The 134,837-nt window shown below is 48.4% G+C and overlaps 18 protein-coding genes and 2 long non-coding RNA genes across 38 annotated transcripts in view; 7 read left to right on the forward strand and 13 right to left on the reverse strand.

Annotated features, from left to right (window-relative positions):
- Window positions 1-19,707: 19,707 nt before the first annotated feature.
- LOC112898426 (protein DETOXIFICATION 49-like) lies at window positions 19,708-21,448 on the reverse strand. Its single transcript, XM_025966748.1, has one exon. The coding sequence runs from the start codon at window positions 21,446-21,448 to the stop codon at window positions 19,862-19,864; it is 1,587 nt and encodes a 528-aa protein (XP_025822533.1). The 3' UTR covers window positions 19,708-19,861.
- Window positions 21,449-29,478: 8,030 nt separating this feature from the next.
- Window positions 29,479-31,554, reverse strand: LOC112898581 (BAG family molecular chaperone regulator 1-like). The gene is made up of 3 exons (XM_025966920.1): window positions 30,951-31,554; window positions 30,618-30,874; window positions 29,479-30,509 (listed from the first exon to the last, which is right to left on the reverse strand). Exons 1-3 carry the CDS (start codon window positions 31,177-31,179, stop codon window positions 30,021-30,023), a joined length of 975 nt encoding a protein of 324 aa, XP_025822705.1. The 5' UTR covers window positions 31,180-31,554; the 3' UTR covers window positions 29,479-30,020.
- A 5,680-nt stretch (window positions 31,555-37,234) lies between these two features.
- Window positions 37,235-42,042, forward strand: LOC112898584. 11 transcript variants are annotated; one of them, XR_003229868.1, is made up of 3 exons: window positions 37,235-38,251; window positions 39,278-39,337; window positions 40,620-42,041. XR_003229868.1 is itself a non-coding variant. In XM_025966927.1 (3 exons), the coding sequence occupies exons 1-2, from the start codon at window positions 37,713-37,715 to the stop codon at window positions 39,294-39,296; spliced, it is 558 nt and encodes a 185-aa protein (XP_025822712.1). In that variant the 5' UTR covers window positions 37,308-37,712; the 3' UTR covers window positions 39,297-39,337; window positions 41,130-42,042. The 11 variants fall into 11 exon arrangements, 4 of the variants coding, with proteins under 4 accessions (XP_025822710.1, XP_025822709.1, XP_025822712.1 ...); XR_003229869.1 differs by having other exon boundaries at window positions 40,660-42,041; XR_003229863.1 differs by lacking the exon at window positions 39,278-39,337 and having other exon boundaries at window positions 37,258-38,251; window positions 40,620-40,741; window positions 41,618-42,042.
- On the reverse strand, window positions 39,349-40,907 carry LOC112898582. 6 transcript variants are annotated; one of them, XM_025966923.1, is made up of 6 exons: window positions 40,472-40,695; window positions 40,211-40,399; window positions 40,012-40,062; window positions 39,799-39,929; window positions 39,638-39,713; window positions 39,359-39,550 (listed from the first exon to the last, which is right to left on the reverse strand). In XM_025966923.1, exons 1-6 carry the CDS (start codon window positions 40,595-40,597, stop codon window positions 39,431-39,433), a joined length of 693 nt encoding a protein of 230 aa, XP_025822708.1. In that variant the 5' UTR covers window positions 40,598-40,695; the 3' UTR covers window positions 39,359-39,430. The 6 variants fall into 6 exon arrangements, 3 of the variants coding, with proteins under 3 accessions (XP_025822707.1, XP_025822708.1, XP_025822706.1); XM_025966921.1 differs by having other exon boundaries at window positions 39,361-39,550; window positions 40,211-40,620; window positions 40,689-40,907; XM_025966922.1 differs by having other exon boundaries at window positions 39,358-39,550; window positions 40,211-40,602.
- Window positions 41,192-44,910, reverse strand: LOC112898585. The gene is made up of 3 exons (XR_003229870.1): window positions 42,011-44,910; window positions 41,835-41,903; window positions 41,192-41,420 (listed from the first exon to the last, which is right to left on the reverse strand). It is a non-coding gene; the product is annotated as an uncharacterized LOC112898585 (long non-coding RNA).
- A 378-nt stretch (window positions 44,911-45,288) lies between these two features.
- Window positions 45,289-46,363, reverse strand: LOC112898387 (the record flags this gene model as incomplete). The annotated part of the gene is made up of 4 exons (XM_025966710.1): window positions 45,289-45,337; window positions 45,861-45,979; window positions 46,059-46,129; window positions 46,240-46,363. Coding segments are annotated over 4 exons (363 nt in total), but the record flags the coding sequence as incomplete, so codon positions are not given.
- An 8,754-nt stretch (window positions 46,364-55,117) lies between these two features.
- On the forward strand, window positions 55,118-55,487 carry LOC112898388 (non-specific lipid-transfer protein C4-like). Its single transcript, XM_025966711.1, has 2 exons — window positions 55,118-55,397; window positions 55,480-55,487. The coding sequence occupies exons 1-2, from the start codon at window positions 55,118-55,120 to the stop codon at window positions 55,485-55,487; spliced, it is 288 nt and encodes a 95-aa protein (XP_025822496.1).
- A 509-nt stretch (window positions 55,488-55,996) lies between these two features.
- Window positions 55,997-61,043, reverse strand: LOC112898577 (plant UBX domain-containing protein 8-like). The gene is made up of 11 exons (XM_025966916.1): window positions 60,829-61,043; window positions 59,851-59,912; window positions 59,221-59,746; window positions 59,062-59,145; window positions 58,868-58,977; window positions 58,324-58,555; window positions 58,039-58,227; window positions 57,682-57,846; window positions 57,147-57,290; window positions 57,012-57,068; window positions 55,997-56,376 (listed from the first exon to the last, which is right to left on the reverse strand). Exons 1-11 carry the CDS (start codon window positions 60,910-60,912, stop codon window positions 56,263-56,265), a joined length of 1,767 nt encoding a protein of 588 aa, XP_025822701.1. The 5' UTR covers window positions 60,913-61,043; the 3' UTR covers window positions 55,997-56,262.
- A 732-nt stretch (window positions 61,044-61,775) lies between these two features.
- On the reverse strand, window positions 61,776-64,854 carry LOC112898580 (RHOMBOID-like protein 2). Its single transcript, XM_025966919.1, has 5 exons — window positions 64,423-64,854; window positions 63,411-63,574; window positions 62,728-62,894; window positions 62,369-62,616; window positions 61,776-62,169 (listed from the first exon to the last, which is right to left on the reverse strand). The coding sequence occupies exons 1-5, from the start codon at window positions 64,704-64,706 to the stop codon at window positions 62,058-62,060; spliced, it is 975 nt and encodes a 324-aa protein (XP_025822704.1). The 5' UTR covers window positions 64,707-64,854; the 3' UTR covers window positions 61,776-62,057.
- A 4,087-nt stretch (window positions 64,855-68,941) lies between these two features.
- On the reverse strand, window positions 68,942-71,109 carry LOC112898578 (exopolygalacturonase-like). Its single transcript, XM_025966917.1, has 4 exons — window positions 70,424-71,109; window positions 70,050-70,349; window positions 69,444-69,965; window positions 68,942-69,360 (listed from the first exon to the last, which is right to left on the reverse strand). The coding sequence occupies exons 1-4, from the start codon at window positions 70,571-70,573 to the stop codon at window positions 69,046-69,048; spliced, it is 1,287 nt and encodes a 428-aa protein (XP_025822702.1). The 5' UTR covers window positions 70,574-71,109; the 3' UTR covers window positions 68,942-69,045.
- Window positions 71,110-71,370: 261 nt separating this feature from the next.
- Window positions 71,371-73,354, reverse strand: LOC112898579 (heat stress transcription factor B-2b-like). The gene is made up of 2 exons (XM_025966918.1): window positions 72,615-73,354; window positions 71,371-72,498 (listed from the first exon to the last, which is right to left on the reverse strand). The coding sequence occupies exons 1-2, from the start codon at window positions 72,891-72,893 to the stop codon at window positions 71,578-71,580; spliced, it is 1,200 nt and encodes a 399-aa protein (XP_025822703.1). The 5' UTR covers window positions 72,894-73,354; the 3' UTR covers window positions 71,371-71,577.
- A 4,780-nt stretch (window positions 73,355-78,134) lies between these two features.
- LOC112897693 lies at window positions 78,135-80,999 on the reverse strand. Of its 2 annotated transcripts, XM_025966055.1 has the most exons (3): window positions 80,608-80,999; window positions 78,537-79,185; window positions 78,135-78,452 (listed from the first exon to the last, which is right to left on the reverse strand). In XM_025966055.1, exons 1-3 carry the CDS (start codon window positions 80,699-80,701, stop codon window positions 78,413-78,415), a joined length of 783 nt encoding a protein of 260 aa, XP_025821840.1. In that variant the 5' UTR covers window positions 80,702-80,999; the 3' UTR covers window positions 78,135-78,412. The 2 variants fall into 2 exon arrangements, with proteins under 2 accessions (XP_025821840.1, XP_025821839.1); XM_025966054.1 differs by having other exon boundaries at window positions 78,135-79,185.
- A 6,255-nt stretch (window positions 81,000-87,254) lies between these two features.
- LOC112897480 (RNA-binding protein 1-like) lies at window positions 87,255-91,143 on the forward strand. The gene is made up of 6 exons (XM_025965780.1): window positions 87,255-87,637; window positions 88,980-89,101; window positions 89,193-89,460; window positions 89,908-89,969; window positions 90,053-90,134; window positions 90,697-91,143. Exons 1-6 carry the CDS (start codon window positions 87,415-87,417, stop codon window positions 90,798-90,800), a joined length of 861 nt encoding a protein of 286 aa, XP_025821565.1. The 5' UTR covers window positions 87,255-87,414; the 3' UTR covers window positions 90,801-91,143.
- Window positions 91,144-93,968: 2,825 nt separating this feature from the next.
- LOC112896358 lies at window positions 93,969-94,729 on the forward strand. Its single transcript, XM_025964300.1, has 2 exons — window positions 93,969-94,516; window positions 94,605-94,729. Exons 1-2 carry the CDS (start codon window positions 94,145-94,147, stop codon window positions 94,650-94,652), a joined length of 420 nt encoding a protein of 139 aa, XP_025820085.1. The 5' UTR covers window positions 93,969-94,144; the 3' UTR covers window positions 94,653-94,729.
- A 5,010-nt stretch (window positions 94,730-99,739) lies between these two features.
- On the forward strand, window positions 99,740-106,102 carry LOC112897615 (probable 6-phosphogluconolactonase 3, chloroplastic). 3 transcript variants are annotated; one of them, XM_025965962.1, is made up of 7 exons: window positions 99,740-100,097; window positions 100,179-100,193; window positions 101,545-101,605; window positions 102,696-102,812; window positions 103,807-104,610; window positions 104,701-104,836; window positions 105,346-106,102. In XM_025965962.1, exons 5-7 carry the CDS (start codon window positions 104,009-104,011, stop codon window positions 105,823-105,825), a joined length of 1,218 nt encoding a protein of 405 aa, XP_025821747.1. In that variant the 5' UTR covers window positions 99,740-100,097; window positions 100,179-100,193; window positions 101,545-101,605; window positions 102,696-102,812; window positions 103,807-104,008; the 3' UTR covers window positions 105,826-106,102. The 3 variants fall into 3 exon arrangements, with proteins under 3 accessions (XP_025821747.1, XP_025821745.1, XP_025821746.1); XM_025965960.1 differs by lacking the exon at window positions 100,179-100,193; XM_025965961.1 differs by lacking the exon at window positions 100,179-100,193 and having other exon boundaries at window positions 103,851-104,610.
- LOC112897616 lies at window positions 102,435-103,796 on the reverse strand. The gene is made up of 2 exons (XR_003229690.1): window positions 102,645-103,796; window positions 102,435-102,554 (listed from the first exon to the last, which is right to left on the reverse strand). It is a non-coding gene; the product is annotated as an uncharacterized LOC112897616 (long non-coding RNA).
- A 1,372-nt stretch (window positions 106,103-107,474) lies between the features above and the next one.
- Window positions 107,475-111,808, forward strand: LOC112897047 (GTPase-activating protein gyp7-like). Its single transcript, XM_025965233.1, has 5 exons — window positions 107,475-107,919; window positions 108,766-108,901; window positions 109,058-109,107; window positions 109,865-109,918; window positions 110,180-111,808. Exons 1-5 carry the CDS (start codon window positions 107,681-107,683, stop codon window positions 111,411-111,413), a joined length of 1,713 nt encoding a protein of 570 aa, XP_025821018.1. The 5' UTR covers window positions 107,475-107,680; the 3' UTR covers window positions 111,414-111,808.
- Window positions 111,809-116,852: 5,044 nt separating this feature from the next.
- LOC112897916 (cytochrome P450 78A9-like) lies at window positions 116,853-119,150 on the reverse strand. The gene is made up of 2 exons (XM_025966319.1): window positions 117,942-119,150; window positions 116,853-117,830 (listed from the first exon to the last, which is right to left on the reverse strand). The coding sequence occupies exons 1-2, from the start codon at window positions 118,950-118,952 to the stop codon at window positions 117,198-117,200; spliced, it is 1,644 nt and encodes a 547-aa protein (XP_025822104.1). The 5' UTR covers window positions 118,953-119,150; the 3' UTR covers window positions 116,853-117,197.
- Window positions 119,151-119,743: 593 nt separating this feature from the next.
- Window positions 119,744-120,679, reverse strand: LOC112898389. The gene has a single exon (XM_025966712.1). It carries the CDS (start codon window positions 120,677-120,679, stop codon window positions 119,744-119,746), a length of 936 nt encoding a protein of 311 aa, XP_025822497.1.
- An 11,602-nt stretch (window positions 120,680-132,281) lies between these two features.
- Window positions 132,282-134,837, forward strand: part of LOC112898390 (calcium-dependent protein kinase 27-like) — a 9,179-nt gene continuing 6,623 nt past the window's right edge. Inside the window, exons 1-2 of the mRNA XM_025966713.1 lie at window positions 132,282-132,962; window positions 133,056-133,163. Of these exons, the coding sequence (XP_025822498.1) occupies window positions 132,316-132,962; window positions 133,056-133,163 (755 nt within the window). The 5' untranslated portion in view covers window positions 132,282-132,315. The remainder of the gene's footprint in view (window positions 132,963-133,055; window positions 133,164-134,837) is intronic.

Genomic DNA, 134,837 nt, shown 5'->3' on the forward strand with positions numbered 1-134,837 from the left:
CTAAGTAACCGCATCCCGCATCCAATTTATCTCCTCCTCCGATTGCAAACACGGAGCCCTGATTGAAGAGGACAGGGACACGACTCCGACGCCATGCCCAAGCCGTACTGATCCTGAACTCTTTGATCCTTATATTCAGTCCGGAGACGATCTCGACCTGCAATCTCAAATCCCAACAATGGCCAAGAGAAAGACCAGATCACGGCGGTAACAGAGGCTGCCGGATGTAGATGCCAACGCCATGCCGATCAGCGGCGAGCACGCCGGGCGGGAACAAACGGGCAGCGAGGTCCCAGGTGAAGGCACCGTCTCTCTCCCTCTCCACCTCCTCGACGACATCCTATGGCACCTGAGCGCGCTCGAGTCCGCGCGCTTCGCGGCCGTCTGCAAGTCGTGGGCCGGCATCGCCTCCCGCTGCCTCGCGGACCCCGCGCCGCACCTGTTCGCGTTCAGGTCGACTGCCGCGCACCGCCGCGGCGAGATCATCGCCGTGCCGCTTGGTGGGTAATCGGACTCCTCCCGCCACGGCCGCGCGCGCGCGACGCCGGCCCACCGGGCGCTGCAGAGGGTGACCCGCAAGACGGAGTGCTTGGGCGCCACGGCGAGCGGCCGCCTCGTCCTCGCCAACTCGAGGCGCACCGTCCTCTTCAACCCGGTGACCGGCACCTTCCGGCGGATCAAGAAGGTCCCCCTTCTTGATCGCCGGCGGAGCAGAGGTGTGATCGCCGGCGGAGCTATCGCGATGATTGCGGGAACTAGAGGTGTTTGGATCACCCTGATTCGCGTGGCGCAGGACGTCGCAGAGCTGATCCGGCGAGCTTGGAGGACAGGAATCCGGATGAATTGAAGATTTCCTTGAATCCGTCTGATACCATAAATGAGACTGAATGCCAACTCAACAACTGGTTGTATTGATTCTCAAGTATACTATGTAATACACGTTCAGCGCATGGCAATAACAGAACGCTAACAAACTACAGCTGAAAGAGTAGGTCTAGCTGATTACAAGAAGAACGCGAGGTGATCTGTTAGAAGACCAAGTCGTTTGCTAACAAGAGTGTATTTGACTGCTGATTGGTAATGACCAGACTTGGCTTGATCAGTAATGCCACTACTCTAACGGTTTGCAAAAGAACAACTTTGCTGGCCTGGTACATGCAATTTCTTTCAAGTATATTAAGGTATGCATGTTACCACTTTTGAGGGGGTTTTTTTCTTTGTCATGATCCCATATCAACATTGATGAACAATGCACGCGGAAGGTCAAGAACAACTTTCCTGGTAATGATATTTTCTTTATTTTTGCATGGAAAAATGATTTTTCAACACTTATTGTTGGTACCATCGAAATAAACTACTCTCTGCTTTGAAATGTATGAATTTCAGTTTGCCATAAGTCAAACTTTCATTTAATGTTGGCCGAATTTATAAAAAAAAATGAAGATCTATAATACCAAATAAGTATGTTATCAACAGATATTTATGGTTGATTTAATGAAAGTAACTTGATGTCGCAGGTGTTTGCATTTTTATATAATTTTGATCAGAGTAAGAGAAGTTTGACTAAGGAGTAAGGAGAAAAACTAAAATAGCAAATATTTTGGAACAGAGGGACCAATCTTTTTTTGTGAATGAAATCAACTACTCTTAGAAAAGAGGGAAGAAAAAAACCAAGTTTGAAAAAGAGGAAAATAAAGGAAAAGGGGTTGAAGAACCATGTAGCCTACGCGGCTGGCCAGTGGCCAGTACGACTATGGATGCTAAACAAGGCCACTTCAAGCCTTCGTTTGGAGAAGCTTAAATGGGCCCTTACTTTCCATTGGACCGAATTTGGCCAATGTCTCTGATTTTCTCACGCCGTTGCTTCGCTACCTTTATTTTCATGAGCATGGCATTAGCTCAGCATGCTGGTACGCAGCCCAATGCGCATTGCAATTTCATGAATCATGCCGATTTCGGTTTTGAAAGAAAAAAACAGTCTAAGTACCTCTAGTCTAGTCTACCCTACCTACAATAATTCCATGAGACCGAGGGCATACCTTGAAGATTTTTTATTTTTTATTTTTTGAAAAACTGGCAGGAGCACTGCCAAACATACCTTGAAGTATACATGCAAATGCAAGAAACATTTGCACAGTCACTTGGTACCGAGAAACTTTGAATGGTACGGAAAGCAAGAAGTCTTCTTAGACTTGAATCTTACTATTGTTACCTGAAAGTCTTGTTTTGAAGCATTCATATTAATTCTCACTATACCTCTAAAAAATTTTATTGCAAAAAATAAGTTATGGGCTCACATTTATCTACAATTTTCCAACAATTATGTCCCCTAAAACTAAGTACCACATAGAGGAGCACATGTTGTTGATAGACCATGCATTATATTTTTTAAATTACCTTATGCTCGTCGAGTGGCTTCACGATCCCATCCATTCCACGATCGCATCAGCACATACATGTATGAATATATATACACACACACACACATATCTGACCTTTTCTTGCAAAGAATATACATATATAGGAGTATTAATGTATAATCGATAAAATTACGATGAACATAAGACCTATTCATACTGATTATTGTAGTACTATTCAAACGTCAATGCCGTTTTTTTTTTAAAAAAAGGATCACTGTGAAGCTTGCTAATTGGGTGCACGCGATCGCTGTGCATACGCACAGGGTGATGCTAAACGCAGGTCGCCGCCGGCCGGCGACCGGGGCTGTTCCTTGCAAGAGACGGTCTCCATTATTGGTGCAGCTAGCTACTGGCAGGTAGCACGGCCCCCAGGTCAACCCACAGCACGCGCGTGCGCTCTTTCAGTGAGCAGCGCCGCTCCATCATCGTCTCGCTCGAACGAGCCCGGTCTCCCATCCGTCGAGATCGATCGGTCGCTGGTCACTCTGGGCAATAATATAATCACCAACAAATCCTCTCTCGACGCCGTAGCAGTAGCAGGCAACCACCGTGCACTGCACTGCAGCCATGGGCCTGCCGTCGTTGCGACAGGAAAGAAAGCGGCCAGACCCAAAAGGCGCGTGGAACCCCGTGCGCGCGCCGCAGCCCCACCCGTGCCGACGCTGCTAGCTAAGCTTTTGCCGCTCCAGCCAATGGTCCAGTTCGATCCCCCCCGTCGCAGTGGCAGATCGCGCGGAGCCAATGGGAGACGGCGCGCGCCGCGTGGAAACCGTAGCGTTCTAGCGGACCCGATCGAGCCACGCGCGACAGGAGACGACGAGACCACCACCACGCAGGGTCTGGATGCGTACGTGCGCGCGCCAGGGCCGGGCACGGGCACGCAGCGGGTGCGCGCGTGAGTGTTAGATGACGGGTCACTCTCTCCGATCCAGCAAGCTAGAGCTAGCTGTAGCTTAGCTCGCCGCCGGGCCGGCCGGCCGACGACGGCGCATGTGCGATGATCTCCGGCGCCTCGCGAGCGCGCGTGCTCCGGTAGATCCCCCATCCCCTGGCATTGATCGGCCTGACGGTCGGTGCGCCCTGCCGCCGCGCGCGGTCCATGCCCGTCCCGGCGCGGCGCGTGATTTAATTGCCAGGAGGCGCGGCGCGCGGGGATGGTCCTGCTCCTGCCGCGCCCGCGCCCGCGCTAGCAAGCTAGCTCAGCTCCGGTGGTGCCGGCCTTTCGACCCGTCGGCTTCACCTTGATGGAGGTGTCCGCCCGCGCGCCCTGGCCTATCGTCGCGCGTGTGCGTGCGTGGCCTCGTCGCGTTTCTTCTCGTCCCGGCCGGCGCCGGCGTGCGCGCTCGGCGTCGACAGGGACGTGCCATCCGACGACGACAGAGCAGCGAGCTAAGATTGGCTCTGTTCCAAGTTGCATATATGGATCATCGATGATCACGGACGCAGCGGAAAAGGTGCCCATGCACACTGCACCTAGCTACAGTTGAACTAGCCTCCAACTAACTAGCTAACAACTCGGCTGGCTAGCTGGCTGGTGAATCACAGACAGTCTACATGCTCCACATTATTGATGATGACCGATGACGATGGATCAGGAATTCAGGATCATGTCGCGCTCACTCATATGAAAACAACGAGAGCTAGCCGTTCCCGTTGCATTGCTTGCTCGATCTAGCTCGTGATCACGAGTCTGAGTTGTGCTCATCATCGAGTGCTCGGCACGGGCATGATCTAGGTAAAAACTCTTGGCAGTTTCATACAAGTGGCTAGGCTAGACGGCCAGTGGTTATTCTCTTCACAAATAGGAGTATGCATGTGTGATGTAGATTTTCCAGGAACATGAGTGCCGGCCGGTACGGTGCTCTGGACCATGCATCCGGACAGTGGCCGATCGAGAACAACACATGCCTGCAACTGCAACGACCGGCCTGCTGGATCGCCCTCGACGGCGACGTCCGGCACAGTAACGCGCACGTTGCTTCAGTAAGCCCACATGGCCACATGCGCGTGCGAGCTAGTAGGCTGGCCAAAGCCTTCGTGCGCGCTTCGCAGATCGACCGATCGAGCGGCAGCACAGCAGCCACTTCGTTCGTCGCTGATTGGCATCATTGCGGGCACGAAAGGTGGCCCTTTCCAAAAGCTCATCTGAAGACAGGTGATAGATTTATTTAACTGCAGCAGTCCATCACTCATCAGCGGCAAGTACACCGAGCCGTAGCAAAGTTGTGTGTGCTTGCGCACTTAACTACGCTTAGCAGCTTTCAATCCCTGCAAAAAAAAATTCCAAAACATCGTCAGCAGCCAGTTCATCAGCCGTCCCTGCTGCCCATGTGTATGTCCATGTACATTCTTCTTCAGGTCTGATGAGATTAGCTATTTTGCATCCGACCCTTTTCAGTTGTGTCGTCTTTACAGCCGATCGATCCAGTTCCTAAGTTCTCCCGTGCACACAAAGGCGGACACAGAGTTCCAGCAATTTTTTAGCTCTGCCTCCGGATTGTTTTTGTGCTGTCCGGGTGGCCCTTGGATATCCTCAGGGGACTGCTACTGAATTCTCTAACAGCATGTACGTTCAGCAATAGTCTAGGCTGAGCTACTACCTACACTGTACTTAGGTTTATGATGATACGCAACTAGCTGCTAAACAATGGATTGGGCGACCAATAAGGAGCTCTCGAAATGCAACTGTGTTTTTGTAATCAGCAGGGGCACCACGCTATAGTACAAGCTGCTTATGTGGATCACAAGGGCTATACTACGTTGATCTGCGGTTGCATGCATGTATGTATTCATGCGCTGTCCCCAACATTGTTTGTTTAGTGACCCTCTGACAAAGGCTGATGAGGGGCTAATGCCTCCTTGTATGTGCCCCTGACAAGTTAGAAAAGGCAGATGTGATGTGGGCACTAGCTACTCCATGGCCTTTGTTGGAACTTGGTGGAATCTCTCAAGCTCCTTTTCTGAACATGCTCCTTTGGGTGAAACAGGCCAAGGTGTTGGCGAACATAAACTAACTCAGCCCTAACCGAGGTAGCACAGCGGCTACAGCTACTGCAAAATGAATGAATGAATGAATAAATGCATGAAGCAGCAGATACAATCAGTTGGGATTTCTAGTCTACTCTAGAAAAGAGAGATGTAGATGGCAGTTTCAACAGCACTACCTGTTTATTTATAACATTTCAGGACAAGTGGACAAGGGGAAATAGCGGAGGATGGCGACAGGAAGAAACAACAAAAGTTCACGTTCGCCTGGCGCCTACCTTGATTACTACATACAGAAAACGCTATCCCCAACAAAAGTTTAGTTTTCCGTTTGATGAACCTATGATGATGAGATGTGGTAACTCCATCTAGCTAGAACAAAAGAAAATAAAGCAACAAAACAATGCAAAAACATTTCATTAATTTCTTCTTAACCATAGTATATAGTAGTAGCAGTAGGGTAATATGGATATATAGATATTATCTGCTACTAGCTAGCTCCAAGTTGTCTCCTGATCAGGAATCCAGGGTGGCTCCAGTACTTGTGCCGGGCAGTGCAGGTCGTGTGCATGCATGCTCCTGCATGCCCTTGAATTATCAGCAGCTAGCTCTTTCTTGCTGTTGAGAGAGATGGCTTACTTGAAAGGTACATTTAATTTTCATCTTGCATGCTAATGGCAGTGAGCCTTGTACTTGTGGATGCCATTATGTCGAATAATTCAGCACAACAAGGACAGTGGCTGTTTTGCTGATAAGGTGCATGCATGTGAGCCAGCATGCACGCTCCACACCGACAAACACATTGTTCACTGAGAGTGAATGGTTTGTCGGACTTGTCCTGCATTATTCATAATAACCACTTTATTTTGGCTAGTGGTAATCATTTGGGTTCTTTTAAATTCTTCGAGAACTACTCTCTCTCTCTCTCTCTCTCTCTTTGTGAAAAGAGAAGGAATGATTCAGTTTCAGGTCTAAACTAGAAGAGACAATGGGTGCTGCAACATAGTTATTATATACTATGCTTAGAATAGCTGGTGATAATTCAGTAGCTGTAAGTGTGATTTTGATAGGAAGAACACAAATTATTTCCTTTTGAAAAAGGTAGAGCTAAATTTTAAGGTTTTCCTGGTCACAAGGAAGAAATTAAGCTGCAATTGTTAAAGAAATGGATTAATATGCTAGTAACCACGCTAGCTAGGAGCAAGGGTGGTAACGGATCATGCCCTAGTGGTCTCTTTACAATCCAAATTTGATCTTTTAGCTTAAAATTATATAAGATTTGAGCCCGGCCCTAAAAAGACCCGGCCCTTAGATTATCTAGATTAAATTTTAAGTCCCTTTACCACCCCTAGCTAGGAGTGCTTGTCTAAGAAATATATATATATGCTAAGTATTAGGAGTTTGTCTTTTTAGAAAAATACCCCATCGTTGGAGTGAAAGTTCAAGCTAACTTTTTTTCTTAAAAAAAATCAAGCTTTCAAAGATGTTGAGATTCCCGTTGTGGTCCTATTGTTCTGCCATTGCCTACGTACCAACATTGCCTTGCCTTTTCCTCTTCACATTTCTCCAAGAATCTATTTGAAGTGCAAAAGTATTTAGGTACCAAAAGGGTTCCTGTCGGTGTTTTACCGGCTGCCCAGCGAGGGATATGCCCAAGGTGGTAAGTTTTAGGTGAGGAGACGCCGAGATCAGGAACTCGAAGGTGTAAGGAACACAAAATTTAGACAGGTTCGGACCGCGAGGTGCGTAATACCCTACGTCCTATATGGTGATTTTTATTGACTTGGGTGTGGAATGATCTGATCATCTCGTTTTGAGAGGGTCCCTGTTCCCCCTTATATATCCGAGAGGTCAGGGTTACAAGGTTCCTAACCGATACTAGCCAAGAAATCGTACCAGAACATATCTCGAGTAGATTTCTTCTGTATCGGTTAGCTTTATCTCATACTTAAATGGGATAAATAAGAGATAAATGAAATGAATAAGAGATAAGACGGACTTAATCTCTTAAACCTGTTTAAACTACGTTATGTACACAGTCCCGTGGCCCCGGGTCTGACAAGCCCCCGAGCTCTTCGTAGCTGAGTACTGCAGGCTTATCGAGTACTTTTCGAAGTAGTCTTCGGCTTCTTTAAAGCTCCGTATTGAAGTCCTTCTTCGAGTACTCACTTGGCTGCATCGAAGCTATGAGGTGCTCATGCCCCGAATTATATTTTTGATATGGTGTGCGATTGAAAAATCGCACTCCATATGGAGTAGCCCCCGAGTCTTAGGTTGAATCGGAGAATCAGGCTGAGGGTCGCATTAGTCTTGAATCTTCCTTACTTACTCTTTCAAATAAATTCGAAAAAAAATAAGTAGTCGATGCCACGTATCCCGCATCCTCCGAACCTTAAATCCAAATCTCTCAAGTTTGGAAATAAGGATCCAAAAATCGTGGCATGCAGTGTAAAAATGTCCATATGGTAAATAACTGGTGTGATGACACAAATGATGGAAGTTAGATCTGGAATTCGAAAAACCCCTTTTTCGGGATAATTAACCCTAGAAAAATGATTAATCAAATATTTTATCTAAAAAATCCATCAAATGACCCCTCAACTTCCAAACATTCCTTGAAACGACTCTTCAGCTTCAAAACAGTAAAACTGCACCCAACCGCTGGTTGTTTAACCCCGCGGTAACGTTGAGTAAAAATTGTGCTTCCAATCTGCAATTTGCCAAGAGCCGCCAAAATCCCTCAAACAGAACCGCGCTCCGCCTTCATGTTCTTGAGGAACCCCAATCCCCCCAAATCTCCCTGCCCCTCTCCCCGCAGCCCCCGAGCAACTCGTGGCGAGCGGATCCAGAGATGGCACCCAAGAAATCGGAGAAGGATGGCAAGAAGAAGGAGGCGCAGCCGCCATCCGGAGAGTGGACACACAGTAAGTGCTCCCTCAACGATCTTAATAGGCTTGTTTCCGAGGGGTTGCTCCAAGACAAGAATCTTGTCAATTGGCGCCCCTCATTTCGCGAACCTTTCCCCATGGAAAATATTGATGAAATCGTCACATTTTATCATTTTGCCGAATGGGGTTTGGCCCTCCCCTCTTACTCTTTTTTTCGTGGTCTTCTTTACTATTACGGGCTTGAGCTCCATCACCTCAACGCAAACTCCATTTGCCACATCTCAATCTTCATTCATTTATGTGAAACCTTCCTTTTCCGCTTCCTCTTCCGAGTCAAACCACAACCCACCTCGAAAAGTCCATCTGTTGTAGGGGGCGCCGGCATCCAACTGAGATAACAAGCCGGCGACAAGTACCTATCATACAAATTCCCCTCCAACATTTCCGGGGTGGAAAAATCATTGGTTTTATATCGAAAATCACGCCCCCAACTCCCAGAGAAATCAAATAGTCCACCTGTTGTGAGGCCGGAGTGGAATATTGAGCTTCCCAGGGAGGATATGGATCAAGTTGAGGAATTGCTAGGCACCGTAGCAGCGCATAAGCTGATGGGAGTGACCGGCACGTCCGTTATGTTCTCCTTCTTCAAACGCCGAGTCCAGCCAATTCAGCAACGCCACGTACTTGGATTCGAGTATAAGGGCGCTGAAGATCCATCTCGCATGTGCGCAGAGAAGCTGTCAGACAAAGCCGCGCACCTCCAAGTCAAGCGGGTGTTGTTAGACGTGGATGCAATCCCCAACATCCCGCAGCTATTCGCGTCACAGAATCCTCCGAAACCGGTAAGTATTCGACTACTTTTGTTGAAAATGATCTTTGTTTTGCCGCTGCTAACTAAAAATCTTCTATAGGGACACACAGAATTGTACCGGATCTACCCGCCGCAACTCGACATCCCTCAGCCGGACCACCTCCTCCCCAGCACCACAGCTGAAGCCAAGAGGGCTTGAGTAGCCGAGGCATTGCCCGACAGTGAGTCCACCGAAGGCGGAAGCCCCCTAACGGAAAAAGGAGCCGAGGGGAAGGCGAGTAGAGGCAACTCCCCCGGACCATCCGTGGAGTTGGCCGACACTCTGCCTGCGGTCCCGCAGGGTCGCCGGGTTGTGCGCAAACGCAAAGCGCAAGAAGTCGAGTCCACCAGGTATGAATATGCTGACTTGTTGTCATACATCAATATTGTTGCATGCTGACATTTTCCATTTGCAGTCCTCCCGCTTCTCCACCCAGGCCCAAGCTCCAAGAAATGGGAACAGATCCAGCAGCTGCTGCGACTGTTACCATTGCCGTGGCGGGCACCGCGCCATCAGCTGGTGCGGCCCCGCCGCCGGCGACAAGTACCCCACAATGGGCTATGCGGGTGAAGAAGGCTGTCATCAAGAAGTCTACGCTGTAAGTTTGCATCTTGTTGCATAGTAAATATTCTGCTCTTTTCAACTTGTATGATAACTGAATCTGCTTTATTAGGTCTGCAAGCGCCGCTCCACGCAAGTCGAAGCCATCCACGGCTACCCCAGCCCCCGAGCCATCGGCCCCAGGGGAGTCCGCGCCCAAGGAGCCAGCCCCCGAGGCAGACCCGACACTGCCTGACCTGCCGCCTCCCGAGCCCCAACAAGGCGAAGCCAGAGCTGGTGGCGAGGAACAAGTCGAGGCTCCTGATGCCGCTCCTGCAGATGGCATAGGTAAATATCTAACCGCCTACGGCTAACTGCTTAGACCCCAGGCATTACGTACTGAATGCATCGTGACTTGCAGGTGCCCAGCAGCCAGCTTCTGAAAAAGCCGCAGGGACCTCAAGGAGTCCCGAAGATCTGCTGATGACCGGGCCCGGGCACCAGAACCTCATTGCCACAGACCTGGTGGATGACCCAATGCTGACGGCTAATAACATCAAAACCTTCAAGCAGGCTTATAAGGAGTTGTACGATTATGCCATGGTAAGATGTGACAACTCTTCTACTTGTATCATGCACTCACAGAAGAAATCCGAAAAGCTGAAAGCCGTTGTCAGTGGTCACTGAGAGCTTGCTGCCAAGGACAAGCGCATCTCCGAGGAGCTGACAAAGAACATCTATCTCCGAAGAGAAATTGACAAGCTGAAGCAAGAGCGGACTCGAAAGACATGGCTCCTTAAGAACGACCTGCGTAACCTTGAGAAAGCCAACTCCAAGCTTCAAGAACAACTCGAGGAACAGAAGAAGGCGCACCAGGAGCAGCTCAAAGAGCAGAGGAAAGCGCACCCAGGTAAGCCCTTTCTGCCCTCGAGTACTTTCATTTAACAATTTATCTTGGATTCTGAAAAAACCTTCACCGCAGAACTTAGGAAAATCTTAATGTATAAAGAAGAACTGCTTACTGACGTGAAGAATATGCTGTATCACCGTACAGATGATGTCGAGAGGCTGCAGAAGGTGGTCGCCGATACTGAACAACAGTTCGCCGACTGCCTTCAGCAGATCAAAACGCTGGGCGAGGAGAAGGGGCGGCGGGAAAAGGAACTGGAGATTCTCAAGGGGGCCGCCCAGACGCTCGTGGATATGGTGGATCCACCCGAAGAAGGTGAAGCAAGCGAGCAGCCCTTGCTGGATCAACTTCTCGGAGCGCCCGTAAGAGTCGTCAAGTTCCTCACGGAGGCCCCGGTCGCTTGTGTCAGCCATGCCCTTGCATTTGTAAAGTCCTTTTGGCCAGAAGCTCCGCTGGGAATGTTCGCTCAGGGAGTGGCTGTGGAATGTACTGAAGAACAATTCAAAAAGTACCTCCAAGAAGCCCAACCTGTAGCAGAACAAATAGTACAAAGTGTGCTGCAAGATTAAGGTGTAAAAAACAAGTACTCATTTCTTTATGTATATATTTTATTTGATGTCTCTACTAGTATGTGCTTTAGCTGAATGTCATCCAGGCTGAAACACTAAGCAGTAGACATTACCCCAAGTGCAGCGACCCTGGAAGTAGCCATAGCTCTGAGTAGGAAACCATCCCACAAGTTAGATACAACCCGATCGCGCGGGCCTAACTAGTTAGGAAAAAACACGAGCATCGTCGCGGGATTGCCGTACATATGGCAGGGAGAAATGAAGCTACCCCAAGTGCAACAACTCTGGGTATAGTCGAAATCGCTCCTCATGAACGTGCGTCCAACAAGTTAGGTAGAAACCAATCGAGCGAATCGAATTTGTTGGGAAAGAACGCGAGCATCATCGCGCAGCTGCCGTGCTTCTGGCAAAGAGTCGAAATTGCTCCAAGTGCAACGACTCTAGGCATAGTCGTCATAGCTCCTTATGCAAGCCCATCCAATAAGTTAGGTATAAACCAATCGAACGAATCGATCTTGTTGGGAAAGAACGTGAGCATCATCGTGCAGCTGCCATGCTTCTGGCAAGGAGTCAAAATTGCCCCGAGTGCAACGACTCTGGGCGTAGTCGACATAGCTCCTTATGCGAGCCCATCCAACAAGTTAGGTATAAACCAATCGAACGGATCGATCTTGTTGGGAAAGAACGCGAGCATCGTCACGCAGCTGCCATGCTTCTGGTCATGAGCATCATCGCAAACGACCATCAAAGGTCATGGCGAGAAGTCGATAGAGCATGGACGTGGCTGTAGCCTCCGTCAAACTCGTGACAAGAAGTCGACAAAGCGTGGATGTGGCCGCAGCCTCCGTCAAACTCATGACAAGAAGTCGATGTATCATGAACGTGGCCGTAGCCTCCGTGAAACTCATGACGAGAAGTCGATTTATATAAAACATGCACGTGGTCGTAGTCTCCGTATGTTCACAGAGAAATTTACAATCCGAATCTTGTGACACGTAGCCTCCAAATTGATTCAAAAGAAAAAGACCATCTGAGCGACCGGAGAGCAGCTATCTCCGAACATTTTCTCATGGGTAGAACTTGCGCAGATTCTAAATGTTCCAAGAGTTCGGAACATCTTGGCCCTCGGGATATTGTAGTCGATACGACCTCGGTCTTGTAACCTGCTTGACGACGAACGGACCTTCCCACCTTGAGTTAAGCTTGTGTAGGCCGGACTCGTCTTGGATGCGACGTAGGACCAAGTCGCATATGCTGAATGACCGTTCCCTCACGTTGCGATCGTGATATCGCCGAATCCCCTGCAGGTATCGAGCTGACGGAACAAGAGCGGTGCAGCGAGCCTCTTCGACAGAATCGAGCTCTAACTACCTCGTTTCGTCCACCTCGCCTTCATTGTACATTTCAACCCGTGGGAATTTCCACATGATGTCGGCCGGTAATATAGCTTCAGAGTCGTAGACGAGAAAGAATGAAGTTTGTCCTGTGGCTTTGGACGGCTGAGTCGGGAGCCTCCAGACGATATGTGGTAACTCGTGTATCCACTTTCCTCCTTTCTTGTTGTTTTCATCATAAAGTCTTTTCTTGAGGCCCTTAATTATCATGCCGTTCGCCCTTTTGACTTGACCATTGGCCCTTGCGTGTGCAACAGAGACATATTTGACCTCGATGCACGCATTTTTATAGAACTCCCAGAACTGGTTAGCTGTGAAGTTTGATCCCAGGTCCGTGATGATGGTATTCGGGAAGCCGAAGTGATGAAAGATATCAGAGATGAAATCAACAATCCGATCTGGCATGAGCTTGGCTATCGCCTTGTACTCGATCCACTTGGTAAACTTGTCGATAGGCACCAATACATGGGTGAAACTGTGAGCCGGGACATGAGATTGCTTTTCAAAGAATTGGCAGTTTTGGCATCTCCGCACGAGGTCTTCAGCATCGGTCACTGCAGTGGGCCACCAGAAACCAGCTCTGTATGCTTTTTCCACCAGCGTTCTTGAAGCTGCGTGGTTGCCAGCGTCGGTGTTTTACCGGCTGCCCACCGAGGGATATGTCCAAGGTGGTAAGTTTTAGGTGAGGAGACGCCGAGATCAGGAACTCGAAGGTGCAAGGAACACAAAACTTAGACCGGTTTGGGTCGCGAGGTGCGTAATACCCTACGTCCTGTATGGTGGTCTGTATTGCCTTGAGTGTAGAATGATCTGATGATCTTATTTTGAGAGGGTCCCTGTCCCCCCTTATATATCCGGGAGGTCAGGGTTACAAAAATTCTAACCAACACTAGCCAAGGAATCGTACCAGAACATATCTCGAGTAGATTCCTTTTGTATCGGTTAGCTTTATCTCCTATTTAAACGGAATAAATAAGATGGATTTAATCTTTTAAACCTGTTTAAACTATGTTATGTACACAGTCCCGTGGCCCCGGGTCTGACACGGCCCCATATATCACCCGCAATATGCCATAGCCGTCTTCTTTCGTGACGCACTTCATGAGCACCCCTGATCGTGCGCCACGCCGATAGAGCTTGCTGTCGACCAGGATGAAACCCTTGCTTCTGCGCATGACACGAGCTGCCTCTGCACTTGTTGCGTCCACCCCTGCTAGAAGTTTTTGATCCCAGATGAAGTCGATGTAAGCCTCTCTCCGGTCCTCCCCAAGCATCATAACCTCCCGATCAGGCTGTCGAAGGCCATCACCAGTGGTTACCTGAGGTGAGGACTTAATGGATGGCTGTTTCAGCTCCTGGATGAAAACTTTCGCTGGAACCTATGCACGGGTGGATCCTTGCTTGGACAGTATGTCCGAGCCAACGTTATGCTCCCGTACCACATGATGAACCACCAGACTGGAAAATTTATTTTCCAACTTGCGCACTTCTTGTACATAAGCGTCCATCGTCTCCTTGTTGCAGTCCCACTCTTTGTTGACTTGCTGAACGATAAGAAGAGAATTGCCATATACAAGTATTCGCTTGATCCCTAGTGATATCGCCAAACGTAGCCCGTGAAGTAAGGCTTCATACTCGGCTTCATTATTGGATACCTCACAAAGGATCTGAAGAACATACTTTAACTGTTCGCCCCGTGGAGAAATAAATAGGACTCCGGTGCCGCCGCCGTCGAGCTTGAGAGATCCATCGAAGTACATGGTCCAATGCTCTCGCTTGTCGACTGGAGTTGGAATTTGATTCTCTCTCCACTCAGCCATAAAATCGATTAGAGCTTGAGACTTGATTGCAATGCGTGGCTTGAAGTCGATAGACAAGGCCCCCACTTTCACTGCCCACTTTGATATACGCCACGTGGCATCTTGATTATGAAGAATATCCGCCAAAGGGAAATCCGTAATCACAGTGATCTTGTACTCATCGAAATAATGGCGCAACTTTCTTGAGGCAATTAGAATTGCATATAAAAGTTTCTGAATTGCCGGGTACTGTACTTTGGATTCGGAGAGTATCTCGCTGACAAAATATATAACCCTCTGCACTCCAAATGCATGGCCTTTCTCACCTCGCTCGACTACAATAGCACTGCTGACAGCATGAGTTGTTGCCGCGATGTAGAGTAGTAGATCCTCCCCCGGCAGTGGTGCTGTAAGGACCGGCGGAGACTGAAGGTGATGTTTCAGATCTTGCAGGGCCCGCTCGCCCTCTTTCGTCCATTGGAATTTATCTTGGCGTTTCAGGAGCTTGAAGAAAGGTAGTCCACTCTCCCCGAGTCGGGAGATGAATCTGTTCAGGGCTGCCATGCATCCTGTTAGCTTCTGCACATCTTTGATTGTGGTCGGAGCCTCCATATCAGTGATGGCCGTGATCTTCACAGGATTGGCTTCAATTCTCCGGTTGCTAATGATGAACCCGAGCAATTTTCCTGATGGTACTCCAAAAATGCATTTGGTTGGGTTGAGCTTCCACCGAAATCTGCGCAGGCTGCTGAACGTTTCTTCCAAGTCTGCAATCAAATCCTCGGAATTCTTGGTCTTGATGACCACATCATCCACGTAGGCTTCAATATTCCGGTGCAGCTGATCAGCAAAGCACATCTGGATCGCGCGTTGATAGGTTGCTCCTGCGTTTTTCAACCCGAAGGACATAGTTTTGTAAGCATATGTCCCGTACGAGGTGATGAACGCGGTCTTGATTTGATCTTCCTCCTTGAGCACAATCTGGTGATAACCTGAATAACAATCAAGGAAACAGAGGAGCACACATCCCGCCATCGAGTCGACGACTTGATCAATGCGTGGTAGCCCGAAGTGATCCTTCGGGTAATGCTTGTTGAGATCGGTGTAATCAACGCATATTTTCCATTCATTATTCTTTTTCTTTACAAGAACGGGATTAGCTACCCACTTTGAATGGATTACTTCTTTAATGAATCTAGCCACGAGGAGTTTAGCTATTTCCCGTTTGATTGTCTCACGCTTGTCGTGAGCAAAACTTCGCAGGCGTTGCTTTTTGGGCATGGTCTGTGGGTATACATTCAGACTATGCTCAATCAGTTCCCTGGGCACCCCTGGCATGTCCGCTGGTTTCCACGCGAATATATCTCGGTTAGCCCGAAAGAAACTGACAAGCGCGAGTTCCTATTTCTCACCTAAGCCCGCGCCGATGACGGCGGTCTTAGATGAGTCACCCTCCTGGAGCTGGATCGACTTGAGGGCCACATCGTCAGTCGACTGGATGCTCGACTTGCTGGCCTTTCTCGAATGGATCTCCAGCCCGGACTGGGAGGGCTGCTGCGCGGCCGCGAGTACTTTCCCTAAAGCATCTGGCACGCGAGTAGTCGAAGCATACTGGATCACCTCCTGATTGCAATCATATGACTTCTTCAAATCGCCTCGGAGAGTGAGTACTCCACTTAGTCCTAGCATCTTGAGAAGCAGATAAATATAATGCAGCACTGCCATAAATTTGGCGAGTGCCGGACGGTCCAGTATGGCATGATAAGAAGATTTGAAATTAGCCACTTCAAATTTAATGAACTCGGTGCAGTAGTTCTCCCTCGTGCCGAAGGTGACTGAAAAAACTACCGTACCAAGTGGGTGCGCCGCGTTACCTGGAACGATGCCATAAAAAGGGGACTTGCTCAGAACTAGCATGTCCGTGAAGTCCAGACCCATCTTCCTCAGAGTGCTGGCGAAGATGAGCACCTTGGTGAGTCTGACTTCTGCCACCATTGGATCTAGGACCAGGGGGAACTTACCGGGCTTCGAGAAGCTCGTCCACTGATCATCGTGGGAGAACGAGATGGGGACCTCCGACCATCGGAGTGGTCGTGGTACCGCCGGCTCGATGGACATGATCTCCCGGAGAAGCAGCTTCTGGTCCCGCCTGGAGCCAAAGTCTCCCTCTCCCCCGAAGATGACGTTGACGGTCTTCGAAACATCCTGAAACTTCATGTTGCACCCTTGGTCCTCTTGGTCGTCATCCTCGGGTTCCTTGTCCACTGGCTTCTTGTTCTTCTTGCCACCACCGAGGTTGCTGAATGTTCTCCGGAGGTGGTAACAGCCGATGGCCGCGTGATTGGCACCTGGATGCCACGGGCATTTCTTCTGCACGAGCTTCTCGAACTCCTCCTGCGTCGTCGACTTCTTGCCTCGCGAAGGACGCTCGACGGCTGCGATGAGATCATCTAGCCTGCGTTTTCGGGGTGGAAACGAATAGTCCCACTGGCTTTTGTCGTTGCAGTTGTCGTTTGGACGCCTCAGATTGCTATCTTGGCGCCGCGGGAACCGCTCCCGCATCTTCTCCTCCTGTTCGGACCAGTCGTGCATCATATCACGAAGGCCCGCAACAGTTTTTGGCCTGTTTCGCCCGAAGTCTATGTAGATGCCTGGATCGGTGATGCCGTTGTAGAAGCAGTCGATGATGTCGTCCTCCGAGATGTTCGTAATGGTAGCGTGAACGTCGAAGAAGCGACGTGTGTAGAACCGCAGGAGCTCGTTACATTCCTGTTTACACCGAGCAAGATCGTGACGAGTACCTGCGCGAGCGATCGCCCCTTGGAAGTTGTCGATGAAGACCTTCTTGAGCCGCTCCCAGGAGTTGATCGAGTTGTTGCTGAGGCTCTCCAGCCACGTGAGCGGCACAGGGTCCAAAGCTATCGAGAAGTAGACGACCTTGGTAATGTTGGAGCCCCCTGCGACTTCAATGGCCGTGGAGTAGCAACGTAGCCATTGCTGAGGAGCTTGCTTGCCATCGTACTTAGTGATGCCGATCGGCTTGAAGCCCTCAGGGTACTTGTAGCTGCTGAACCGTGCAGAGAAAGCTGGGAAATGGTCGCTGCAGTCAGTACCTTCGGTCTTGACTTCTTCGCGAACCTTGCGCCTGGAGTTGATCATGGACCGCGCATCGTGGCCTTCATTGATGTGCCGGCGCAGGTCTTCTGGAGGAGGCCGATGATTGGCCTGTCGCGGGTTACCCCCTGGAGGTGGCTGCTGCCTCCCGCTAGGGGCCTGGCTCCCGCGAGCGTTGTCGTTATTGTGGCTGGGCTGAGGTCGAGGACGGCCGCCGGCCGTTCGGCTGTGAACCTGGCTCCGGCTCTCGCCCACGCGCTCCTCCCTGACGGTAGACGCCGGGTTGTGCTGATCTAGCTGGATCCAGGCCCTCTACGCGTAAAGAAGTGCTTGACGCACATTCGGATTGTTACTGCGCTCGAGTATGGCCGTAACCCTGGCAATGTTGGCCACTGGAGTCCTGAAGCCCCGTTCGCTTACGGCGGCGAATTCAGGGTCAAGCTCGCGCTGCATAGATTGCCTGCGCTCGTTGACCCTCCTCCGCCGGATTGTGCGGGCTCTGTTCCTGGCCCTCCGTGCCTCACGATCGGCGTCATTTTTGGCGCCGGCGTTGGTTGTGACCTCGTCTTCAGATACAGCATCAAATTCGGCGATGGGGAAATTGCCATCGCCCTCGCCTTGTTCCGCCATTAGCACCTGGCGAGAGACGAGCTCATCAGAGCTCGCGTCGACTAGTTCAGTCGACCCCTCTGCCACGGTGGCCAACGGCCTGCCCTCCTGGAAAGGCAAAGGCTCGAGGTATGCCACAAGTCGATCATCGGCTTCGAGTAGATCAAAAAGGCTCATGCCCTTCCAATGCACGAAGCGCCCCTCCGGAGTGGAGGTGATCATCAGACTGTTGGCACCAAAACAACCCGAAACCCCCCGACATGCGGTGGCTTCAGGCTTTTGGAGTAGAGAATCCAAGTCTTCCTCCAATATGGAGAGGGACTCGGAGGCATTGGCGTCCTGAAGATCAGTGGCCAAATCGCGTTGGCCGAGTCACGATCGGCTACGCGAGTCCTCAGATTGGAATAAGTCCAACCCAAGGAAAGTTGTTGCAGCGCCGGATGAAGTCGCGCTGGAAGCAGACTCCTCCTTGATCCTCGTTGCGGATCCATGAATTGACAAATCGTCGAGATCATCGACGAACTTGTCGAGATCGCTTTAAGAGAACGCCGCGGGGGTTTTCGGCTTCATGTCGACAAGGAAACGACGGAAATCGCTCTCGCCATCTGCGATGCAGACCCACGAGCCAAAAATAAAAGTTGTACCCTGAGAAGGTACTGACCTGGTGAACTGGAAAGATGCCATCGAGTTCGTCGGTGGATCTTCGATGCACTCCCCTACCTGGCGCGCCAGCGTCGGTGTTTTACCGGCTGCCCACCGAGGGATATGCCCAAGGTGGTAAGTTTTAGGTGAGGAGACGCCGAGATCAGGAACTCGAAGGTGTAAGGAACACAAAACTTAGACAGATTCGGACCGCGAGGTGCGTAATACCTGTATCATGTATGGTGATTTGTATTGCCTTGGGTGTGGAATGATCTGATCATCTCGTTTTGAGAGGGTTCCTGTCCCCCCTTATATATCCGAGAGGCTAGGGTTACAAGGTTCCTAACCGACACTAGCCAAGGAATCGTACCAGAACATATCTCGAGTAGGTTCCTTCTGTATCAGTTAGCTTTATCTCCTACTTAAACGGGATAAATAAAAGATAAATGAAATGAATAAGAGATATGACGGACTTAATCTTTTAAACCTGTTTAAACTACGTTATGTATATAGTCCCGTGGCCCCGGGTCTGACAGTTCCTCTAGGTAGAGAATGAAACTCTAATTAAGAATATAATCTGTTTGAAGTGCAATAATTTTTTCCAACTCATGTGGTAGTAAATTGAATATTAAAAAAATACAGCGAAACTGGTGAAATAATATAGGGTGGCACGACGCTTCTTCCACACATTTTAGCGTAGAGCCGTGCCAAAAGGACACATGATTAACCCTGACAAATCAGTATAGGTTATAGCTAAAAATGTTGTGCACCCACATGAAACGGACATGTCTGTCGCCGAGTGTCAAATCACTCACAAGTTGCATTGGATGGAAACCAGTTTTGCTCATATAAACAAGTGTCATCTCCACGTTTGCAGCAGACATCATCACATCGTCGTGCCGCTATTTGCAACCTCCATGCAATCACCACTGCACGCTTTTTTTTTCCAGAAAACTTCTCATCTCTTCTTCAGTATACATAACTCGAAGAGGAAAAAATTTGGTAGGATTGATGCAAATGCTCCCAACATTCATCGTTCCAAATGCTAAAAAAGTTACCACTGGACGTTCAATCAAAGAGCGAAAAGAAAAGAAGCAAAAAATATTTAAGAATCGAAGAAGAATCAATCCTCCGTGACGATCAAGTTAGCACGGTCACCACGAGGATGCCGTTGCCTGCCTTTACTTTGGCCGCATCTGCATGCCCGCTTCTGACGTCGGCGACGACGACCGTGACACCGCCGCCGCCGGTCGTCAGGTGGCGCGCGCGGGCGGCTTGCTCGGCCCAGTCCGTGCGCAGCACGGCGTGCAGCATCAGCGCCGCGCACACCAGCTGCGCGGCGAGCATGCCGACCCACATGCCGGGGAAGTCGAGCCGCGCGGGCCGGAACGCCAGCGCCAGCGCGGCGGGCATGCCGACGCCGTAGAAGGCCGAGACGTTGATCCTCGCCGCCTTCCCGGGACGCGCGCTGCCGCGGAGCACGCCGCACCCGGCCGTCTGCGGGCAGTTGCCCAGCTCCGCCGCGCCGAGGATGGGCAGCGCCACGGACGCCAGCCGCAGGATGGCGGCGTCGGCGGTGAACATCCGCGCCCACACCCCCCTCACGGACGCCGCGGACGCGCACGCCACGACGCCCAGCGCGGCGCCGCAGCAGAGGCCGACGCGGGCCGCGAGGCGCGCGCGCTCCGGCCGCCCCGCGCCGAGCTCGTGCCCGACGCGCGTGGACACGGCGCAGCTGAGGGAGTGCGGGAAGATGTAGAGCAGCGACGTGGTCTGTATGAGGATCCCCATGGCGGCCACCGCCGCCTTGGGGTCGGCGAGGACGCCGCAGAGGAGCACCATGATCTCGTACCACCACCACTCCAGGCACACCGACATGCAGCTGTGCACGGAGAGCCTCAGCAGGTACCCCCACTCGACCGCGCCATCCTCGGCAGGCATCGCGCACGCGCCGGCCGCGGCCGCCTTGCCGTCGCCGTCATTGCCGTGCATTAGCCCGGAGAGGTAGACGTAGGCGACAAGGAACAGCAGGAAGTTTAGGTTGGTGCAGACGGCGCCGAGCGCGACGCCGCGTATCCCCAGGCGGAGGCCCTGCACGAGGAGGCAGTTGACGGGGACGTGGAGCACGAGCGCGGCGGCGGCGGCATACGTGAGCGGGAGCGTGACGGACTGCGCGCGGAGGTACACGCGCAGCGGGTGGAGGAAGGACTGCACGGCGAGGTCCGGGAGCGAGCACAGGATGAAGTCGTACGCGGCGGCGGCAATGTCGGGCTCCTGGCCGGCGGCGACGAGCACGCGGCGCATGGCGAGCCAGAGCAGGGCGATGGGCACGGAAGCGGCCAGGAGCAGCGCGACGGTACGGCGGAGAGCGGCGGCGAGGACGGAGGTGCGGCCGGCGCCGAACGCCTGGCCGCACACGGGGTCCATCCCGGCGGCGAGGCCCGAGAGCACGGAGTAGCCGGTGATGTTGGCGAACCCGAGCGCGAGGGAGCCGCCGGCGAGGGGCAGGCGGCCGAGCCGGCCGAGGAAGAGCATGGACACGAGGGAGCGCATGTACATGAGCAGCCCCGCGCCGACCATGGGCGCGGCGAGGCGCAGGATGGACGCCGCCTCGGCCGCGGCCGCGGCGCCGGCCGGCCTCGGGCGGTCACACAGCGCGGGGCAGGCCTTGGTTGGCGGGAGCAGGGCCTGGTGGTGGCATTGTGTCGGCTCGGAGCAGTGGCACATTGCAGTCAGTCGCAATGCTCCGATCCTCCGCGTGCTAGCTGTTTCGGCCAACCAGCTGATGTCTGCTGGCCGTTGCGATAGATGTGCGAGCTTGCTGATCGATCGAGCAGGGAGGAGTGATGGAGAGGGAGTTAGGGAATTGGACGTATATATAACGGCTTTGCTGACATGGGTTTGAAAAATTTTGTGCCCTGGGCCCACCGCATGTTTTTCTTTAAAAAAATAATGTATTTCCTTTACCCTAATAATAAAAAAATACTCTTATATATATTTTGCCCTTTGGATTCGACGCGTGTTAATCTACTCATTTGATTGCTTTATTATTTCTCGTAGTGCTGTTAAAAGAGGAGCTGTTGCTCTTTGCATGAAGACAAATGCATGGACTTGACTCCAATGGCCCCTTTCCTCTGCAAAAAGCCACTTCCCTCCGTCGTTAACCTCTCTCTCTCTGTTCACTAGCAGTAATGCTACCTGCTGACCTAAAAACATCGTTGGCCATTCTAATCAATCAAGCAACGAGATGAGCTGTTTGTTGGGGCTTCAAACATGGATGCCATTTAATTTAATTTAATTTAATTTGCTCGTAGTATTTGAAGCATCGAATACATTTTGCCCGGATTATCTGTTCAATTCGGTATCGCATTTTACATATTCATCATATTTGATTTTTTTTTAATTCAGTTCCCACCCTAGTTGAAAAATGGGGATTCTTGTTATAGGCCATTTTCTGAGATAGATAAGGTTGAAAGTAAAATTCATTACCTATCGATGAACTAGCACCACTAATGTCATCATCTTTTTGTGCAACCTCAGGCCACATGGATCACCAAACCTCCTACAAAACATTACTCTCAGAGCACTTCATTTGCAAATCGAGTGGAGCAAGACCCATCACTGTGCTCCTGCACGCTGCACCAAAAGAAAGTTGCAAAAGACCCCAAAACACACACCTGGCCACTAGCAATTTCAGGATCCACACATGCAGCTTTGTAGCGCCCAGCATAGAGATCCTCCCCAACAGGTAACCCTGACGGCCAGTGGCGCCGGGAACGGGCGGTAGATCGCATCATTCTGGGTGTGACTGGTGACGGGAAATGAACGCCTCGCCATTATGATGGCTTAGCTTTTCCTAAAGCACATTATAGGCAACAGTTCACGACTCTTTTTCTCGGCACAGCGTTTTCAGCCCTGCCTTTCAAGTACACACTGCTGCAGATATTTGGCCGTGCACTTGGAGTTTGTTCATTGCGTTGCGTGATGGCAATCTGAGCCGAACACGAGGACACTTGGCACGCATAACAGAATTGGCCGGATGCAGAGATGAACAGGCTCCTGAATCTGGCATGGATCCGTGCCGTGCCGTGTTGTGTGCATTCATGGTACTATTTCTACTCGGACTGTAAGTGGTTTTCGAATTCTCTTGCAGACTACACTTTTGTAGAGTTTTTCTTAGGCGTAGCATCATTCCTTTCCTTTTCGTTTTCCTTTTTGCAATTTCAGAACAGTTACAGCTGCGACTTGGAGAGTTGACTTATGTTATACTAGTGATCCCGGCCCACGCTCCTCTCATGTGCAATTTCTAAATGATTCGGCAATCTTAAGGTTGACCATATACCTGTACTAGTTTTTGCGTCATTTGACCAATCAGACCGTGGAATACTCGAGAGATCTCCACCAAATCTTTGCATGATAAACTCTGGCATTTGACTATTGTAGGCAACCCCATGGAAGATCTGACTAAGCGAGCTCAATAGTTTATCATACTTGGTTTGACTTTCTCCCCCATTTCCAATGTTTTGCAGCTGGACGATCTCTATTATGGGGAAGGGCTTGGTGATCTGGCCACCTGAGCAAGATTTACACGGTGATACGGCCAGGCGTCCAGCTTAACTGTCTGAAGATTCTTCATTCTCAGGAGACAACGGCGTTATTATTTCTCCAAAGATAGTAACGACGGGTCTCAAATCTTGAGCTGAAATCGCTGAAAATGACGTGTATTCGTGCCGAATTTTGCAGAAATATCTCTGCGTACACACGCTAGCTAGTAAGCAGGACCAGGAGGGTGAGATGAATGCTCACATGGGTTGGACCGCTGCACGCGTAGCTTTCTTATCTCTTCTCGTTTCGGTGGTCACCTCTGGAACCTTTGCCCCTGAGTCCTGACTGGTTCTTGCTGGAGCGGCCTGTACATTGCTAGGACAAAAATGATGGATGGATGCCCCAGGAAGAGGACACGCCCTGCTCCCAGGAAATGGGAGAGTGCCTGCAACTTCTGCCAGGATGGCCTGACATGTGACATGCCCCAGCACAGAGTTTTTCATGTTGCGTTTCTACAGAAGGAAAAAGCTGAACAGTACTTTTCTTTTGAAAGATCACGAATAATACTTTGGAGTTCTGAACCCCTTCTAAAAAAAGTTGGTGCTGGATCAAAAGTTTGTCCTTTTTTTTGGTTTGATATATCTATGGATTGAATGCTAAATTTTGGAGAACTTTGGGTTATTTTGTTTCTTAAATCAACGGATGTGGGTAATTTATAGACTAGGTATTTTGGTTAGTTTTTCATAACGACGCAGATAGGAGGGGGGCGGGGCGGGGACTAGTATTGGGGGATTGGGGGTACACCGGAGTTGATTTTGTCCAAGAGTCTTTTATGTTCTTGAGAATTTACTATGAGGTACAAAAATAACTATAACTTGTGGTTTGGTATCTAGGTCCGAATATATGTACCTGAGGGACAAAATTTTACTACCTATCAAGTTATAGTTAGTGGTACCTCCCCAAGGATGTAAATAAGACAGCTCACTTTTTTATTGACAAGAGCATGGGTATTTTACAAGTACGTATTGGGAGTACTTTAGGTTATTTCCTACTGGTAGAGGTGGGTAATTTAAGAAAATTAGGTAGTAGGGTTGTTTTATGATGGCAGATGTGGACAACTTAGAAATAGCTTAGGTTGCATCCAATGGCTAATGTTGTCAAGAGATTACCATATTCACTAAATGATGCCATATCTTTTTTATCAGAGTTTTTGTGGTTGTTGCTTCTTCTAGGCTTCTAGCATGTCTTATGTAAGGATTAATGAAACAGTATGTACAAACTTTTTCAAAAACAGGGTGCAACATGAACTCCACTGCCTAAATGCCCAAGCAGGCCATGCTGTTTTTAGGTGCTGTATGATTGGAACTGTAGAAGGACTAGCTGGTGTCATCCATGACTATCTCGCTTTAGGAAAGGTTGGCTTTTTCCCGATAGATCTACCTCCCTCGTCCGGCAGTACCCCAGTTGCAGCCCAAATTTCAGGTTGTTAGGGCTTTATTTGTAGTAGTCCTGTGTGTAGCGGTGCATGTAGGTGAGCCCCGTATACTCTCTAGGCTGATACTGATAGGTTGCATATATCTCAACTCTTACAAGCTATCAGTAGTAGAAAAAACGCTCACCCCTACTAGAAAGGATAATCTCAGACAACTGTAAGTATCCTTGTCGGCTTCTAACACAAGCTGGCACTGATGAGATTTTCTGCAGTAATGTACTTAAAAAGAAAAGACACACAATTATACTGCGCACTTAAAAAGTAAAAGTGACTGATAATTTTATTTTACCCCTCTAGATGCATCTTCCAAGTGCGAGGTTACAAAGATAGCAGTGCTAGCTACCAATTCCATGGAATATGGCATTCCATGATGAACAAGGAACCCCTTGCCGGCCGGGTAAGTGAAACTGAATACGCAGGTACTGGCTTGGATGGTTGTGGACCAAGACAATACGCCTGAGACCATCATCCTGATGAGCCGAGCGACGAGCGTGCTAGCATGCATCTGATCGACGTTCTGAGGTCACGGCTGGTCCACCGCATGATGCAGCAGCTTGTGCATGCATGCAGTTACAGGTGAGGTACCCCTTTTCATTTTTTTTTCGTCATCCATCTCACCTACACAAAACCAGCCTCTTTCTTTTTTTTTTCTTTTCCCTGACAGGATGGTGCGAAGGCCCGTTTCGACGTGGGTATGAACTTTGCAAGATTCTCATAGGAAAGGATTTCAACTCCCGCAAAACTTTTTAAATGGAACGATGATAGAGCTCCTGTAGTCGTCATTTTAGAAAGAAAAGGAAGAACTATATGACTCAGGAAATTAGCAGAACAACCGTGGTTGTCGCCTCAAAGTAACACTCCATGTGAGGTGCACAATCCCATACAAATGCCATTGACGGAGCACTTTGTCATGGCGCTTTTGTTTAGTGTACTTGTCACGACGACTAATGAGCTGCCGCCAAGTGCGACGCCCTCCAAACGAAGGGAGTCTTTTCACGCCTTATCTGCAACCTCATCCGTCTGCCGGCCGGCATCCACCTGCTAGTAGCCCGGCCCTCCCGTTCGAGGACGAAGCTGGAAGGAACCGGCCGGGAGCGATAGATCGATCGCTCCTGATCGCTCGATCTAGCAGCAGCAGCTACCTAGCAGAGCGATCCAGTCCAAGACGCAAGGAATGATTGGTTGCTGGTGCATTCCGATCACTCGCTCGCTCACAGCCACAATAGGGCGGTCGAGGTGACGGATCAGCGGTTCCACTGTGCCGAAAGCGGGGGAGCAACAGTCCCGGCTCTGGATCGTGGCCGATGTGTCGAGCCGTGGCATCCATGCGCACGCTGCTGCGAATCATTGGCCCTAATTGTTCCATTCGTCTGTGTCGTCGTCTATCGCAGCCATGTCGAACAACCGACCGGCGACGATCATCGATCCGTTTCGCGCAAGCAACATGAGCACGAAACCTTTTTGCTTGTTGTCAAATTAAAAGAGGCTTGCTTCGCAGGACGGCCGTCATTGACTAGCCAGATCATCTCGGTCCGTCTAGGGCTAGTGTACGTGTGATTTCACTTCACTAGCACTACTGTACCTTAGCTTCTTTCCCTAACCTCTGGATCATCGTGTGACGTCCCTATCGTCCTACTACAGTGGAAATTGGGCCGGCCGGGGAACTAACCCGTGGACGACGATTGAGCTACAGGCGAGAAAGCTATTCGTTTCTTTGCTGTTCTGATGGCTAGCTCGATCTGTGTGGCATAGATTTTTTGTTCTCTGTCCTCGATCTGCAAGATCTTAGATGTAGCGACGAGCCGGCCGGCACATTAGCAAGTGGTTACTGCTCGTTAGCAGATGGAGCATGTTGCGTCTTCCGTGCATGGCGCTGTCGATCACCGGCCGGCCGTCCCATCGGAAAAAGGCACCGAGGATAGATGGAATCAAACACGTACGGCGCGCGCGGCGAGCTATAAGCAGGAGTTGGGCAGGGTGCGTGCGAGGTGGGAGAGATGAGGACAGCGAACCAGGCCATAAACACCAAGGAAGCCTGCTGGTCCATCCATTATTCCAAGTGTGCAGGATGATGGCTTTCCCGAGCGCACATGCAGGCCCTGGCCTGAACGGAGCGCGATCACCGGCAGCGGCAACACGTTTGGTGGAACAGCTGCCGGCGGGTGAGGAGCCGCTGCTCGATCGGAGGTTCGGGGTCCCGTGCGTGGGGAGGGATCGGGCGATCGGCCGGTCGACCAGATCCGAGCGAGCGATCGAGCAATGAGCCAATGCATGATGCGTCGCTGGGTTTGTTTGTTGGGTGGGTGTCGCCGCTCGCTCGCTGTTGCGGCATGATCGGCAACAGGGCCTTGCATGCGGGGGTCGGGACGGTCCAGACGGAACCAAGCCTGTAGCCGCGGATAGGGAAGGCGCTCCAGGCGACATGCGTGTGTCGCGGGCACAGCCGCGTCCTAGTCTCTGGAAGCTGAAGACATGCCGGTAGTGGCAGAGGAGGCAGAGATGGGGGGGTGGCCCGCGAAGCGAATGGGCCGCGAGTTTCTCTTGATGTGATAACAAACGGGCCAATGGGCTATTTTACAAATGGGCCTTTAATCTATACCTATTTCTCATGGCGTGGCAATGGTGCCAAGTCAACGCACGCGACGCTTCCGATCCTTCACCTAACCTGCTGCTGGTGAGGCTCCAGCAACCGACGCCTGCCGCAGGGGCGAGCGGCGAGTACGCTCCCGAGCTGCGGTGCTCAACCCGCTTCATTCTTCTTGTCCCTTTCTCGGTCCGAGCAGAAGAAAAGTGCAACCAAAGGAACACCAACCTGCTATGTATGAAGACGAAGCTAATGTGCACGTCTTTTGTAATCGTTAACAAGTGACATGGCCAGCGTTGTTAGTAGTACTAATATAATTAAACAAGCCGGAGGAGTCTCTTCATAGAGTCGCCGTCGGCTCCATCAGATCGATCACGGGGCGGGCGATAACGACTCCCCAGCGGCACCGAAAAGCACACGGCCGCCGTGTGATCGCTTAGCGTCGCCTCGTCTGAAAACCCATCGATGGCTTGTTTTATACTAGCAAGCAGGTGGCGAGTTGTTTTTGCGTGCTCCTGACCCCGATTAGCTAGCTACCCTACCCGAGGCAGACCACGTATCCTAGCTGGGGTTGGGCTGGCCGTGAAGCTTCCGTCCCAGAATCCAAAGACACTCGGCCACACACACGCCTCGTTGGCACACGCTTGCCAACGCAACGTGCACCCACCTGCTGCAAGCCTCACTCGCGCAACAAAGGCGCGAGTGACTGCATGAAAAAAAAACCCTGCATTTTCTGTCTGTGGTAATTTCCTCCAACTTAATCCTCGGTCGTGTCAGGATTTTGAAGTTAGGTTTTCCTAACCAATGGTGCAAACGGAAAAATATATACGGCAATGTAAATTTGAGTATGGAAGCTAATAAATGATTCATGCTATAGACATGAACGCTAACGTAGAGAAAATTATTCAGTTATATATGCTACTAATTTGAACTTAGAATTTGGGAAAACTTACAGCGTGCTCATTCTATATTAACCTTGGCGCTTGGGTCATCCCATGCTGTTGGGAACCATTGCACCTAGCTTGCTCCTTTGCTGATATACTGTAGCTCTTCTAGTTCTCTTGCCCGTCTACGATCTACCGGCTGGTCCAAGCTTTGGATTTTAGAAGTAAAAGAGACGGAGGCTGACAAAAATACGTTGTGCGAGACTAGAGAGGTAAAGAGATAGTGAGACAGACAGAGATGATGGGCTCGATAGTCTCCTCATAGATGTAGGAACAGTAGAATTTGACCCAAGATAAACTATACATATGTATATATTTTATATATACTTGTATTTTTGCAAAATTAGTTGGGTATTCCTGGGAATACCCGTGCCTTGTTGGTACTGCTACTACTTCAAAGAAAGCATAGTAACTAATTAGAGTGTTAGGAACAGAAGAAGCTGAAGCTCTATACACAATGATTAGGGCATTAAAAGCCCGAAAGAGGCCCGGACGGAGGATTGTACAGGGGGACACCACCAGCACCAGTCCTGTTTCTTCTTTGCTGTACGTACAGCAGCAAGTGCTCTCACCTCATGGATCCGGCCACTCATTCTGCTAGGCCCCCTCCCTGTCTCCTCCCCCTCACCCACCCTCCTGAACCACTCGCTACTGCTTACCTCGCCCTCCCGCCGACACAACGGAGCTGCTCCCTCCATACCACAGGTTGCTTACTCCTAGTAGAAGGCATCCCCAGTTCTCAACAGACACAAGAAAGGTCAAACAACAAACAGGTATAGATAAACATTCCAAAAAAAAAACAAACAGGGATAGATTGTGACACGAGGAGATAAAAAAAGATTCATAATTTCATGCTCTATACTACTGTACTAGAGTAAAAGCATATGGAGGAATCTTTTTGGAGCCGGGCATGCATGTACTTGTACACTACTCCTAACTAACCCTGCTGACCAAGCCCATAGTTTTTATATGCATGCCGGCCGGCGAGTTCACGTTCATCCAAAGCTCTAACTAACGACCCTGCTTGCCCCGGCAGATGCTGAGATGCCCAATAATTGCGCACAGCTGCAAGCCAATGCCAGGCTCCCAATCAGTGCGCTCCATCTGCGACTGCAATACTCATCACTGTCTGTCCCTCAAGTCTGAAAGAGCCTATCAGAAAAGAAAAGTCTGAAAGAGAATACACCAGATCAAACCAGCAGCGAGCATTGTTAGTTGGGTTGCACAATGTGGGGTGAACGATGAAGCATCCATCCATCATACTACAGTACACACGGCACAAACAAATGTGTGTGTGTTGGGAGATTGTTTTGATTCATGTACACTGTACATTGTACTGCTACTATTATACACATATGGTCATGGGAAAAATCCTTCGTCGATCGATCGCAAGGCCAGGCCACCACTTATTCTGCAGACAGACAGACAGACACCAACTAACATCATGGATGTGCTTGCATGCTCGCTTCCAGTTTCTTCACCTCACTAGCTCATCGCAGTTCTTGCCTTTTTCTTTTCTTTTTGTGGAGATCTCAATATACACTCAACAAAGAGCAGAGAGAAAGAAAGAACAAATAAAGAGGAGAAAGAAAGGAACAATGGCGATTGACTTGCACCATGGCCGAGGTGAATGGACAAGAAGAAAGGTACCGGCCGAGCCAATGGGCAGGCACACATGTGGCGGGACGTACGCGCGAGGGGACCAGCAGCAGCAGGTGGGCGGGCGCCTCCATTCTAGAAGAGCTCCCACTCGAACCGCGGGGACGGCGTGGTGGTAGTCGCCGGGGCCATGCTCGTCACGGGGGCCGCCGACGTCGACGGCACCGACGACAGGAGGTCGAACGTCTCCCAGCTCGCCGTCTGCGTCTGCGGCGCAGGGGCCGTCGCCGTGGTGGGCGCCGGCGGCTGGAACTGCCGGCGCTGCTGCTGCTGCTGCTGCGCCGCCGGGGGCGGGCGCGGCGGGAGGTGCGGCGGCCGCGTCTTGCCGCTCGCCTTATTATTGGGCGCCGGCGCCGCCGCCTTGTTCTTGGCGCGGATGGCGTCCAGCGTCTCCACGTGCTTCTGCACCCGCTTCTCCTGCGCCCGCCGCTGCGCCTTCACCTCGCCGTCAGCAGCGATGGAGTCCAGCTTCACCAGCTCGTTCATCAGGGCCTCCGTCAGCGCCACCACGTCGGCGTCCACCACCTTGCCGCCCTTGCTCACGATCGTCTCCAGCGCCGACACCTGCCCCAGTTACATTGATATAGGATGTGATGTGAAACCAACCACATATGCATTGCTGGAGCATGGACGATGGACGATGATGGTGTGAATAATGAAAGATTATTGTACCTTGGTGGCGAGCTTGTCGACGTCGAGCGCGACGCGCGCGATGGCCTTGGCGGCGCGCTCTGCCTTGGTGGTCCGCCGCTCCTCGAGGAGGCGCTTGGCCTTCGCGGCGGGGTCCTCGAGCATGAGCATCTTGGAGCGGTCCTTGACGCCGGCCATGTCGAGGAACGCCTTGGAGTCGCGCTCCTTGTCCTTGTACACAACCTTCTGGTCATCCGGGTGCAGGCCCGTCTTCTCCGACAGCAGCTTCTTCAGCTCGCCTGCCGGCCATTCATCCACACACCCGATCAGATCAAACAAAGAAAGAAATCAGAACCTGCATTCGCCTCAACGTACCGAAGGACGCCTGGGCGTTGATGTAGATCTCGTGGTAGACGCCGTTGAACTTGACCTTGACGCGGATGGTGGGCACGGGCGCGCCGCCGGGGGGCGGGTCCGCGTCGGGGCTCCGCTTCTGCACCAGCATGCCCCCCGGCCGGACCTCCCACACCTCCTCCTTGGGCACCGCCGCGGCCTCCTTCATTGGCGAGAAGGCCACCCTCTGCTCCCTGGCCCCGCGCATCATCTTCGACCTCCTCCTCCTATTCCTATCGATCGATCAACCGTCCTAGCAGGTAAGAGTGCGTATGTGTGTATGTACACTCGACTCGAGCCGATCACCAAGCTCAAAAAGGAGAGGGTTAGCTAGAGGAAATCTGGTTAATTAGCTGGTAATGGCTGCGAGCTTAATCCGCTGCTGCACCAGAACCGGAAAAATTAGTTCTTGCTTGGGGACTACTAGACTAGAAGCAAATGCCTGTAATAAGCTTCAAGTGGAGGAAGAAAGAGGAAGAGGATGGAGAGCAAAGGAGACGGAGGAGGAGAGGAAAGAGGGAGGAGAAGGAAAAATGGTGTGTGGTAGGAGGAAAAGGACACGATGATACAACTAAGGGCCAGGCCGGAGCTGGGCACCAGAATATTTATACTGGGAAACCGAAGCAAGCAAGCGACGAGCAAAAGCCGAAGCCAAGGCCACCTCGCGATGAAGCAGGTGCGGGGTCCCCGTACAACTGGCCGTGGAAAAGTACTCCTGGCTCCAATGGCCATGGCCTGGCCTGATGGCATTGGCACTGGCCCTGGCACTGCCATCTCACCATATTCAGATCGAGCAAAGAAATCTCGCGGCGCCTTTCAGTTTCAGACTTTCAGTGGCGAAGTTTTAACCATCCGATCGACAGATGGATGGACGTGTCAACCGGCGGCGACCTGCAGCAAGAAGCCACCTCGCCTCGATGCGTCGTCGGGTGGGGGTGGTGGTGGTGGTGGTGGTGGTTGCGATGGACGCAACGCATCTGAGAGCCGGGGGCTCGCGTGTCCTGCTCCAGCCGCGCCCGGGGGTTGGTGGCGGCCACCGCGCGCGACCTGCAAGCCTTGCTCGGGACGCCGCGGCCTCGTTGCCGGCCTTCGCCTCCAAGCAAGCTCGGACCAGAGGCCGCCGTTCGTTCCGGATGGAGCTCGCCACCTCACCAAATCGCCTCGACCCTTTTCAGGGATGACATGCGTGCTTGGTGTGCACACATGACACCGCCGTGCGTGTGCGTGTGTGTGTACCGGTGGTGACCAGGCGTGCTCCTTTCCCCGGCCGGACCCTAGCTTCTCCCTCGTCGGGTCGAGCTCGTTCCACCTACCAGTAGTTGGGAGAGCCGAGAGCGTACGTGCAGTATCCAGCCTGTCGTGCGGCTGACGGCGGCAAGTGTCGGTTCCTGATGATGGGCTGATAATCTGCAGTGCTCATAAGTTAATCACGCATGGCTTGCACACAGCAACACCCCACCGGATTAATTATTCTATCAATCATCCAGGAACGATCGATTGTTAAGCATATATATATAGGTTTGCGTTTGGTTCAGTTTTCTGAACCTGCTTCTGCTTTTAGAAAGCACAAGCTGAACCAAAAGGTTTCAACTTTTCTGCAGCTATTTTGAAAAAACTGTTTTTCTATAGTATAAATTTGAAAGCAGGTTGTACCTTACTTTTACAGCTTTTTCGAATTTATGAAAACTACACACCTACTATTGGTCACATATATACCCTTTCAATTCTTTTTTATATATAAGAAAATAAAGATTTTCATATATAGGAAAATAAAAATAAAAAAGAATACAAAAATTTAACTCCAAATATTTTCATATATATATATATAAATAAAGATTTAAAGGAAAAAGAATTTGGTCATCACAAAGACAATATATAACTTTTTCACAATCGACAACTCACAGCAGTTTGAACCAAACGACTTTCAGCTTTTTTCATAGCAGGCATCTCACAGCAGCTTTTTCACAGCAGATATCTGACAGCAGCTTTTTCACAGCTCACAGCTGAACCAAACACACCCATAGTATAGGAAATAGTCTGCTTTACACTCTTGAACTATTATAAAAGTCTAAATTTCAACCTTCAACTACAAAATCGGATAATATAGAAAATCCAACCGTTGAAATCGGGCAAATTTGGCACTTTGGGTGGTTTCGGAGGTGTTTTTCACTCTATGAAAAATTAAAAATATTCAAATTTAAACTAAAAAAATTCATAAGTAATTCATTTTAAATAAAAAAATACGAAATGGGTATCAAAAGTTTTCTGAAAAATGGAACCTATCTATTGGCACTATACTTGTTAGTTATTCAGATCCAACTTTTTATATTCATAGTATTTGATTGCTTATATTTATACCTATTATTTTTAAATAAATAAAATTAAAATAGAGCAGCAATAGATAGGTTACATTTTTTAAAAAAATTATACTAGTCTCATATTTTCTGATTTAAAATGAATCAGTTTAGATTTTTTAGATGTATTTAGAATTTTCTATTTTTTTAAAAAATACAAAACCACCTTTGAAACCACCGTAAGGACTAAATTTGCCCAGTTTTGACAGTTGGATGTCCTCTCTTATCTGGATTTATAGTTGAAGGTGAAAATAGGATTTTTGCAATAGTTTGGGAGTGTTAACCGGACTTTTCCCTACAGCATATATATACTTCCACGTGGATGGAGACTTCTTCTTCTGGCATCCATGGCATGGTGTGGTGAGCTGTCTCCGGGCCGGGCCATATATAGTATAATGCAATCCTCATTCCTCACCATGCGTGTGCCTAGCTCATAACTCGTACAACAAGTGAGCACACGCTAGGAGCAGTAGAGTGAGCAAGGCTTGCTGGTTCGTCGGCAACAGGGGACGACGCCGGACGATGGGTTCAGCTCAAGGACAGCGGATGCCATGGATGGTCCTGTGCCCAGGCAGCACGGCGGCATATATTCCCCCTCCCCGCCTCATCATTCTGGACCCGGCCGGGCAAAGGGCGATAAAGTTCGAGCGCTCGACTCGGCACTGTTGGAGGAACATGTGGCATCTTCTGATGAGATGAGGAGGTGCCATGCCCCACGCCCGAGAATATGTTGTGTTGGGCACGGACGAACGAGCTAGACGGGACTGGAGCAAACATCTCTCGCAGGATCGCAGCCATTTGGGTGATCAAGTCATCGAACAGTATCTAGAACGCCGTGTGCCTCTCCTTACTGGCGCAGGGAGCAGGAATCATCAAGACCGATCGACCCGAACCTCCCGATGCGCGCTGCTCCTGATCTCAGTGCCTCGTGCCGGGACCACCTGTCACCGAGCGGGGCCGCCCTCCTGTCGTCCCCTCCCGGCGCGTTGCGAAGGCGGAAGGGCCGCCACCGACAGCGCTCGCGAGGAGGGAGCAGAAGCGCACGTGGGGATCCGCGGAGCCGTCCGGCGTCCAGCAGGCCGAGAGCCCGAGAGCCTCTCGTGCTCGTCACGCACAGGAGGCCGGCGGATGGCCGGACGTGATCGGAAAGGGACCGCGCAACCCACGCCCTCTCCGAGGCGCTCTCTGACTGACTCCGACGGCCCCCCGGCGAGGTAGGCAGGCGGGCGTGGTCCTCGGCTCCAGCGCGGTGACGCCGCACCCACCCACCGTCGCGGCACGCGCGGGCGACGGCGACGCGCCCGGGCGTGCGTCGCTGAGGTTCTCGAGCGCCGCGCCGGTCGTCGTCGGATCATCGACCCGCCTGATGATCGGCGGTGCGCGGGGGCGGTAGCTAGCTAGCTTCTTCTCGTCGGCGGAGACGATGGAAAAAAAAAAGAGAAGCGGTAGGTGCATCAGCTGTTCCTGACGCGCGAGTCGGACCGTACCGGCGGCTTCGCTTTCGCCAGCCGTCGGCATCGCGACCCCGATCGACGCGTGCGGCCAAAGAGCCCGCGCACGCTCACGAACAAACCAACCAACCTTTCGTCTCCATGGCCTCAGCTCTGCCTCTGCGCGATGGTAATTTTTATTTATTTATTTTTGCTCCGATGCGGCTGCATCTGCCGTTTTGCCTCATGAACTCTCAATCAGATATTAGCAGCCGATAAATGCAGTACTTGTTGATCTGATCCAACGCTGCTCTTACTCCCGTGGTTACTCTCATGGTTGAGCATTTTTACGGCGCACGATCATATACTACTGTTCTAAAAGAGAACTTGTATGTAAACATCAGACGGATCTAGATTTATTCTATACTACTGGAACGTTAATTGGTGGTTAATCGGTGGTACGAGGTAATATAGTTAGGTAGTATAAGTAGTATAAAGTAATACGAGAAAGATTATTATTCCTATTTCTTTTTAGTTATCATTCTCTTTTCATAATTTTTTTTCATCCTTTATTTCTCCCGTTATCCTTGCATTTACTCCTCTTCTCGTTTAGCCAGCGACCATGACCACTAGGGTTTCCTGCGGCTACGCCGGAATCGCCGCCAGGGAATCGTCCCACGCACGCCGCCGCCGGTCGCCGCCGTGAAGTCGGCCCCCGCCCGCCGCTGCCGGGGATTCGGATCGGCCCCCCGCTCGGCGCTCTACTCCTTGGCGGCGGCGGCCCCCGCGACCCGTGGCCTCTGGCGGGAATACGGCGCTCGGCTCACGGATCCATGACTTCCAGCGGGGATTGCGGCGCCGGGGAGTCGGCCTGTGCACATCCCGCCGCTCGCCACCGGGATTTGGATTGGGCCTCCGCTCGCCACTGGACTCCTTGGCGGCGGCGGCGGCTCCCGCAATCCTCCTACCGGCGGATGGATTTGGTTCCAAGTTGAGACTTTTGTTGGGCTCAAGAAGATTGCGCCAGCGCCCGCTGGCGATAATGGCAATGCCGGCACAACAATGGATCTTTCATCACTAGCTTCCCTGAAGGGAGGAGTGGTTTCCAGTGAGCTACCTGAGACTACCGGCCTTGAACTCGAGAACATGGGACGAAGCTCCTGCTGTCCAACATCGGTGGAACTTCAGCAGCGCACCATCGTAGAAGATCGTTGCCGATGCTCCCTCAGGATCAGATTCAGAGTTGATTCAGCAGCTTTATGAAATGTGAAGAAGCTGCAGCCTGCAGTGGCTCCCGGCTTGCAATGGCAACATAAGCTTCCAGCCTTCCACGGAGCGCAGTCAGCACCACATGAGTTGGCTTGAGACTCGATGGGAATTGCTTTGGTATTTGTTTTGTTTGTCGTCGCTGTGTTTTCGTTCTCTGTGTCGGTCATATGTGTGTCAGCTCCATGCTACTAGATTGCTCGCATGGACTTCATCTGATAATAAAGTTTCTCATGTATCGTTTGAGCTCAGTTTTGATTCTTTTTTTCTTTCCTTTCCTTTTTGCCAATCATTTCTCTAAATCAAAGAAACCCATGAGTGTCTGAGGCAGAGGCAAACCTGAGGGCCTGAACACAAGCTTGGACTTTTCTGCTAATAGGGCAATTTGTACATTCTGCGGGTTACCAGCAGCAGCTCCGACGCAGCGGGCGAGATGATCTCCGATAATGAAACCCCGTACTGCTTTCTTGGATCCTGTCTAAAATTGCTGCTCAGCTTTAATTCTAGTTGCTAGAATGCGCAGCCGAGAGTTTGAAATGAACGTGTTTGCACAAAATTCAAAAAATGAAAATAGTCTGCTGAACTCAGAACATCAACTATGGCAAGACAACATACAAAAACCGGGATTCTGGCAATTTTGAGATGTTCGGAGTTCAGGCAGCACAATGTATATCTCCAACAAATACAAGAATATACAGAACAATGTGCCACATCGCAGGCTTATTTCCACGATTACGGAAGCAATACACAATTTTCTTTACAAACGGAGATCATAGAACAACCCTCATCCCTCTGCACCGGACTGTGAAATGTGCAATATTGTACAGGATTAAAAATGGCACCATGGCACAATAGCAACCACAAAACACTTTAATTGAAGTGCACCAAAGAATGTTGATCGAGGGTTGCTCAAGGCCTCAAGTCCCCCTGATCACAACAACAGGGCAACCCACATGGTTGATGGAGTAGTTGCTCACACTGCCCAAGAACATCCTGTACAAAGGAATCAATTTAGAGTTCAAAGCTTTAATTTTATATACAAATGGGATAGCAAAAAGAATTATAGTCAAAGAAATGTGAAAAGGTAATATTAACCAGAGTCTTGAATGAAGAATTGTAGTCAAAGAAATGTGAAGAGGTAACATTAACCAGAGTCTTGAATGACTATCATATAGGGTTTACAGACAACTGACTGACAAACTTGAGAAAAAAGAAGAGGGCTTTTACGGCGCACAATACAACCATATACTATTATCTGAAAAGAACTCGTATATAAAGATCGGACGGTACAGATTTTTTATACCATTGAAATATTGATTAATAGTATGAGCTAGGACAGGTAGGTAGTATAGGGTAGCACAGAGGTAATATGGGAAGATGATTATAGATACACATTCATTTATTTTAATTTTCTTTTATCTTTCTTTTCTTTCATTTCTTCTCTACGAGTACTTCGCAGACTGTTTGGCTCGGCGCCTAGGGTTTTCGTGGCCGGCGAGGAGTCCTTCGCTACCCGCCGTGGAGGCGACTCGTGCCACGCCCTAAGCTCGGCCCCTGGGAGGAGGGCGGGCAATGGCTCAGCCCCACGGCCGACGCTCGCCGCGGAGAAGGGATCCGTGGCGGATCGGCCCCCCGTCTGTCGCTCGCCGCCGGGGAGGCGGCGCATCTCGCACCTGACGCAAACCCATGGGAGGATGGTAGGCAGCGGCTCGGCTCCGCTGGGGAGTCGGCCTGCGCACGCCCCGCAGCTCGCCACAGGGGAATGGCATCAGGCCTCGCTCGGCCGTCAACTCCTTGGAGGCGGCGACCCCCGCGACCCGTGGCCTCCGGCGGGAATGGCGGCGCTCGGCTCGCGGATCCGTGAAGTCAGCCCCGCACGCCGCCGCCTCTCGCCGCCGAGTGAGGGTGAGGGTGAGTGCGAGATCCAGATCCGGGGCCCCAATCCACGGCTCGCGCAGGCGTCGTACCGCGAGTTCCGCGCCGCCGGCGAGAGCGTGCGCCGCCACGACGTCCATTCCTCCTACGCCACCGCGGCAAGCTGCAGGTGGAGCGGCGGCGCTGGCCCCCTCGACGGGTCGATCGCGGCCACGTGCGCGCGCGCCACCACGCTGTCGCTTCCTCCTCCGCCACCGCGGCGAGCAGCAGCGGGAGAGGCATTGGACCCCGCCTGCTCACAAGCCTCTGCTTCCCCGTCGTCTTCCTCTCCTCTTCTCCAACCGTTCGACCCCGCAAGGTAAAGGCCTCTGCTTCGAACGCCGTCTTTTCTCCATCTTGGAATCTTGGGGTTGGGAATTGGGGTTTACTGCTACGCCCGCACACAATTGAACTAAATCCACACTGCAATTCTTTGTGGATCATGTCTTTGTTACGTCGCTTCTCTTGTTTACTTGCTAGCGACTTCACCTCGTTAGGGTTATGTATGATCTGTGCTGTGTGCCTCTCACCTCTCTCATGCCAGGCTGCCTTCCTCTGCTCTGCGGTCTTCTTTTTTTAGGTCTTATAAAATCGATCGTGGAGACAGATAATTGAGCAGGCATGCTACTATTTAAGGTGCAGAAATACAGGGTACAGATAATTGGTTGGTCGTTTTCTTTTCTCTCATGCATATCCCTTTATGTAGGCATGCTGATTGAGTGATCATGCACAGCATGTGTGGATCCTGATAATTGTATAGGAGTGGATTTAGCATTCTAGCCTTGGCACTGTTGGTGGTTGCCATGATGAATTGTTGTTCTTTAGAGCGGTCACGATGAATTATTGCTACCTGATGGGGAAAAGGGGATCAATACCATCAGTTACTATGTGATTTGCATTGTGTTATGAGTGATTGCCTTGTGACTAGTAGCTACTTTTGGTAAGTATCAAACAATTTTGTGACTCTCGGGTTCCTATTTGTTTAGAGGTAGTAAATTGCTAAAGATTTTAACTTGTTGCAAGGTGCTGCTTATTTTTGGATTTATTTTGTGACAATATTGTTTGTCTAAGCTTGATCAGAGAAAATGTGATGATTGGATATTTCTTTGGATTTTCAGTAATAATAGAAGCGATGATGTAGTTCACGAGAAATTAGTTGAGCTTATAAATGCGCATGAAAATTTATTCGAGCATGTAGCAGAGGGTAGGCTGTTAGTATGGCATTTACATGTTGCATGATCTACTCCTGCAGGCTGATTGGCTAATATTTTAGAATTTCATTTGTTTGGGATAGCTGTAGGGAACTTATCTGATATTGCACTTGCTGGTTTTGCATGTGAGCAAGATTCTCGATGACTAGATGAACTGTGACATTATAAAGATTGCTGGACTTGTAAGAATAAAGGTAAGCCTCCTTTTTCATCATTCAACTTTAAGGATATCCTTAGATATTATCCTTAATTAGCTCAGTGAAATAAACTGAAACTTGAAATTAAATCTATTTTTCTATGGCTTCGTCGACATCCGTAGATTTGTAGCCAGGACTCCCTTTCACCTTGTTCCACGGATAGTCGACCAATGTGACCGCTAGTTTGAGCCTAAAATTAGTCATGTCCTTCTGCGCATTACCAATAGAAATAGTGGTTAATTTGTAGTGTAAGATGGGGCATAGACTGGTACAGGATATTTGAACATTGCAAAGTACCTGGGTGAATATGCTGGACAACCTACTTCCTGCCCAAAGCTTCATGAATTTCAGCACGAATAGCCCACACGATGAGCTGTGAGAATAGTTTTTATCTACAAAGTTAGGAAATAGCAGTGTGACATCTGATTTGTTTGCCGAATTCAATATGTGTAGCCTACCCGTCGGTCTGCATTCTCCTGTTGATGCATTCGACGACACGCCACTCTTTGAGCTTGACATCCTTCCACTTTGTTTGTGTCTTCATCTTTAGGTACGCTAGATGGTTTATACGGTTGTGCAGCCCTTTCAACTGAGAACATTGAAATAATTAACAGTTGAGCAAAAGTTTTTTTAGTATGCTAGTAAGCATTGGCAGTAGATTAGTCACCTACCAGTTGGTCTAGTTCAGGACGACGGCTGCTGGAACCCATTGAGTCAAGTACCTGTTTAAAAGCATGCTTCCATTGAGCACCGCCAGATACCAATGATTGTTCTTAATATTAATTGGAAAGACGACCTGAAAATTTGGTTAGTTACAATTTTTTGATGTTTACTAAAATTTAGGAAGCATTAATATGATGGAATCCGTACCATATCGTGCTGGAGATAAGTTAATGTACGAACTACCCGAAAGCTTTTTTCATTTTGATCTCGTAATTTAGTGGTGCTATCATCACGTATCATGGTTGAGAAGTATGTTGTCTCTAGGTAAGCATCTCCATCCTGTCTTGCTTGGATACTAGGTTGTGCTTTTAGGATACGAATGTATGCATTTATAACCTGTAATACAAAATTATACAGCGTTAGACAACATTGTAGTAATAGAAAAATGTTATGTGAAGTTGTACTTGCCGCATCGCTCAGGTACATAGAACTCTCTAGCAGGCATTGTAGATCTTTTTTTGTTGCACTGTAAGTATCAATATGAACTAATTCTTTTTTCTCTGATGCTGAAACAATGTACTGAATAGTGGCCATGTCATCTGCATTGCACAAATAGGCTGCTGGAAAATGTGAGTGAGTGACACCACATTATGTAGGAAAAGACTAAGGCTCATAAAGTATGTACCTTGTGAGGTGCTATCCGTCGGAAGTGGTTCATCAGGGATCACAATATCTTGGGTATCTTCTCTCTCCTTGTTGCCCTAGCTGAATTTAGATAAACAATTCTGTTATGATCAGTATGTATCTGTTGGCATACCTGCAAAAGAACTAGGTTCCCTTTAAGATTTGCTGCCTTTGCCACTCTGTATTCCCTTATGCTTGCGATCAAGAAATTGAAAGCGAGGCTGGTCCAGTTGAGGTTCTTGATACTTTCCACGTTTTCAATAAGGCCAAGATAATCCTACTTGACATATGGCTGTAGTGTTGGGCACAAGTAGAAACCAATGGTGTACAGAACAAATATGCGAATGAAGTCATCACCATATGAGCTGTTTTTGTTGAAAAATTCCCTCAACGATTTTGAAGATATTTTAGTATCATCTTTCCATGTGTATTTTTGGAACAGACCAGGAACATGCTTTTGTGGAGGTTCCTTTATTTTATCGCCTTGGGATGGAAGGCCCAGTATATGCTGACCATCTTTCATACTCAACTTGAGCCTCTTTCCATTTATGATGAACTCTTCAGTGTCAAGGTCGAAACAGCAGGCAATGTCCTTGCATAGGTCTCTTCTAATCTCTAGTTCTTTCAACTTTAGTAAAGAACCAAAACCTGCTGCAGTAATGGCATCCTTCTGATCTTGACTGAACCCATTCGTTATCTCGACTAGTATTTTCTGTGAGCATTTACATGTTCCCTGCATTATAAAAAGATTTTGAATCACATCTTATATTTGTGAAGAAAAAGAAAGCTTCCTTAGCGGTACTACCTTATCTACTATGTTGGTCATTTGGAGGGAAAGCAAAACCGTCCAATTTTGACTGTTTTCTGATTCAGAATAGTAGATTATGAATTTATGTTATGTCCAACAATAATGATGATTTTTTTCGATAGGTGCCATGCAAGAGATTTACTAGCCCAAAGGAGCATCCTCCATTGGATTGCAGGACTCCAAAGTGTTTATTGTACTTCATTCCAATAATTAAATTAATCATTGCACTGAAGAGAAATTTAACATTATTCAGTAGTTGATTATTATTTTCTGTAACCGAAGTTATCTGCAAGAATTGGGATTTCTTTAACAAGGTATTATGGTGAAAAGAAGACTGACATGGCCTCTTGAGTTGTTTTCCTTCTTCAACTGGCTTGGCGGCTCAAACATACTGGTGTTTGGTGTAGTCTGCACATGTCGAGGCTGTGATTTTTTTGCCCTCTAATTTTGTCTATTCAAACTTTGCAGGAATTCATAAATATGGTTGTTGTAATGAGATGTAAAAGTATACTTACAGTGGATGACTAGTATTATGAACTTTTGCTTGCGTTGGCACGCCTGATTCTTGCATCTTGAAGTGCTGCTTCAATCCGGCGGGACGTGATTATTTAATCCCTCGCTGTCTATTTGATTATAAGATTTTTCTGGCCATATCTGTGTATTTATACTCATAATGTTCCACTAAATCAACCAGGGACATCTACCGGTCTAAATGATTGTGAAGCCTCGAGTTCAGACTCTCGCTCCTCTGATTGCTTTGCATGCCCAAGAAATGCCTCCCTCTTGTGAACGTCGCTGCCCACTTCCTCCTTAGCTCATACATCATTTTACCCATAAATTATCTTCTTTGATATTATGTGTAGCTCTAAAATCTTTCCAAAGCCTATCAAATACACCTTCCTCCATTGCATAGTATATGAACTTTCTGAAATCGCTGAGCTTCGCACAACGGAATCGTTTCAGCATGTTCTGCTCTATGTGCCAGCTATACAATCTGTGATCTGCAGCAGGCATGACGATCTCAATTGCTCTAGCCATTTTTGCATAACCATCTGTGATTAAGGATCTTGGATGCTGCTGGTGCATCGCCTCCAAAAATACCTCAAGAAGCCACGCATAGGATACAATAGTCTCATCCGATAATATACCGCAACCGAATACAATCATACTCCGATGATGGTTAACTCCGATGAAAGGGACAAATGGAAGATTGTACCGGTTCAGTCGAATACCATGACATCTCCAAAAACACCATAATCCATATGAGACTGTGCATCCGACCAGAAAAGATTCTTAAGCCTCCCTTCTGCATCCAGACTATACTTAAAAAAAACTCTGGATCTTTCTCTTCCATCTGACGCATATGATCATCACGAATTCCGCATTATTCCCTCGTACCTTTCCCTTCTTCCGCCTCGAAAAAAAATTGTACAAATCCTGCGAAAGAAATCCAGTCTCTCCCGAACCACCGTTGCTAGTCTCCATAATGTCCATGATCTGGCATGGATAAAGCCCACCAAGCCCCAGCTCGACTGCCTCCGCTTTCTAAGGATCATTAAGCTCTCGGTGCGACCGCAAAACAAAAGCATGCTCTGGTTTAGCAAAGGGATGTGTATGCACATCCACAAAATCAGTCACATACCATATGCCACTGATTGCACTCCTCTGCACATCAAGCCTCGCGTTACATCCGCATTGGGTCAGAGCACGTGGCTATCTTTTCTGATCCGTCCTTTCAAGTGCTTCTCCATTCTGTATCCTTCAAATGAGCACACAAATCTCCTCCATGTCACCTCCTTGGTGCTAGGCTTGTACCAAATCCTGTCCTTTCTGACACTGAATCCTTTATGGAATGCATAACCATTGTAAAACATGTAGAATTCTTTCTCCGTTTTAAAGGTCTGATTTGCCATATAGTTATATTCCTCAATTTCCTCCAAGCTAACGCACCCGTTCGCCTCCATTCAGTACCCTGCACGAATGACAAAAAAATAAAAACGAATGTCATTCCAAGATTTAATCAGTAAAGGATGCATGGGAGAAAACTCAGAAAAGCAACGCACTAGTTCTTGATTAATTATCTTTTCCCTACCCAGAATAATTTTATATGCTATATGCTAAAAAAGAATAATTTTAATTTCAAATACAGTGGCACACAACTATTTGTACTACCTCCATCATTTCAATTCATAGTTTATAAGAAAATGCAGCCACTCTGCAAAAAAACATGCGTCGTAACCATGTTTCTGCTCAGGAAGATGTGATCAACAGAAGCAATTTAGCATGCGGTTTTGCCGTATGCTTCTGTCAGCGCTTCCCCATGCGAACAGCAATCAGATTTAATCGAAGATTTGAATCAAATAAATTTGCACAAAAATAATTTCTAACAATAGACAACAGATAACTATGAAAAGATGAGAAACAAGGAAGCCTGAAATCAGAGTACGAATCCAACATATACAGCAAGTGCTAAACTCTACCTCAGGGAACCATGTAAAGATGCACTAGCAACAAATCTGCAACTCATGCTATCCTGGACACATTAACTAGTTCGATGCAATTATGGAGACTTCTCTGAAATTGGGGACGACGTGAACTGACATTAGCGAATACAAAAAAAGCTTAACCTTAGACTATTATAGAGGATGATTGGGTCCTGTAAACGCTGCATCAGTACCCCGTAAAAAGTTCCGTAAATTAAAGGACGGTGCCTGTGCTCCCCAAATGCAGAGGACGTCCCGAACTCCTCCATCCTCTCTGGTTTCTCTCTCCGACGGCAACTACCGTTCAGTTGGTTGGAGGGAAGGGAAGAGTACGTTGGAGTTTGTTTCAGATATAACTATTAAAAATTATACTGTGAGGTATAAAAGATATAATATAGGGAGTGTTGGTGGAGAGAATTTTGATATAGAGGATGCAAGGAGGATATAATATTGCTTTGGGAGGTGAGATTTAGAGGACACCGGTAAAGTTAGTCTTGACCAGATGGGACTACGCGTTGCAACAGCCCAAGGCCCTGCACTGCAACCGAAGGCGCGAGCGCAGCAAGGGCCGGCCGTCGGCGGCGCGCCCACGACCGCGTGCACGGTAAGGCTGGCGCCCGCGAGGACGCCCGGCGCAGGATGGCAAGGGGAGGAGGTGGCGCCCCGGCGTCGCCCGCACCCGCGCGCGGCAAGGACTGGCGGCACCTGTGCAGGCCGCCGCCGAAGAGGTCACCAGACGCAGCGGCCGCGAGGAGGAGGCGCTTGTACAGGCGGGCACGAGGAGGAGGCAAGCGGCGGCGGCGTGCGTGAGGAGGTCCTCCGCGTGAAGGGTGGGCAGGCACGACGGCGCCCGGCGTCCGTCGGGATTGAAACGATCGAACAGAGAGAGAGAGAGGCGGCGGCCTGGATGACGGGCGGATGACGAGTGAATGACGGGCAGCCAGATGCAGATGCACGATGGGGAAGGGGGCTAAAATGAAAAAAAAAAGTCTCCTGAATTTATCTCTTTTACCCCTTCTAACGGACGGTTAGATCTTCTCTCTACTACGCGGTAGTATTGTGCGCCGTAAAAAAAAAAAGCCAATGCAGCTAAATGGATGTACCCACTGCTAAATGCTAACTGCAGCATACAGCGATACCTGGTAGGTTTCCAGACCGACATCCTAGCAGATAGCGGCGCCATTGCACAAACGAGGAGGGTGCTTCACTCTCTTTGATGTTATGTTTACATGATATACACAGAAGCATGCTAAGCATAAATATAACTCGTTGAACATGGGAAATATCTCCTAATTCATAATAAAACGAAATTATGTTCCAGCATCAATATCAGTGATGATAGGCATACCAACAAAATTTCTACAGTTGAACATGGATAAACAGTCTGACATTTTCATCTACTGATGAGGAAATCAAGTTAAACCATAATTTCCTTGCAGTTCACATTGTGCGACTTGAAGCCTTGCATCATTAGCAACGGCTCTCAGCAGGCTTGATCGGATTAACAGAAAAAAGGGTCAAATCTAAGTACTTGGTAACTTACCAGTGAATCGTTAGGAAGCTAGCAATTCATGCAAATCACTATGGAACTTGAAATGATTTATCTTGCTCCTTTTATATTTGTCATTTGGATGCCCACAAACATTTTCCTCAGCAGGTTATCTAGCCAAGTCTTTATTCAATGTTGTAGCTTAAGGACTTAAGGTGACAAATATCATGTATCTACTTAAGTCAATGTTGCCTTCTGATGCATCTACGGAGTATACTCCAATGTACTGAAAACTAATTAGTCTGTTCCCACTTCCAAAGGCAGGACAGCATCGAAATCAGCAGCAATTTTGGCTAGCTAAGCAAAGCACAAGCCAAGGATCTGTATGTATACCTCTTGAGCGGCCCAATGGCTCGGCACCCCATGACGAGCAGATCGCCATTGCGGTTGGCCGACACCTCGCAGATCTTCTCCTTGGGATCACCCACGGTCACCTCCGTCTTCACCTCCACCTTCAAGAGACAATTCCCAATCAGCAAACACGAACATTCGGAATTACTAGCACAGAACCTGTTGCTGCCGTCCCCTTACATTTTTCTCGGAGCAAATCTCGAGGGCGTGCTCCAGGATGGCCTGCGTGAACGCCGGCACCTCCAACCCGCCTGATCAATCCACCCGCCCAGGAACACCAGTCAAGCACGGACCAGACGGGCGGGCAAGAGCTACCGCAACGAGCACGAGGGTCGAGCGAGACGAAATTCGGCTTGCTTACTGGGTCCGCCGAAGGGGATGGGCGCCGGGTTGAGCCCCGCAGCGATGTTGGGCGGCGGTTGGACATGGAGCACGACGAACTCGCCGTCGGGTTGGGCGGTGGCGGATGCGATCGGCGCCAGATGCACGAGGGGGAGGGTTCAAATGAAAAAAATTCCAAAAATCTTCTCAATTTATATTAAATTACTAATGATAATTTTACCTGGCGATTGAATTTTTTCTATACTACATAATACTAAATGGTATGGTAGTATTATACGCCGCTGCGCCGTTGGATTTCCCAAGAACAGAGCAGTGTAGCTGCGAAATATCAAGAAAGTAACAGGATGCCAATAAATTAAGATGTCATCTTGGCCTCAGAATAAATAAATAAATAAATAAATAAATAAAGACGATAGCTTTGCATCGCCTATTTGTTTGACAGTAAAGGCTGTCGTTCTGATGCGCATGCATGGATGATGGATGCTAGCTGTTTGTGCATCAAACATATGACGCCGGCCAGATTATTTGGTCTATAAAGTGGGGCAATTTGCACCCTAATTGGCAAAAGCACAAAAGCTCCAAAGATGCCGGTCGCATGGGCCATCACTTATTCATCGGAAAAAACTCAAGTGCGATGCTTGCTTTTTATTCAGTGACAAACCGGTAACAAAAATAGCGATAACTTTATTAATTAATATATCTTCATCAATAGAGGTTAGACTCCCATCCCATCTTATCTTTAAGAAATATATAAATGTCATAGAAATTAAAGTGCAAAAGTGCAGCTTAGATGCGTAGGAAAAAAAAGTGACAAAGAAACTAGCAAAGGAAATATAGAAAATATTTGCTATAAATGCATAAACACTGGTTATCTGTGTACGAAGCAATGTAAACCATTTTTAAAAAGCAAAAAAGTGCCAGAGGAAAGAATGAAGATGGGAACTAGTAATCTTATACTATATTACTAATTGGAGTCTCCTTTTGAAACTCCACGTGAAGTCATCTAGGATCCTACGTGGACACTTTATCTAAAAAAATATCTAAAAAATAGAGAAATCCTAGAAATTCTTATAAAAATCAGAAACATCCGACCATCAATCCAACATATGTAACCATAATAGTCATTGGATATTTTATCTTTTCTAATAAATTACCCACCTCTGCTATTATAAAAATAGACTAAAGTAACCCCCTAAATATGTATCTAAATTACCCACCTCTGCCATAAAAAAAAATAAAGTAAACCCCTAATCTTCGTGTAAATTACCCACTTTATGCTATTATAAAAATAATGCAAATAACCCTCTAAATTTGCATGTAAATTATCCAATTATATCATTAATAAACCCTAAATCTAAATCTAAATTACTATTTCTATCATTATTAGTATATTATTTATATTATTTTTTGTATAAAAATACTGCTCACGATATGTGTTACCATGTATTCATATACGGTGGAAGAGATTAAAAATACCAATTGACAAACAAATGGTTCAAATAAATATATATCAAACACATACTCTAAAATACATATTTATCATTATCTAGTTACAATAGATTTTATTTTGCATCATATATTTATCATTATCTAGTTGCAATAGATTTTATTTTGCATCACACCTCCATATATGTTAGAATATTTAATAGATAAGAAAAGACGTAAGATAGATAACTATAATTATTAGCTATAATTTTTATTTTTATATTAATTCTAGTTAGCCCGTACGAGAGCACGCGTTGATAGGCTGGTCACCAGCAAACTTAGAAACAAACTGCAATGAATATGGATAAGGCGAGATCGAGTCAGTAGTATAAACTCTCCTGTTCAAAAAAAAATCCTAGTACTCTCTGGAGCAGCGCGGCTTTTATTGCGGCTCTGTGGATAAGGCGCCGCCCCATAACAGATATGGATTATACCCTCCGGCCCACAAAAGCCAATTCGGTCCAGTCCCACCCACCAGGCCAGGCCAACTGCGACGCCTTTGCCCAACTGCTCTCGCTCCCGGCTTCAAATGAAAAACTGCTCTCGCCTTCACCGCCGCCGCCCTAACTCTACCGCGAAGCCTTCTTCGCACCCCAACTCCACCGCACCGGGTCACCGAACAGAGGAGGAGGACGAGGAACTGCGTCCGGGGAGAAGAGACCAAGGTGTTGGCAAGAAGTCAGGTCGGTGTTGCCCCTGTGCAAGGAAGGACGGAGACGAGGAAGCAAGCTATCTGCGTCTGTGCCGCTGTGCAGGGAAGGCTTCAAGAGGTGAGAAGGACAATTTCTCTTTTTCTCCGTGCTTTTGTCTAAGTGTGCGCGTGTAGTAAGAAATTGATTCTGCTGTTGATTCTGCAAGACCAGCACATCCATCAAGGGGAGCCAGAGTGGGTATTAGACAAATCCAAACTTTTCACCACTAAATCCATGTACAGATTCATCACCGACAGGGGTGCATAGCAAGGACGCTAATGCTATTTGGAAGTGCAAGATACCATTGAAGATCAAAATCTTTCTATGGCAAATATGCCACAACAAGCTACAAGCCGCGGGAGTCCTCAAGCGTAGGGGGTGGAAAAGGAAGAAAAACTTGCTGTCTTCGTAGCTGGTAGAATCCGCAGATCGTATTTTGTTTGGGCGCTCCCTTGCAAGGTTCGCGTGGAGCTGCCGTCGGTATATTTTTGGCTGGGAAGGGTTCCCAGCATCTTGGGCCTAGCTGATTTAGGGTTCAGGGTAAGTACATTGCTACATGATAGTATCTTATTTCATGCAGTTCTACGTAGAATTTTAATTTTTTATGATGTGGAGGAAAGAGGGGAAGAAGAGAGAATGAGGCGTGAAGCAACTATCTCATAAGCTAAAATTAAGAACTAAGAGATCACTTGCTCATCGTTGTACGAGTTTTTATTATTATACTATTCTTCTTTTTATTCCACAAATTAAGAGGAATGATATACTATGATACAACAAATAAGAATAAATGACGTGTCATTACATTAAATCACTTATCAGACAACTCCAATTTACCCTTATGGAGTAATTTGTAATTGGCTAGCAAACAAATTCACAGCTCCTCAAGACTTCCAGTCTGTTACTGTTTGCAGGTTTTGCATGGGCAATTTGGAAACGAGGAACCGTATGGTCATATAAAACGTATGGCCTGGCTTGGCAGCGAAGGGAAGGATACCAGGGACTGGAACCGTAAACCGTTAAGGGGATATTCGCTGCAGATGCTATCGGAAGATATCCTTTAAGTTCCATGGGAAGGAAAACCCCGCCCAGGGTTTATTCCCTGCGGCAGTTTGGAGGATAGAAATCCCTAGATACAAAAATATGCTCAGAAAATCAGAAAAAAAAAACAAAAAACAAATCTGGAAAAATGCAGATCTTAACCAGAAGTGCACAATTACAAAACTTAGACAATGCTTTGCTGCAACCTTACACATTTTAAAAAAACAAAGGATCTTGTTCATATATAGGTTCTTACAACTTCTTACACTCACAAGTTGTCCATGACTGCAAAAGAGGTTAAAATATTGAGAAGGGCTACAATTTTTCAGAATTCATAGTCACACTCACACGTACTTGCTCACTTGCATGCATACAAAGAACATATGTGGGGAGCATCAAAAGGACTGGTAAACTGCCATGTTGATTCAATGCTTCCACCAAGCGCACTGCAATGTTAACATAAAGAAACTTGTGAAATAATTCAGCCATGTCAGCAGCAGAAGGTTGCACATAAAGCAAGAGTGTAAATATCCAGCACAAGTTAATTATATCGAGACCACATCATAGATGAATTCACAAATACGAGTACATGCTCCTCAATGTAAAGATTGTACAAACTAAATGAGCAAGCAAAGCTTGAGCTTCAATCATGCTATCAACCATATAAATCAAAGAAGAAATTAGCCAAAAAAATCTAGCCTTCTGCTGGAACTCTACGATACCTATTTTGGATTGTGCTGTTCTAGTCAGTTCAACACAGGTCTCAGCAAAATCAAAAACTTTTCAGCAAGGAGAAGCAAACCAGGTTAGGGGTGATGTGAACTTACAACAGAACCTGCCAGATATACCACCGAAGGAAAAAAAATTGGAGAAAAAAATTGCCGGTTAGGGGTGATGTGAACTTGCAACTTGTTAGGTTACTGAAAATTGCAGAGCTAATAAAAGATTGCATTTATCAAACAGTTAATACAAACAGATTTGAGATGCTAACAGATGTTGAACTAGTAAAAGATTGCATTTATCATATCAATGGGTCAAACTAAGGATTAGCAACTAAAAAACTTTTAAAAAGGGCTTGATTGATATAGCACTACTACAAGAAGATTCACCGTCCATGCCTGCTCACTGCAGTAGCACCAAACATCATGATAACTAGTGGTAGTAGTTGGAGCTAAAGGGCTAGCAAACTATTGTTTCTGGAAAAATTATCGATGGTCTACTAGATAAGCAAATCAACGATATAATGTAGTTAAACTGTACTAGTATATATAGGCAAACCAGGTCATACTGTTTCCTAAAACTAGTCTGACTCTATCAAAATAAATTCACCACACCTCTGTTTGATGCGACCATCAATCCATCCATAAAACCAGTCAAGAACATTCAGAACATCCATAAAACTATGACATGCATTTTTCGTACCAAACATACAGTATAATTTTATATAACATCAAATTTAAAAGTTCAGCAGTTAACTTAAAAGAGCAGGCTGTACAATGCACCATTCACTTTAAGAATTTCGAAGCCATACTCCTACAATTTACGAGTTAGCCATCGGTGAATTATAGCAATACTACTACTTGTACAGCTATAAGACTAAGCAATCCACGCCAGTGGTCATCCGAAATGTGCTACAAAATCAAACTCTTCTTGTCCCTATACAAAACTAGCACACCAGATTTCTCTTTGAGGAGCACACATCGGCTCTTGGAAAATGTAACTTAACTCTTCTTTTCCCTAGGTAATCATCCATCCACACTAAAACTAGCACACCAAATTTTAAGTAAAGGAAATTGGAATAATAGGGATAAACTGCTCATCAGCAGATGATCAAACATTATCAGAACTCGTGGCAGAATTATTTTGACTCTACTATGACTGAACAGTTAGATTTTATTTTTAACAATCACCAAAATTTTGCACTTTAATGCATAACTCAATTGACAGTTAGAGTTAAACTAATTAAGAAGTCAGAAATGAAATTTTATTACTAACAATCACTAAAATTCACCGATGGCGCAACCTTCTGCTACTAATACAGTATATTGAATGCATATACTACATAAGACTCATTGGACCTCAAACATTGCAGTAGTTCTAGGTGCCAACGTGGATTTTGTCACGTGGATTTTATAAGTAACTCACATTGAGCCCTTTAGTTTCACTTGGTGCAAAACCTCTTCAAACGTCTGCACCGGCACTTGACTAAGCTCACCGGCACTTGACTAAGCTCTAACAATTTGGCCTTTATTCTGCTCAGAGTGTAAGCGAAAGATGGATTCTAAGGGCTCTGATAGCATATCCCGACTAACGCTTTAGCTTCATTAAAAACAGGTGCTCCTACGTTCTCGGTGGATCAATCAAGCATGAAAAAAATGATCTTTCTTATGGCTGGACAAATAAACCACTCAAAATGAGTAAGACAACAAGCAAAACTCAAAATATATTTAGGAGAATAGATTTTAGAGTAAGACTTACTTCACCCGGGCTCCTGGGAAGAAGATGTTCTGACGCTTATCGAAGTCTGCTACACGGACATTGGCAAACATTGAAACTTCTTGGTCTCCAAAGTGAACAGCATTTATCATGTTCACATTGTAGTTTACAGCACTGCGGTCGATATAAAATGTAGCAAATGCTCCCTTCTCCACTACTATGAACTGGTCAACAACCTGTGGAACCACAGATCCATCTGGAAGAGTTGCTTCATAACTACATTCAGCCAGTAGTATAGTGCCAATGAAATAAATAATTTCAGGGTTGTTTGTGATCTCAATACACGTTCTGCTACGCTTTATAGAAACTACCATTGACTTAAGTTCTTCTCTGAACTTTGCTTCAGCCAAGCCCAAAATCCTACGAATAATTTCACAGCAATCAATAAAAGAAAGCGAAGAAAAGAACAAAACATAAAAAAAACAAACATGGAGACTAACACGAGCGGGTGACTGGAATCAAAAGATATGTGATTGGAATCAACAGATTGAACTAATTAAACTGAAGTAAAATTAAAAGCAACATGTTGAGATTATATGCTGGACATTCACAAATTTCAGGGACAGTGCACCTGATGTTATTAGAGTGTAAGGTAAAAGAACAATATCAAAGAGGCCATCTGCCCTAGCAAAACTAAATGATCACACTTCCATGCATTGCAAAACAAATATACCAGATATCTCATCAAAATAAATGGAACAGATACCAGATCACCATAAGAACAGATGGAACTAATTAAACTGAAGTAAAATTAAAAGCAGCATGTTGAGATAATAAGCTGGATATTCACAAATTTCTTCATTTTGTTTGTCTGAACATGGCCAAGATGATTTCAAACAATTTCACTGTAGCTAGTGAATACAAATAAACAAGCATCACATATCTACTGTGCCCACAAATAATCAAACATCACGTATCTGTAGCTAGTGCACACAATTAATCAAACATATGAAGGAAACAGTTATCATGATTTCTTACCTTGGGATCTTGGTGTGCGGCTCGGGGAAGGAGCAGTCGGTGGTTGAAGGTTCTTGGCGCGGCTCCGAGAGGGAGGAGCAGCTCAGGGACAGTGCACCTGATATTATTAGAGTGTAAGGTGAAAAGAACAATATCAAAGAGGCCGTCCGCCCTAGCAAAACTAAATGATCACACCACTGAATGATCACACTTCCATGCAATGCAAAACAAATATACAAGATATCTCATCAAAACAAATGGAATAGATACCAGATCATCATAAGAACAGATTGAACTAATTAAACTGATGTAAAATTAAAAGCAGCACGTTGAGATTATATGCTCGACATTCACAAATTTTAGCATTTTGTTTGACTGAACATGGCCGAAATGATCATTATGCTTTTTCAAACAATTTCACTGTAGCTAGTGAATACAAATAAACAAACATCACATATCTACTGTGCACACAAATAATCAAACATCACATATCTCTAGCGAGTGCACACAACTAATCAAACATATGCAGGAAACAGTTATCATGATTTCATACCTTGGGATCTTGGTGCTGCTCGGGGACAGTAGGAGCAGTTGGTGGCCTCCGCGGCTCCGAGAGGGATGAGCAGCTCAGGGACAGTGCACCTGATGTTATTAAAGTGTAAAGGTGAAAAGAACAATATCAAAGAGGCCATCTACCCTAGCAAAACTAAATGATCACACTTCCATGCATTGCAAAACAAACATACCAGGTATCTCATCAAAACAAAAGGAACAGATACAAGATCATCATAAGAACAGATGGATTGATGGAACTAATTAAACTGAAGTAAATTAAAAGCAGCCTGTTGAGATTATATGCTGGACATTCACAAATTTCAGCATTTTATTTGACTGAACATAGAGGAGATGATCATTGTGTTGTTTCAAACAATTTCAGTCTAGCTAGTGAATACAAATAAACAAACATCACATATCTACTGAGCACACAAATAATCAAACATCACATATATGTAGCTAGTGCACACAACTAATCAAACATCATATATCTCTGGCTAGTTTTAATTTAACATATGCTAATCTTCTATATCTGATCATATTGTTCCAAGAGCAGGGAACTGCATCAAACACCACATATCTATCTACTGTGCAGATTTGGATCAAAAGCAAGGGCTAGGGTTTCTGCATGCTTTTTGTTCAACAAAATGAAAATACCCACAAGACAGCTTATGGGTTGACTGCACATGGAGTTCTTGGATCAAACAAACAACAGTAGAAAGGTGCACAGTGATTTCAAACAAATGGCACACGACTACAAATTGCATTAAACATCAAAGTGCAGATTTGGATCAAAACCAACAGCTAGGATTTTATACCTTGGTACCTTGGCGCGGGTTGGGGCGGAGCAGTCGACGGCCGAAGGTTCTTGCGCGGCTCGGGGACGCGTCGAGGAAGGAGAGGAGACGCGCGCGAGGATCTTGGCGCGTCGAGGAAGGAGAGGAGACGCGATTAGGATATTGGCGCGTCGAGGAAGGAGTGGCTCGGGAAAGGAGGAGCAGGTCGGGGGGGCGGCCGGACCTTCACCTCTTCACGACGCGACTCGGGACAGGAAGAGCAGATCGGGGACGGTCGGGATCGGTGGAGATTCTTGACGCGGCAAACCTCGGATGGCAACGGATGGCAACGGCTCTCTGTGTGCAGCCAGCCCACCGGCGCTCGAACCGCGGGTTTCAGCATGCTGGTGCTCACCGGTATTTGTGGATTTTAAGGACGCGATCGTTTTGTGTGTGCGTGTAAAAAAAGTTTTTGGGCGGACGGATCCGTTCCGCGTCGACCGAGAGATGAACTCAAAAGGTGGTTACGAAAATTTCTCGAGAGGAGATCGATGAGCAGGCGATGCACACGCGTCGTTCGGCCCCAGAATCCCCCGCGAAAACGAACGGCAACACAAGCAGACAGAGGTCAAGAACGTCCCCGCCGTGTGTTCGGTTGGCTCACACGACTGCCCTCGCCTCGCTCCCTCTTCCAAAGCGCAAGCGCCGCCTGCTCGGGTGGGCGCCGTAGGTGAGCCACGCAAAGCTCGCCGCCCTGCGCCGCCGTTGCACACGCACTACTGCTCATCCCAGCTACAAATAGCACCGCACCTGTCAGCGTACGTCCAGCAAGCCACCGTACCACCAGGCCAGGCCCGCAGCAGAAGAGCAGGAAGCCCCCGAAACTAGCTAGCTAGCGATGGCGGCGCCAGCAGGCATGTCCCTCCTCGCCGCGTGCCTCGTCGTGGTGGCGCTCGGCGCCGGCGTGGCGGAGGCGCAGGGCGGCGGCGGCTTGGGGCAGTGCGTGCCGCAGCTGAACCGGCTCCTGGCGTGCCGCGCGTACCTGGTGCCGGGGGCGCCGGACCCCAGCGCCGACTGCTGCGGCGCGCTGAGCGCCGTGTCGCACGAGTGCGCCTGCAGCACCATGGGCATCATCAGCAGCCTGCCCGGACGATGCAGCCTCGCCCCTGTCAACTGCTGTAAGCTACTGCTGCTACTACTATTACGCAGATAAGCTCTTGTCGATCCATGTGTTCTTATGGTTTTCTTCTGTTCATGCAGCTGCCTGATGAGGCAATGGAGCTTGCTGCAAGGCAATTAGGAAGACCGCGCGGGAGGAATCGAGCCTCACCGGCCGGCGTCTCAGCCTGACACGTCGTTGTCGTTGTTCTCGTTTCATGTTCAGAAGACTGCCTTGCCACCTCTGTTTCAGAAGAAAATAAGTGACACCATGCAGGATCAGATGTTCGATTGCTATTGATACGCTTGGCATAATGGCATATGCAACTTTTCTTTGATTTCAGCCTCTATGACTTTAGTGTACCTACTACAAAGTTCCCGACAGACAAACTAAGTAAAACAACAGGAGAACTGGCACAAAGGAAATAAACCAAAAACTACTGGAACAAAATCAACCAAAAACTTAGTAGTAAGCACAAGCACTGTACAACGTAACAGATGCAACAGGCTCTGAGGCGCAAACTAGTACTAGATTACGGTGACCTTCGGTGACAACCACGGTAACATTACGTCAGAACGTAGACCGTTCTCCGGAGCAACCGTGCATGCACTCATGAAATCATTGGAAATAAAACCTTCTGAATGTAGAATTGTATATACATTCTGACGGCACGTTCAAAGTGGCTATGAGACTGACTGGGTTACACAAACTGACAGCAGTCAGTGAAAGTGAAACACCAGCGTTCGGCAGGGGGAAAAAAAAGATGGCCACGGGATCTTCTAGACACCAGTTATCATGCGAGCACTATGGCATGTTAACGAGCACACGCCAGATACAATTTTAAAAGTACATATTACTAGGCCATAACTCTAAAACTTTATATTCTACCCTGAAATCTTTTCTAGGAACAGGGCTTCCAGCTTGCTAGTGAGGCCGAGATCGCTCAACGACATCTGGCTCTCCCCATCAGTGAACGCACGCCTAGGATAAGATCTCACCTGTCCAGCAAAAAGTCACAAAAATTAGTAACGGTTACATGTGACAGGAAAGGGGCAGACACGGACAATAAACAGAATTAGTGGAAATGTATGATTCATGTGTCCCCTTCATAAGGCTCATCTGGTGCTATCACCCAATACTAGAAAGCAACAATAGCTGACCAGCTAAAATACAATGATGATGAACTACCAGCTAAAAATGACTATCCTTATACAGTGAAAGAAAAAAATGACTGGTCATGCAGCTTCCTGTCTCTAGTGTATATCATACTAATCTCAACCTGTTAGGCGACCTGACTAATTGACAGCCAAATATAGTCATAAAAGTCTATAACAATTAACAAGTGTCGAAGATAAACAAGAACATTCTACTATAGCCACATAGATAATTCAAAATTGTTCGATGAAATAATTCTAATTCCAATAAGCGAAAAGAGTCTCTGTTCAAATGTAGAGGTACCATCAAAACTGCAAAGTTATGTTGCCAGAGTTAAAGGTACTGCAAAAGTATTCAGAAACAGTAGCCTCTTTTCTTTCTTAGTGCTAGTGTGAATAACCAGCTGGATTGTAACTGCACTGATCTGACATTATTTTGCAAATATACAGTACTGTCAAAAGAAGTGGATGAGAATTACCAGTCTATAAGTTCCTGGTTTGAAAGTCCTGCTGATGTCTATGAAATCAAAAAGATACTGCAACAGTTCCAGAAGATTAGAAGCAGGTATAATGAAGCACTTCAGTAGGGATGCTGGCAACTGAAAGAAGCTCACCTGAAGCTTGTCGGATTTGAGAAAGCGCCGTCCTCGGCGACTACCATCAGGCATGCGGACTACCACTGTGACTGCCCCCTCATCATTTTGTAGTGGCTCCTTTGGTAGTGATGCTTGTTTGGCTGCAAGCTCGGACTCTAACTCCTATTTTAACATAAAAATCACGAAAAAGGTAATGTATTATTGCTAGTAAAACAAAAAAAATTCAGAATACAGACCTAACAATTTAGCATGAACTCCAGAAGGAAATCAATATGCTGCATTATCATTCTATTGCTAAATTATAGACATCTTCTAGTTAAGCATCAGCAATAGGTTGCAGAGACTTTTCTGGTAGGACTGGCAAATGCACTACAGTATATTTCATAATATCAAGCAGATTGTACGCATTACCCACTTCACAATTAGCCCAACCCAGTTGCAATTTAATCAAACATATATGCTCATGAGCCAATAAAATTATCCAAGTCTGGTAAATATATGAATCTCGATCCTGTTATGTCAACTTTCAATTTGACAGTACTAACTGAAGTACCTCTTCCTCACGCTGTTTCTTTAGCTTCTCCTCCTCTTCTTTCTTTTGACGTTCAAGAGCAGCTTCTCTTGCTGCAGCTTCCTCTGCCCTGCGGAGCTCAGCCTCCTGCACAGTCTTCAACTCTTTTTCTCGATCAGCTTGGAGGGCTGCAAGGTACTCATCATCCTGCAATTGAAATGTTGGTAGTCATATGCAATACTTGTAATACTCCAGCAGATGAATACTGCTCGATACCTGTTGTATTTTTTTTGCTTTCTCTTTTTGGTTCACATGAGTACAGCATTTATGCATGATCAAAAAATTTTTGGTAGAGTCTCCCCTCCCGACTTCCCCAAAACAAAAAATACTGTTCAATACCTGCTGTTCCCTTAACAACCGCTGTGCAGTTAATGTTGGTGATGGAGGACGTGCTACTCGGGGATAATGAGTTGACCTTCCACGGGTTGGGAAGGAAAATGGATATGGTGCTCCTTCAGGAATCCCACCAAACATTGCAGCCTCAAGCATAACAGCTTCGTCATGCTCTTCAGAAGAAATGCCACCCCACTTTTCAAGGAAGTTAAAACAGCACTGTGAGTTGTGATGAAACTACAATTTGTAAAAACAATAGCTCACACTAGAGGCAAGATGGGAACAGAATACCTCTTCGAAACCGCCATAATGCTGATGGTCATTTTGAACATTATGCGGATGAGGACTCGGGGGAGGACTGTTGGCCATTTGCACCGATTCCATCGGATCAGTAGTTCTGTTTCGAACACGTCTATAGCGATGCCTAACTAAAGGTTGTTCGTCATCATCTCCGATGTCCTCTTGGAAGTTCTCTTCATCTACAGTTTGCTCAGAAGTTCCAACTTCCCCTGTTAGCCCTTGCCTACAATTAGAAAGGACATGTATGAGGAATTGGCCGCTAGTAGAGAGAACTAGATTGTATTGCTAAAGGCTGGCTAAAAAGATTGCATGAAAATGGCGCACACAAACAGTGAAAGATATCGTATCCTGCAAGGCTGTTTGGCTCCTATGCAGATGGAACCATAAAAAAATCAAGAAATGATAGGGAATAGAAATTGAGCCATTAATTTATTATTAATAACCCACATAGTACCACTATTCTAGAAATTGCAAGAATATATATATGATTTAGGGCTACCACTGTTCTATGCATTTCAAAAACATATATATTCACCTTGCAATTATCTCACTTGCTCCTTTAGTGTCTTCTTTATCAGATAAATCAGGAGAATGATCCACTACATGCGTTCCCTCTTGGCGCAGAGCTCTCTCTCGCTCTGCTGTCTGATAGTCACATTAAAGAACATATTGAGGATATTGATAGATGAACAAAAATACACAGCTATACCTTAGAAGTTAAAATCCTACCTCCAAGGACAAAGAAACTGCCCGAGCAAGCTCATCATCACCTCTGCCACGTGAGGCGTTCTCCGATTCACCTCTGTTTAGACCCTGCGCACAATGGATTTTGTTCAAAAGTTTGTTTAAACAGATGGAAATTTGATAGATCCAAAAGCAAAAGCATACATTTGTCATGCCTTCAGCTTCCCTTTTTGAAGCTTCAATTGCTGCCCGGATCATTTGCTCTTCTATATCATTGTTATAGTCACTAACATCAACAAGTGGAGGAGCACTTGGCATGGAATGATTTGGGCGTGAAGTGCTGCTTGGGATATTAGGATCGTGAGCAGATGGTGTTGATGGCAAATCTTCATCATCTTCATCAACTATAACAGTCCCATGAACCTCTGGACCATAGAAAGATTCACGTCCAGTAACATCCTCAATAACCGGACCCTGACCAGAACTGCCTGTCTGAGTGTTGGTGTCCTTAACTTCAATAGGTATCTGCCTCACCTCCCTAGGATGCGTAACCTGAGGTCCCCTTCGAAATATATCAGCAGCAGTTATGTCGGCAAGACCTGGATCCAAAAGTGCAAAAGGGTTGCCCAAAGTTCTAGGGAACAAAGGTCTGTTAAACATGGGATCAAGTGGTTCATCCAGCTCCATGTCATCATCACTGGCAGGCACAGGATTCTGATTGATTCTGGTGCTGAAAATCATTCAATTGAGCATTTCATTTCAGTCATGACAAAAGGAACAGTGAAAAAATACTACAACAACAAATGCATAGAAGTCAAGAGAAGAAACACATACGTGGACCTATCTCCCTCATTAAAATAAGCATTCACGGCTCCATTTAGGTCGTTGCCATGTTCCTGAGGGGGCAAAGAGGTCAGCCATTGTATCTAATATATGAATCCAAGGCATGGTCATATATTTCTCATATCTGCATTCTGTATCTTCAGTTATACAACTTTTGTATCTTTTATTTAAGTTCAAAATTATTAAGTGGGTTAAAATGCAGCACACTGGATGGCAAGTGATTAAAATAACCCACTATGGACACCTCAAAGCACTCCGACATTTTAAAATATACTGCGGTGTTTCATTCAGCAGTCCAACTCCACATCACAAAAGCAAACAGGATCAATGAATCCCAAAGACTAATGCGACATAAAAATAGGGACAAGGCAAGCCTTAAAAAGCTAGTAGATAACAAAATTCTACCCCCAGATGAACAAACATCCAAGCAAGTGGTTTCCCACTCCTACACCAAATCAATCCAATCTGAAATTCCAGAACATGAGCATCCAAACAGAATTTAACATAAATGAACTTGGTTCTCCTGCTAGATGACTAAGGAACCACAATTCACAGTTGCAGCATTTCAAGAGATCAGATGCACCACCTCCACTTATGTATTCCGACCCTGATCTAGTGAAGTTTCGGCAATTTTTCACACCGCACAAACGCAAACTAGAAATCAATCACAATTCACAGCACGACCAGAAAACCACCGCCCTTACATTACACTCCCAGAGAATTCCGCTATTTTTGGCACCCCTAAAACCACAGCGAAACGAACTCCGATCACTCATACGAAACCCTGGCTCAAATCGGACATCTCATACCCATCCGCCGCAGCCGCTCACCCGCCATCTAACCACCCCCACGCAGTGAGAATCCGGAGCCCAACCCTAACCCCAAGCAACTAATAATCCCCAAACGCACGGGGCCGTGGCACCAATGGGCAGAGAAAGGGGGGCAGATTGCGCGGCCAGGCGTCGTCACCTCGAGCACGCGGGCGGCGGCGGCCTCGTCGGCGCCGGTGATGCTGACGAAGGTGTCGATCGCCTCCTGCGGCGGCCACGCCATGGAGGGAGGCGCGCCGGCGCCGGGTCCGGCCCGGGGCTCCCCGGCGACGCGGCGGCGACGGCGAGGAGGATGCGGGCCGCGGCGGAGAGGAGAGGAGAGGAGAGGAGTCGCGAAGCAGCGCACGGAGCCGTGCGTGTTAATTCAAGTGCTTTCTTATTCTCCCCTCCGCCTCCCTCGCGGGCCGTGGGCCGTGGGCTTGTGGGCCGCGGTGAGAACGACGGACGCCGGAAAAGACGCCCGTGCCCTCGCGAGCGCTCGCGCGCTACCAGAAAGGAGTAGGGGCATGGCCGTAAAACACAATGGACAGACCCCGTTGCAGTTGCTTTTCTATCATCTTGCGAAACAAGTATGCCGTGAAAGAGGACAAAGAGAAAGGAAAGGCGTTGGGCCTTGCTCGCGAAGGAATGGAGGAAGCTTTGGTGAGGCTGAAAGCATCTGCAGCCAGTAGCCACCATTGGCTGGTAGTATGCCTTGCTGCACCGAGGAGAATTCGGTAACACGAAGACCTTTTTGGCTTCGTGAATTGCATCAATGGATTGCTCGTGCTGTAGAGGAAAAATGTTCAGATTACACACGTTCTTCTCCAGCAAACCGCAGGTGTGTGTATAGAGTTTTCTGAAGATGTAACACACAGCCGCTCCAGAGTTACTAGTTTGGATATTCATTCTTTTTTCACATCGGCCACTGATATTGGCAGAAAGGTTCTGTTCCTTTTCACTTACAAATCCAACGATTAAGCCTAATCCTCCTTGGGTTATACGATCCGTTGGTTGAGTGTCAACGTATGACATTGAACGCTGGCAATCTTCAGACTCACGCTCAAAATCTATAGATTGTGTGATGGCCTTCAACAATTATCAAAGTTTAGAGAAGTAACCAATCTCTGTCAATCAGATTGCTCAGAATGGTTTTTACACAGTTCAGCAGTCAGCAGCTAATGCTGGTGAAATCGATACAAGAACTGCGGCGAAATCCATAGTTACGAGCTCAGGTTACAGTTGAGAAACATTTGTGCTTCACATAACCATACAGAAATCAGGCACGAGGAGTGCAGGCAGGTCTTGCTATGCACAAACACACAAGCACAAAAATGGTTCCCACCAGAGGCATGTATTTTGCACAGAAGCTAATGGAAAGCTGAACCATCAAGTGTTGCACTTCCATCTGGATGTTGGTACGCAGTTCAGGTACTGGCACCAGTGGCAGCTGTCGTTCCCATTCTTGCCCTTGAAGAGCATCACCAGGATAATCACAAATCTGCACCGTAAAGTCACGTTTGTCAGGCTTTGAGTCTATATTCTTAACAAAAAGAATCAGCATTGCTCATACAAAGTACGGCACTAGTACACAACAAGGCAATATGTGGGTACCACATCACCTATTAGTCTAGTACTAAGTGATATGTGAACCATACAGATCGTGTGAATGTGCATTGCCTTTGATGATCGAGACTTACCCAACTACCAGCAATATGAGTGCAGCAACCCACAAGACGTACTGGTACAATTTGTACTTTGGAGGTTGATTAGTTTGAGGTAGCTCGTTGCGTTCCATCCAACCAAATTGAGGTCTTGCCAGCAACACAAATCCAAGAAGAAATCCAGAAGCAAATCCACCAATGTGGGCAAAATTATCAGCATGGGGTAATATCCCAATGGCCAAATTAATTGCAATTATGAACAGTAGAGTTATAATTGCTGCTGCCTGCATGAGTGAATCACCTGGAACTTAGCAAAAAAAGAGGGCGGAGAGAAAAACTGCAAGACAGAAAAAACAGCGCGCGCGCGCGCGCACACGTGTGTGTCTCCTGCTGACCTTGTTGGAATAGATTGTCCAGTTCATAATAAGCTCAGAAAGCATAGATCCAAGGAGGCCAAACAAAGCCCCAGAGGCACCAACAGAGATGTAGTTACTCCGTAAGAACAGTGCAGACAGGACACTGCCGCCAAAACCAGATATCAAGTAGATGACCCCAATGCGCACTTGCAAGCCAGAAAACTGAAGTGAGTTGACAGCAGACTACCACCAAAACCAGATGCAAGAGGTTTTGTCGAAGGTGAACATAGCGTAATTCCAAATCCACGATGAAATGGGAAGAAATTGATCCCTAATAACATGTAAAACCTGACTACTCCTTAAATGACTACCAATAAACAAAATCATATTTGATTACTTCTTAAATGATTGCAATGGTCTTATGTTGAAATCCTAACAGATGGTGCCTTGAGAAAAATATTTAAGTGGTTCCACCACAACGTCATGGCAGAAAACAAACCCTCCATGACTACTTACTTCAGATTTACTTCAGCTTTCCATAAGTTCCAAGACAGAATCAGCTAACAGTGTTTCAATGTTAAAACATAAAGTGCATCGTCCAAACAAAGAGATATTGCAAAACAATAGATGGTCAAGTATTCAATCAAGGTGCTCGAATCGGAAAAGATCGATATACAGTGGTAATGACAAAATGAACCAACAATTGCAAACAAGAAGCTTACCAAACCCAAATTGTTGCTCAAGTCGGATTCCAATGAATAGCAAGCTTAACATGTTGACTATAAGGTGGACTAGGCCAGCATGGAGCCATATACAGCTAATGAGGCGCCATCCTTGGTGCTCATGAACTACTTTGGCCCAGTTAAGTGCTCCCATCTTCTCCAAGCTGCCCAAAGAAATGGAAACTTAAAAACAAAACTTGGTGTGCATTGTTATACTTTACATTCACACAATGCACGATAGTGCAGTGTCAAGAGAATGCATTCTCGGTCTCAGATTGGTCTCTAATAAAACTGTCCCACATGGTGGGAAGAGAACAAGTACAAACAAAATAACCTTTGTCACAGCTAAAGATTAAAAAAAATCAGACCTTGCATGATCTTGCACGAGGTAACAGTTCGAATACAAAAAAAAAGCCCCAACTGGCAATATATCCTTGTCACTTAACTGCTCATTATAATTGAGAAAAAAAATACAAATGTGTCTATCAAAGTGTACTAGCAACAAATTTTAACTGTCAGCAAGGGATGTAGACACTAAAAGACAAATCTCTGAAGAATAGAACATTCCACTGCTGACTGAATCCGAATTGTTCAGGTATTGGAATTGCCCTGAAAGTTAGTTCCAAAAAAAAAAAGAATCGCCCTGAAGGCTGAAGCTATTAAGCAAAATCAAATGTTTTGGTTGAAATCTACTTGCTACAAGGGGAGCAATCTGCAATAGATCTAAATAGTCACCATATTCAGCAAATCAGCACAATGACCCTAATATTTCCAATCGGTATGAGCGGAAAAGGAGCAAGAAAGTGGCAACAGACGCAGATTCTGGGTGGTACACTGAAAAAAAACCAAGCTTTACTAGCGAATAGACTTGAAATCCAGCCAAGATGCGACCTTTCACTTGAAATCATGCGCTAGAACCGGCACAAACCCCTCCTGCAACCCCCCGATTTCTCATCGAATCCAACAAAATTCAGCGGAGCCCGAAGCCAGTCGCGCGAGTGACGGGACGTACGTGGCGGAGGAGGGCCCAAGGAGCGGGTTCTCCCGCAGCGGCTGGAAGGCGAACCGTCGGAGAAACCCCGACGCGACGCACCCGGCGCCGCCGCCGAGCGCGCTTCCGTGGCGCGGGCAGTCGTTGACGAACATCTCGGCGGCGAAGACCGCGATGCAGGCGACGAGCACGGTGGGGACGAGCCACGGCCACCACCGCCGCTCCTCGTCCGCGCCGCCGCCGTACGAGCCGGGGTACTGGTAGTACCCCGCGCCCGGGGCCTTCGCCTCGCCGCCGCTCGCCATGGCTGGTGACGGGTTTCTTGACCCGCGGCGGTGTCGGCGGCGGCCGCGCGCCCGCTGTTATAGCGTGCGGGGGTAGTGGACTGGTGGGTGCGTGCGGTCTCGCGGGGCTCGTCGCTGCCTTTTGGCTTGGCTTGGAAGCGAGGAGGGGAAAGACGGAGGAGGAGGTGGGAGTGGAGAGTGCGGTGGCTCCGGCCCGGTGGGGGAGACTGGAGAGCGATGGCTGTGGCGCCGTTACGCTGGCGTGCTGGGACCACCTGTCGGCGAGTGGTGCCCGTTCTTCTCGGTTCCCTTTGGCAGCTTCGGGGCCTTCGCCTTCCGGGGCAGTGGAGCTGTGGTGCTGCAAACGAGTTGCTTGGTTTGCTAGCAAAGCCACCGTCCTCGTCCTCGTCTTCTATTCTTCTCGATTTGGATCACCCTTTCCCTTTGCTTGGACAGACAGGACATTCCATCTTCTACCGTCTTCTTCTCGAAGCAACCGGCCATTCAGATCGGTGAGAAAGCACGGCGTGATGTTTTTAATTTTGGAAGTGGCGTCTGGAGAAGCGCAAACCATTTGCGTCACAGTTTTGCAACGTAGATAGAGCTAAAGAAAACGGTGCCCACAGTTTCGACACCAAGGCCAAATGCGCAGTCTTGGCGGTGGCAGCAGTACGCAAGTGCAACGCGTGATCCTGTTTCTGGTTTCGCTCCAATGCATTCAGGCTTCAGCGAGTTGCGCGTCGCGTCGCGTCGAGAGCGTCCGTTGCAATCTCGTGCTGGCGCCGTACGGTACGCTCGCGAGCCCGTCCGATAGGTTGGTTCCCCGGCCACTGTCAAACTGTCAGGACGAGACGCTGCGTCGCATGTGGTAGCTCGCAGTCCTTGTGCTCCCAGCTCGCCCTGCCTGGCGAGCAATCCCGGATTCGGCCGAGACGTGCGTGGCAATCCGCGAAGCTAAGGTAGTGTTTGGATCCAAACGGTAAAAGTGTAAAAATTTTGCTATTTGTCAAAAGTGGCAAAAGTTTTGCTATTAGAGGTGTTTGATCCAAATGGCAAAAATTTTGGCAAAAGCTCATTTAAACCTCTTTTCTCCTTTTTGCCATAAGTGTGTTTGGGTCCAAATGAAAAAAAAGAGCAAATTTTTTACTGTTTCCTTTTGCTATCTGTTTTTGCTGTTTCCGCCATAGGGTGTTTGGGTCCAAATGGAAAAAAAAGAGCAAATTTTTTGCTATTTGCCCTTTTGCCAAAGGATCCAAACAGGCCCTAATTCTGCGGATGACCGTAAATTTCCTTCGTTACGGTCGATAGGATCCGCACACGTGATATGTTACACATATATACTAAATATTAAATAAAATTTATCATTTCAGAAATATTAAATAAAATTCATTTAAAATAATTTTTAAAGATAGGTGCTAATTCGCGAGATGAATTTAATGAATCTAATTAATTTACTATTTGCAACGGTAATGCTACAGTAATCATCCGCTGATCATGAATTAATATACCTCATTAGATTCGTCTCGGGAATTAGCCTAGAGGTCAGCAATTAGATTTTATTTTAAGCACTTCTAAATAATAAGATTTTTTTTATATAATAGAACTAAAGTTTACCTCTTCCTAAGCAAGCACCACATATCATCCTTCATTTCTCTTTACTTTTCGCTTCCCCACTCAATTGTCACAACCTAACTCATTTCTCTTTCTCGCTTCATTTCCTTTTCCCCTTCTATCTCTTCTCTCGCCAAGTAAACCGGTTTACTCTACCGAGTCACCGCTGCGAGTCGCTGCCTGATTGCTGCCTCAGTTGTAACCGCGCGTCCAGGCTTGAGGCGGCTCGAGCTTCGTGCCGCGGAGCGGAGGTCGTCGGTGAGCAGCATCGCGCGGTGTTCCACCAGGACTAGGGGATCTTGACGACGCGCGCCGACGTGCCGGTGGATGCTCGAGGAGCAACGGCCGTGTGGATTGGCTCGCTGGCCTCGGGCTCGGGGTGCAGCGGATCTCCGGCGTGCAGCAGCCGTTGTGAGTTGCGGGTTCTAGTTCTTTTAGCCTTCTCTTTTTCGTTTCTAATTTTTTGCCGCGCAATTTTTTATACAAAATTATTACACGCATCTTTTTACAAACTTTTAACATTTTATCTCCCTTTTTTGAAAGTTTCCGAAAAAGATTTCCACATAAGATTTTCTCATCTATTTTTTCTTGAATGTTTGTCTCCCAATGTTTTGATCCATTCTTCACCCTTTTGTGTTCAACTTTTTTCATTCTGAATTTTTGTGTATCAATTATTTTAAGCCAAAACATTTTGTTTGTAACATTCTTATTTTTTGTTCATATAGTTTCTGTTTTCATTATTTTTTAGAATATGTTCTTTATTTTTATAATTTTTGTGTACTTAAATTTTTGGTACAAATCATAAAAAGTTGGCGTGCATAATTTTGTTGTTTAATAAAATTATGCGATTTCTATACACATAATTATGTTGCACAGTTCTGTTCTGATTTTTTGTTACATATATTTTTGCTTATATAAACTTTTTTATATAATTGTGTTATATAAAATTTTTGCTTTTGCATAAATTTCTGTTACTTAAATTTGCATCTACATTTCAGAAACTCTTTGGTAAATATTTTCTATCATGCGCAAGGTGCAAGTGCGGGTGTTGGGTGCGTGTGAAGGAGTGGGGACCAGTGCTACTAAGCGCAAGTGGCTTGTGAAGCTGGAACCTTGAAAGGGAATGGCAGGCGCGGGACGGATGACTAACGCGGAAACCGAAAACGGAAACAAACCACTTGGTCAGAATTCAACCGCATAAAAGTTAATTTACGGGCGACCTTAAACTAGCTTAGCCCATGGCAATCCACTGCTTCTCTCCCATCTTACAGTCGCCTCCCACCACCGCGCCGCGCGTCCGATGGCTTGCTCCGCCATCCAACGGGCGGCAGCCTCCCGCACCATATGCTGAGGGTCCCGGCTCCGGCTGGGGCTGTCGTACCTCTGACTGGATCGGCGACCTCGGCGCGGGCGGCTTCGCCAGCGTCAGCAAGGCGCGCCACCGCCGCACCGGCGCGGTGTTCGCGCTCAATATGTCGTTCCATGCTGATCCCGACATAGAGGAAGAGGCCAAGGTGCTCAGCCGCGCTGCCGTATGCTCCGCGGGCCCGCCGCGTTCGCGCTCGAGTTCATGGACGCCGGCTTGCTCGGCCGTATCCTCTGCCGCCGCCGGGGTAGAGGGATCCCGGAGCCGGCGCTCTTCGAGGCGTTGCGTCGTGGCCCGTGGACTCCCGTAGCGTCGCGCGCCTCGACGTCAAGCCGAACAACCTCCTCGCCAACTCCCGCGACTGCGGCGGCCGCCGGCCGGACGATTTGTAATATAGGTCATGAATCTTTGCATAAAGACCTCTGAGTATATGCAACGTGTCCCCTGGATTGGATCGCGATTAGTAATCGCGATCCAACTATTTTCACTTAAACCCCTATTTCGGGAATAGGAATTTACAAATAGCACCCTAGTTCGGATTGCCTCTGCCCCCTGCCCGTCCGACGCATGCCCGCCGCCGTCCCGCCCGCCGGAATCGCGAGGACCCTCCTCGCCCTTTTCGAATCCGGCAAGCCTTGCTCCAGTTCCTACCGACGGTGGTGACTCTTCCGTGGCGTCTACTTCCGGAGCGGTTTACCTACGTCGAGCGGCTGGCCGCGGAGAGCTTGATCGCAGCGCACCGACCTGTAATTCTACCGACTTTTAAAAAAATAATGTTTCGGTGATTGGAGGTGCTCCAGCAGATTGTCAATTCAATTTTCAATACTTAAAATTTTTTGGCAAACACCAGAACACACCTCCATCCACCCTAAATGAAGGGGATTTATCCCCCTATCTATTTTTGGTGATTGGCTTTTTGACAGTTTGCTGCACCAACCATTATCAAAAATACAAAAGTAGTTATAGGTAATAGAGAGAATGTATGTTTTGAGCGTAAGGTACAAGTAATCTGTTGGAGATGCTATTTTCGTAGGACAGCACATGACCTGATCTTGAATCCATGGCCACAACGAATTCAACGGCAAGGAACTAAACTGGATGGGTGAATGGCCGTACAGATCAAACATGCCAGAGAACGAAGTTTCTATTCTCTGATGAAGAAAAGGAACTGAAGGACTGACAGTCCCTAGAACAAAGAGGCTTTTTTTTCCTCTTAACATAAGATTGTTGTCTGTTCCAGACCTAAATGAGTATTGAAATCTAGAAATACTAGGTCATTGTGAACTATGATTATATAACAGTAGTCCATCCATCATCAAGGAGAAAAAAAATACTAAAAAATTGGAATTACCCTCCCTTCAGTTTTGTTGTCCCCTCCTGAACTCATCCTCTGACAGTAAACGGTAACCACCAAGTCAACCTGCCTAGCTGTTCAGTGACTCTGGATTCCTCGTCATCCTCCTCCCGGCGCGCGGCGGGGGCCGGGCTCGGCGCCTGCGCCACCACCGGGGCGAGTGCCCCCCGCACGTTGGAGAACTCGGAGCGGCACGGGACGTCGCCGCAGGTGAGGTTGATGTCGTCGAGGCGCACCCCGGTGCACGGCCGGTCCTCGCTGCACAGCAGCCGCACCGCCAGCGGGCCGCTGGACGTGCCCTCGATCCGCCGGAACGTCACGTCGCTGATCTGCACCAGCGACGGCTGCGGCCGGACACACCAGGGCGTCAATCTTATGCGATTCGGCTGGGAACGTTCGCTCGTGTCGCGGCCTGCGGCGGCGTTACCTTGTCGGCGTCGGAGCAGCGGTCGTGGGGGCAGTAGCGCTGGTCGATGATGATGGGGTTGGTGACGTTGGCCATGGCGATGTCCTCAAAGGTGATGTTGGACGCGCGGCTCCGCGGCGACCCCGGCCACGTCTTGATGCGCACCCCGTTGGTGGTGCCCTTCACCGTGCAGTTCCTGATGACCAGCCCGCGCACGTCCTGCTCGCCCTCGTCCTTGCCCAGGCTCCCCACGCTGAGCCCGTGGCCGGGGCCGCAGGTGACGCCGCTGACGACGACGTCGACGGAGCCGGGGCCGACGGACACGCAGTCGTCGCCGGTGCCGATGACCGAGTCGAGGATGCGGACGTGGCGAGAGTGGCCGACGTGGACGCCGTCCGTGTTGCGGCTGGCGGCCGGCGCGTGGATGCCGAGGCCCTCCGCCACGACCCGGGTGCAGCGGCGCAGGTTCACGTGGAAGCCCCGGCTGTTCACGAACGCCAGGCCTCTCAACGTCGAGTTCGTCACGTCCTCGAAAACCAGGGTCTGCAGCACAATGGCCGCCGGGCCGATCACCTCGCCATCTCGTCGACAAAAGAAAAGGGATCAAGTCTGTTCCGGTTCGTTTACCGTCGTCTTGGACTTGGACTTGCCACTCCGATGGCCCTGGCCGTCGAGGGTGCCGTTGCCGGTGACGAGGAGGTTGTTGAGGCCGCTGAACGTGATCCAGGCATCGTCCGAGAGGTGGCAGCCGCCGCCGCCCGCACACGGCGGCTGGAGCACGCCATGGATCACCACGGCGGGCGCGTCGCCGTTCGCGCACGGCCCCTCGAACTGCACGGCGCCGACGGCGAATGTGCCCTTGGGGAACACGAGCGTGGAGTTGCCGGCGGTGGAGCCGCACGCCGCCCGCCACGCGGCCAAGAAAGCCTGCACGCGCGATTCAGACCGTGTAGATTTAGCTGAGAAAATACGACCAAGTGATGGAATCAAACGGCACTCACGTCTCTGTTGTCTCGGTTGCTCGGCGCCGCTCCGTACTCCGTCACGTCGTGGACGCTCGCCGCATGGTCCTCGCCGTGCGCGTGGCCGCCGCGGAGCAGCGCGGCGGCGACGGCGAAGAAGACGACCAGGGCCTTGTGGATGCTGGCCATGGCGTCGGGACAGAGATTGACGAGACCCGAGAAGGGTGAGAAAGAAGGCTCCTAGCTCTCGCCTTATATGGCCATCATCGATCATGCTTGGAAGAATTGAAGCCATTAGGCTGCTGTAACCTCTAGGGTTAATTGTTGGTCTGTGACGCCTCTAAATGAGCTTAGTTGGCACTAGTTAGTTCCGAGGCTGAAAATATTCTCCGTTTCGAACAAAAGATAGCCGCAGTTTAATGACTGCCTGTAACTGCTCCTCTGCCGTCGGAACCATGAGTTCAGTAGTGCAAGGAACCATTTTGTCCAAACGAGAGAAACAAAAAAACTGAGACCCAATCATTGGACCACCACCATCTTCTCTAACCCCAAGGACACCGGCGAAGTTCGGCCCTTCGAACTGGGCTAGACTATGCAAGGGCAGTAGTGGGCCCAAAAGGCCGAAATGGTATGAAACCACGTGTTGTTGAATCGTCTTACCGGCTACCCAGCTAGTTTGAAATGGCGATTGTGGCATGCTTGCTTACCGTGGTCGCCGCCGGCGTCCCCATCGTACCCGACTTGGCTTGGAAGAAAGCGCCTCTCGCTCGCATCTTCTAGTAGGCGCGGCGCGAGATATTTTCACGCCGGCGTAATCCACCTGGAGCGACCACCAACCCCTCTCTCTCGCACTCTGACCAGTGACCGACGCACCACCCATCTAGAGACTCCATCAGATTTATCCCCCGCAACGGAATGAGCAATTCGGACTAGCCGACAAGGATTCCGTGTCGCGCTGGCTGGCAAATGTGCCCTGATCCACAAGCTAATAATCTCTAGTTTTATAGGGCTTTGCTATACACAGTGATATCAAGGAAACTGGCAACCGCACTGGAGTTTTACATGGGGTCAGTAAAATCCCCAGCTGATCAGATCTCCCTCTTTCCTGTTGTATCATCCATCCATCACAGTAATTTAACTGCTGCTAACGCCGGCGGCGATGCCTTGCGAGGGACGACGAGGACGCCGCCGCGTCACCTGGAGGAGTGGGACCCGTCGTGGTCGCTCCCGGCGCTGCCCGCCGACCCGCTGCAGGCCCGGAGCGGGTGGTACACGGGCCTGGGCCGGTAGATGGGCCACGCCTGCGGCTCCTTGAGCTGCTGCTGCTGGTGCTGGTCGGGGTGCGCGTCCACCGGCTCCGCCTTCACCTCCGCCGCCGCGCCTCGGCTCACGGGGTCCTCCACGCCGCCGGAGTAGCCGTTGCTGGTGTCGTCGCGCGCGCGCTTCCGCCCGATGGAGACGCCGAACAGCCTCGCGCCGGCCTTGTCCTCGTCGTCGTCCCCGCGCTCCGTCCCCGCCGCCGCCGCCGCCTCGGGCGGCTCCTCGGCGGCAGCGTGCCCGCCGCGGCACGAGGGGAGGAGCTCGAGCACCGACGGCAGCGGCGGGGGCGTGGCGGCGGCCTCCGCCGACTCGCCGGAGCAGTTCCCGGCCGCCGCCGCCGCCGCGGCCTTCGCGGCGTCCAGCTGCTGGGTGGCGGCGTACTTGGACATGAGGAGGAGGATGTTGTTGCAGAGCTTCTTCATCTGGCCGAGCTCCCGCGCGAGGCGCGCGTTCTCGCGGCGCAGCCGGTCGTTCTCCTCGCCCGCGTCGCCGCCGGAGGCCGCGCCGCCGGAGCCCGACCCGGACGCCGCCTGCGGCTGCAGCGGCGGGGGCTCCGGGGACGAGCTCGACGACAGCACCTGCTCCTCGCCGGAGTACACCGGCGAGCCAACGGGCAGCGCCATCGGGATGGCCGCCGCGGCGGCGGCGGCCGCGGCCACCGTGACCGCCGCCCCCGTCGCAGCCGCGGCCGGCGTCACCTTCCGGCGGTGTATGTCGCAGAGCAGCCGCTTCTCCCCTCGCCGGAAGCAGTCGTTGGCGAACTCCCACCGGTCCGGCACGATCTTCCTGAACCCCTGCGCCACCGCAGATCACACCGAGAAATCAGCACCACGCCGGCGAGGCGACATACAAAGAGAAAAGGAAAGAAGTCGAGATGATCAAAGATAAAAGGAGGATGGGTGTGACGTACGTAGGTGTTGAGCTGGCGCACGAAGCTGGAGAAGTTGTTGTGCTTGAAGTACTTGGGCAGGAGGTCGCGCGCGAACTCGGCGGGGCGCCACACGACGAAGGCGGAGCCGTCGTCGTTCCACGAGATGACGTCGTCCACCGCCGGGTCGTCCACCAGCTGGTACGTCTTGGTGAGGAACGGGGTGGGCACCGACCTCTGCCCCGCCGCCGTCACGCCCTCCGCCGGCTGCGGCGTGGCCGGAGGCGGCTCGCCCCCCGCGGCGGCCTGCTCGGCGGCCATGGCGCCGCCGCCCGCGCAGATCCGGCCCGGCGACACCGTCGCGCCCCTATCCGGCCGGCGAGGAAGGGGAGAAACAATCAAAGGACGGAAGGAAGAAGAAAGGTGGTGGCTTCTGGAAGTTTCCGCGTTGCGTAGCTTGGAGAAAACCAGCGGGCGGTTGTGGGCAGAGAGAGAGAGGGCGCCGAGGGCGAGGGCGCGCGGAGGAGACGGGAGAAGAGGCACGCGGTCGCGGAGGGAGGCGCTAATAAGGCGAGGGCGACCCGCCACTCGTGCCCGCGACGTGGAGAAGGAGCGGAGGCCAGGTCCCCGCGCGTCGCGCGGCGGACGGGGATGGGGAGTCAAGCGGGCGGGCGCGGCCTGGCCCGCCGGATGGGCGCCCAGCGGTGGAGATGACGGCGCGCGGTGATGCGTGGGTGTGGTGGTGGGGCGAGGAAACTGCGAGAAGGTTCCGCTGCTTTTTTTCTTTCTTTCTTTCTTTCTTTTACACGGCTGGTTCTGGTTAGTTGGTGATTCTGGAAGGTTCAAGGCCGGGCGGAGGAATCTTGGACACGTCGCGCGTGGGCGGTGGGGCCCGCGCCTCGACGAGACACGCAGCTCGGCTTGCGGCAGCTGCAAGCCTTCCACGAGAGTTGTTTTGTTTTTCTTGTGAATTCCACAGAAGTTAGGAGTATTTTCTTTTAGTATCTTTCTGTAATTTGAAAAATGAAACCTTTTTGCGCCGGCTGCAGTTTTGCAGAAAGCGTTAGCTTGGACCGATTGATTATTTAGCTTGACCTTTCGGTTCTTGGCATGACTGACTGGGTGTTTGTGTGTGTGGACACAGGGATGGTCTGGTGGCTTCCATGCATCGTTGGCGCAAGTTAATCTGAGCGTGACGCAAGTAATGCATCACTGATTCTGATTCTACTGCAGATGAATGCAGACTTGCAGAGCGAGCGATTCTGGGCAGATATTTTGTTAGCCGACTTAAACAAGATTTTTCTTTTTCCCTTTCGCGTCCATCTCGCGGCTTTTGTGATGCCGAGGCCGAGATCTTTCGCTGATCTGGATCACGCGCGCACTCCATCGTCCTGACACGGACAGCTGCTCGGCCGCGGATGCTGAAACGCGAGCTGGTCCCTGGCGGCGCTGCTGCACGGCGAGCAGTGTTCCAGCTGATCGAACCGCAAGAACCAGATGGTTGGTTAAGGGCAGGGTTAACGTTGCTGAATTACCTGCCGGATGCTACGATGGCGGTTGGTACCGGTGTTGTTTTCGCCGCAAAGGTCGTCGATTTGGAGCCCATGGGATTGATGGCTTGATGCGACCTCACACTTTAGTCATGTCAGCACCAAGAAACTAGAAACTGCATGGGCCAGCCGCCAGCCTTGCAAGGAAAACGAAGCAACGTCACAACGTATAGAGTTCTTGTAAAAACAACGTCAGAATTGTACTTCCTCCGTCTATAAAAAATATAACTCTTATTTTCAAAAAAGTTTAATAATATTAAATTTGATTAAATTTATATAAAAAATTCCACTACCTCTGTCCACAAAAGAATGCTACTCTCGCTTTCAAAAAATTAAATAGTTTTAAATTTGATCAAATTTATAAAAAATTACTAACAGTTATGCCTCCAAATAGATTTAGTATGGAGATATATTACATGATTAATCTAATCATATTTAATTTATGACATAAATATTAATACTATTTTTTGTCAAATTTGAAATTATTCGACTCCTCGGAAAAACTAGAGTTACGTTCTTTTGTGCATAGAGATAGTAACCTTTATATCTCTAAATAGATTTAGTATAAAGTTATATTACATGACTAATCTAATAATACTTATTTTATAATATAAATATTAATACTATTTTGTATAAATTTGATTAAATTTGAAATTATTTAACTTTTCAAGATACGGGAGTTGCATTCTTCGGGAAACGGGAGAAGTGTAAACTTCTGCGGCATGATTCCAGTGTTTTGCGCGTGTGGCACAATTTTCTCGTGCAGCTGAGACCTTGCTGCGCGGAGCCGCCGGGTCCCAAAGAACCCCATTAGCATAACCTTGTTGGCAAGAGAAGTTGGCGTTACACCCCACGCAGACGACGCTAGGTCGCGAGCTCAGGTGATCTGGACTAGGATGCCAGCGTCGGACACGACACGAGTCCGAAGTCGTCAGACGCGACCAGAACTTCAGAAGAGAAGCATTTGTTCTCTTCGATCAGCCCAGGAATTGTGGAGGCGTGCCGCACCCGGCGGCGTAGGCAAGGCTTGTTGACCATGACCAGCCGCCCCCCGGCAACGTTCAAAGCGGCATGAGCTGAACTGAGCAGCTGATCGCCATGTGCGTGCCACCTGCGAGCTTGGGGATGGGGCGGTCAAGCGCGATGACGAGGGCAGGCAGAGGGCTGCTGGTCAGCTCAGCTGGTCCGTGGTCGCAGCAGCGGCCAGTCTGTCGCCATGGCGGAGCAGAGCGAGCAGGGCACAATGGTGATGGGGCTTTGACTCGTTCGATGTGATGCTTCTGGAAGCTGCGGCGGGCGCTCTGGTTCTCGTCTCCCCAAAAGAAAAGCTTTCCTTTGAACGGAAAGGAGGAGCCTTGCTGGAGAGACGAGGACCCAGGCGCGCTACTGCGTGTATAGGAGTCGCAAAAGCCGAGCGACGTCGCAGCCAGGCGAGCCCAGATTTCCGTTCTTCTCCTACCTCGCGCAGCAGCGGTCGAAGTTTGAGGAGGGGAGCTGCATGCGGCTTCCAGTGGCCGGCGGTCTTAGAAGAAGGGGTGAGGACGGTAGGGACGACCGACGGTGGTGGCGAGTTGAATGGACGGCGCGGCGAGGCGGCTCGCCGCCGGTCGTTAGCGGTCCGGTAGACAATTGATGGGCCAGAATTAGAATGAGGACGTAGCAGCTCGACGATGATGACGAGTGCAGGGCTGCATCTCCAGCGGCGGCCGCCACCGGAAACGAGAGGAAGGTTGAGGGCGGTGGGGATGTGGGCCTACGACGGGTTTTATTTGATGTGACTGCACGCAGCGCGTGGCTGGCCCGACCCAGGCACCCAGCAGCAGCGCTTTGCTGCTCTGTGCAGAAAACAAAAAAAGAAGAAGAAGAAGAAAGGGAATTCCGTCGATCGGGAAGTCGTGTCAGGCTGGCCTGCAGTTGACACCGGGCCCGTCAGGCCGTGACTGTACTAGCAGCAGCACCAGGCACTTCTGCGATTCTTCCATGCAAATTCATATCCTTGTAGAAAACCTTTTCCTTCGAGCCCATTTTATCCGCCAATTGCTTGTGTTTGTGCGACCGGCTTGTAGAATTTTTTTTTTCTGAGAGCAATGTCACCTCCCTTTTTTTCTTTTGTGAGATGCGAGAACCATCACCGAAAACAATGGAGCAAGAAAATCACATATGGAATTCAGCAAGTCTCCACCAGGGCCCAGCCCACATCAAATATCGCATAGCCCGTGAATCGGAATATTGTTATCCAAGGGCCCGCCCCGCCCAGCCTCTTTCTGCATTCATTCATTCTCGCTGCTCAACAGCCCAAGCACTTCTGCCTGAATTCATTTATAGGGCCCATACTCTTGGAAACGGCAAAGAATCTTGCACCCAGGAACATACGGCCCATGTAATGCGCCTCTTGTGTTGGTTTCTCTCTTTCTCCAAATCAGAGGTGCTTACAAGGTCAGGTTGTGCTTATGTGCGTTCACAGAGTGATTCCTTTGTCTGCATTTTGTCTCGGAAATAAAAGAAACATCTGCACATTCACAGTGGACACGGTTTGTGTTCTGATCATACACAAAACATTGTATACCGGAAGCATATAGCAAAAGCAGGCATGCACATACTATGTAAAATATCTGACGGTAAACAAAGCGATCAAGCAAAGCTGCTAGGGATAGTTGACCACTGGTTCTCGATATTCCTGTGAATTGTGATGAGAAATGCATCGACCAATTCAACCCAAAATCGAAGACCGACAATGGAGTGAGCTAAGAATTCGGATTATTAGATTGGATTGGATCCCTAGCTAGTCCCTACCTGCAAGGCTACAACGACGCCTCCAGACGACCAGATCCATGATCTCCTGTGATGATGTGATCCATTCCCCCATCTGACCATGGCCGCTGTTGCAAGCCATTCCGTCCTGTCCTGATAGGCCATCACGACTTGCTCCTCCAGGTCGCAAGCTTTACAGGGTTTCCTCTGCACCTACTCGCGCCATCTTCCACACGGAGGCTACCGATCCAGCAATACTCACAACTCATCAGTACTCCGTAGATAAACAAAGCTCTTGCTGTCTTGCAAGTTGCAACCGGAGGAAGCTACAAGAGACAAGAGGGAACGACCGAACCAGGCAGCCGCGCCCCACATGCTCGCTCCGCTGACAGTTCAGCGCCTACATTCTCACGTGAGCTGCCTCCCTCCCTCAACAGTATCATACTGAATACTGATGCTCCTGCCATCGTCTTCTACGGACCATGCACACGGTCCATACCTCACTGACAGAATCCAGGGAACATTTTCTGGTTCCTACGCACCTAACCGGCCTGTAACACTGGTCCTGAACCTGATCTACCAGAGAACTTTTCCGGCCGGGCCGGCCGAAACCCCAGGCGACAGATCCCAATCCACAACGTGGCCAGCCAGCCTCTCCAGGTCTCCAGGTACATGGTGTCAATGATGAAAGGCAGAAGGGCAGGGGCAGCAGCAATCAAAGGGGGAAAAAGGCTACAGGAACGGGGCAACGTACCGTACCCGGGCCGGGGGTAATTTCAGAAGAAACAACCGACATCTTTTTCTTACCATGTTCTTATCAGTCCAGAATCCAGATCTCCTTCCACATGGGGGTAATATAAAGCTGCAGCTGCAGCTCCTGCTGGATGCCTGAAGTTTCGCCTGCGGCTTCACTGTGGATGGACGAACGATTCTCTGATCTGATCTGATCTGATCAGTCCGGGCTGTCATTTTGCAATAATGTGCGTGTGTGTGGCCACAAGGACGAATGCATCATCCTCTACTGACGAGTAGGAGTAGTTGAGTGCTGACAAAGTATGCCTGGAAGTAGACGAAACCACCATGTTTGCTGCTCTGAATTGCGTCTAGGATAGTTCAGAAAAGGGTCCAGTGTTGGGGACCTCTTGTATTGTTTGCGGACAAGTACCTAGTTTGGAACAGTACCAAGGGACAGCTCAGCTAACAAGGGTATACAAATTGTTTTCTTGGGTGTTGCCAATAGCAGTAGGCTGAAGAAATTATATAGCCAGCATGACAAACCATTTTTACTGAACTCTTGAGCTATATCAGATACAGATACAGAGACTAGAGCAAGTCTAGCAATTGACTAGTAGTACACAATGCAAACTAGTATAAAACTGCAACTATCCAATCTTCCATTTCGTGAGAAAGAAAGATCGATCACGTACGACGCTGAACTAATCAAATCAAAGCACACTTGATCAAGACGCTTCGATATCTAATTATCTATACCAGCACACTTATTAATTTCTATGCAACCCAACCTATATCCATGCAAAATCAGACGCAAATCTCTCGTTTCCGTTTCAGAGGGAGCAGCCTGCTGTTGGGCTTCTTCTCCGGCGTCGGCGGCGGCGGCTGCTGCTGTTTCTTGGCCGCCTCCTCAGCAGCCTTGGCGCGTCGCCAGCCGAGGTGCGCCGCCAGGTTCTCCACCTCCACCTTGACGACGTCCTTCCGCACCCCGATGTCGGTGATGTACCTGCCGACGCAGTACACGCCGGCGGTGACGGCGGCCATGCCGAGCGGGCCGGCGGCGAGCACCTTGAACGGCGTGGAGAGCAGCGCCGCGAGAGGCACGGCGACGGCGGAGGCCGCCTGGCCGCTGCGCCCGATGCCGTCGTCGCCGCCGCCGCCGGCGGCGGCCGGGAGGAGGCCCGTCTTGCAGTAGAGCGCGAAGTCCTCGCAATTGTTCTCGAACACGTCGTAGTCGCCGAACCCGTTCTGGAGGAGGTGCATGGCGCGGCGCACGGCGACGTCGGGCCCGCCGTCGGCGCGCGCCGTGGTGCAGGTCCCGCCGCGGAGCTTGGCGAGGAACACCGCCGGCGGGGCGCCGTACTCGAAGCGGTGCAGCGAGCCGCCGCGGAGGAAGCAGTCGAGGCAGGTGAGCACGACGCCGCTGTCGGGGAGCTGGAAGCCGCAGTCCGGGAAGGTCGGGCACTCGTCGGGGCCCTGCGAGAGGAGGCTCGACACGGCGATGGCGGAGTCCAGGCCGGCGGTGCCCGCCTCCTTCTTCCGCGTGAAGTGCACCACCTTGCTCCCGCCGACGTAGATCCCTGGAGGGTCCATGACGACACGCCTAGCTTGCGTAAGCACCGTGATGAGCTAGTCCATCATGATCCGATTCATGATCGAGTTGCAGATTAACGAATTATGGATATGACCACGTCGGGTCATGGTTTAATCAGGCAACAATGTTGTACACACATGCCAAATTGGATCCACATATTGCTAAAATGACGAATATTGAGTTGCATATACCGACCAATTATATTATGCTTTAGAGAATCAATCGACGAAAGGGGTAAGAAAACTGCACTAGACATATGGGTCACAAACATTGGATCTTGTTTATGCAGTTGCAGGCAGTACTCCATCCATGCATGTGGAGAAGTACCCCATGCCGGCACGCCATTCCCCACACACGCCAATGATCGGAAGTCTAGGCTAGACGTTCACGATGCGCGGGACAAAATGCCGGTCCCTATAGCAGCAAGCGCGCAGCGACACGGTGTGGAACAGACCTTAAGCTTTACGCTTCCAAATGGTCGCCGGTGGTCGGTGAGGAGAGATGCAAAGTAAAAGAGGGCACGGTGAGTGGTGTTACATGCATGTAGGCAATTGCACGCGGCAAAAGTCTAAAGGCAGGTACGAGCTAGCTTTGATCACTCACTGATGGTGAAGTTGCTAGCAAGTTGAGGAGGCTTCTTTGGTGAAAATGCCTTGGCTGAAATCGTCACCGGTACAGCTCGCTCAGTAATTCCTAATACGTGATTAGGGACTGGCAGTTCATTGAGATATGGTCTTATTCTTATGGATGCTTTCTTAGTAGCAGTTGCAGTCGTCGAATCTGAAAAGGAAATACTACGAAAGAGAAAGAGCTAAGCATCAGCCATCAGCTGGTGGCCAGCGATGAGTGTTTTTGTACGGATCCTGGGTGGGGGCACAGCATTCCGTCGAGCCCATTTGCATCGGCAGATCCTGGTCAGTGCTCGGCAGCTACAGTACTGGTAGTGGCTTCTTCCTTGAGCGAGCACCCACCCCATCAGCTGATTGGGATGGGGATTGGATGGATGATGCGGCCATGCACCTTGTTCCTATACCCAAGCCACCGTACATGTACGGACGGAAATTGGCTTGCGATGGTGAAGGGAGCAGGAGCAGGAGCAATGCGAGTTGAAACTGGAAGCTCTGATGGAGCAGAGCAGGTTCGGTAGTGGTGCTGCCACTGAATTACGCATGCGCCGCGATATACGGCAATCGAGTAGCACGGCGGCGTTTCGCAATTGCAGGCGGAATCGAAGAAGCATCTGCCAGCCAGGCAACCACCATGCCCGGACAACGCGGATGGCGCACCGACACAAGGAAACTGAGCGAGAATGGCACCGGCCGCCCGGGCGGCCGGACCTATGGACCAGCGGCGGCGCTTGCATTGCTAACCGCCGCCGGCAATGTAGTAGGAAGAAGAAATGTCATACCGTGGTGGGAGTAGGTGTAGCCGGCGCGCCAGGTGTAGATGTGGTCGCCGGGCTTGATCTCCGACCGCTCCACCCGGTGAGACAGCAGCCCCATCTCGTCTCGGCCGGCGTTCCCTCCCGCGTCCCGAATCCTGCAGCCGCTGCGGCTAGCTTCTTCTTCTTCTTCTTCTGCAAGTCCGGCCACCGGGCAAACGAGACACGGGAGCCAGCGTTGTGCTGTCACTCACATGGCGAGGCGACCTTGCTTGACGCCAGTGAGAAGGTGTCGCGGTCTAGAGAGTCAGTGGCGAGGTGAGGAGTGACCGGCTGTGAGAGCAACTGGAGAGCGGAGTCTCGCTCTCTGCTCTCTGAGGTCGGTGGTTGGTGTTGGGATCGGCTCGAGCGGTGGCGATCCTGCAGGGTTTAGTTGATTTATCTTGTGGACCGAGGAGGCCTCGGCATGTGCGTGGATGTGCCCGCGGTGTGTGATCTGCAACTGCAGCGCAGCGCTCGGGATTCGCGTCCCTGCTGCCCTTTGTTTCTTTTTCACCGCAGCTGCTCTGCTCTGCTCGGGATTTGCGTGCGATCCTGGAAGTTGCTGAGCTGATGACTGATGCGGCGTTGCTTGCAGACCATCCTGACCTTATTTTAATTCCACTCGATGCGCTACCGGTAATTAGCATGCTTTCAACAGGGTTTCCTGCTTTGGAGGGGATATGACTGCCTGCCTCCGGAGCTGCATTTGGGGAAAGCCGGCCGAGCGAGCATGTGTTTCCACTTATCTGCCACAAGGACGTCGCTTTTCTTGCCACTTACTCTATGCACGCTGTCTTCAATTGGATAGGGGAATCCGATTTCGGCCAAACATGTCTTTTTTTACACCAGCTATAGTATCTGTCCATACACGAACACACGCTCTACTCACACCAGGTCCGATGAGAAATCGAACCCAGGATGTCATGCGTGAAAGATAGGTGAATTATTTATTGGATGGATCTCGGTGAAAAACTCTTCAATTAGAAATTGAACCTAGGATATGTTATAAACGATGACGAATAAACGATGAAAGTAAACAGATCAAACCGAAAGGGACACGAGATTTAACGTGGAAAACCCAATCAATGCGGAAGGGAAAAACCACGGACGCCAGCCAGCAAGAACTTCAATATATCAAGAGTCGGGTTACAACGCCGTGCGGCGGCTTACAAGAAGATTATCATCAAGGGGAAACCCTAATCCGGCCCAAGCCTCCGGCAACGGGCCTCCGCTACGCTCCGTCACGAGTCGGCCTTTTATGTGCAACTGAATTTGGAACACAACTCAACAAACTCCACCTTGAGACAAATTCCTCATGTAGCATAAATAAATCCTTCATCCTGAACACATCAAAAGAAAAAAATACTTCTGGCGCCAAACAGCCTCTTGGGCTAATCCAATATAAGCCAACTAAGCTTGATCATAGCTCAAACTTAGCAACAGTGACAGACTTTGTCAACATATCAGCAGGATTATCATGAGTACTTATCTTGCATACCTTTAGCTTACCCTTTTGGATCTCATCACGAATATAATGGTACTTGATCTCAATGTGCTTTGTCCTCTCATGGAACACCTAATCTTTGGTGAGACATATAGCACTTTGACTGTCAGAAAATAGGTTAATGCAAGAATCAACTCCACAAAGCTCAGCAAACAAACCCTTTAACCAAATCAATTCCTTGCATGCTTTAGCAATAGCCATATACTCCGCCTCTGTGGTAGATAAAGCAACAACAGGCTGCAAAACAGCCTTCCAACTCACCGCACAACTTCCAACAGCGAACACATAACCTGTGAGCGACCTTCGCCTATCCAAATCACCCGCAAAATCTGAATCCACATAGCCAACAAGTCCCTTTTCAGTTCTGCCAAACTTTAAACAATAATCTGCCGTCCCTCTGAGATACCTGAAAATCCACTGAACTGCCCTCCAGCGTTCTTTACCAGGATTAGATATATATCTGCTAACCAAACTCATATCATATGATAAATCTGGACGAGAGCAAACCATTGCATACATTAAAGAACCAACAGCACTGGAATAAGAAACCTTTGACATGTACTCAATATCCTGAGTTGTACTAGCACACTGCTTAGCTGATAATTTAAAATACGGTGCAATAGGAGTACTAACAGGCTTTGCATCATGCAACGGTGAAGAACTTTATCAATGTAACCATGCTGACTAAGAAACAATAAACCAGCTTTTCGATCTCTAGTAATTTTCATACCTAGAATTTTCTTAGCAGCTCCAAGATCCTTTGTATCAAACTCACTACTCAACAATTTCTTCAATGTAGTGATCTCTTTCCTGCTCTTGGCAGCAATCAGCATATCATCAACATATAACAGCAAGTATATAGGTGAACCATCCACAACCTTGATGTAAACACAGCTATCATATTTAGACCTTTTAAAACCATGTGACAACATAAATGAGTCAAACCTTTTATACCACTGACGAGGGGATTGCTTCAAATCATACAAGGACCTTTTCAGCTTGCAAGCATAATTCTCCTTGCCAGGCACTATGAACCCTTCAGGTTGGTCCATGTATATCTCCTCGTCAAGCTCACCATGCAAAAATGCAGTCTTCACATCTAACTGCTCAAGCTGAAGATCATGTGAAGCAACAATACTGAAGAATGTGCGGATTGAACTATGCTTAACAACAGGAGAAAACACCTCATTGTAATCAACACCAGGAATCTGACTGTATCCTTTAGCTACTAACCTAGACTTAAATCTTGGAGGCTCACTAGGAGACAAACCCTCCTTTCTCTTGTAAATCCATTTGCAGCGAACGGTCTTCTTACCCTTTGGCAAAGGCACAACCTCCCATGTACAATTCTTCTCGAGAGATTGCATCTCCTCCTGCATAGCTGAAATCCACTTCACACGATCATCGCAATCAATAGCTTCAGTATATGTTGCCGGCTCATGAGTAGTCTCCACCTGTTCAGCACAACTCAAGGCATAATGAATATTACATTCTTCAATAAGACGGGGTTTAGGTCCACAACCCCTCTTTGTTCTGCGATGAGCAATAGGCAGATCCTCCACTGGCTGCAAAATAGGAGGTAAGTGCTGAACATCATCATCACGAGCCGAATTATCATCATCCTCATTTTTCTGATCATCCAAAGGCTCCATCTGCACGCCTTCCTCATCATCCACATGCTCCACCTGCACGCTGATATGCTGCGGTTCTTTTTCAGAAATATCTAGAACATGATGTGAGGGTAAGCTGTCAGTAAACATCGTAAATTCATTAAAGACAACACTCCTACTCATGAAAGTCTTTCCTGTTTCGGGATTCCACAACTTATATCCTTTAACTCCCGAACCATAACCAAGAAAAAAGATATTTAATAGCTCTAGGCTCTAGTTTCCCATTATCAACATGAGCATAAGCAGTGCAGCCAAAAACTTTCAACTGTGAATAATCAGCAGGCGTGCCAGACCATACCTCAACAGGAGTTTTCTTATTAAGTGGGATAGAAGGCGATCTGTTTATCAAGTAACATGCGGTGTTAGCAGCTTCAGCCCAAAAACGCTTGCTCATACGCGCGTTGGACAACATGCATCGAGCCTTCGAGATGATGGTTCTGTTCATATGCTCAGCCACATCGTTTTGCTGTGGAGTGTACGGTATGGTGTGATGCCTGACAATGCCTTCCTTCCTGCAATAATTATTGAAAACATATGAACAGAACTCTCCACCATTATCAGTACGAAGAACTTTTACCTTGTTCTCAGTTTGCCTTTCTATCATAACTTTCCAATCTTTAAAAGCAGCAAAGGTATCATCTTTAGTTTTCAGAAAGTAAGGCCATACTTTTCTAGAGTAATATCAATAATGGTAAGCATGTAACGAGCACCACCAAGAGAAGGCTTACGAGAAGGACCCCATAAGTCAGCATGTACATAATCAAGAGTACCTTTGGTGGTATGAACAGATGTATTGAATTTCACTCTTTTATGCTTCCCAAAAATACAATGCTCGCAGAATTTCCTGCTACTTCAAGTACAGCCATCCAGCAAGTTTCTCTTCATCAATTCTGCCATACCAAGTTCACTCATATGTCCAAGACGCATATGCCAAAGGTTAGTCTTACTAGGTTCATTATTAGTAACAACAGCAGCGGAAACAGAATCAGGTAAAGTATTTCCTCTAAGGACATATAACTTAGCAGAATTCATATCGCCTATCAAGCAAATAAGAGAACCTTTTGATACCTTTAATACCCCATTAGAACCGGAGTACTTGAAACCTTCTGCATTAAGTGTGCTGATTGAGATAAGATTTCTGGTCATCTCTGGTATGTACCTCATATTTTTCAGTGTGCGTGTCATGCCATCATGAGCCTTGATCTGAACAGAGCCGATGCCCACAATCTCACATGGGTTATCATCTCCCATACGCACTACATCTCCCTTCTGCATAGGTTTATAAGAGCTAAACCAATCTCTGTTAGTGCAGATATGAAATGAACACGCGGAATCAAGTATCCATTCATTATGACCAGAAACATAACCAGCAAGAACAGCCAAACAGTCTCCTGAATCATAGTTCACAGCACCGGAGACAACAGTGGCCTTACCATCGGAATTCTTCCTTGCCTCCTTGTTCTTAAGCTTGAAACAATGCTCAATAAAGTGAGTTTTCTTCTTACAGCACTTACAAAACTTCTTGGGCGTTTTGGACTTTGAGCGGCCTCTGCTTTCTTGACTCTTGTGACGATCGTAGCTTTCATTGGAGCATCTCTGCTCGGGTCTGCCTCTCACATGCAATGCATCGTCCTTGGAAGACGACCCATCTGAGTGAACCATGCCTTTCATCTTCTCCCTGGATTGGAGTGCCTCGTAAACATCAAAACGGTTACTTCATCACGGCTTAAAAGTATGGTGTCACGAAAACCAGCAAACGAACTGGGCAGAGAGCATAACAGTAATAGGCCTAAATCCTCATCATCATACTCCACCTCCATCGACAATAGGTCGGCAACGATCTCCTTGAAAACATATATGTGGTTCAACACCGAACCACCCTCCTCCTTAGCAACAGGGACATTATCTGCATGTCGAAAGATCTTACCAGTAAGATGCATATGAAGATGAAGCTGTTCACGCTTAAGATGGCCCAAGCCTCCGGCGACGGGCCTTCACTGCGCTCCGTCACAAGTCGGCCTTTTATGTGCAACTGAATTTGGAACACAACTCAACAGGATGGTAAGTTATCCACGAACAGTCCTACCACTAAGCTGAGCGCCCGTTCTCGCAAACATGTGTTTTGTATACTTGAAAGTAAGGAATTTTTTTCTATGTTGGCATTCAACAATGCATGATGATACTGATACTGACATAAGTTGCGGGGCACAAATCAATCACCAACAGACACCTACCTTCTCACATCTCCTTTTCTAAAGAAATAAAAATAAAACAGTTTTTGGAAAAGAAGAAAAAGGGAAACATCTCACCTCTGCATCGTGCCAGAAAAAAAAAATCAGATTTGCTAGCCCCGGACGTCCGATGGATTGCAATATTGAAAACAAAACATAGAAAACATCTTAAACATCTGAACAAAACATCGTATTTTGAGAAAAAAAATTCTCTGAAATATAGAAAATGTAAGGTTGCAATATTGAAAAAAATATGAAAGAAATAGTTTAATGTAAACATCGTATTCTGAGGAAAAAATTTCCGCCGCAACATCGAACGCATATTTCATGCAACATTCTCCAAGCATTAAAAGATATCTACTGCAACACCATAAGGTACCCCTTGCAACGTTCTAAAATCTCTACTGCAACATCATGATATACTTATTGCAGCATCGCCACTTGGTGCTCCCCTGCTGCAGCCTTATTTGCTCCTCCTTTGCAATCTCCTGGAGCTGTCCGCCATAGCCGCCGCCCAGAGCTCCTCCGACGGCCTACGCGGCTCCCCCCTAGCAGGGGAGCGGCAACCGGGCCGGGGAAGGCGCGGGGGGAGCGGAGGCTCGGGCCCCACCGCGTGCGCCCCGCCTGCTGCCCGTCGCCCGAAACTGCTCGCCATAGCCGCCGTCTGGAGCTCCTCTAGCAGCCGGCGCGGGGGAAGCCACGGGGGAGCGACGGCCGGTACGGCTCACCCTCGCCGCAGGGGAGCGCGGCTGGGGCAGCGTGCCGCGCCCCAGCGCTCGAGCCTGCACGGCGGCCGGTGCGGCGCGCCACTGCGCGGGGGAGCGGCGGCCGGAGCGGCTCCTCGCGGCTCTCCAGCCTGCACTGGAGAGAGGAGAGAGATTACGCATCGGAAGTCGGTTTGAACGGTGATCAGAACATCCGACGGATAAGGACGTCCTATCCCTATCCCTAGCATTACAGAAAAAAGTTCCAGCTACGTGTTCGCAAAATCTTCTGCATGGTTGTCGGTGGCAAAGAAGCTCGTTCCCCTGTACCGGAAGAAACTCACGACCACGGAAAAAGGCCATTATTTAACGGGCCACATCCTAACGCTTTTCCAGCCCATCTCAACCTATTTACGGAGGCCCCTCTTTGAACCGCACACGTCTCAATTTGCAAGCTCAGGCCCGGCCCAAGCAGCACGCTTCACGACCGGTACGACCGCCACCACGCCTCTCCCTCTCAACAACCGTTTCTCTCTCTCCGCAAGCCGCCCGAACCAGATTTGCCAGAACGCGAGCTCCTCCTACCCTCTCTCCCTCGCGCTCCGAAACCCTAGCCGCACGCAAGCTCTCCGCTCCCCTCGCCTCGCCTCGCGGCACCCGTCGCGCGGGACGAGCCGGGCGCCATGGCCGCGGAGAACTACTGGAGGTACGCCGACGCGCGGCAGCAGCAGCAGGCGATGGTGGCCGCCGCCGCCGCCGCGGCGGGGATGGCCCCCGCGGCGACGGTCACCGCGGCCCAGACTATTGGGGGCGCGGCGGCGGGCATGAACCCGCAGGCTGCCGCCGCCGCCATGGCGCAGCAGGCCGCCGCGCCGCCGCTGAAGCGCGCGCGCCCCGACTTCGGAGGTTCGTGCCCTCCATCTATCTGTTTTATTCGACGGCCCCCTGGTACCCCTTCGATGTCCGTGTCGCCCGTGCCCTGTGGAATTTAGTGGGTGGATTTTAGGTTGCTCTTAGTTATTAGGTGCGAATTTTTTAATTCCAGCTTCTAGATCTGGAGATGTCTTACCTTTAGATCATACTTTTAGGTTGCTCTTAGTTCTAAAATATGACAACCTAGGTTCTATTCAGTAAATTGAGATTTGTTTGCCTAAAAGTTTTAATCTTTTAACCTAATCCCTGTTGGGAGGGCAGTCTGTATGACAAGATCGGTTCTTTGCTGTATGTATCGAGATTTGAATCAATGTTTGACTAAAAGATTAATTTTTGAAGCTAAAACCTGTTGGGATTGTTGATTGAGGAAAATTATGTACTGATACTGCCTAGGTATTTGCTGATTTGACTCATGGTGGAAAGGATGATTCCCGTTTTGTTCTCTTTTTATTGCTCAATTCGCGCTTGGTCAAAGGCCTTATTATGGTTTAAATAAAAAGCTGTCGCAAAAAAGTGAATCCAAGATGGGGCATTAATAGTTTTATAGTATTTATTATTTTTGTTGTAATTCGGTCCATGTGCTAGGACTGTCTTATGTAGCGAAATCCTGAACTTTCCAGAAATTTCTTTATATTGATTACACAAGATGGTTTGAAGTGAAGGAAATTCCGTATATGGCACTGAATAAAAATTCGATTCCTCATACGGCACTACAAAATTTTATCTTCCTTATTTGACACCAGGATTTAACTTTCATTCCTTTCTTGACACTTCAGTTATATCTACTAGAAACTTCCATCAAATTCGCTTTCAATATGTCTGATATTTAGTATGTGGACCAAAGTACTCCTGATATATGGCAAATCTCTATTTTTTCATTGAATAATTATTTAACTAAAGTTGTTGAAATCGGCAAACACAATGTGCAGCTTTATGTTGTCCTTTGAATAATTCACAGAAAATTATTCAATTTCGCTGTTGCATGTTCTATATATTTCATCATATATAACAAGAACTTTTGTACTAGATATGATGAGGGGTAAAAATATCTTTTCGGTGAGATATACCAACTAAACTAACGTGTCAAGAAAGGAACAAAAAATATATCCTGATGTCAAATAAGGAGCATAAGTGTCAAGAAAGGAATGAAAAATAAATCTCAGTGTCAAATAAGGTAGGAAAAAAAATTAGTGTCATATAGGGAACCAGATTTTTAACTGATGCCATATAGGGAATTTTCTCGAAGTTGAAATTCCCTATATGCCATATAGTGAGGCTTACGTGCAATCTTTTGAATTCGTTTTTGGTTTCGCAGATGTGTCTGGAGGACAAGACATGACAGGGTATTATCCACGTGAAACTGACAGGGCAGGTTACCATTCACTTAGAGAGAATGAAGCGATCGGAGCTTCTTATGATCGTTACTTGCGCAATGGGGTACAAACAGAGTTTTTCATATTGTATGCCTAGCATTTTTTCCCAGCATAGAGTTATTAACTTGCTCTTTATCTGTGTGACAACTTTGTAGATGCCCTCTGTTGGTGCCAATGACACTAGTAGGGCTGCTGGGATGAGTGCTGGGATTGCTGCTGGGATGGGTGCTGGTATGGCTGCTGGAATGGGTGCTGGTATGGCTGGCTATGGTGTTGATGACCGCCGTATGATGGGTGTTGTCGGTATGGACAACAGAGGGATGGGCTATGGTGGCAGGCCTGAGCCTCCTCTTCCTCCGGACGCATCAAGCACTTTGTATATTGAGGGCTTACCTGCAAACTGCACACGCCGGGAGGTTTCACGTATCCTTCTTCAAGATGTTATTATCTTTCTAAATAAGTTTCGCTAGCTTTGAACATTCCAATGGCTGGCTGTTGCTATCTAGCGTGTGATGTTTCAGTTTACTAATATTGAATATCATATGCATGATGCATCTTATTGAGTTTTTATTCCACTAAAAGAAAGGACAGATGAAGGGTTGGACTATTCTGCGCCTTGAGTTACTTCAATTACTCAAATAGCAATAACTGCTCAGATAGATATTGAGAACCCATGTAAATAGCAAAAATGTATTGTTGTTAGGTTTATGATGGTCCTGTTTTCCTTCTCTTTGTACTGTTGATGTTCTCTAATTTATATTTGTTTATATGCTCCAATTGCCGGTTTGATTCAAAATACCAATTGATGATACTTGTATATGTGACCACTCTCTTGATGTGTTTTTGTTCCTTAACCGTTTGCTTCTGCAGATATATTTCGCCCATTTGTAGGTTTTCGTGAAGTGCGACTTGTTAACAAAGAGTCCAGACATGTAAGTTACTGTGCCTTTTGACCCTTTTAGAATTATTATTCTTTGAATGATGGATGATGCCTTATGTTCTAACTTTTATGCAGCCTGGTGGAGACCCACATGTGTTGTGTTTTGTTGATTTTGACAACCCTGCTCAAGCTACAATTGCGCTTGAAGCATTGCAAGGTGATAATACTTATATTTGTGGATATGGAGCATGTATCAGGGTTGATTACTTGACTAACTTTTGTGACATGCAATTTCCCACGTGTGTTCTTGTTAAATTCTGTTGTTCATGTCTGCATTCGCTTCTAGTTTGTCGTGAAGCTTGTTTTGAAATTGGTAATTATGCCCGTCCATCCTTCATATGTCTAACTTTATGCCAATTCTGAATTAGTTCATACATTAGTTATAGCAGCCTGCTGACAGTTAGGTGGGGGTAAACAGCGGTAAACCCATACAACACCATTCAGCATTTCCTAACAAGCTAATATGCTTGTAGTCATAACCAGAGTACCAAGACGTAGCATTGCTCGACAACTTGTTTGGTAGTACTATCGCTACCAATCTAATACAAGTTTTTAACATTTTACCAGTTTTTTTTTTCGAACACTCACATTTTGCATCCTCATCTGCATGGGACCATTGTTTGAAGGCACAACATTAACTCTTCCTGTTCTTGTTAAGGTCCGATCTCTTGTTCACGCGACGACCTGAGCAATATAAACCATCGCGATTCGTTTTGCAGGTTATAAGTTTGACGAACACGATCGTGACTCAGCCCATTTGCGGCTGCAATTCTCACGCTTTCCTGGTCCGAGGTCAGCTGGCGGGCCTCGCGGTAGGCGTTAAGACGTGCGGGCCTCGTGGTTGCCGAACCTATCGTTTATACGAACGACCAATCTGCCGCGGCGTAACGCTTCGATATGCGCTGAAATCCTCTGTGGCTTTCCTGTAGGGTTTGGCAGCTCATTTCGTGAATGCGCGAAAGGTGTCATGCAATAAGTGATATTCGTCTTTTCCTTAGACTGCCATAGCGTGTGTTAGTGATGGAACTTTAAGTTATTTGACATACTGTATCTGCTGCCTTAGTTATTATGATTTACTGTAACTTCGTTACCTTGCTATCAGAGACAAGAGTTGTTATCCTGTGAATCTGTTCTTGAAACTAGATGTCTGTTGTTAGCCTTGTTTAGTAATATTGTCCCTGTTGGTGTTTCTTGCCCCTGTATACCAAAAATTGTCTAGGTCAGTATAGGACCATTTTTCTGTCCTCCCCCCTATAAATGTGAGGTACCTGCTTGGCTGCTTTGCCGTCACGCAGTTAAGGACTAAAGGAGGGCAGGGGCTACTTTGCTGTTTCTTACTTTCTTTTGAAGAACCGAAGGCTCCTCTAGAATTTTGATTAAATGACTAATCACTAAACAGTGAACATAGTGAACGTTTTATTTTCAGTCGTCATCTATAATAGATCTTGGGACTTAAAATGGCTTTAAATATGGAAGTATTCCTTTTTCCCCTTTCAGATTTGATGTGATCATATTTTTTCTTGTTCATTCTTGGTAGTGTCAGCTATTTTTGTGTTCTAGATCTTTAGGGGTTGGCAAGACAAATAATTTGTGGAAGACGAGGGTTATCTTCCTGAACTGCATAACATGTAGACCTGTGGTGCCTTGGACTTTGGTGAGGCATATGGCATTGTTGGCTTAATGAACCAATCTTCCATGCTGCAATACTAGTACAATCCCACCTTCACAATAAGCTATTAAAACTGACCCTGCTCAGTTCAGTCATGCATACACTCTTGTAGTGCAGATAGTGTCTTTAAGCTTCAAAGAGGTTTTCTTTAAACCTTGTAACTTCTGGTTTATATCACATCTTTCGCCTTGTCTACTCTTGTTTCCTTTCAGCTGACATACTCAAATAATGGCATTGTATGTTCATGTCCAGATTTTTCATGATTACAAGCTTTTGGCAGTTAATCTCTTGCCACTAATTGGTAATTTTTATTGAGATGTTGCATCCTGAATGATGGTATTGTGATTTATTGTGTATTTTATTTGTTACTTAACAACCGTAGATTACATCCTTGGAGGAAGCAGTTTGTCATAGGTAACAAATCTAGGTCCTTTGAGCATCTGTGCTGACTTTTGTTTCTTGAGAGTTTGTAGAGGACTGCATTTCTTTCATGCCGATGTGCACCTCAACATTTAGGTGGACTGCATGTACCTTGTTTTTGTACTGTGAATATTAGCCATGCCTCTTGTGCTTGTGTGAAGTTTGTTTGCCGCCTCTTATATGTGGTTGTGCAATGTTTGTTGAGACTTGTTGAACTTCAAATTATGTTTTGGTATGCTTGTTCCTTCCCTGATAATTTTGTTAGTGTTGTTTACAGCTTACGTGACAGGTATTCAAACTTCAAATTGTATTCTATTCCTCTGCAAATTGTCTACAAAGCTGCTATGTTGTTGGATGATTTTAGTATCTTTGCTCGTTGCACTCCACGGCTACGTTTGCTATCACCCCTTTTGGCCGATAATTTTTTATGTTTGCCAAGATTTAACCTGACACTGATTATGTCGTCTTTGTGACAGCTTTTCGATCCGAAAAACGTTGCCGCGATTTGTTTCCACAACGTATCTGCATCAGTCGTGTGTTTGTTTTCACAATCGTTCGTGCCGTCCGTGATTGTTTCGTACGTTGGCTAGGAGAACGTTTCCGCATCACGCGTGTTTATTGGCACGTCTAGTCGTACCGTCTGCAACTCTGTAGTGAACGTTTCTGCGTCAGCTGTGTGTTGCTTGTGCTTTTGTACGACACCCACTGTATTTGTGAACGGCTGTATACTGGCTTTGACTTTGATCCTGATCTTCCTTTCTCTGACGCCCCTCTAGACATGGGCCGGAATATACTACTTCGACGAAAAAGCCTGCTCTGATCATCATCCTAATAGTACCAGTACCGATATGAAGCAAAGGGCTACATCCCATCAATTTTGTCAAGCAATCAAAGTTTTATTTCTTCAAGAATACCTGAAACATACGACGTGAGCCATATTGCGATCTATCACCAAAACGCAACGGGGGAAAAAAACTCTAAAAAATGCAACGAGAAGGATCTGCAGTGTTTCCGTGCTGGTACCACAATGGCATGAAGAATCTGCATATAAGGACATCTTTTGAACATGATAATGGATTTTCATCATGTCCATTATGGAATCATTGATAATGTACAAAAACAAATTAGTGTAGAAAGAGAACAAAAGGGATCCAAACACAAACAAATTATTCTACATGGATAACAAACATGCTCACTGCGAACAAAATTTTCTTATAGGCAAACAAATTAACCTACAAAACACAAAAAGTAATTTAACATCCCAAATAAATTAGTCTATAAATGGATAAAATGGCTTCAGGCGCGAACAACGTATCTAGACCATACACAAATTATTTTTACAAGCAAGTGTATCAAAGTGAATAAATCAGTTTTGATCGCCATTAGCAATTAATAAGTCTACAATGCGAACAGATTAGTATGCACCGAGTACGAAAAGTTCTCATTCCAGAAATATATTTGACATGGTGGAAAATCCAATCAAGTATATATATTTTCTACATACAATTACAAGAACAAATATGAATGATATAAACAAGAAAAAAGAAGAAGTAGAAACTAGTTAAAGAAAGAAAGAAAAATGAAGATAGGAATACGAAAGGAAAATGAGTAAAATAAGAAAGAAAAAAGTTGCTATACTCCCTCCGTGTAGCTTTTACATGACGCCCTGGCGAACGAAGCGTTTTCGGCAAAGGATGTCGTAGTTCTCTTCCACCCGTTATTTTTTCCTTTTTTCCCTTCCGCAATGGCATGAAATGCTTTGTGGTTCGGGATGAGTTAATGAAACGCTCGCACGCCGTGCCGCTTTAATTGACCTCCACCTTCCTAGCTCGCATGCCGCGCCTCTTTAATCGATCTCCACCTTCCTTGGCTAGCTTGCCTTCTTGCTCAACTCGCCTTCCACTCCCGCCGCTCCCATGGAGCTCGCCATGCCGGACTCGCAGCAGCCGGAGGAGGTTGTCACGCCGGAGTTGCAGGAGCTCGTCGCGCCGGATTCGCAGGAGCCAGAGGAGGTCGTCACGCCGGAGTTGCAGGAGCTCACGCTGGACTTGGAGATGGAGGTGGTGCCTGACTTGTAGATGGCGCCGGACTCCATCATGCCGGAATTGCCGGAGCTTGCGCTGGACTCGGAGACGATGGTGCCAGATTCCTTGCCGCCGGGCTCTTTTTTATGTGCTCTCTGTCATCTCGTCCATGAGATCCGCCAAGCATGGAATCGTGCGCACTCATGGAGATGGCCATGCTCTCGCTGCGGTCTCGTCCACGCGGAATACAGACTCAGCGCCATGATTTACGGCCTTGACGAGTTCAATTGCGAGCTTCTCATTCCCGACCTCGACAATGTCATGATGCATGGCAATACTGTCATGTTACCTGCACACATGCTCAAGATGCTCGATAAGAAGCACGAGCGTGAGCTAGCTGCCAGGAAGGACCACACCAAAGCACTAGTAAGATAAATAGCTTTAGTTATAATTGTTACAACCATGCTCGTCTACTTATTAAGCTAACTAGCATAATTCTAATTGTTTGCTGCAGCAAGAGTGGCCTCGGCTTCATCTAGCAAAGATGGATCATAAGGGATAGAAGTTGGCAACCGATCTTCTCTTTCTAATGTTTCCTTTTGCATGTGAGGAATTTTGAACTTATTGCATCCTTTCACCTTCATAGTTTCCATCAAAACACTTTGTAATGTTAGAAACATTCGGTTTGCTTTGTGTACCGAATACTCTACGAACGCCTACAAAACAAGTGTGCAACAAATGAATTAATGAGCAAATTTGTTGTTAAAAAAATGAAACAATGAAACATGTGTGAACAATTTAATCAAATTACCTCTTGCACTGCTGGAACTACAGCTTGTATTGTTCTTACATTCTTCTTGTATTGAATTGCTTGAATAGCTCAAAAAAAACCCAAGTCAAGAATGTTGAAATCCGGAGAATTGGGTGGTTGACAAATTAGGCGAATATCGAATCATTTTTACTTAGTAGCATCACAAAAAACTAGATCATCCAATTTCAAATGGGAAGGTGCATTATCTTATTGAATGTATATTGGTTTGCCCATATCTTCTCTTGGCCATTTGGTTCGAATGGCAGGCAACACTTTGTTGATCATGAAATCTCTAATCACGTCTCTTGTGATCGAAGTTATGGGCTTCATAACCATGTCTCCACGGACACGGCCGGTTTTCTAATTACCTCTAATAGTCGGTTCATAAGTAACAAGTGGAAAGCCAATCCGACCATAAAAAATACAGTTTCTATCTCTAAACCTTGGCTGAGCACAAACACACAAGAATATGAGTCTAGGTATGTAATTCTTGTTCTTACAAGTCCGATGGGGATCATCTTTTTCGAGTAGCAAATAATATTTTTTTTCAGATTTTTGAGAGAGGTATAACTATTTTTCATCTATGAACACAAATTTTTAAGTCAAATAAATCCATAAACCTTGGATCAGCAAGCAAATCCCTCTTAATCGTGTCAACACACCACTTTAATCTAGAGTTCTTGTTAGCTTTAGTGAGGTATGGTTTGATGCTACTAGAGTGGCGCCTAAGCAAATCTTATCTCAAATACTTTTGAATCTTCCACTTGCTCATGTTAAGTTTGGCACACACATCCTCTATAGTCATTCTTTTTTTAGAGGAATATTGCGCAATGCTTCCAAATCAACAGGGATTACCTTACGGCCAACTCTACCCTTCTTTAGACTACAAACCACAACCGGAACAGAGTTTGCAAGTTGCGTTTTACCTCGCTTCCATAAACGCTGAACTGCCCATATGTGAACGTCAAATTGATCAGCAATAATTTTAGTATCTTTCTTGCCTAGCCTCCCAATTTTGCTTCTAACCAACAAAGCCAGATATTTATTTCTTCTTCCTTCGGTCAGGTTCTTCAACTTGTTCCTCAACGGGAGCGTCCACAGCATGTTCTACTTGTAAAAAAAATATACTCAATCCAACAATACAAGATGTGTGAAGTACTAAAAGCAAGGAAGCACTCAATCTTACCAGCAAGATTTTGTACGTAATCAAAATCAACCGTGCCAAACTCATGTAGTGGCAAGTTTAAATCAAATCCTATCAAAAGGAACAATGGAGTATGAATACGACCGAACATTAGTAATGGCACAACAAACAGGAAAGAAATGGCACGTTACCGTTGCCATTTTTCACCGGCAAATCGTCTTCGTCGAGCTCGTCGTCCACCTGCAAATCGTTGACGTCGAGCTCGTCGGCATCCTCCACCTGCTGGAAGTCATCGTCGAGCTCATCGGCATCCTCCATCCGCTGGCTGTCTTCATCTTCAACCGGAAGCTCGTTTAGATCAAATGGAATGGCCAGTGTGTGACGCTGGCTGTTTGTAGTTTGCACCGGTAGTAGAAGCTGCACGGGGGCTTTAAGTAGGAACCCAAGCGTCACAGGCCTGGTAAAAAAGAAACGCGGCCAGCTAGCGCGTGTGGCAAAAAAAAAAAATGCGGCCAGCGTGCGCGCCTAACAAAATTTCGCGGCCAGCCTGCACGTGAGAAAAAAAAAAGAGCGGCTCACTACCGCGAGGGACGCATGCAAGCGCGGCACAAAAAAACCGAGCGCCAACGTGGTGGTAAACTACCACGACCGGGAAAACTTGGGCGCCAACGCGCCATGCAAAATTGGGAACGCAACAAAAAAAATGCGCGCGCAGTCTCGGCTGCCTCGGGAGACGCCGTAATAACCAATCATGCCGAATTCTTTTCGTGTCCATGATACACCCGCAGCCCGGACAAATAGGGAAAACTACACCCTAATTAATCACTTCTTGGTATGTCCTAAACATCGTGTAAAAGCTATACAGAGAGAGTATGAGCTATATAGAGAGAGTATGTGCAGGCTTTATGCTTTAGGTCTGGTCCAACTAGGCGCGCAAGCAAACGAGCCCGAGCCAGATTTGAAGGGATCCAATCCAATACAGCCTAGGGTTTGCGGGGCCATATATATCCAGGGTTTTCCTCTCCGCTCTTCGGTCCAAGGCAACTGCCGCCGCAACCTAGTATTGTAGATCTAATCTTGGCTAGTTTTTGGGAAAGGTCAGGTTTAGATGGAGGTAGAGATCGCTGCCGCGGCTACTCCGGTGCTGAAGAGGCTCTCCCGGTCCGTGGAGGAGGTGGCGGGCGACGGCGGCGAGATGATCGGTGCCAGCAATACTAAGCATGCCAAGGTTGCGGTGGGCGATGGAGGGACGGGCAGCGGCGCCATCATCGGCCTCTCAAAGACCGGGGGGGGGGGGGGGGGGTGGGCAATAGCGGCGATACCATCATCGAGCTCCCGAAGGCCAAGCCGGCGGTGATCCCGAATAGGGTGAAAAAAAGTTTCCTGGTGTGCAAGAAGGCCAAATATATATTTGAGAACAGCCCTACTAGGCACATTATTATGAACATTCCAAGTGAAGCCTTAGCTGCTTCCGTCCAGAGGATGATCGACTTGGAAAAGAGCGTCCTCAAGCGGTTCGAGATGAAGGGATACGCGGTGTATGAGAGGGGGCGTGGAGGTTACCGAGGACCACCCCGTCTATTTGTCCGATGTGTTGCTTGATGGTTGATGGGTTTTTAGGTTGTCTTTAATTACGAGAAACCTTATGCGTATTTGTGTGTTTGACATCCAGTTCCTAAGGGTAGTAGTATCGTGTCAGCTTGCTACTATGGTGTTGTCCGTTCAGAGATCATGAACCTGATGTTATAATCTCCTATCTTGTCAGTGGAGACTCATATTTTCGTTCTGATGCCATGAAACCAGATGTTTGTGTTTCGCGATTAGGGTGATAAATTGTTTTATGGAAGTACTGTGCTGCAATTGTGGTTGGAATTAGTGTGTTCAGATTTAGAATCTGAAATGGTTGCTTTTACAGTCCTCGCCGTAAGATGTTGAACAGCTGGTATGTGTAGCAGTGATCTGTTCATTATACAGCTCCACAACTTTTCCAAACAAAACTTTACCAGGAATTCAAAGACGAGAAAGAAAACAGGTAGAGCACAGGTCCTGGTTTCCTAGCATTGGATGCTGCAGGCCACTAATCCTAGACTCTTGAAAATCTGGGAAATACCTAAATCGACTAGGTTCAACGTTCTCTAGCACCAATAGTCAACTGAATAAATAACTAAATTTACCCCCTCCATTCCCTTCCACTGTTCCAGTGACAGAAAGCAGCACACGCAAGAGGTATAGTCGTATAGAGGGTCCATAAAATTGACAACGTGCCTTCAAAGTTAAACAAGAAACCTCAGCGTCAAATCCATATATAAAATATAGTTGAGCAAATACAATATGAAATGGCAACAAAAATGATTTGTACAGCTCCAAGAAAAGCTGACCTACTTCTCTCGGCGGTCTTGGAGTGGCTGACCTTAAGCTGACCGGCTTCGCTCTGCAAACAAGATGGCTTTGGCTACAAAAGGCTGACCACGACCGTGCTTGGTCAGCATTACCCATTCAAGTTGATCCCCTGGTACAGGCATTCTTCCACGCCTCAATTTCAGTGATTGTAGGTGATGGCAAAAGAACCTTATTTTGGACCGACAACTGGATTGATGGCATAAGTGTCAGTAGCATGGCACCAACTTTGATCAATGCAGTTTCAAAGAGGGTGATCAAAACACAAACGGTGCATCATGGGCTTCTCAATGCCACCTGATCACTAAGATAACTGGTGGTCTGTCTGTGCCGGCAATAACTGAATATCTGCAGGTTTGGGACAAGGTTTCAGAAGTGATTTTGAGGGAGGAAATAACAGGTCGTTTTATCTGGAAGTGGACACCAACCGGGGAGTATACGGCAAGGTCAGCCTATAGAATGCTTCATGCAGGCTCGACTTCTTTCCCTGGCAGCTCCTTAATTTGGAAAATATGGGCTCCGATGAGGGTGAAGATCTTCTTGTGGCTGGCTTTCAGAAGAAGACATTGGACGGCCGACAGACGGATCAGGCACAACCTGGAAGCCAGTGAAACGTGCCTGCTGTGTGACCAAGAACCTGAAACCATTGATCACACCCTCTGTTCGTGCTCATACATTAAGCAGGTCTGGTGGGAGATATTCAGATCGTTGAGGATCAGTTGGCCAGCAACACCTGATCAAGGTTCTACGAGAAAACGCTGGATCCAACTTAGAAGGCAGTGCCCGGACAGCAAGAAAAAAGGTTTTGACTCTCTCTTCGCATTTGTCTCTTGGCAAGTTTGGAAGGAAAAGAACGCTAGGCTGTTCGACTCCGCCCTTACTAACCCGACTTTCCAGAGGTGGAGCTACGTTGTAGCTTCCAGGTGAAAAAAAAAATCCACAATCACTTGCAATTTTAGATTTTCACCATATTTGCTTCAGTATTATACAGATCCTATGAAGTGCCGCACCTCTCTCTCTCTCTCTCTCTACCCTTGCTCCCATCCCTCCCCTGGCTCTCACTCCGCCCGAGCTGCTTGCCAGGAGATTGTGCGCACTTCAAATAATCTCAAAACACGAATCCCAAACTCAAACCGGGCAAACCTGTAGCGCCACGTCGCCCGTTAACCCGCGAACCGTCGGATCCAGCCAGCTCACAAGACGTACCGTCCGATGCGGACTGATTCATTTGCAAACACGCTCGCCGAGGACCTTATATCCCCTTCCCCTGCCTTCCACTCTCCGCCTGCCGCGCCGCCCGCCGGCCTCCGTCTGCCCAGCCGCCAGCGTCGTTCCCCCTCGCCTCCCTTCGCCAGCGACCTCGTCCTGGGCCGCCTCCACGTCGAGCCGCTGCGCATCGTCGGCGTGGCTACCGCGTATGGCAAAGAGCGCGAGGAGGATACTAAAGTCGGTGGATTCGGCCATTGCCGCGACCTGACGGGCTCAAAACGCAGCGCTTGGTTGCACTGCTGCAGCAGGATTTGCCACCGCCGCCAGTTCCAAGCGAGCACCTCTCCCCATCCACGGCCTTAAGGAAGAAGGTCCCTCCATCTAATCTGAAGTTCTGAACTACCATCGCCGATTTAGCTGCACAGCCACCAGGATATATTAGCGAGGTAACATTATAAGCTTTCCCTTGATTCAATTTAGGACCATCTGGACTGACTTTTGTTTGATGAATTTTTCGATTTTGGCAGGCATGCAGTTCTGAGGTTGCAACTTTATTCAATAGTTCAATGCTTTTTGTATAATCTAACTAGAGTAAGATAATTGTGCAACCAGAATCTACCTTGTGTAACTCCGCTTGAATGCAAAACACAATCACTTAGAAGATAGGCACAGAAACATGTAAATTCTGAATAGGCATTCAGTTTTTCCCCTTAATAATTAGACAACATTTTACATCTCTGTTAGTTATAGTAAATAAGCATACCTTCGGATGGTTCTTATACAAGGTAATCATAATTCAGGATACAAAATAAACCCTCATGCTGTTATCCTTTATCTTACAGAAAAGAATCAGTTTCAGCATATCAATATCATGCGTCGTAATAGGCAATTTATTTTACTACCTTCAATTTTTTGTGGCGTCTTATCAAATTAGTATAAATCAGAACATCCAATAGATTACTTGCACAAGTCGCATCATGATTTATGACAAGGACCTGTTCAAACTATCTCTGAACTTTCCGTATTGCTTTCCGTATATGCTAGGTTCTGAATAAGTCAGCTAATTTCTCTTTTTTTTTTCTGAGTGCCACCGAGCGAGGTGCTATCCTCTGCAGAGATGTACAGATTTTAGTGATAGATGCTAATATTTGGTAGCCTTGCAAATGTCATTTCATGCACCTCCTATCCATATATGAATCAGCATTTATAAAGTGTAGCGATGAAAAATAAAATAAGCCTTTCTGAGGTACAACTGAGAAATGAACTTGGCATACTTCTTCCAATCTATGTATATATGTTTTATATAGTGCAAATGAAACAAAATGAAGTGTTTACATGTTCAGAAATGAAATGTTCTATCTGCTTGTACTCTAAAATTTAAGAATCCAAGTTGTGAATTACACTTTCTTTTATTCAATAATTCTGAATCAGTTGACTTGGGGGTTACATTTTCTTTCATGCAATAATCCTGAATCAATTGAGTTCTTATCTGAAAATGATGTACCAACAATTCCAGAAACTGAGAAGACAATGCTTGCATTGTATTTCTGAAACTGGCAACGTTTAAGGACAGAGCTGCCTCTGAAATTTACTTTTCATATGCCCTTTCTGAAATGATGAAATTTTGAATGACTTGGTGACTACAGTCCTAAACCATTTATTTATATTGTGAAATCCATTTCTGTTGATGCATCTATCAACATTATTATTTAATCTCTCATATGTTATTTCACTATATATACACATTAACTGAACATCCAGTAACTTTGTAAAAAAAAAGAACTGCATATTCACTACTATTACAAATCACTTGCATAGCTGTTGCTACCCTTCAATGCTCAGGGCCTATATTTGGAGAATGTGAACTGATAGATTATTTTTTATATTTTGCAGATCCCAAATATCAGAAATCAACAAGTCGACCAGCCACAAGCAGAGAAACGGGAAAATAAAGGTAAGAGCTCATTTCCTTTTTAATACTTGACCTAATGCTACTTACATTACTTACCTGCTTTGCTTTCCTCCAGAAGGGAAAGGCTTACTGAAACTAGCACTAGCAGTGCGTTTTGCAATCACAAGGGCGATAGTAAAAAATCCCCAAGTCTTGCTACTTGATTGTATATCCCGTGTTGTTTCCTTGAGAAATCTATTGCTAAATCAATGTTTTAGCCTTACCAATCTAGAGCTTCCATCAGCAAAACATCTGGAAGAAACTGATGATAATATTACACGTTCACGTAACAAGCTGCAAGACTAGCCGATTGTCAATGGCAAGCAGAACATCCTTGCAACCTGCATGATCTCATTTCAGGGGCTACATGCCACGCGTTGGTTCTAGTGGAAGCGATGTATAGCTTCTCCGCCTTGCGCGCCCTCCGTCGTCTTGGTTCATTAAGGAATTATAAATTGTCAGCCCATCTTATTAGTTGAGCTGCACACCAGATGAGTGCGTCCGCTGGAAACTGGAAAGGGCCTGCACGATCCAGCCGTCGTCACGATCTCGACGTCTATGAAGTGATCGTTGTTGTTTCTAATCCTAATCGGCCGTCTCTTTCACCACCAACCACTCAAAAAAAAAACTCTCCATTTCCAGTTTGCACGCCGCCATCACCATGTCCCTCTCCGCCACCATCGCGTCGACGTCCCTCTCCTGTGCCACCATTTTGTGCAGGTTATATACTTGCTTGCCTGTTTTGTTGGACCTATTACTGAAGTTCCTCATAATGTTCTAGATATTGGGAGGTCGACTATGACGAATGCTGAGAAAAATGTTGAATTTGGGAGATAATGAGTTGTCTTTCTTGGATCTCTGGTAGTCTTTCAGGAAAAAGATGTGTGTTGTCTGATATGCATACATACAGTCTGCATTTGTGTCTTGAAATTGAAGTACATTTCCCACCTGCCTGCCATATGTGTATGGACTATGGACAGTAGAATTGTGCATAGAAGTTCATACCTATATTCTCATATACACTGCCTGCAGAAACCTTTACCTTCGTTCCACACTGCATCTAAGTTTTCATCTTTTGTTTTCTGCAACATAGGTGCCAATTCCTGCTGGCCAAGTTTATGCCATAAACGATGCACTGTCAGCCGAGGGTGCTGCAGAGGACTACGAAACTCGTATGAGACAGTTGACCAACATGGCAACATACATCAAGGTAACCATGTAAAGTATGCACATATAAGTACTACTGGTTGTGGCACCATATGAGACAGTAAGTACTACTGGTTGTGGCACCATATGAGACAGTTGCATAAAGGAGAAGCGAAACGTGCTTAGGACTAATCTAAAAGACTTGCAAATTACTGATGTCAACACTTCAACAAGCAAGAAGGCAACCCAAGTCCAAACAACATGTGCAATGTGTAACAGTAACACCTGCTGCTAGTGTGCTAAATCATAATTCATACACGCACATTATGCTTATTAAATATTGGAAGAAAGACAATGCAATAAAAACAAGTAGCAAGGGAATAGGCAGCCAAATATACCTTGGGACAATAACTTCAGCGCACCTCTCAGCTCAGAGGAGTGCATCAACACATGCTCGGAAAGACCCAACAAGACGACCTGAAACCCTCCAGTAATTCCCCTTCAGGGTAGACAACATCAGATCTACGGAAAGATCCATCAACTGAAGAATACTCACTCCATAAACCTTCCCCATTCAAGTATATGCAGTCGTTTCGAATCCCTGGATGATCAGGTCCAAGCCAGCCCACAAAATAAGGGGTCGCAAAAAACAGGGCGCACCCACCAAGGCACTAATCCTCACCCACTTAGCCTCCCCAGACTTCCACTGAAAAACATGGTACACATCTGGATTAAATTCCATGGTGACAACCGGTATCAGCAAACCACGGCACTCTGCAAGTTTCAAGCACAACTCTGTTCCAACAGGAAGATGCAGAGTCCGTGCATCCAGTCTTGTCTAAGTTGAGTAGTATCGTGTCAGCTTGCTACTATGGTGTAATCTGTTCTGTTCTGAGATCATCAACATGATATCATGCTATAAAACCTCGTATCTTGCATTCTTTGCGGCTGGTGACTCGTATTTTCATTCTGACATAATCATGATATTTTCGTATCTTGCATGTAATATGTACTAAAGAGATAATCTTTCACTAACAACTGAGTAAGGCTATTATTAGTTTGAAGAGGTGCATTACTGAAACTACTGCTGTCCTGCAAGTAGGATGTTATGGTGAACGTCTTCACAGTATCTCTTGTCAGATCCAGTCATCATCAGAAATAAAATCTTTCACACCATCATTCCAAGCTCAGTATCATCAGTAGCCCAACGCGAGACCACCAAGAATAAGCAACTCGTCTCGGCCCAGCTTAGCTGCCTAGATGGGCCGCGTTTTCCTAAAAAAAACAAAGTTGGCCCGCGTCCGAGCTGCTTTTCTCTTGGGCGACAGCACCAGAGGATTGCGTCCACGTGGAAAGGCCAATAGGAAGCCGGCCCGCACGATCCGGCCGTCCATCATGATTTCGACGACTACGAAGTGGCGACCCTTTCCTAATCGGCCGTCTCTTTCACCACCAACCCCCCCGAAGCCCCTCTCCATTTCCAGTTTCCACGCCGCCGGCACCATGTCCCTCTCCGCCATCGCCTCCGCCGCCGCCGCGTCGACGTCCCTCTCCTCCGTCAATCCCCGCCGATCCTCGCCAGCGTCCAGGGTCCCTGTGCCACTCCGTCTATCCCTTCCCTGGAGACCCTTGTCGTCGTCATCATCGTCCCACTCTCTCCTTAGGCCGGTCTCCGCCATGGCCTCCCCCCGCACCGCCGCCGGCGAGGCGGCGTCAAGGAAGAAGCTCATCATCTTCGACGCCGAGGAGGACCTCGCGTCGTCTCTGGCCAAGCGCACGGCGGAGCTATCGGCGAGGTTCGCGGCGGAGAGGGGGGCCTTCACCGTCGTGCTCTCCGGCGGCTCCCTCGTCAAGGCCCTCAGGTTCTTGGACCCCGATCGCAAATTCCTTGGCTATCGTTGGGTTTCGGTTCGTGGGGGGTTGTCTTGAGTCTCGACCTTTGGGTTTCACAGGAAACTGACGGAGCCGCCGTACCTGGAGGCGGTGGATTGGAGCAAATGGCATGTGTTCTGGGTGGATGAGAGGGTGGTTCCCAAGGACCAGGCGGATAGCAACTACAAGCTCACCTCCGATGAGTTCCTTTCCAAGGTAATCACTTGTACAGTCAAATTCAGAATCTGTTTCGATGGTGAAAGGTGGAAGTTTGGAGTTTCTGAAAGGATGTCATGATTGTTTTTGGGTGATGGAGAATGGTGTTGTGGAAATTTTGTGCAGATAATGTACTTGCTTGCCTGTTTTGTTGGACCTATTAGTGAAGTTCCTCATAATGTTCTAGATATTGGGAGATTGACTATGACGAATACTGAGCAAAATGTTTAATGTGGGAGATACTCATACTGAGTTGTCTGTCTGGGATTTCTGATGATCTTTCAGGAAAAAAGATGTGTAATGTGTGCCTAATACACATATGTGTGTGTAGTCTGCATCTGTGTCTTGAAATTTAAGTACATTTCCCACCTGCCATATGTGTATGGACTACGGACAGTAGAATTGTGTGTAGAATTCATATCTATATTCTCATATATACTGCCTGCAGAAACCTTTACCTTTGTTCTACACTGCATCTAAGTTTTCATCTTTTGTTTTGTACAACATAGGTGCCGATTCCAGCTGGCCAAGTTTATGCCATAAACGATGCGCTGTCAGCCGAGGGTGCTGCAGAGGACTACGAAACTCGTTTAAGGCAACTTGTCAAGGATGGTGTGATTGGAATGTCACCAGTAACAGGTTTCCCCAAGTTCGATCTTATGCTTATGGGGATGGGGCCTGATGGCCATGTCGCCTCGCTCTTCCCAGGCCACCCTGTTGTCCATGAAAACCAGAAATGGGTCACCTTTGTCAAGGATTCTCCAAAGCCGCCACCAGAGAGAATAACGTTCACTCTCCCCGTGATCAATTCGTCGGCATGTATCGCCCTTGTGGTCACCGGTGCTGGCAAAGCCGGTGCTGTTCATAAGGCGCTTTCAGAAGAGCAGAACACATCAGATTTGCTGCCTGTCGAGATGGTTTCGCTTCAGGATGGAGAGCTCACTTGGTTCACTGACAAGCCGGCGGTGTCGATGTTGTCGAGCCTTTGAAGCCGTGGTTGCATAAGTTTGCTTGAAAGTTGAAACTCTCGTCTCGAGTCCTTCATAAAAGACCTTGATGGGTATCCACTAGGTTCGGCAGGAAATTGTGAGTTCCGTTTGTATTATAGCGTGCCAGAGAAATGTGTCTTGGGGTTCCAATATCTACCAAATATTTTATATCATCAATTATGGTGGTTCTTTTTCTTCAGCGATTATGATATAAGTGCTTGTAAATGTTACTTAGGACGTGATGTTTGCTTTCTGTTCATCTAAGATACAGCTGATCTGTGTTTGCACGTCGTTTGGTGGCTCGAACGGCAAGCTGCGTATGTGATGTGAAAGTGAAACTTTGCCGTCCTGAAATCTGAATCTTATGGAATTACATACAGCATTGCCAAACCAGCGAGCGAGATGCTGAAGACTTATTGATGGGTTGGGTGCCATGATACCTGAGACAGGGTCAGGCACTCAGGCAGTCGGACTCACTGGCTCAGACGCCGCGCAGGCGCAGCCTCTGCAGCGCAGCTCTGAGCCTCTGACCATGCCAAAGTTCATGAGCAACACATGACGGCGAGTAAACTGCCCCGGCGCCGGGAGCGCCTGGCAGGGTAAAGAGGAACAATCTGGAGCCCCCAAGTTCATGTGACCCGGCACGAGCGGTCACATGAACACGCGGGGCCAGAACATGGCCGGATCGAGCCTCGCCCGAAGCCGCCACGTCCCACCCCCACCCCCGCATCCGCATGAATGGTGCCGCAGGCATGGCCATTGGCCCTCCACCGCCGAGCGTTTTGCCTTTCGCTAGCTCATATAAAATTCCCGTCCGGTCTCGGCCCCGGGGAGCACGGTGTCCCCGCCGCCGCCCGCGCCGGGATCTCCGCCGCTCCTGCCCGGCGCGCTCTGGATTTGTATCGTGCCCTGGTGTCGCCGGAGCCCGACGAAGCCTCCGAGGCAAACGGGCAACGAGACGGTGGTCCACCGGAGAGACGCAAAAGATGGCGTAGCGACGGTGACCTATCGAGCCCTTTTCTTTTTTTGACCGTGCTCTGTGCTCGAAACGGGCAGGCGTGGCGACTGCCAGCCGTGCCAAATCGTGCCGCCGAGCAGCACCGCAACGGGCACGGAACCAGGGCGGGATGGTGTCGCCCTGTCACGGCACGATTCAGTTCTACGGATCTTTCTTAAATGTGCGTGCCGTGCGTTACGCTTGCGGTTTGACCTGGCCGCGTCGGCTTTCGACCAACCGCCCGGGAACGGAACGGCTGGTCGGCGGAAACCTCCGGTCGTGTCGTTGAAATGCCTTTTTTTCCTGCGACGATGACGTAGTGTGGTGTGGATGTGCGCGCGTCAGTTGACCACTGGTAACTCTGACTTTGACAGTGCGCCCACTCTGCATCAAAATGTAAACGTCTCGCACGCAGTAAATAACCTCGTAATCGCACATGACATCGACGGATACCAAACCAGATCTTCTCGGTTCAAAAGTAGACGCCAAAAGTGAGTCTCAAAATGTAAGGTGCATTTCAAAATGACTGTTGTAAGAAAAAACAGCGGTCTCACTGACGCGTGGGCCCATCGCATCCTGTCCCCACATGCAGCGTCCGTAGACGACTGTTTTATAACCGGTGCCTACCGCACCACTCCTCAACTCCCTCTTCCAAGGGAGGAGAACCCGCATCCGCCCCCGGTCGCCGCCCGGTGCTCCGCATCCGCCAGCGTACGGCCCGCCCGCCAGCGCCGGCGTGGATGGGGAAGCTCGTCGCCCTGGCGCGGGAAGCAGTCGGGGTGGACCAGGAGCTCGGGTACTCGGTAGTCAATAAGCGGTAGGTTGGTGGAGGACGTCGTGGCGGGGCGGGGCAGGGTGATGAAGGCCCTGCGGCGATCCAGCACCTCCTCCTCCTCGGCGGCGCCGGCGCCGAGGGCTCCTTCGTCCCCGCGGTCGTACTCGTGGATCCACCGCCGGTCCCTCCTCGTCACGTCGTCGGCGTCCTCTCTGGCGGCCTCGGGGAATCCGGCCGCGGAGGATTCGGATTCGGCGCCGGCGCCAGTGGCGGCAGCTTCCTCGTCGCCCTCGCTGGCGCCCTCCTCCCCGAACGTGGACCGGTGAGTTCTCGTGTTCGGATTCCTGTTAGTACAGCGAATGGGTCGCTTCAAAATGGGGAATTTTTGTTGGGTGCCGTTACCGTACGCGTTGACATTTCCAGACGATGATTCGCGCACCGATTCTCAAAAATTATGCTCGTCTGGTGGCACAGTGGGAGCGGTAGTTTGTTCGGTACTATTATTCTTACGCAATGTGCTTTAGCCTTTAGATTTAGAAAAAAAATTTAACTTTTTTTGTTGCTCAAGTGCTCAGAACCAGCTACCAGGTGCTTTTTGCACGCTTTGATCTAGTTAAGTCTTGCTCAGCAGCTCGCAGTAGTTGGCACAAAGTTCTGGCTCACTTGTAGTTCTAGTTGTGTGAAATGTGGATTGGCTGCTTGGTCAATTTAGTATGAGAACGAAAGGAACAATTTAGCCTATTGATCACTCAATTTTAGATAGTTTCGGCATCGACTTTAGGATCTTATTTCTTGGCAGTGGTAGTCTGATAGAGTTCAAAACCATGACTTGTGGATCTGTGTAATGGATAGCGTTTCATCAAATGCTTAGTTAACCTGGCACTAATTGCTGCTATTTCTGAATTTAATACCTTGAGCGTTTGTGCCAGTAGCTTGTGGGTATGCTAGATTTTGAGTTGTTTATATACATTTTTGGTAACCAAAAAAGTACTGGGTTTTTGCTATTGAGTCTAGCTTTAAATTGGCTGCAGCATTATTTGAATTTGGAACGAAAGTCCATAAATGCTGCAGTCAAGTTGTATCTTAGCCGTTGTGCAAAAATTTCAGAACATGGAATCATCAGCCAACTGCAACTTATTCTTTCTTTCCTACCACATTTTGTTTCTAGGGGTGGAATTAAATCTCCGTGGTCTCGAAGAAAAAGAAAACGAGCACTTTCTTGTCAACATTGGAACCGTCTATTTTCATCAAACGGGAAGCTTCGTGATGGGGGAAGAAAGTTTCTAAAAAAAGTTCGCAGTGGGGTAAGCATTGTTGTTATCCAGCACTTCTTTCTATGTACACAACCTCTGACTGATTTATGTTGGAAGCTTAGCTATGCACATTCTGCATGCAATTGCATGTGGTGCAGCCTTTTCCACTTTGATGGTAAACTAAATCAATTATATTAATGTTTCCAGGGAATTGAACCAGGCATCCGGGCTGAAGTTTGGCCATTTCTACTTGGAGTGTAAGATGATTCTCCTATGTGCTTATGTATTTAATATTATGTAGCAATGATCTTGTTAGCATAGTTTGACGTGGTAAATGAATTTATAGTTCTAGAAGTCAGTCTAATTTGATCTGTTCTTGTGAAATACTCCATTTCAAAATATGAGGCGCATCAGGATTTAAAAGTGACAACTTTTTGTAGATTTCGATGAGCAATTAGTTAAATTATATGCATGATTAGAATATAAAAGTTGTAACAATCGATTCACATTTCACATATCTTTCAATACAAATCGGTTTTGTAGCGATTGATAATATGCTGCATGAGTAAGTGATGGTCAACGTATGCTTTTAAATAATCCAATGTGTTGGTGACATGCGTCGCTAAAGTCCACATGACATCATCATATTTGATGGTATTTTTCAATTTATGCCTCTTTCATTTTAAGCTAATTTTTGCTTCTGTTATGTATGGGCCTGCCTAGTTTCTATTTGTAAAGTTACTGATTTTTTGTAAGCCCATTTTTGGGCCAATCGATCAAAATTAGAACCATTTGTGCATCTATATAAGGTAAACCAAAAGCCAAGAAAAGTGAATTATGCTTAACAAAAAAAAGCAACTTACAGCAATAAAAAAGATGTTCTATTTGGTTTATTGAGCCTTTATATATTGTTTTAGAATTGTTCTGTTTTAGCCTTTTGTTATAAAATACCTATCCTATTTAATGTGTTGCTGCTTTAAGTCGATAGACTGATTAATTTCTTTTTATTTACAGTTATGATTTGAACAGTTCTGAAGAGGACAGGAATGCCATCAAGCTAAAGAAAAGGTATTGCTTTCATAACTGATCAATTAGCTTTTGCTTCCTGTACTTAGGTGAATGTCCAGCTTGGATTGATGATGATTTATCTTGAAATTCTGGAAAACAAGAGTAAATAAATAGATATGGCAACTGTGTGCATCTTTGCTCCATGACTGATATAAGACATGCTGTGCTTTCCTTTTATCTGAAGATAACATCACTAGAACACCTGTTTGTTCACAATGATGCTCTACTTATTGACATGAATTGCTGCATCTTCTGGTGCAGGAAAGAATATGAAAAGCTGAGACGACAGTGCCATCGCATTCTGAATTGTTACAAAGGAAATGGGCTGAATGTTATAAATGAGTTTATGAATGAGGATGTTTCTGATGGGGTGGAAGGATCAGAGTCACCTCATTCTGAAGGTGTCAGTAAGAGGGCTTGTGTGTTGCCCAAAGAATTGAAATCTTTAGGCAGCAAGGCAGAAGAACCAGAGAGTTCTAACTGGGCTTCTGTGGAAGGCATGGATGAAGATACAAGTGAGTTAACTTATGTTGATCCATGTATTGCAGAATCAGAATCTTCTGACTCTGAGTCTTCCTATGAAGAGGACCCTGACAGAACACCCGTCTCTACCAATTTGGAAGAGAACTGTGATCCCAAACCAAAATTTGTCCGGAGCGCATCATCTAAGTCAGAAATTTTTATATCTGACAAAACTCCAGAGGATTTTACCACATGGCAGCGCATTATACGTGTAGATGCTATTCGAGCAAATACAGAATGGGCCCTATTTGCCCGTAATCAGGCTGAAGTCTCTAAAGAGAAAGCACTGCGGTCTGCAATAACAGTCGGGCTGAAAGATTATGACCATTTGGAGCCTTACATGATTTATCATGCTGCACGATTAGTTGCATTGCTTGAGGCATATGCACTCTATGATCCAGAGATTGGGTACTGTCAAGGAATGAGTGATCTCTTGTCACCAATAATTGCAGTGATGGAGGAAGATCATGAAGCATTTTGGTGCTTTGTAGGTTTCATGAGGAAAGCGAGGCACAACTTCAGGCTTGATGAGGTTGGAATAAGAAGACAGCTGAAAACCGTCTCGCAGATCATCAAGCGCAAAGACTCGCACCTCTACAGGCACCTGCAGAAGCTTCAGGCCGAAGACTGCTTCTTTCTGTACCGAATGGTGGTGGTTCTCTTCAGGAGGGAGCTCACTTTTGAGCAGACTGTGTGTCTATGGGAGGTCATGTGGGCTGACCAGGCCGCAATTCGAGCTGGGATTGGAAGGTCCACTTGGGGAAGGATAAGGCTTCATGCTCCTCCTACTGATGATTTGTTGCTCTACGCTATCGCTGCCTGTGTCTTGCAGAGGAGGAAGCTGATAATCGAGAAGTACAGCAGCATGGATGAGATATTGCGGGAGTGCAATAGCATGGCCGGGCAGCTGGATGTCTGGAAGCTCCTAGATGATGCGCATCACTTGGTTGTTAACCTTCATGACAAAATATGATACTACTCTTTCCTCAGTTACGTTTGGTAGAACATATGCAGACCTGAACAATTTTCCGAGGTGTATATTTAGCATCTATCTATCTACTGCCTGTCACCCGGAATAAAAACCCTTGCATGGGTACATAGATCGAACCTTGTAGCTTCAAGTGAGGACGAAGTTGTCTTCACTTCAGTTAAGCTGATAAACCATGGGTTATCACCGTGGTTCTGTCGTTGCAAGCCATCCATAGTTGGAACTTCATGGAAAATCTTGTTTTTGCTTCAAATAATGTCTGTTCTGGGCAAAAACATCATTTTCCCTAAAGTCTTTTATAGGACAAGCAAGTTCCCAGATGTTGGGTGTAATGTAATGTGGAGTAATATACTAATATCAATGTCAAGTCTTTACTGTCATATTTTGGTCTACCTTTTCTGTTTCTTTTCTGATTCTAATGCTTGAGATCACAGCAAGGCAATAATGTTCTACAAACTGTTTGAATCAACACTGAGCATCTCACTTGCCAGAACTTCTGCATGGTTGGACAAGTTGGCAGTGCCAAATGTGAGCTGGCTGGATTGTGCTGCACTGGCCCAGAGCGACTGTTACGCCATCCCGACAAGGTGAACATCTGCTCTTCGTGGACGTCCTCCTCCGTGGAACATGAAGAGGAAATGCTTGATCGTACAGCTCAGGGGGACACCTGCGCCAGCGTCCAAACTTTTGATGTGATCTTACCTGAAACAATGCTCCGCAACATGAGGCGACAGCCAGCAGTCGCCATGCCATGGGCCATGGGGCACAACACGTGTTCAATCATTTTCTCCACTTCCTTTCCATCTGGTGGTTAGAATGCCTCTTCGTCCGACAGTAGAACAGTGGTGTGGCGATCTAGGTGCTTTTCAGCACCTGATTTTTCAGTAAGGTTTTTCTAACTTAAAAGGGTTAGATGCTACTGTACAATAGCAGATTACTCATCTCTCTTCCTAATATAAAAATTTATCTTTTTTATGGAAGGTGCTGTAGTAGATTATCAATTCTATCCCGATAATAAAAATATTTTTGGTGATCGTAAAAACGCACCTTCGTCTTGCTTAAATGTAGGGAATTTCTTCTTCTACCCTATCCATTAAGTAATCTTCAACAGCACTGACTACCAAAAATATAAAAAATAATTTTGGTGATGGAGAGAAAAAATATATAGAGTATAAGAGATGAGTAATCTGCTGTAGAGGTTTTAACAACTATTTCCACGACATCATTACTTAAGCTGAAAGGGAAAAATGCAGATTGCACGCCATTTGCCGCTTGGGTTTTGACATCCCAATCCTACCCGTTTTCTTAGCAAAAGCCCCACCCACAATTTATTGTTTGCACTCGTATACTTGTATCATCGTTGTATCCAACAGTTGAGGTAGTACACTAACTCTAAATTTATCCATCTCATAAGAAAAGATAGCAAAAGGAGTATATTTTTAATGGTTTATTTATAACATATTGCTCAAAGCAGCGTTGTCTCACAATCTCTCCCCATCAATAAAATGGGATCCCACTTTTGGTGTTATTGCTTTTATGGCTAGCTTTTTGATAAGTGATAATGCACACAATCTCTTCACTTTCTCTACTCGAACTTATGAAAACTCTATGGAGAGGCAAGAGGTAGCCAACTTGGTTTGGAGGTCTTAAGCCTGCAAGTACATTGATAATACCTAAAAGACGCTCCCATACATTGAGACATAATCTTGAAATGGTTTAATAGATAATAATATCTATAATATGTTTTTTTATCCCTATCCTTGAATTTGTGGATCGAAGAAATGGAATATTGTGAGTTGCAAGTCAACAGCAATTCTTATAATAGTTGGGAAGTAGTCTTGTAATCTTACATTTTACCTCATGAGCCGGTTGTTTCATGAAACAACCGTTTTTTTCTTTCGCCTCCTTTTCTCTTTTCCACGCATCAAAAATCTTATATGATACCATATGAGATGTTTTATAAAATAAAACAGATGACATGTAACAATGTACATGTACTTAGCTTTGCAATGCAAGCTCTAGAGCCTCAGCCGGTGGGAGGAGAATATCCATCGCATTTGCACCCGTTACCCGTACGTACTGGCCACTATCCAGAAGCAGGACCGAGAGAGGACACATGAACATGGCGACAAGAAGGCTCAACGCACGGCGCTCGGCCGGCCGGCACGGTCTGGCCCAGCCGATTCTGTTGGCCGCCGCATCCAAACCCATGAGGAGATTGAGCCGGCTGACGTGCGCGGCGACCTCTCTGGATTGCTTTCCGGCCTCGATCTCCCCGTCGTCGTCTCCGTGCTCCAGCTCGCAGCTGGGTGGCCACACGACGCAAGTGGCCGCGACCGGACGGTAGCTGTCGGGGGGCCAGCCGTGGCCTTCGCCGTCGGGATCGGGCCGCTCGGTGATAGATGGCCACCAGCCACCGGCACGGCACAAACCCCGGGCCGCCGGCCGGGCGAGGCGTCCCCCACCACGGCACGGCGCGATCGAGCTGTTTGGACGCGCGCGCCGTCGCGTCTTTTCCTACCGCCTCGCGCTAGCTATAGCTTCTACAACCAGGCCTTCCAGCTCTCCGTGGCGTAGTCGGTGTACAAGTGGACGCTCTGGACTGTTCATCATCAGCTGCAAAGCTGCGACACGATTCCTTGCCGCTGTTTCGTGCACCAATACAGTTGGCCCGTAACGACGATGACGGTCTGAAATGTTCAGCTAGGTAGCCAGCTGTAGCTGCTCAGATCACAGCAGCTAGCACTTGCTAACTGATCTAGGTCATTGTAGGCTGATCTTTAATTATTAGCTTCTGAAGCAGCTAGCTAGCTAGCTCCCGGATGAGATGATCGGATCCTCTGCTGGTCGATTCATCAGATCACGAACCATTCAGCGATCAGCTTACTGGCCACGAAAGCTTGGCGCTTTTATTTGAAGCTGCAAATTAAACAACTCATAAGATCGAGCCTCGTGTGCTCGATCGAAGACGGTGACGCGAAAAGCTGGCCCAATAATCATGGCGCGCTCGATAGCTAAGCTGCGGAGTGGGGTGACCCAGCATCGCAACTTGCTTTCGTCTGCTTGGCTCCGATCCGCTAGCTGCCTCGCTCGAAGGCTCGCTCGAACATGCACCATCCTTGCGGGCATGCCTGGAAAGCCTAGTGGCCACCAATAAGTGGATGCTGCTGGCTCTCTGAATTTACTAATTCTGCAGGCAGGCAGTGATGAGCAGTCTCTATCTCTCCCATGTTATTCTTTCAATATAATCCATATGTGTAGTGGATGCTGTTATTTATCTGCGTCGATCAGTGGATGCAATGCAATGTTCGCGTGGATAAAGATCGCTCGTCCTCGGCCACTTCCAAGAAAGACTCCCTGTCGAGGCTCCATTATATTTTCTCCTCCTCCGTCCAGGCAGCTTTCTTCCCGCCTCCTTTTCGTTGGCTGGTTGGTCTCCAGTGTGTGTACACATCTATCAGGCTCACTCACTGACTCTCTCTTAGCTTGCTCATAGCAGCAGCTAGCAGTGGCAGTGCTGAAGAATTGCGTCTATTCTATCCCATATCTGCATCCTTTTACGTGTGTCACGCCGGGAGCAGGCTCCAATGGACTCCACTGTGGTGTCGCTTTTGCGTTGTTGCCGGCCGTCGTGCCCATGGATGGGCCCGGCCAGGGCCTCTCCGGCCTTTTTGGCGATCTTATCTTGTACCGAGTGCACCAACGAGCGAGGACGCAGCCAGCCAGCCAGGCCAGGTGCCTAGGGCTAGATGTTATATTAGCTAAGCCATTAGCTGTGGTGGTACTATGTACTACCTTCTCTGCACCAGTGCAGTGCACTGCACCGGGTGGCGACAAGCAGGTCCGTTTTGACATGCGCAGTATTGCACATGCGGGCCGGAAATCTACCATGATCTTTGATCTGATCGCAGGGGCCGGGAGCAACAACCTTTGTCGCTCACCTAGGGTAGTAGGGCAACGCACCTTAAAAAAACTAGACCGGCCGGGGTAAAACCTCCCCAAAAGCATTGTGAATTAGGGTAGAAGATCTTCTCACGCGGGCCGAGAAAATCCCCCTACTCTATCCTCGTATAGGGCATCATTACCCAGACCGTAACCTGTGTGAGAGCGGGCCAATCCACGAGTTGTTGCTATTTTCCATATGCTTTGGCGTGAAGGTAGGCAAGAGAATTTTTTAACCTCAGTCTGAAATTCACTCCCACAAGAAGTCAAACTCAGGATCCGAGGAGTACTACCGAGACCACCTCAGTTAGGCACCCGTTCGCAGGGCAACGCACCTTAGCGTAGACCGACCAGAGATGATGTTCTTTCTCTCTTTTTATTGAAATAAATGTTCTTTCTTCTGTGCAAATGTCGCATCACGCAGCAGGAGAGATATATATATTATGGAGAGGAGAGACGAATAAAATAGCATGATCCACGTGCACGCGGACTAGAATTAAAAATATTCAGTTTCAGTATATTTGACACAAACCGTAAAGATGCACCTACTGATTGTCGCCGCGCTTTGATGTTTGCCATTTTATTCTGGAGAGCAAGGACACAGCACACAGATATCTCAGGGATGATGTTCTTGGTGAGTGGTGCCAATGCTAGCTACAAGCTTGTAGAAGCCAGCATTGATCGTCGACCCACTCTTCATTGGCTGCAGCTTGTGCAGCGTGGAGCGTGGAGCGCAAGTTGGCTATGAAGTGGCACGCCGACAGCAACGGCGCATTGGAGCTGGACGGATCGGACTATTGGTGCATGCAATAACAAGAGGCACACGCCTGGCTTGGCTTTGGGTATGTACCAATCAACCAATGACTCGAAAGTTGCCATCCGCTTTGCAGAGAGAGAACAAGTTGCCATCACATACAAGCTAAAGCCCCCCTGCGCTACGCGTCAAGATGCGGATCGGATCCAAGCCGATCGAGCTGAGCACGCCACATTTTATTCTATTATTTTACTTGCTGGTATAGTAGTTATCTTTTCAGGCATTGAATTGAGATGGATCAAAAAGAGATATCTTAAAAGTAGCACGGATGATTTTGATACATCTTCCAAGCCAAGCCAACTTAACATAAACATCCTCCAAACCGTGTATGGAGCACCGGCGCTCCAGCTGTTGGAGATTCTCGATCCGTGTCATGTCAGTCGACGAGGCCAATGACACACGGATGGCGACGGCTCCTGCACCCAGTACAACCTGATACAGTCAGTGGACACGCCCTGCATGATTGAGCCCAGCTCTGCATTGCCTTCGATCTCGCATTGTCGCCGTCGGGAATTAGTGGGGCCGTGACCGGAAAAGCACGAAAGGGACCATGATCTGAGCAGCCACTCCACTCCCGTTCACTTCCCTCTACCGGTGCCAAATGATCTTCATTATATTTATTATTTGCGAGGAGGGCGTACAAATCGTCTGACAACGACACGCACACGTACACAAGATTTCATATCATTAGGATAGAGATAACAACTAACCTACATGGATACATCTAACAAAGCTAGCTCTAGGCCAAAGAAAGCTGTCTCACTCAAGGCCTCTGATCTGGTACACTACACTCTACCTACATTGACTTACTTTCAGATATTACAGGCTGGTACGCACATAAGCAAACCGGCTTGTTGATGCTGGTCTGGTACACTAGCAGCACTAGGGACACTTGACATTTTTTTACACAGCTCACCGTGCACGCGTTAATTATGTTACTCTGCTAGAAGGTAGTAGAAGCCCTTCACTCTCCTCAGCTAGCTCCCCATGCCACGTGGATCGGAGCCACGTCATCAGGCCGCGTGACGTGGCACCAGCCTCGCCTCCAGCGGGGCGGCCATCTCGCACGACAGCCTCAGCACCTCGGATAGGTCGACGCCACGTGGCGGGTCGTCGGACACTGGCAGCCATTTGAACTCGTGCAGGAGGGTGGCGACCCAGAACCCGACGGTAGCCATCGCGAGCGACTTGCCGGGGCAGACCCGCCTGCCGGACCCGAAAGGGGCGAGCCTGAGATCCGAGCCCATTACCGGGAACTCGTCGGCGTGACCCGACGAGCCCACGAACCTCTCGGGTTTGAACTCGTTCGGGTCGGGCCAGACGGCCGGGTCGTGGGTTATGGCCCACATGTTCACCATGGCGGTGGTCCCCGCGGGTACGAGGAACCCGCCTACGTGTACGTCCGACGTGGCGAGGCGTGCCCAGGAGAGCAGCGGGCCCGGCGGGTGCAGGCGCAGCACTTCCTTGATGACCGCCTGGAGGTAGACGAGCGAGGCGGTGTCCGACTCGGTCACGGTCTGGCCCGGCCCGACCACCCGGTCCAGCTCCTCGTGGGCCCTGCGCTGCACGTCCTGGTGCAGCACGAGCCGGGCCAGCACCCACTCGATCAGAACTGCCACCGTGTCCGTGCCTCGAAAGATCATCTCCTGCAAGTGCGCACAAAGTGATCGATTAATCTCTTGTGAAGTCGCGAGAGTGAGCAAATCGGACACGCCGTACGATGTTTCTAGCGGAACCCCGGCGAGGGCGCAACGTACCCAGAGAACGGCGATCATGTCGGCGTCGGAGAGCTTGTCGCTGCCCTGCAGGGAGAGCAGGACGTCGGTGAAGTCCATGACGGCGGAGGCGGCGCCGTGGCCGAGACGGGCGGCGCGGTGCTCGTCGATGATGCGGCCCACGAAGCGGTTGACCCGCGGGACGAGGGCGGAGCACCTGGCCCGGGTCCTCTGCAGGTCGAAGCAGGCGAGCCAGGGGAGGTGGTCGGACCAGTTGAGCTGGCCGAGGAGGTCGTAGCCTTCGTCCACCAGGCACTTGAGCTCCGCCGCCTCCTCGCTGCGCGTCTGCAGCTCGTACCTCCGGCCGAACACCGACCACATCACGTTGTGCAGCGACGCGCGCTTCAGGAACCGCCGCGCCGTCACGACGCCGCCTGGAGCGGTGGTGCCGGAGCACTCCTTCATCATGGCGTCCACCATCTGGCGCGCGATCACCGCGCGCTGCGCGGCGGAGCCGGCGATCTGGCGCGGCGAGAAGAGGTGCGCGGACGCGACGCGGCGGAGCGCGCGCCAGTAGGCGCCGTGCGGGGCGAAGCCGATGGCGCGGTCGAAGAGGAGCCCGTACGCGGACTCCTTGACGGGGCGGTCGGCGAAGGCGGCGCTGGCGAGGAGCTCCCGCGCGACGTCCGGGTCGGCGGTGACCACGACGCGGGTCTCGCCGAGCGAGAACGCCATGAGGCGGCGCCTGGCCTTGCCGCCAGCGGCCGCCGCCGCCGCCAGCTTCCGGTGCGCCAGGCCCGTCATGAGCCCCATGCTGCCGAGCACCGGCAGCCCCCGGGGCCCCGGGATGGCGGCGCCAATGCCCAGGCCGGCCCTCCTGGTCCACCAGTACCAGCCCCACGCGGGGCCGCCGGGGGCCGCCCAGTGCAGGAGGGCCGTGACGACGAAGGCGGCGGCGAAGACCGCGGCGAAGCCGAGCAGGCGGTGGGGGTCGCCGCATTTGGCGGCCAGGGAGAGGTACAGCAGCCAGCCGCAGTCCTCGGACGGCGCCATGGGTGGTAGCCCTTTCGTCGTCGTCGCACCGGCGGCTCACTAGTGGTCCTTCTCGTACGTACGTGTGGATTGTAGTGGAAGTGGGAAGAAGACCAGAGAGGACGCGTTTGTTCTTCTCAAAAGACGAGCTCGGTCTGCTGGTTCAAGTCTCGGAGGACTGGACATGGCGGCTCCTTTTATAGCTGCGGCGAGGGGAGCTCGCGGGCTCGAGGCGGTGGGAGCGATTAATAACGTTGACGCAGTGTTTAGGCGCGAAAAGTGATCGATTAACCCATGACATGACTAATCGCATGACGTTGATTGCTAGCTTCTCTCGGTGGAACACAGGAACACACAAGAGTTTTGCCGCACTGCAAAACTCTCATTTTTTCACCGCTCTCTTAACACAATGATTACAGAAGTTTAAATAGCACTCACACACACACCACGTCCGGCCACACGACTCGGCCAGGCACTCCGTGATTTCACCACTACCTACATACAAGCCACTACTTGCATGCCGATTACCACTAACACATGCAGGCAGCCATTAGCTAGTTGATCCACTTTTTACGCCACTGCATGTTCACTTGATTTGGCCGCACCTCCAAGCCACCATACACCAGCATGCAGTCACTAACATGAATATCGCGGCCTCGCTAACCAAACTAGCTCATGTATGCACCTGCTAACACACTAGCACGACATGACTAATGACTTACAAAAGGATAAACATCAAGATTGTCTCTAACAATCACCAACAATCACCCCCTTAATCTTGATGAATTTATTTTGCACCTCCTCGTTGGGCTTCAAAGCAGCGTGGGTTCGTCGTCGGCGTCCGCCATGGTGAGTTGTGCCACACCCTTCATCACTTTCTTCACTGCAGTAGGACACTCATCGGCGAAGTGCCCGAACTCAGCACGGTTGTGGCAGTCGATCTTCGACTTGTCGAACTTGCCGCGGTACTTCTTCTTGTCGCTACTGCTGGAGCCTTCACCACGTAGCTTCTCTTCAGCAACTAAGGCCTCCCACTCAGCACGTGTCAACCGTGGCTCGGCACACGCGGCCAACAGCTGCTGCTCCCCCTCCCTATCACGACGCCGCCCCTTTGAAGACTCCTCGAACGCCCTCAAGCGCCCGATCGTCTCCGTCACCGACACCACAGTCACATCCTCCCATTGCTCGATGGTGCTGATGAGAGGTTGGAACTTGTTGGCGACCGAATACAGGAGCTTTTCGACGACAGTGGTCTCCTCCACTTTCGTGCCGAGAGAGCGAATCTCATTCACGATCGTGGTAACCTTCAAAGCAAAGTTATTAATTTTCTCAGAATCACCCATGTATATACCATCAAGCACCCTCTTGAGGGTCCGTACTCGGACCTTCTTGACACGCTGTTCACCCATGTTCATCTCCTTGAGAGCATCCCACATCTCCTTGGGCGTCTCGTGCTCGGAGATACTCATCACCACAGCCTCCTGAATAGCTTGGACAATGGCGGCAAGAGCCATTTGGTCCATCTTCTCATCAACGCCTCCCTTGTTCACCACAACAGCCCACACACCTTGGGTGCGCATGAAGATCTTCATTTTCACAGCCCACACGCTGTATTTGTTCTCAGAAAGTATGGGGTAACGGAGTGTCACCCCCGCCTCCTTCACTTGCTGCACCACCAGCTTGTTGTCGCCGTCAACACCTTTGCCAGGACGGCGGCCCGGCGGTGTGTACGCTCCATCCCCAGTCATCTTCTAGGTTCTGAATACCAATTGTTGGAACTGATCAAGCCGATCAGCCTCTCACTCACAAACTCTGTGCATTAATGCAAGGAAGCACTCCTTGCTAGCTTCTCTCGGTGGAACACAGGAACACACAAGAAGAGTTTTACCGCACTGCACAGCCGCACTGCACACTAGTGCTTTTCTCTTTTTTCACCGCTCTCTTAACACAATGATTACAGAGGTTTAAATAGCACTCTCTCACACACACCACGTCCGGCCACACGACTCGGCCAGGCACTCCGTAATTTCACCACTACCTACGTGCAAGCCACTACTTGCACCACTAACACATGCAGGCAGCCATTAGCTAGTTGATCCACTTTTCACGCCACTTGCACGTTCGCTTAACTTGACCGCACCTCTAAGCCACCATGCACCAGCATGCAGTCATTAACATGAAGATCGCGGCCTCGCTAACCAAACTAACTCATGCATGCACCTGCTAACATACTAACACGACATGACTAATGACTCACGAGAGTATAAACATCAAGATTATCTATAACAGTATACAGCGGCGGTACCCAGCGACCTCGAGGAGACCGACGGCGCGAGGTGTGGTGTACGCGGCCGGAGTGAGTGGTGCGTGGGCCATGCATCCAGGGGTGGTGCTACGGCATGTGAGGCGGCATGGGCTTGGAGAGGGAGGCGCGTGGACTCTGCGTGGCGGGACGGGCTCCGGCGGGGCCCCAGGCGGCGTCGCCCGCACGTGGCCGGCGCGGCCGATCGGCCGGTAGCTAGCGAAAGGTAGACGACGGGACACCTGACGCTGCTGCGTGACAGCGTGAGGTTGAAGAAAGCTTGCCATCCGCGCGGTTTGACGCACAGGGGGGGGGGGGGTTGGAGAAATTGGATAGAACCCATCAGCCAGAGGCCTAGACTAGGAAGAAAATACAATGGACATCGGATTTTTATTGTACGGTGAAGATGGGTCCCTGATGTCATTTTAAGCATACTTCCTCCCTTCTAAATTACATGTCACTACGCCAAAACAGCAAATAGGAGCAAGCAATCTGAGACAAGCCTCTAAGGGCACGTCGCAGATTACAGAAAGAAAGACGCGCTAAAAATGCGGGCGCGGCGCTGCGTGGGGTGGGGGAGGGTAAGAGACAAATGCCAGACGGGCCGTGGTAGGGCAAGTCTCCGATCATTTTAAGATCTGAGATGCGCCTTACTAAGGCCCGTCTCGCATTACTTGTCAACGATTTTTATAAAGCCACAGAAATTAAAGGCTCGTCTCGCATTGATCGGGGGGGGGTGGCGGTGGCGCGTCTGTAGCGTACAATACATATTACATGGAATCAATCCCTTGAAACCGAACGAACCGGCTTACATTACATTACATTAGTAAATCCAGCAATACATTACAATGTCTGAAATACAAATAATCTCACAATACATTACAATGTCTAGCTAAATCCAGCATTACAATGTCTAGCTAAATCCAGCAATTATTATTACATCGATATTAATTATTAGATAGATATTAAATCAGGCAATGGCGCTGGCTTACGAGCGCTAGCAGCTTCGCGAGCTGAATCACCGTCCTCCCCCTTGTAAACGTTGTTGTTCCCCGAGCCACAGCAGTTTAGGGTGACTGAAAAGTCGCTGCAGGGGAGGCAGCCGCCGAAGCAGCTAAACAGCTTCGACCAGCTCGGAAATTTCATCCTGGGCCAGCTCGAGTTTCGTGGGTTTCGTGAGACAATAGAAATCGATAGAGTACTACCACTAAAGCAAACAAAGAGAAGCTTCCTCCGTGGGTTTGCTGATGCAGATTCAGGCAGAATGCGACGATTCCAACAAATACATTCAACAATGGGAGGTACCCGATCCTTATGTGCGGGGGATGTTGGTGGTGAAGGGCGTTGTGGTCCCGGTGTCGCAGATCTGCGGCTGGTGGTGGAGAAGCCCGGGGATGTTGGTGGTGAAGGGAGCTGCGGTCCCCGTGTCGCAGATCTGCGGCTGGTGGTGCAGAAGCCCGTTGGAGGAGGCGCCGCAGATCTGCCGGTGGCGACCGCTGTGATCTCCGAAGCGGTGCACTCCGGGAGCGCGGCGGTCTCGGAGGATGCGCCGAGGAGGGTGATGCCGTGCGCCGCGGTCTCCGGCACGCTGGGGAGGGGGATTTTGGCGGTGGCGAGGTCCTCGGTCTCCGGGACGCTGGGGAGGGGGATTTCAGCCGTGGTCATCTCGTTCAGCAGTACATCTCGTGACTATAATTTTCTTTCGATAAATAGCCGGGACGCGTCTCGCTTTACTTTACTGAGACAAATGGGAGACGCGTCACTGGAAGGCGCGTCTCAGATCATGAGATGGGAGACGAGCTTTTGGACGGATCGTCTCAGATCATGAGGATGGGAGACGCGCAACTGTAAGGCTCGTCTCAGATCATGGGCGTCTTGCATTTGTTCCCACCTCAGACAAGACCCGCCTGGGGGTCTGGAGACGCGTCACTGGAAGGCTCGTCTCAGATCATCAGATGGGAGACGCGCCTTTGGACGGAGCGTCTCAGATCATGAGGATGGGAGACGCGCTACTGCAAGGCTCGTCTCAGATCATCAGATGGGAGACGAGCTTTTGGACGGATCGTCTCAGATCATGAGGATGGGAGACGCGCAACTGCAAGGCTCGTCTCAGATCATCTTGCATTTGTTCCCACCTCAGACAAGACCCGCCTGGGGGTCTGGAGGTCCGAACAAGCTATCCGAACTTGCAGTCTGATACTTTGGTGGTGCGGCTGGGTGGATCTGGGGAAAGTGGTGCTGGCGGATGTGCGGCTGGGTGGATCTGCCGCGGCGGGCGCTGGAGATCTCGTGGGGAGCGTCTCGCGGCGGGCGGCTGGAGCACGATCGAGCCTCTTCTTGCTGTCGTGTGTCGCGGGGGCAGTGGCAAGGTAACTCCGATATGATATCGATTCTTTTGGTTCACCATGTAATAATTAAGTTCTAAGTTCAAACTTTTATGGCTAGAATAGGGCATTATAACTTATGTTCGAAAATACACCAAGATTTTTCCATGATTGTCTTCAGACGTTAAGAGCATCTAATACTAAATAAATCCGAGATAAATCATATAGCATGAAAAGTAAAGATGAAGATCTTAAAATATTTTTACATTCTTGCATCATTGGCAATATTTGGCTCCACATATGACCTTACTGGCTATGGTTTGTCATGTAAGAGTTCGTGTCTCTAATTAATATTGCCTCTTGCCTGCATGTATTATATCGTAGATGACACGTCAAGATACAGAAGCTGGGATAATAAATTTTATTCCATCATCTAAAAAATTATAAAACCACAGATTCTACATGCAGAATAATATTTCGCAGAACTACACTTCCAAGCAAGCAATAATTCCATGCTTGCTAACAATATTTGAACTTAAACACTAGTTGTGCATGGCCCCAAACTATGAGAATCCTAACGTTTTGATTTCATATTCTATATAGATGTCGTATCGGCGTTGGATGTATGGTCCACGCCTTTGCAAGGACTTTATGGATGGTGTTGAAGCCTTCATTAAGAACGCGAAGAAAGATATGGTGGACAATGGTATACAGTATCTCTATTGCCCATGCAAAAATTGCAAAAATGAGAAGCGATATCTTCAAGAGCACGTGTTGAAATCACACTTGATCAAACGTGGATTCATGGAGGATTATCGATATTGGAATAAACACGGTGAAGAAGGACTTAATGAAGCAGAGAGTAGGGATTCCTATGTGGAGAGGGAGGTCCATAGTGTTGTCGAAGAAGAGGACGACGATGTGGATGAGGCGGATATACTAGGGTTGAGCAATGCCGACATCATGGAACAGGTAGTACTCAAACCCGGCCCCATAATAAAGCTTACAATTAGAATAATAAGGTCGTGCTAATATGACTTTTCATGTCTGGCTTGACAGGTTGATAACATAGAGGAGATGGTTTGCAATGCTGACAGACACGGCGACGATGAGTTCAAAGGAGCCGAATTCGGAAAGTACAAGAGGATAATCGAAGACTCTAAGAAACCTTTCTATCCTGGTTGTGGATTGAAATACTCAAGGCTATTTGCGATGGTGAAGCTTTTCCAGTTGAAAGCAATCCACGGATGGAGTGATGGCAGTTTCAAGGAGTTGTTAGCACTCCTTAAGGACATGCTTCCACAAGGCAACATCGTCCCTGAGACCGTTTATGAGGCCAAACAGATTATCTGCCCGTTGGGATTGGAGGTGGAAAAGATCCATGCGTGCAAAAATGATTGCATTCTCTATCGTGGCTCGAATTATCAGGACCTTGAGAAGTGCCCTGTTTGTGGACTCGATCGATTCAACCGTAGAAAAGATGGTGGTGATGATGAGGACTGCAACAGAACAAAGGGCGGACCTAAAAAGGTGTTTTGGTACTTTCCAATTGTTCCACGATTGGTGCGCTGGTTTGCAAACAAAAAGGAGTCAGAATTGTTGCGATGGCACAAGGAGAAGCATAAGGTGGACGGGTTGATAAGACATCCTGCTGATGCCACACAATGGCGGAACATAGATTTGCGATATCCTAAATTTGCGGAAGATCCGAGGAATATTAGGATTGCAATGAGCACAGATGGCATGAACCCATTCATGAACAATAGCACACATAGCACCTGGCCAATTGTTCTGACGATATACAACCTTCCACCTTGGTTGTGTAACAAACGGAAGTACATTATGCTGTCGGGCTTGATACCGGGGCCACATCAACCTGGTAATGACATCGACACTTATTTCAGTCCTTTGGTTGACGATCTGAAGTTGCTGTGGTGTGAAGGAGTGGAGGTCTGGGATGAGTACAAGCGTGAGTACTTTCAGCTTCGAGCCATTTTGTTCGCGACTATCAGTGACTCTCCAGCGGCACGGAACTTGTCCGGACAGAGCAAGAAAGTAGGTTGCGGGTGCCCACATTGTTTGAGAGAGACAGACTCTGAGTACTTGAGTGAGTCAAAAAAAATAGTGTACATGGGACATAGACGCTACCTTGGAATGAAACACCCGTTCCGGAACATGTGTGATCACTTCAACGGTAAGGCCGAGAAGAGGCGTCCTCCTCCGCATTTCTCAGGTCATGATGTCTACGAAATGGTTAAGAATGTCCATGTTGTCCTCGGTAAGCGGAAAGGAGAGAAGAAAGGCAAGAGGGGCAAGAAGGTCGTTGTTGAAGAAGATGACATGTGGAAGAAGCAGTCGATTTTCTGGGAGCTACCGTATTGGAAGGACTTAGACATCCGTCACTCTATTGATGTGATTCACGTGGAGAAGAATGTCTGTGAGAGCCTTCTCGGCACATTGCTTAACATGGACGGAAAAACGAAAGATCACGCACATGCACGAGCTGATCTGAAGAAAATGAAAATTAGAGAAGAGTTGTGGCTCAATGATGACTCCGTTAAAGGAATGGAGCTGCCCACATCATGCATCACCCTGTCAAAGAATGAGAAGAAGGAGTTTTGCGAGTTCTTGAAAAGTGTGAAAGTTCCAACTGGCTACTCAACCAACGTCTCGAAGCTTGTATCAATGCCTGATCTAAAGCTATCTCCCGGCATAAAGTCTCATGATTACCATGTATTGCTGACGCAGATGATTGCCGTAGGAATTCGGAATATCCTACCGGTCAATGTTCGGGAGGCTATTATGAACCTGTGCTTTTTCTTTAATGCAATTGGTCAAAAGGTTCTAAGTGAAGAAGATCTTGAGTCATTGGAAAAGAAGCACTATGAAACTTTGTGCGTTCTTGAGATGTATTTTCCACCTGCCTTTTTCGATATCAGCCTTCATTTCACGGGCCATCTTATCAAGGAGATAAAGCTACTTGGTCCTGTGTTCCTTCACCAGATGTATGCGTACGAGAGATTCAACGGCATCTTGAAGTCACTAGTAAGAAATCGAGCTTTCCCCGAGGGCAGCATGGTACAAGGATATTGTACAGAGGAAGCCATTGAGTGGGCTCTAAACTACGCTGACCCGAGTAACCCGGTTGGTGTTCCCAAGTCTCGTCATGAGGGGAGGCTCACAGGCACGGGGACGATCGGGAAGAAGGCTATAATTCCAGATCGAGATTTATTTCATAGGGCTCATTTCCACGTGTTGCAACAAATGGACATTGTGTCTGAGTACTTCGATGAGCACAACGAGCTGTTGCTTAGAGAGAATCCTGTACACAGTGAATCATGGTTAGCAAAGGAACACATGAACAAATTCTGTGGTTGGCTCCGGAATCGAATTTCACGATCAAATACTCCTATAAGTGAACAACTCAAAATTTTGGCTCTTGGTCCTATATTCACCGTTATGACATACCAAGGGTATGACATAAATGGATACACGTTCTACACCGAACGACAAGATAAGAAAAGCATGTATCAGAATAGTGGTGTACGTGTTGATGCTTACGATGTTAACGGAGAGGACAAAACAGCGTACTATGGTCAAATACAAGAGATATGGGAGCTTGACTTTCACGGTTTTAAAATTGCTCTTTTCCGTTGCAATTGGGTTGATGCAAATAGAGGTGTACAAAAAGACAAGTACGGGTTCGTTAGTGTCGATCTTAGCCGTCACGGATACAAGACGGACCCTTTCGTCCTCGCACAACATGTGGCTCAAGTGTTCTATGTTTCCGACACCACAAACAAAAGACTCAAGGTGGTTATACCTGGAAAACGGCGAATCGTCGGTGTTGAGAATGCGGTCGACGAGGAAGAGTTCGATCAGTTTGATGAGATACCTCCTTTCGCCACCTCAATGATCAAGCCAAGAATACCATCGGCCAACGAAACTCCCTACTTGCGCAACGACCATAAAGAAAAAGTCAAGAATTTCAAAAAACCAAGGGAACAACGGAAAGTAGCAAAATGATTGGGCACACAATGTATATTAATTGTTCCTTTGTCAAGTATGGGAATTGTGTGACTGTAATTGTTCCTTTGTGAAATATGGTAAAAGTGTGACTTTAATTGTGCCTTTGTGAGATATGATAATGTGTGAATATTTGTGAAGTACGAATTCATATTTGTGAGATATCAATATGTGTGAATTTTCTGTTCCAGAACTGAATGGTTGTGACTTTAATTGTTCTGGACATTCAGTTCTGGAACTGAACAAGAAAGGCGAGACGCGCGTTACCTACGGCGCGTCGCTCATATACCTACTCCGGGAGGAACCCAGGGACCCTGGGGCACTTGTGCCTAAAGAGAGAAAAGAAAAAAAGAGTTACACCTCGGGGGCCTCAAATGCGAGACGCGCGCTACCTACGGCTCGTCGCGCATATCATCATGCGCGACGCGCCGTAGATAACGCGTGTCGCGCATAAGCCCACGAACAGATTGAACGGGTGAGCCCTCGGGGCCCAGTCCCACACCAATGCGCGACGTGCCGTGGGTACCGCGCGTCGCGCATTCCCCGGTATCTGCAATTATTTTTCCGGCTCTATAAGGGGGTCCGGGCGGAAAACACTTGTGCCTCAGAGAGGCAACAAAAAAAAGTTACACCCCGGTTGGGGGTCCAGGGCCACCGGGCTCAACCCGCAGGGTACCACGAACAGATTGAACGGGTTCGACCCGCAAGGGAGCCCCTCGGGCCCCAGACCCACACCGCCAGCATGGGCAAAGACAGGAAACTGTGGCTCAAAGGTACTTGTATTGTAAATTCGAAACGGCGAAGACCGCCCAAGCTTATAAGCTGGACGCACTCGCCTTGCGTTGGCGAGGTGGGACAAAATCCCCTCCCAACGCGCGCCTGACAGCAACCATCTCGGGGCCTCAAATGCGAGACGCGCGCTACCTACGGCTCGTCGCGCATATCATCATGCGCGACGCGCCGTAGATAACGCGTGTCGCGCATAAGCCCACGAACAGATTGAACGGGTGAGCCCTCGGGGCCCAGTCCCACACCAATGCGCGACGTGCCGTGGGTACCGCGCGTCGCGCATTCCCCGGTATCTGCAATTATTTTTCCGGCTCTATAAGGGGGTCCGGGCGGAAAACACTTGTGCCTCAGAGAGGCAACAAAAAAAAGTTACACCCCGGTTGGGGGTCCAGGGCCACCGGGCTCAACCCGCAGGGTACCACGAACAGATTGAACGGGTTCGACCCGCAAGGGAGCCCCTCGGGCCCCAGACCCACACCGCCAGCATGGGCAAAGACAGGAAACTGTGGCTCAAAGGTACTTGTATTGTAAATTCGAAACGGCGAAGACCGCCCAAGCTTATAAGCTGGACGCACTCGCCTTGCGTTGGCGAGGTGGGACAAAATCCCCTCCCAACGCGCGCCTGACAGCAACCATCTCGGGGGCCTCAAATGCGAGACGCGCGCTACCTACGGCTCGTCGCGCATATCATCATGCGCGACGCGCCGTAGATAACGCGTGTCGCGCATAAGCCCACGAACAGATTGAACGGGTGAGCCCTCGGGGCCCAGTCCCACACCAATGCGCGACGTGCCGTGGGTACCGCGCGTCGCGCATTCCCCGGTATCTGCAATTATTTTTCCGGCTCTATAAGGGGGTCCGGGCGGAAAACACTTGTGCCTCAGAGAGGCAACAAAAAAAAGTTACACCCCGGTTGGGGGTCCAGGGCCACCGGGCCCAACCCGCAGGGTACCACGAACAGATTGAACGGGTTCGACCCGCAAGGGAGCCCCTCGGGCCCCAGACCCACACCGCCAGCATGGGCAAAGACAGGAAACTGTGGCTCAAAGGTACTTGTATTGTAAATTCGAAACGGCGAAGACCGCCCAAGCTTATAAGCTGGACGCACTCGCCTTGCGTTGGCGAGGTGGGACAAAATCCCCTCCCAACGCGCGCCTGAACAGCAACCATCTCGGGGGCCTCAAATGCGAGACGCGCGCTACCTACGGCTCGTCGCGCATATCATCATGCGCGACGCGCCGTAGATAACGCGTGTCGCGCATAAGCCCACGAACAGATTGAACGGGTGAGCCCTCGGGGCCCAGTCCCACACCAATGCGCGACGTGCCGTGGGTACCGCGTGTCGCGCATTCCCCGGTTAGAACGCGACCCTCGGCCTTCTGGGACTTAGGTCAAATTTTCAAATCAGATACAACCGTTCTCTGCTGTCTGCTCCCCGCCGCCGCGCCGTCGTCTCGCGCCGCCCGTCGTCGTTGAGCCAGACCGTCACTCCCTCGCGGCCGTCGTCCCCGGCCCCGCAGCGCCGCTCCGCGCTATCGGCGCCCCCCGGGCCCGAGCTCCCGTCCCCGCGAGTGCCGCCGCCGTCGAGCCTTCCCCGAGCCGTCGCGCCGTCGTGCCCGGCCCCGCGGCGCCGCCCCAAGCCACCGTAGCGTCGTCCACTGCCGCCGTAGGTGAGCTTTCCCCCTTTCTAATTAGTCACTGTTCATACCCTACATATGGATGTACCAGGGCAAGAAACATCTTCCATGGACACACATAGGGCCTATTTGGATGAATGGGAAAGAGAAAGAGAAAGTGCAAAACTTTTGCTCTTTTGCACTTTTTTTGCACTTTTAGATCCAAACACCCCAAAGTGCAAAAGGGCAAATGCTACCGTAATTTTGCTAATTATGGATTAATTAGACTTAATAGATTCATCTCGTCATTTAGTCCTCATCTATGTAATTAGTTTTTTAATTAAACTATATTTAATACTTCTAATTAGCGTCCAAACATCTGATGTGACAGGAGCAAAAAATTTTACCATTTGCCCTTTTGCCATTTGGGGTGGATCCAAACACCCCCATAGTATGTTTTGCTACACAGAATTGAAATCAAATTATCAAGAGCAAAAAGAGACCAACCTAGCCAAATAAAAAAAAGAGCGGTTAATGACCAAAGATTGAGTCATATATTTCAAAAAATGGAGATTACTTTGCGAGAATATGTATCACTAAAGCATTAAGCATGTCTAGGCCTAGGTATGGGATTCATGCGGTTACTCTATGGTTGTATCTGATTCGGAGCGTTTACTCTATGGTTGTATCTGTTTTTTTTTCTTTCTCATGTAGCACGATGTCCAGTGGTCCGGACAGTGTGCAGCAAGCTGCAGGCGATGAGGACAGTGTGCAGCAACCTACAGATGACAGAGCATCATCAGGACGGCCGGCACGGTCACAGTCAGGAGCTAGCACATCTGGTGCTGGCAGAAAGAAAAGGTCACAGACAAAGTGGCCATCAGATGTGAAAAGTTGTGGCCGGCTCAATTCTGAGGCAGCACCCGAAGAATCGTCAGTCTTGGTGAGATTAGCACGGGTTTGTGGCCTCACTGCCCGGCAAAGGGTGCCACTCACCTTGGAACATTTCGATGACTTGTCTTGGGACGACAAAAAGAGAATCTTCGAAAACAATATTCAACCCTATGTTGAATATCCGATAGAGTTGCACGATAAGGCTACGAAGCATGCTATGAAGATCATCTCTAAAGCCTGGAGGAGCTACAAGAACAAGTAAAGTGTTGTCACTTACTATTGTCATTTACTAACATTTTTTCATTATCTACTGTCACTTATGCAGATTTATTGTTTTGTCGTGCAGGCTTTTAAAGTGTTGGAAGAAGAAAGAGAACCCTTTTGACAAGTATGCGGACTTGACCAAAGAAGCCTGGGACGAGCTTGTTGAAAAGTGGAATACTCCCGAGTTCCAACAGTCAAGTGAGTATTTTCGGGGTCTCCGAGCGCGGAACGAGCTTGACCACCACCTTGGCTCAGCGGGATATGCTGGAAAGCAACGCAAGTGGGAGCAGGAGGATGAGATGCTGGCAGCGAGGGGCATTGAGAATCCCTATGAATCGTTTGAGGGACGGCTGGCACCATTTATGCGTGCTAGGTCAAAGCTCACGGAGGATGGCAATATCAATTTCTACAGCACGAGCGCTGAGGAAGTTGCTCAAAGGGCTTTGATGGAGAGCAGCCAAGGTTCAAATGAAGGAGTGAGGGAGTTTGATGCGCTCACCAGGGCTTTGGGAACCCGTGAGCAACGGGGCCGTGTCCGTGGTGTTTCCAGTCAGTTGACCTGGAAGGAGGGGTTCCCTGAACACAAAGGCAGATACCGGAAGCGGACTCGAGACTCCTCATCAAAGGTTGACATAGATGAGATCAAAAAGCAGGTGAAGATGGAGATGTTTGGAGAGTTGAAGACCATCTTCGAGTCTCAGGGATTGTCATTCCCTGATATGCCGGGGAGTACGATGAGTGAAGAGAGAAGGGACAGCTTCGCTTGTACTGCAGCGGGTGCTTCTCAGAGTAGAGGGACAGAGAGGGCAATTGTGCCTACATCAGTGGAGCCGGATACGATAGATGGCTTGGCTCGTCCGACCCGATGCAGTCTTCTCGTGCAGCTGGTCGGAGATTCGTCTTTCATGGAGGTCGGGAACGGGCTTGTGTATCCCGGTATGTCCCAGCTTGAAGGTGTCCAGGTCAGTGCATTGGTCTTTGCCTCTCTTTTCTTTTCTCCTATTTCTTTTTGTTTTTTTTTCTTTTGGTATGTACAACTTGCTTGAGATTTAAAGGCTTTGTTGTTGTTGTTGATGTTGTTGCAGGTCAGGGCTGATTGTGCTGTGGTCAAGATTGACTACGTGCATGAGTTTGCTAAGAATATCAAGCTGGAGGTGCCACCAGATGACATGACCACCACTTTGCGGGATGCAGTTGCGAGAAGGGTTCAGTGGCGGAGAGCTGGTATTCATATTGATCCAGCAGATGCAGATTCAGTACCGACCAGTCAACCTCAGCCACAGAGTGCTGCAGTGCCACCGACGTTTTCTGAGCCATGCCCACAGCTGCCGGATACACGGGAATCGTTATCGGAACCGCATCCTCCTGTCCCTACTCAGCCTCAGGTTACCCCCCCTCCACCTGTTCCGACAGAGCCAGCTACCGCTCCCAAGAAGCCAAGCAAGGCTAATCCTGTGAGGAAGAAGCAGAGTAGGCCGATGGCGACGAAGCGGGAGATCTCAGAGGGTAAGAAAAAGGTGGAGCGGATAAAACAACCGGTCACAAGGGCTTACACTTCTGAGAATCCAAAGTACAGGGTTGGAAAGGCCTTGCTTAGTGTCTCTGAGCTTCGGGCAGCAGGTCCATATTGTATGGACCTGCACAAGTACTACATGCAAAATGTCAATCAAGCCGAGGAAATCATGGTGTCATACGAAGAGCGGCACTTTCTGCAGCTTGAGGGCAACAGCAACATCTTTATTGTTGCCTGGAGCGATTTGTTCGACCTTTTCAACCTCGACGCTTTGGATCTTTCTCTCATTCGGTGCTTTGCATTGTAAGTCGATTAAGACTTGTTTCCATTTCAATGCATTTGATATACGTTCAACAATTTAAGTCGTTTCTATTTCAATTCATATGGATCGTGTAGGCACATGCAACAAGAGACAAGGCGTCGAACCGGAAAGAAGTGTGGGTACATTGACCCACAGCTGATGACGGTGACATTTATGCTGACAGCTAGAGATAGCTTGGTCAGGTGCGCACATGCAACAATTAAACTTGTTTTCATTTCAACTTGTAGCCACATGTAGTCACTTGTTTCCATTTAACACATGTAACCGCTTGTTTCCATTTCAACTTGGTTAGGTACATGGTGAAGTGCATGCGAGTACATGCTGACAAGGAGCACATTGTGGTGCCGTACAACCCAGGCAACCATTGGGTTACACTCATCATCAATGTCAGGAGCAAGCAAGTCTTCTACCTTGACTCGAGCATTCCATCAGATGAGTCGGGCGCGCCTCAGATACGTGATTATTCTCTAGTCATCTCAATCCTTGACGAGTAAGTTTGTTGTTTGCTTTAGTTTTTTATCATTTGCCCATTTCAGAAGCATTTGTAATATAACATCCGGATGTCTGTGTTTAGGTCTCTTGACAGGCATCTTAGGGACAAAGAAGGATACAAAGAGCAACGTCAAGCTGCGTTTACACATCACACCGCGTGGACGGTAACTACTATAACTAAATCGCTTTACTATTACGATGTTTTCTTGGTTCTAAGTGTCGCAAAATGCTAATTTCTATCTATCTTTGACATGTAGTGCACACGGCAACCCTCGGGTAACTCATGTGGGTTCTATGTTTGCCACAACATGCTTCTAGTTGCAGAGAAACCGGATTTCACGGTAAGAATTATCACGTGTTATAATTAAAAAAAATCTGTCTTCATCTTGTATTCTAACTGCTTGTAATTATATTTCGAAGGACGAAGATGATTATTTCAATCAAACGACGCTTGGTAACGTGAAGGATATCCGAGAGAGGCTAGCGGGATTCCTCATGATGGAGGTGGTCAACACAAAGGGGGAGTTCCATCCACGATAGCACGGCCCGCGACATTGAGCTAGATTGAGAGACTTGCTTTGCATGTACTCTATTGTTCTTATCGATCATTGTTGCTAATTGATTGTACATGTGTTATATAATACCATCTTTCCTTGTGTGTATCGCACTATGTGAATTGTATGGATGCGTGCGATGATTGCGGTGAATTCTGTGAATTGAAATCTTTTGCAGGTATTTGATTGCAGCTGCCAAATCCTGGCTAGTTCCAGGATGCAGCTGGGGAATAAAAAGGCCCCTGTTGGAGGTAGACTAATGCAAGACACGCCTCGCTTGGGGCGCGACTCTCAATAGGCTCCCAGGGCCACCTGTGTGAAGCCAAAGCGAGACGAGCCGTAAATGAGGCGCGTCTCCCATCTGTGACTAATGCGAGACCCGTCTAGCCTAAAGCTCGTCTCGCATTTGGCTCCCAGTGGCGCCTGTGTGAAGCCAAGGCGAGACGCGCTGTAAGTGAGGCGCGTCTCCCATCTGTGACTAATGCGAGACCAGGAGTGCCTGTGTGAAGCCAAGGCGAGACGCGCCGTAAATGAGGCGCGTCTCCCATCTTTGACTAATGCGAGACCCGCCTAGCCTAGAGCTCGTCTCGCATTTTGCTCCCAGGGAAGCCTGTGTGAAGCCAAGGCGAGACGCGCCGTAAGTGAGGCGCGTCTCTAATCTTAGACTAATGCGAGACCCGCCTAGCCTAGAGCGTGTCTTGCATTTGGCTCCCAGGGAAGCCTGTGTGAAGCCAAGGCGAGACGAGCCGTAAGTGAGGCGCGTCTTGCGTTTTGGTAATCTGAGACGCGCGTTAGGCGCGTCTCAGATTA

This window comes from Panicum hallii, chromosome 6 (genome assembly GCF_002211085.1).
Source record: "Panicum hallii strain FIL2 chromosome 6, PHallii_v3.1, whole genome shotgun sequence".
Taxonomy (NCBI): domain Eukaryota; kingdom Viridiplantae; phylum Streptophyta; class Magnoliopsida; order Poales; family Poaceae; genus Panicum; species Panicum hallii.

Excerpts from the sequence above, each read along its gene's own strand:
- LOC112898426 (XM_025966748.1), bottom strand. The coding sequence starts at position 21,448 with ATGTGCCACTGCTCCGAGCCGACACAATGCCACCACCAGGCCCTGCTC.
- LOC112898581 (XM_025966920.1), bottom strand. The coding sequence starts at position 31,179 with ATGATGCGCGGGGCCAGGGAGCAGAGGGTGGCCTTCTCGCCAATGAAG. Across the intron at positions 30,875-30,950 it reads CAACGCCCAGGCGTCCTTCG|GCGAGCTGAAGAAGCTGCTG; the intron begins GTACGTTGAGGC and ends AATGGCCGGCAG. Across the intron at positions 30,510-30,617 it reads TCGACAAGCTCGCCACCAAG|GTGTCGGCGCTGGAGACGAT; the intron begins GTACAATAATCT and ends TAACTGGGGCAG.
- LOC112898584 (XM_025966924.1), top strand. The coding sequence starts at position 37,713 with ATGGTAGGCAGCGGCTCGGCTCCGCTGGGGAGTCGGCCTGCGCACGCC. Across the intron at positions 38,252-41,617 it reads CAACCGTTCGACCCCGCAAG|GTGCCATGCAAGAGATTTAC; the intron begins GTAAAGGCCTCT and ends TTTTTTCGATAG.
- LOC112898582 (XM_025966922.1), bottom strand. The coding sequence starts at position 40,597 with ATGGCCACTATTCAGTACATTGTTTCAGCATCAGAGAAAAAAGAATTA. Across the intron at positions 40,063-40,210 it reads CTTATCTCCAGCACGATATG|GTACTTGACTCAATGGGTTC; the intron begins GTACGGATTCCA and ends GCTTTTAAACAG. Across the intron at positions 39,551-39,637 it reads TGTCCAGCATATTCACCCAG|AAGGACATGACTAATTTTAG; the intron begins GTACTTTGCAAT and ends GGTAATGCGCAG.
- LOC112898388 (XM_025966711.1), top strand. The coding sequence starts at position 55,118 with ATGGCGGCGCCAGCAGGCATGTCCCTCCTCGCCGCGTGCCTCGTCGTG.
- LOC112898577 (XM_025966916.1), bottom strand. The coding sequence starts at position 60,912 with ATGGCGTGGCCGCCGCAGGAGGCGATCGACACCTTCGTCAGCATCACC. Across the intron at positions 59,747-59,850 it reads AATGAGGGAGATAGGTCCAC|CACCAGAATCAATCAGAATC; the intron begins GTATGTGTTTCT and ends AATGATTTTCAG. Across the intron at positions 58,228-58,323 it reads ATTATGGCGGTTTCGAAGAG|TGGGGTGGCATTTCTTCTGA; the intron begins GTATTCTGTTCC and ends TTCCTTGAAAAG.
- LOC112898580 (XM_025966919.1), bottom strand. The coding sequence starts at position 64,706 with ATGGCGAGCGGCGGCGAGGCGAAGGCCCCGGGCGCGGGGTACTACCAG. Across the intron at positions 63,575-64,422 it reads CTTGGGCCCTCCTCCGCCAC|CTTGGAGAAGATGGGAGCAC; the intron begins GTACGTCCCGTC and ends TTCTTTGGGCAG. Across the intron at positions 62,170-62,368 it reads CTCATATTGCTGGTAGTTGG|ATTTGTGATTATCCTGGTGA; the intron begins GTAAGTCTCGAT and ends TTTACGGTGCAG.
- LOC112898578 (XM_025966917.1), bottom strand. The coding sequence starts at position 70,573 with ATGGCCAGCATCCACAAGGCCCTGGTCGTCTTCTTCGCCGTCGCCGCC. Across the intron at positions 69,966-70,049 it reads AGTCCAAGTCCAAGACGACG|ACCCTGGTTTTCGAGGACGT; the intron begins GTAAACGAACCG and ends ATTGTGCTGCAG. Across the intron at positions 69,361-69,443 it reads GCTGCTCCGACGCCGACAAG|CCGTCGCTGGTGCAGATCAG; the intron begins GTAACGCCGCCG and ends GTCCGGCCGCAG.
- LOC112898579 (XM_025966918.1), bottom strand. The coding sequence starts at position 72,893 with ATGGCCGCCGAGCAGGCCGCCGCGGGGGGCGAGCCGCCTCCGGCCACG. Across the intron at positions 72,499-72,614 it reads TGCGCCAGCTCAACACCTAC|GGGTTCAGGAAGATCGTGCC; the intron begins GTACGTCACACC and ends GCGGTGGCGCAG.
- LOC112897693 (XM_025966054.1), bottom strand. The coding sequence starts at position 80,701 with ATGGGGCTGCTGTCTCACCGGGTGGAGCGGTCGGAGATCAAGCCCGGC. Across the intron at positions 79,186-80,607 it reads CTACACCTACTCCCACCACG|GGATCTACGTCGGCGGGAGC; the intron begins GTATGACATTTC and ends TGGACCCTCCAG.
- LOC112897480 (XM_025965780.1), top strand. The coding sequence starts at position 87,415 with ATGGCCGCGGAGAACTACTGGAGGTACGCCGACGCGCGGCAGCAGCAG. Across the intron at positions 89,102-89,192 it reads ATCGTTACTTGCGCAATGGG|ATGCCCTCTGTTGGTGCCAA; the intron begins GTACAAACAGAG and ends ACAACTTTGTAG. Across the intron at positions 89,970-90,052 it reads TTAACAAAGAGTCCAGACAT|CCTGGTGGAGACCCACATGT; the intron begins GTAAGTTACTGT and ends ACTTTTATGCAG.
- LOC112896358 (XM_025964300.1), top strand. The coding sequence starts at position 94,145 with ATGGCGCCGGACTCCATCATGCCGGAATTGCCGGAGCTTGCGCTGGAC. Across the intron at positions 94,517-94,604 it reads AGGACCACACCAAAGCACTA|CAAGAGTGGCCTCGGCTTCA; the intron begins GTAAGATAAATA and ends TGTTTGCTGCAG.
- LOC112897615 (XM_025965962.1), top strand. The coding sequence starts at position 104,009 with ATGGGCCGCGTTTTCCTAAAAAAAACAAAGTTGGCCCGCGTCCGAGCT. Across the intron at positions 104,611-104,700 it reads TCCCTCGTCAAGGCCCTCAG|GAAACTGACGGAGCCGCCGT; the intron begins GTTCTTGGACCC and ends TGGGTTTCACAG. Across the intron at positions 104,837-105,345 it reads CCGATGAGTTCCTTTCCAAG|GTGCCGATTCCAGCTGGCCA; the intron begins GTAATCACTTGT and ends TGTACAACATAG.
- LOC112897047 (XM_025965233.1), top strand. The coding sequence starts at position 107,681 with ATGAAGGCCCTGCGGCGATCCAGCACCTCCTCCTCCTCGGCGGCGCCG. Across the intron at positions 107,920-108,765 it reads TCCTCCCCGAACGTGGACCG|GGGTGGAATTAAATCTCCGT; the intron begins GTGAGTTCTCGT and ends TTTTGTTTCTAG. Across the intron at positions 109,919-110,179 it reads GCCATCAAGCTAAAGAAAAG|GAAAGAATATGAAAAGCTGA; the intron begins GTATTGCTTTCA and ends CTTCTGGTGCAG.
- LOC112897916 (XM_025966319.1), bottom strand. The coding sequence starts at position 118,952 with ATGGCGCCGTCCGAGGACTGCGGCTGGCTGCTGTACCTCTCCCTGGCC. Across the intron at positions 117,831-117,941 it reads ACATGATCGCCGTTCTCTGG|GAGATGATCTTTCGAGGCAC; the intron begins GTACGTTGCGCC and ends GCGCACTTGCAG.
- LOC112898389 (XM_025966712.1), bottom strand. The coding sequence starts at position 120,679 with ATGACTGGGGATGGAGCGTACACACCGCCGGGCCGCCGTCCTGGCAAA.